Genomic DNA, 104200 nt, shown 5'->3' on the forward strand with positions numbered 1-104200 from the left:
TTGTCCCCAGTAAATGGCAATGCCTGCAGCTTCAGCTCCAAATTGTATTGATAGGCTTACTGAAATGAGGAGTGCTAAATAAATTGCTAACTTTGGTGGTGCCATTCTGCACTAGAAAATTTGCTTAGCTAGCTCCAATGTTTTTCTTGTTACTACTTGCTTCTAGTATTTAGAGAAAACATTGTCTATTTATAAGAGAAATTTGACTCCATAGTGATTGCAACACCTTGTGCTTTTGTGGAAGATTGCGTGGCTGATAAGTCACTTATTACCATTGTATCAAATTACAATATTGCGGATTAACGCAGACGGCATATATTAGATTAGAGTAAATCTCACATATTTGCGGCATCATATATATGTAGCATCAGCTTCTGCGTAAAGGTACCTAATGTTTTTGGTTAGACTAGACTTTTCTTGTTAGACAAATATTTATATTGGTGAAATATGAATTTAAACGAAACAATAATAAAAATTCAGTCACGGTGTTGCTAGACACTTTGTCAAGAACATATTTCTCAGTTTTCGGTGTCTTCTATATGTCTCTTTGTGATGGAAATGGTTGTGGATTAACGCAAACGGATGCTTCAAAAAATAAAATAAATGTCCAAAATAATCCAATATCGCCTGCAAATTTGTTATATTGTACCTTTTCCAGGAATACTATTCTGTCTCTACGTTTTGGGAATAATGTCAAATTGTAAAATCTAATAACTCTCTTATGAAGCAAATGCAACTCCTGTCTAGGTCGTAATTAACAAGTTTACTATATATAATATTTCACCGGCATTTGTACTTATAGAGAGATTTTTTAAGGTAGAACTCGAATTTAAGTTTTGACTTAGCAAAGAGAATGATACTTACCAACTCAGTCAATCCTCGTTGGCCACATAATCCAATATTGCCTATACATAACATCCCATGTACTTTTTCCACGAATATATTCTATTTTTTTTGTTAGTTGATATTGCGACAACGAAATACAACTTTCTCACGCCTTTTATATTTTGTGACGAGGTATTGAAATAGATGTCACACTCTATTTACCTTTGGCAGAAGTGCTCACCAAACCAAACCTTCGCCTTGTAAAAGGAATAACCCTTCCGCCGGTCGTATGACTTTGACATGTCAATCTTTAACACCATATCACTTGTCTTTTCTCCCCACACCCGTTTTGTTTTTTAGAGTGAAAAAATTCATGTAGATTCAATACTATATTATCAAGACAAAGGTTGAATGGTAACACTCTGTTTTTTAAAGATTGAAACGACCCTGAATGATCAAAATCCATTACATATCATGGCAAAGCCATGAGTTTGATTCGTGATGTTGTTCTCTCTTCAAAAAGGTATCACGAGCCCAATTTAAAGCTCGGACACCAAATAAACAAATGCCTACTACGTTCTTTTGTCTCCCAACGGTCCATCTCATTTTCGATTCATTTTGGTATTTGTTCTATATCATGGAATATTTAGCACACAATAGTAAGTCCAAAAAGAGAATTTGCATAGGGAATATTTAGCATACATATCAAATTCACTCTCTTCGATACTTCTTCAGGAATTCGAATATTTTGCGTAATTATTACTAAAGTGGACGAATATGTCAAGCATGTTCCGATTGGATTATATTCCGATGTTTTCAAGATAAGTTGATAGCGTAATACTATTAAGACTAAATTTGCAAATTAAATAATGTAGCACCAATAGGAATGAGCAAGTTTATGAACGTTTAAGTAATAAACCAATTATTAACTTTTATTTCCTTTAATTTCTAAAATTTAATCTACAAATTTAGTTTCCCTAGCATTATCCTATGTTGATAAAATATTAAGAAACAAAGAAGAAAATATGTCTGGTGTAGCATACATGCTGCATTTGTCCTAACTCACAGCAATGATCAGTCTTAACGTACCTCAATCAAATGGACAAATATTACCATTAAAAAAACAAAACAAAAAAAACAAAACAAAAAAAAACAAAACAAAAAGCATCCATGTTATCCAATCACCGATGTCCAAATAAGGAATATATAATCCCAACACGTATATGATTATAATTAAGGTAAATGTGGGAAAACCACAAATTAATTAAGCAATGCACCTCCTATATATAACCCCAAGTGAAATTCTAAATCTCAATTAGCAAGGCCGCAAGGCTTGTCTAAATCAATCTATACTCTTTTGTTCATCTTTGTTTTCTTTGGCTAATCTCTTTTTTTTTTTTTTTTAATTTCTTCGTCTCCATCTTTGAAATGTCGGGGTTGGTGGACAAGGCCAAAAACTATGTCGCAGAAAAGATAGCAAATGTGCCGAAGCCTGATGCAAGTCTCACAGGTGTTGATTTCAAGAAAGTGAGTTTTGACTCTGCGGATTACATTGCAAAGGTCGCTGTGAACAATCCCTACCCACATCCTCTCCCCATCTGCGAGATCAAATACACCCTCAAAAGCATTGGCAAGTTAGTTTTCACCTCTCACCTTTACGTTTGTTTTTTTTTTCAGTACTAGTGATTTTTTGAAATCAACGAATGTGATAAAACCGAAACCTCTTTATGAAGTTGTAAATTTTCTAATTCTACAAATCAAACCAACTAGAGGACTTCGGATTTGAAATATGAGATCACAATCGAACCCTAATCTATCAACAAATGAGATCAAAGCTGAAACCCTGTTGAAATGAGCTTGGATTTGAAACTGGACATTCTTTTGAGTAAAGTTGTACGTGAGTCTTCAATTTGATCCGCACATTCAAAATTTAATGGTAGATAAGCTTACGGAAAATTGTAAAATGACTATTATTTGATTTAGAAAAGGAACCTCTGCATACCCACTTTTTCTTCGTTTTCATGCATGCCTTTATTTATTTCGAAATTTTAGATTGAATAAATCAAAAAGACTTGATAGACTTGTGTAGAAAGAGAAAAAAGTGCGGGAAATATTTTTCTTGATTTGAAATTGTCCATTCAAACATTTGCGTATTGTATATTGATTTTTTTTTCTTCTGATTTGTATGTATACATGTGAATTAGTGTTATTGCGTCTGGGAACATGCCAGACCCTGGCTCGATAAAGGCAAGTGGCACTACTGTATTAGAGGTGCCGGTGAAGGTGCCGCATAGTATTATTGTGACATTGGTAAAGGACATTGCTAGGGATTGGGACATCGACTATGAGTTGGATTTGGGTCTCATCATTGACCTTCCTCTAGTTGGAAACATTACCATACCACTCAATAGGAAGGGCGAAATCAAGCTTCCCACCTTATCTGAAGTCATTTGGGGTTCAAAGGATGAAGCTGCGAAGGAGGAAGCTTTAAAACAGGCTTCCAAAGAGACTAAAAAGGAGATTTCAAAGTAAATATGACTACATTAAAAAATGGAAAAAAGTTGAAAGTCGAATTCTCATCATAAATGTAAGAGCACATAGTTTATCTTAAGAAAAAGAAAGGTAAAAATCGAATTCTTGTCCTGAATATGTAAGAGCAGTTTGGTTAATTATGTTATGTGCTTAGGTTTGAGATTAAAAAGAATTTTGATTTGACTTGTACCATGTGGATGAGCATTTTCTTCCCGGCATTGAATTGGTTAATTTCATGCGGTACCCTTTCATCTTTTCCTTGTAATTAATTTTGCTTCAGAAGTACTTTTTGTTTTATATTCATGCATTTATCTTTTTGCTTCATGATTCTAAGTCTTCTTAATATTTAAAACAAAATGATTTTCACACTTTTTTTTTACCTTTAGGTAGGATTTCTTTATTAATTCTGTTATTTCATCTCTTTCATCCAATAACTAGAAAGAAAGCTTAGAATACAAAAAAATTAAAGAGGATGCAGTAATTCGTAGTTCATAAATATAAAATCATCTCCAGCTTGCTACTTTTATATTGGTGGTGATGTTCTAAGCGATGTGACTAATTCAGAGTTCATATTTTTGGTTTATTCATCTTTATCTGCTTATTGTTTTGGTTCTAGTCAATCCCTACAAACCGATCGACAAGAGAAAGAAAAGAGAGAAAAATAAGATGTTTTATTTGATGCCCCCATCAAGACTCATCTTTCATTTTGCATTTTTTTTTCTTTTTTTAATAAACGATATTATTTACATAAGGGGAAGAACAATGGCACTAGTACAAAAAACACTTTGCACGACGCAGGTCATTTGATGTGCAAAAGTTAGCCCAACAAACCTTCGTCACGCACCAACCGTCGCGCCAAGGCAATGATAGAAGGGTTTGCACGACGTACAACCTACGTCGCGCAAACCCCTTAGATCAGTCTTCGTCGCACAGACCCTTATTTTTATTTTTTTTGGCAAAAATATTTTATATTTAATTTTTAATAAATATTATAATTAAATTCTAAACAATAATTAATAAACCAAGAAAAAATATTTAATTATAAAATATATGAAAATGTACATACAAGATGTTCAAACAAAAAAGAAAAAACTACAAGTAGTCTTATAGATTTAATACATCATGCTACTAGGTATCGACTGGACGAAGTGGCTAGGAGGTCGAAGGTGGAGCACGATTAGGTGCTGGTATCGAGATTTGGGCCAAACATCGCTAAGGCCCGTACAATCATACTCATCAGCTCGCCCTGGGCCGCAAGCTAACCTTTTAGAGTTGTCACTTCCTCCTTCAAGGCATTGACCTCTCATGTGGACGATCTAGAAGAGGAGACACCCGTCTCACGAACCCCTGCCTTCCCCATACATCGAACAACCTTGACATGACGACGACCGAACTTCTTATCCAAGACCTCAGTCACGATTTGAAGACCTGCATCCTCGGGTACAATGACGTCCTCGATTGGGGTCTCCGGGGGAAGTTGATAATGAGGAAGGCACATTGGTCACACTCCGACGACGAGTGATCAACTATGACATCTATACACTTTTTGAACCATAAAAATATAACATTACAAACTAATCCTTTCTTGCATTTGAAACTAATCAATTAGCAGCCAAAGTAATATCATATCCTTTCTTGCATTTGTTCACATATATAAGGCAGTATTGCAAAGGTAGAAACAATACTTGATGCATAGAAAAGTAAGAAATGTTATTAGCATGAAAAGTAATTAGATTCAAATGCAGTTGCACCATCCTAAAATTCCTTCTTAAAAACCATTTGCAATGCATGGCTTTAAACGTCAATACCTCTCAACCACATATATCTACACCTACATGCCAAACCCTCTTAAGCGACCCCCTTGATAGTTGAAGAAATGTTCAGGAATCAGTCGTTGTTCACTAGTAATGTTCGAAGCAAGAAACATGAGAAAGCAAAGCACTAGCAATTTGGAGGGATATACAACTCAGAGAAGACCAAGTAATAATAAATTAGAGCAACTGAAAACATGAGAGGACTCCAGGACGTACCAAACTTTTGGATGGGAAAGTATTACTTTGCAAGACAAATATCCTTGTGGTAAAGCAAACCCTCTTCATTCTAAATATGAGCTGCCATGTGATAGAACGTAAGAAATGAGCCATTTCTCACTTAGACTCCAATAAGTTTCCAACCTTTTTTGAATGTTTTTTCTTTCCAATGGAATTATTCTTGGCATAGTAGAAGCTTTCATGTTATGGATTCTCATTCAACAGCAAATGTTGTGCTTAATGTATATGTAAGTGTCATTGTCTTTTGCTTTGCATTTATATAATTGAGTAGGTAATTAGGTACAGTAACTTATTAACCTTATATAGGATAACGTGGGGGTGAAAATGGCAAAGAGATTTAAGAGAATGGTTCTTGTTTCAACTTTGGTATATAAATCTAATGCATAAATCTTACTGAAGGCCACCTAAGTATTTCATTTGCTCTTATTTGGAAAGTGGGGCTAAGCTTTCTTTTGTTCACTTGCATGTTATGCATGCACTTATGCAGTCAGCAATTTTATGTACATATGTCGATCACTTTTACCTAGTAAAGTCGTTATATTTGCTATGATTTCACTATGTTGTTTTGTTAAAAGAAAAAAATATCTTCAATTTAATCATGGAGTACATTAAAGTGAGGCAAATACATTTCCTGGTTGATTCCGTATTCTTGATTGCATCCGTGAAAGTTCGAGATTGATGGTTCGAGCTTGCTTCTTCTCCAGAGTTTTCTTGGTCATCAATACGACCTGTCCCATAGAGTGTGGTACAGGTGTCACCAGTCCCAGACAGATTTGTTTATGATCTCGTCAACTCGGAACTCATAGCTGCTAGCAACTCCTAGCTACAACTAGAACTCCTTAGCTACTAAAACAAGTATCATGCATATATATAGACCAATCATGAAATTACATCGAGTCTTTTAGTGTGTAAGGTAAGTTTTAAGGAACCCGTGTTCAGTAATTTTGCCCATTTTACTGTTTATAGAATCAAAGAACACAACCCTTAACTGGTTGTCTGAATCCCACAAAGCAAAACAGAGACATGTCAGTACAAACAAAGATTTCATAACGCTAAATCCTCATACAAGTGATTCAAGTAAAAAAGTTACAGGAGTTTCGCCCTTTTGGACAGGCGGATTATACTCAGGATCTCCAGGCTCCGCAAACTTACTCACAAATTGCACTACCCCTTCATTATCCAAAAATAAACAAAAACCAATCAACCCCCATTTAAGATGGTTAACAGCTACAAGTACAGATACAAGTACAAAATTAACAGCTACAAGATAGAAATTAATACCAAATTGAAACCAATCAACCCCCATTTAAGATGGTTAACAGACCTGTCAAAGGTGGGCACTTTTTCTTCTCCGGAGGCGGTTTGAAATCCAACGGTGGTCGAGGCTCAAACAGCTTCAAAAGATTGGTTGTTAGCCCAGTGGGGTGGCTCTCTGCCCATCTGTAAACGAAATGGTGCAAAGAAAAGCATTTTAGGAGTAGTGTGATGAGAAAAAAAAGATGGTGCAAACAAAAGCATCCAATCCCCTAATAGAATGACACCTCAATAGTTGGAACACACCTCACGACTAGCAAAGTAGTCGAAAGATGATTTACCAATACCAGAAAATTTTTATGCATAAGTACAAAATTCATAACCGGAACAATCACGAAACCTAGCAATGTAATGTAGGAAGAAAAATACAACGAAATGTCACATTGGATATGAAGTACGAGGATGGATTAGTCGGGGATAGAACGACAATTGGAATAAATATTTTCATCATAAAATTGAAATTCTGGAAAGCCCTTTCCAGTTACAACAGCAAAACCTCCAACTAAAACCCTAATATTCTCATCTCTCATGTCTCATATTTCCATATGTATTTTTCTTAATTATAAACACTATACAAATTGGATTCAATATCGAATTGTGTTGTAATGAAAATTACAGAAAACCCAACATTTCCTACAACAATCGAACAAATATCATAACATTATGATTCTCAACAATTTCTATCCTAAGCCATAAGCCCAATAATAACACCCCAAAAAATAAAATAAAACAAAAAAAATTCCCCAAATTAACATATAGATATGACAAAATCAAAGTGACACCATCAGGCAATTTCCAACAATTCACAGAAACCGTAGATAAAATATTCCCAATTTGCCATTGGATTTGTAGATAAAATATTTCCAAATTAACATGGATAAAACTGTCAAACTTGTTTGTATATACTTCGAGATCGTATAGGCCAAAACTCGTAAAAAAAAAACATTCAGAAATCAAGTGACGGGACAAAAATTTTCGACGATTATAAACAAAAATCATGATTTAACGGTTATTTTAACTCCAATTTTGATGATTTTTTTACAGCTACACTCCTTGACCCTATAAGAATACAATGAATGAACTTGATCTTCAATTTAAAATATTTACACTAGTGGATACCACAAAATCTTATGTTATACTTAATGAAAGTATAAATAAACTCTTTAAATGTTAGTGAATCTATTGTTTTGATGGGATACACATTCTACGAAACTAATTTCAACGATCCAACCGTCAAACTTGTTTGTATATGCTTCGAGATCGCATATGCCAAAAATCGCAAAAAACAAACATTCAGAGATCAAGTAACTGGACAAAACTTTTTGACGATTATAAACGAAAAATCATGATTTAACGGTTATTTTAACTCCGATTTTCATGATTTTTTACAGCTACACTCCTTAACCCTATATGAATACAATGAATGAACTCGATCTTCAATTTAAAATATTTACACTAGTGGATACCACAAAATCTTATGTTATACTTAATGTAAGTATAAATAAACTCTTTAAATGTTAGTGAATCTATTATTTTGATGGGATACGCATTCTACGAAACTAATTTCAACGATCCAACTGTCAAACTTATTTGTATATGCTTCGAGATCGCATACGCAAAAAATCTCAAAAAACAAATATTTAGAGATCAAGTAACGGGACAAAACTTTTCGACGGTTATAAACGAAAAATCACGATTTAACGGTTATTTTAACTCTGATTTTGATGGATTTTTACAGCTACACTCCTTGACCCTATATGAATACAATGAATGAACTCAATCTTCAATTTAAAATATTTACACTGGTGGATACCACAAAATCTTATGTTATACTTATGAAGGAAATTTTGTGAAAAACATTTTCATTTGAGCAACATCTATGGCATGGAATTAACATTTAAAGGCGGAATCATGCTTGTATGCACTCAAAAACAAAACATTACCATGAAATTCAAAGCCTAGTAGAAAGGTGAACCAAGACTCAACTCAAGAACAAAGTGAGTTGAGATATTTTATACCTTTGTTGATTCCTCGTTGCATAAGCAAAGGCCAATCACCCAAGGACAGGGCCTTCATTCCTTACTTCTTAGTTCCATCGATTTCTTGGAGGAGGATGGTAGAAAGGATTCTCCAAGTTCCCAAAATTGAGAACCTCTAATTTTTCCACACCAAGGAGGGACTTGAAGAAGAGATGAGTGACCTTGGAGGATGAGAGATTGCTAGCTAATCTCCTCCAAAGGGGCCGGTCTCTTAGAGAGAAAATGAGAGCATTGTGTTCTCTTCCTTTCCCCAAAAGAAAACCCTAAGGATGAAATGGCTATAAAGTTGCCTTTATACCACCTCACAATGGAGTGGCAAACTTGCAATTAAAGCAAGCTCACTACCCTCCTCTATTTGGCCGGCCTTAAGGGTTTATTGAGCTTTCAAGCCCTTTATTTATTCAAGTTGTCATACAAGTTGAGTTAATGGGCTTGACATTCAAATCCCATTGGGCCTTGCGGCCTAAAACTAACCCGAGGTCTTTAACTTCGTTTGATTAATTAACATATTAATTAATCATTGCCATAAATAATTAAACCATTTAATTATCCTTACTCATCTCCGTTGTTTCTTCAATCTTTACCTTACACGGTGTACGATCCATTAGGTTCCTTTTAGCGAGGCAGCGGGCGATTAGAACTCTTTCAAATCGATTGTGAATTGAAACTTACTTTCAATTCTCCCTTTAGTGATTATACACGTTTAGGGCTTCCACAAACCATAAGTGACACCTAGCAGTATGTCATGGTTACCCAAGCTAATAAGAAGAGGTGGATAACCTATTCAGTTTAGGATTACAATGCAATACGGTCTTTTCTCTAATACAATACTCTTGACCACATTGTTTGGTTTGATAGTTTAATCATGTCTACTATCCAATGTGATTCATTTACTTATATGATTACCTTGAATGTGATTTGGAACGACTTCCTAAATCTCATTCATACTCTGGCCAGAGATTCTTAATCATATCATAGAGTATTCTCCCTCAAACGGTTTGAAGGTTAGAGATCCCTTGTTGCGCATTCACTTGCCTCCATGGCTAAGTGACTTAACCCCAACTATGTCGTGGACACCCTCTAACAAAGTGACTTTGACATAGTCAAAGATCAAGGATCTAACCACAAAACAACTATGATACCTCAGGTTAAAGGACTACTTTGCATTATCCCAACCATGAGTTCTCATGTGACAAGAGTATGAGAACTCCTCGTTGATCGTGTTCAGTGGACTCATTCTCTATTGAGCACCTACATGCTTGTCTTGATGTCAATCACACCAATGACTCGAGACCAGTCACTTTCCCTGAAAGAAGACACAACACGTACTGATCTTAACGGACTGTCAATGCCCAATTGGCAATCCTATGATCAGGAACGTTTAGGATATGTATACGAAAGAGAATGGTCTCATGAATCTAACTTCTTTAAATTACATTCTCCTAATTACATATTCCTTGGACTTATCGTTTAAGCATATAACATTTATATGAGACGGCTTAAAACAATAATCTTTGCCTAGATATTAAACTAGATTAGTTTAACATGTGAAATGTCCGTAAAGTATCATCATACGATTGGTTTTAGGGCACATTTCCAACAACTTAATGAAAGTATAAATAAACTCTTTAAATGTTCGTGAATCTATTGTTTTGATGGGATACGCATTCTACGAAACTAATTTCAACGATCCAACTGTCAAACTTGTTTGTATATGCTTCGAGATCGCATATGCCAAAAATCGCAAAAAACAAACATTCAGATATCAAGTAACGGGACAAAATCTTTCGACAGTTATAAACGAAAAATCACGATTTAACGATTATTTTAACTCCGATTTGGATGATTTTTTACAGCTACACTCCTTCATCTTATATGAATACAATGAACTAATTTGATCGTCGATTTAAAGTATTTACACTAGTAGATACCGCATAAATCTTATGTTATACTTAATGAAAGTATAAATAAACTCTTAAGTGTTAGTAAATCTATTGTTTTGATGGGACAGGCATTCTACGAAACTAGTTTCAACGATCCAACCGAAACATGTTTGTATATACTTCGAGATCGCATACGCCAAAAATCGCAAAAAATAAACATTCAGAGATTAAGAAACGGGACAAAACTTTTCGATGGTTATAAAAGAAAAATCACGATTTGACGATTATTTTAACTCCGATTTTGATGATTTTTTACAGCTACATTCCTGATCCTATATGAATATAAGGAACTAATTTGATCGTCAATTTAAAATATTTACACAAGTAGATACCATAAAATCTTATGTTATACCACAAAGTCATTGACTTTGCGCGATGAAGGTGTGCATTCGTCTTGCAAAATAGTTTTGCATGACGATGACTGCCGTCTTGCAAGATTTTGGCGCCAAACCAAGACTTTTACTGCATTTTTCCCAACACTGCGTGACAAAGGTGGTATTTCATCACTCAAAGTTCCATAGCGCAAAATGCCTTTGTGTGACGTTTTGTTGTTACCATTGCGCAAACATACTTTGCGCGATGCAATTTGCTCCGTCGCGCAAATATGTTTTTGTACTAGTCTCACTCTTTTTAATAGGTAAAATTAATAAAGATTACTTCAAAATTCAATCTCACAAAACTCCACCATTACCAAAAAAGGGCATAGCAAGTAGGCAAAGGTACATATACAAAAATCTCATATGCAATATGAGGAAAAATGACACCCCTCGATATTAGAATCAAGGTGTGCTGGTCGTCACGTGAGCGTGACGTAACCAAAAGTGCGATGCGGAAGCAAAAGATATGAGAAATACGAAGGAATAAAAATCAACTACTAGAAATAATATCCAACTAGCATGCTAGAGTGAGTTTAAGTGTAAAACACACAAATTCAGAGCATAAGTACTAGGTGCAGTCAAGTAGGACCATATCTAAGTTACAACACCCGCAGGTGAGTCCTACATTTATGTAGTCTGTCAGTACGCCGTGGGAATCCTCATGGGGCACCAATGCTGTTATCTAGAACCTAGAGGGGCGCAAAACAAAATTGAGTGGGTCAGTAAAACCAAAGTTTTCCAAAAACATTTCATTTAAAACATTTCTAACCCCTCAGTGTAAAACCTGTATACTTTCCCAGAAAATAACATAATAGCATAATATTTGTTCATATCTCTCAAAACATCAATCTTTATCAAAATCCAGCAAGTATGCCATGCTATAAATATCAATGACAGAATATGGATGCATCAATATAACAGGTGACATGATGAATCAACCGGAGACCCTGCAGTTGGTCCTGTACGGTTAATTCTATAGCTCAATATCCAAACCAGCCGGAGTCACCACGGTGACCTGTACGGCGCTACTCTGCACATAAGTCGGAACTACCTGAAGTAGTCTGTATGACAAGAAAGGTGTAAGAATACGCTCTAGTGCTTCTCTCATCAGTCATCTGCACGCATAATCTAAGGTCACCTACCTGTCTGAACCACCTCTAGTGATCTATATGACTAGCATGTCAGAACCTTCTTCATGGTCTATACGACATGCACCTACTTGGATCCAAGGTGAGCGTGCGGTGCGGTGAATACTATAAGCACTAACACCGGGGTGCAGGTTATGAGCTCTCAACACAATTCACATCATCAATGATTCACATGAATAACATAAAACTCACCTGATACTCACATGTGCATCCACAACACCAATTCACATATATATATATATATATATATATATATATATATATATGCATCAATTATCAATTCATAAAATTCATAATATGCATGCATGGCATTTGAAAAACATACTTTCATTTAAATTCAATTTCTGGGAAAATCAATAGTATATAGGTAAATACAGAAAATAACTGCCCATTCACTGATAAGTCGAAGGGTCGTAGCCCCCGTGACGTCCCTGGATGCCCTCGTCCTCGGGATAGGTATCACCTATATGCGAAACAACTAAAACAACGTTATTTAAAGCACATAACCGACAATTCGTAAAACTTCTCATACGATGCTCAATTTGGGTATATGAATATACCACAGTGACCTACTCGATGTCACGGACGTCGACATATTTTTAAAATAATTGTTGGGCTTGTCACGCGCCCCCACGCACCGGGACAGGCATGGGTCCACGCGCCCCCCACGCGCATCATCCCCTACCTCCAATCGACGGGAAAACTCGCCGGCGCCAGAAACTGGACAGACCTGTAATCGGTCTTTTCTCGCTCAATTCTCAACCATTTTCCATGAAATTTTCACCAAAACTTCACAAATTACGAGAGGAAGAAGGCTATACCTTTAAAAACCTCCAAAACCTTCGAAATCACGTCGGGAAATTTCACCAAAACCATCCACCTTTGAACCTTGTGATCCCGACGTCCAAAACTTTCAAATGAACGTCCCCGAGCTTCGTGAGAACCTCCTAAAGCTCACTTTGAGCTTGGATTGTCCTAAAAACGAACCAATACAAAGTTCATGAACAGTGCCAAACTCGATGCTTGTGATTTCGACGTGAAATCGAAAGATTTCTTACCTGAAATGGGTGTGGTTGAGTTCGTAGAGTCCTCACGAGCACGATGGTACCTTCAAAACCTTCGATCCGTGCTTGGAGGCTCGATGGTGAGTGTGTCCGTACGGTTTAGGGAGGGAGAGAGTGAACTAGGAAGAGGAGAGAGAGAGAGAGAGAGCACGGGGGAGAAAGAGGGAAGATGTCCCGTGTGGTCCAACCAAAACAATCCAAAAATCCAAATTCCTTTAATCCTTAACCACATAAAATACAAACCAATTTTAATCCAACTTAAATTATTTTTTCCAAAAGTTTAGGAATGTATGTATTTAGTCCAATAATATGTCACACACACATACCTTAGCACCCGTCAAGGGTAATTTCGTCATTTCACGTCCTCGATAAATAAAATCCCGGGACGGGCTGTGACAATCTACCCTCCTTATAGAATTTCGTCCTCGAAATTCATACAACCAATCAACCACTTAATACTCATAAAACAACCTCGGATACATCTCTCTCATTCAATCTTCTATCTCCCAAGTAGCTTCTTCCACTGAATGGTTCCTCCACAATACTTTTACTAAGCTCACTGTCTTATTCCTTAGAACCTTGTCTTTCCAATCCAAGATAGTCACTGGTTCTTCATCATACGTCAAATTCGGATTAATCTCCAAAGGTTGAGGAGGAATCACAGGTGAAGGGTCTGAAACATAATGTTGAAGCATCGAGACATGAAACACATTATGTACCTTAGATAACTCCGGAGGCAACTCCAATCTGTAAGCAACTTCACCAATCCTCTCAGTGATCTCATAAGGTCCTATGTACCTAGGACTTAGCTTGCCTATCTTTCCAAAACGCACTACACCTCTCCAAGGTGACAATTTCAAGAATACCAAATTACCCACATCATAAACTCGATCAATAACATGTCTATCTGCTAAACTCTTTTGTCGATCCTGGGCTGCTTTCAGGTTAGACTTAATCACCTGAACATTTTGAGTAGTCTTATCCACAATCTTTGGGCCTTCAAGCACTCTTTCGCCAACCTCTGACTAACACAATGGCGTACGACAAACTCTACCATAAAGTGCCTCAAATGGTGACATACCAATACTTGAATGAAAACTATTATTGTAGGCAAATTCCATCAAATGTAGGCGATCATGCCAAGAATCACCAAACTGTAACACTGAAGATCTCAACATATCCTCCAACGTCTGAATAGTCCTCGCTGATTGTCCATCGGTTTGAGGATGAAAAACAGTGCTGTAAAGCAATTTCGTACCAAGAGCTTCCTGAAAAGCTATAAAAAACTTAGAAGTAAATCTTGGATCTTGATCAGAAATAATATTCACTAGAACTCCATGATACTTCACAATCTTCGTGATGAACAACTTAGCCAATTTATTCAGAGGATATTTTTCCTTCACTGGAATGAAGTGTGCTAACTTAGTAAGCTGATCTAGAATCACCCAAACACCATCAAATCCATTTCGTGTAAGCGGAAGCTTATACCCAAAATCCATAGTTATATTTTCCCATTTCCATTGAGGAACGGGAAGTGGTTGCATCCGACCAAAAGGCTTCTTTCTTTCAGCTTTGACTTGCTGACAAACAATGCACCTACTTACATACTCTGCAATTTCCCTCTTCATACCCGACCAATAATAAAATGGTCGAATGGTATGGTACATCTCAGTCCCTCCTAGATGCATCGCATAAGCCGAACAATGTGCTTCATCCAAAATTTCCTTCTTTAATTCCTCATTATTCGGCACATACATTATGTTCTCCTGCATAAGCATGCCATCTGATTCTCGAATCCTGAGGTCTTTCTTTTTCCCTTCATTTCTCAATTGAATCATTTCTTGGATTTCTTCATCAACCATTTGAGCTTCAAGTATACGATCAACCAAAACTGGCCTGACTTGGAAACTAGCAAGAAAAGCTTATCTTCGTTCTTCTAACTCCAACCATACTCCAGTAGCTCTCAAATCTACAAGAAGAGGAACACGAAAAGCATACAAAGCATTGAGTCGATCTTGAGGTTTCCTACTCAGTGCATCAGCTACCACATTTGCACGACCCGGATGAGACTCAATAGTGCAGTCATAATCACTTAGTAACTCCATCCAGCTTCGTTGACGAAGATTAAGATCATGTTGAGTGAAAAGATACTGAAGACTCTTATGATCTATGAAGATTTTACACTTCTCACCATAGAGATAATGCCTCCAAATCTTCAAAGCAAAGACAATAGCTACCAACTCAAGATCGTGAGTAGGATAATTCCTTTCATGAATCTTCAATTGTCGAGAAGCATAAGCAATCACTCTATTATGTTGCATCAAAACACATCCCAAACCATTCAAAGAAGCATCACTATAAATCTCAAAGTTACCGTTATCATCAGGAAGTACAAATACTGGAGCATGAGTGAGGCAATATTTCAACTGCTGGAAACTTTGCTCACAATTCTCATCCCAATCAAACTTAACATCTTTCCTGGTTAACTTCGTTAATGGCAAAGCAATCATAGAAAAATCTTGAACAAATCGTCGATAATAACCTGCTAGCCCCAGAAAACTCCGTACCTCAGTGACGGTTCGTGGTTGTTCCCAATTCTCTACTACTGTTATCTTTTGAGGATCTACTTGAATTCCTTGTGCCGATACTACATGCCCCAAAAATGCCACTCCATTCAACCAAAACTGACATTTACTGAACTTGGCATACAACTGATGCTCCCTCAATTTCTTTAATACCAAGTTAAGATGTCGAATATGATATGCTTTAGACTTAGAGTATACCAGAATATCATCGATAAAAACAATGACAAATCTATCAAGATATTGCTGGAATACCTCATTCATTAGCCTCATGAAAGCTGCAGGTGCGTTAGTCAATCCAAATGGCATCACCAAAAACTCATAATGTTCATAACGGGTCCTGAAAGCCGTCTTAGGTACATCATCTTCTTTAATCTTTAACTGATAATAACCAGATCTCAAATCAATCTTAGAGAACACACACGCACCTTTAAGCTGATCAAACAAATCATCGATACGAGGCAAGGGATAATGGTTTTTAATCATTACCCGGTTCAATTGCCTGTAATCAATACATAATTTCAAAGTTCCATCTTTCTTTCTCACAAACAACACCGGAGCTCCCCAAGGTGAAGTACTAGGTTGAATGAAACCCTTATCAGTTAATTCCTGTAACTGAATTTTCAACTCTCTCAATTCAGCTGGAGTCATTCTATATGGAGTCAAAGATATAGGATCCGTACCTGGAAGCAAATCAATAGAAAACTCCACATCTCTGTCTGGCGGCAATCCAGGCAAATCGTCTAGAATACATCAGGATAGTGTCTGACTACTCCAACTTCCTCCACACTGCTAGGAATAACATCATTTAACACCACATGTGTTAAGTATCCTTGACAACCTTTCGATAACAATTTTTTTGCTCTCATGGCAGAAATAACACCATGTCTCACCCCACTGCTTTCACCCACAAAAGTAACCTCTGGTAATCCAGGACGATGAAAAGTAACAGATTTCCCGTAACAATCTATATGGGCCCGATTAAAATGCAACCAATCTACCCCTAGAATCACATCAAAATCCACAATATCTAACGGGATAAGATTAGCTGGCATAACTACACCATCTACCATCACTGGACACCCTGGATAAACACTATCAACATAACATTTGTCCCTTCTAGGCATAGCAAACTCTAAATCAAATCCTAGAGGTGTAGGGTGAGGTTGAGTCATTTGAGCAAACGTATGAGAAATCACAGAATGTGTAGCACCACAATCAATCAAAACTCTAGCAAAGTGACCAAGGATATTTAACGTACCTATAATCAAGTCCGGATGATTCTGAGCATCTTGCAGTGAGATGTAATTAACACGCCCTTGAGCTTGCTGTCGTCCACCACAACCTCTGTTGCCTTGGTTACCTCGCCCTTGAGAAGTACGTCCATGTCCTGACTGACTAGACTGCCTAGGCGGTCCTGCACTGCTAGCAGCAACCTCTCCCTGTCGGGACTGACTTCCCTGGTGCCACTGAGATCCACTAGATGACATGGAAGAATAAGAAGTATAACCTCCAGGGTCTTGGGAATACCCAGTCTGAGAATAAGGGTCCTGGAAATACTGATACTGTTCGGAAGCATAGGGAACAGTATCACCCTGGTAGTGGTAAGCACCACCACGACCCGTCTGACCATAACTGCCTGATCCAAAGTTCTGCTGAATCGGCGCTGGAGGTGGCATAGTAGACTGCTGAGATCTCTGCTGACTCTGGGAACACTGAGCAGCCATGTGTCCTATCTGTCCACAAGTGTAGCAAGCACCGCCACCACCACTTCTCCTACACTCTCCATGATGTCTGAAGTTACAACGGCGGCACAACGGAGCACCAGAACCACCAGCACCACCAAAATCTCTCTATCTCTGAAACCTGGGTCCACCAGCAAATCTTCCACCTCTCCTCGAGCCTGTGACATTAAATCCTCCACTGGAAAAACTCGAGCTCGCTCCACTTCTCTTGAAATTTTATGTCTTACGGGGTCCCTGAGTAGAGATACCTTTACCCCTATCATCTTTCTTCCGATTATCATTCTTATCTTCATCATCCTCATTGTTACTAGAAAGGTTGTCGAAATCTTCCATCCGAACCAAAATCTCAGAAAACTCATGATAATCGGTGCAAGGAAGCGCACTAGCAAAAGTCTGCCATTTCTTCTTAGTTCCCAACTTAAAACGGCGAAGCATCTCTGCCTGATTACCAGCTGTATCAGGATCATAACGAGATAAGTTTATAAATTTCCTGTAATACTCATGCGCCGACATATCATTTTGCTTCAGATGAGTAAACTCCTGCTTCTTCCGATCAATGTACTCCGGCGGAACAAATCTTTTCATAAAATGCTCCTTGAATACCTCCCAGTCAACTGCCATCTCAGGTGACATAAACTTAGTCTGATTTATCCACCAACCTGCTGGCTCTCGTCCTAAAAACCAAGTAGTGGTCTCCACCCATCTATTAGCATGAAGGTTCCCTTGACTCTGCATCACCTGGAAAGTCTTCTCAATATGGTCTAACCACTTTTCTGCCCCTTCATGACCCTCATTACCCATGAAACGGTCCAATTTCAGATTACACATAGTCTCTAGGGGTGTTCTCCAAGATGAGGAGGATGACGGATTGCATTCTGAAAGGCATGGGTCATCGCTTCCCATAATTGAGCTATATCAGGGAAATTAGACTCAGAAGCACAGCGTGATTCCCTACGAGGCGACATAGTTCTGACAGAAGACATCAAAAGATCATTAGAACATTAACAATTTATACAGGACTACAACCTAGGTCTGATACCAAACTGACACACCCCGATCCTAGAATCAAGGTGTGTTGGCCGTCACGTGAGCGTGATGTAACCAAAAGTGCGATGCGGAAGCAACAGATATGAGAAATACGAAGGAATAAAAACCAACTACTAAAAATAATATCCAACTAGCATGCTAGAGTGAGTTGTAAAACACACAAATTCAGAGCATAAGTACTAGGTGCAGTCAAGTAGGACCATATCTAAGTTACAACACCCGCAGGTGAGTCTTACATTTATGTAGTCTGTCAGTACGCCGTGGGAATCCTCGTGGGCCACCAACGCTACTATTTAGAACCTGGAGGGGTGCAAAACAAAATTGAGTGGGTCAGTAAAATCAAAGTTTTCCAAAAACATTTCATTTAAAACATTTCTAACCCCTCACTGTAAAACCTGTATACTTTCCCAGAAAATAACATAATAGCATAATATTTGTTCATATCTCTCAAAACATCAATCTTTATCAAAATCCAGCAAGTATGCCATGCTATAAATGTCAATGACAGAATATGGATGCATCAATGTAACAGGTGACATAATGAAACAACCGGAGACCCTACAGTTGGTCCTATATGGTTAATTCTATAGCTCAATATCCAACCCAGCCGGAGTCACCACGGTGACCTGTATGGCGCTACTCTGCACATAAGTCGGAATTACCTGAAGTAGTCTGTACGACAAAAAAAGTGTAAGAATACGCTCTAGTGCTTCTCTCATCAGTCATCTACGCGCATAATCTAAGGTCACCTACCTGTCGGAACCACCTCTAGTGATTTATATGACTAGCATGTCGAAACCCTCTTCATGGTCTGTACGACATGCACCTACTTGGATCCAAGGTGAACGTGCGATGCGGTGAATACTATAAGCACTAACACCGGGGTGCAGGTTATGAGCTCTCAACACAATTCACATCATCAATGATTCACATGAATAACATAAAACTCACCTGATACTCACCTGTGCGTCCACAGCACCAATTCACATATATATATATGCATCAATTATCAATTCATAAAATTCATAATATGCATGCATGGCATTTGAAAAACATACTTTCATTTAAATTCAATTTCTGGGAAAATCAATAGTATATAGGTAAATACAGAAAATAACTGCCCACTCACTGATAAGTCGAAGGGTCGTAGCCCCCGTGACGTCCCTGGATGCGCTCGTCCTAGATGATAGGTATCACCTATATGCGAAACAACTAAAACAACGTTATTTAAAGCACATAACCGACAATTCGTAAAACTTCTCATACGATGCTCAATTTGGGTATATGAATATACCACAGTGACCTACTCGACGTCACGGACGTCGACATATGTTTAAAATAATTTTTGGGCTTGTCACGCGCCCCCACGCGTTGGGACAGGAATGGGTCCACGTGCCCCCCACGCGCATCATCCCCTACCTCCAGTCGCCTGGAAAACTCGCCAGCATCGGAAATTGGGCAGACCTGTAATCGGTCTTTTCTCGCTCGATTCTCAACCCTTTTCCATGAAATTTTCACCAAAACTTCACAAATTACGAGAGGAATAAGGCTATACCTTTAAAAACCTCCAAAACCTTCGAAATCACGTTGGGAAATTTCACCAAAACCATCCACCTTCGAACCTTGTGATCCCAATGTCCAAAACTTTCAAACGAACGTCCCTGAGCTTCGTGAGAACCTCCTAAAGCTCACTATGACCTTGGATTGTCCTAAAAACGAACCAATACAAAGTTCATGAACAGTGCCAAACTTAGTGCTTGTAATTTCGACGTGAAATCGAAAGATTTCTTACCTGAAATGGGTGTGGTTGAGTTCGTAGAGTCCTTACGAGCACGATGGTACCTTCAAAACCTTTGATCCGTGCTTGGAGGCTCGATGGTGAGTGTGTCCGTACGGTTTAGGGAGGGAGAGAGTGAACTGGGAAGAAGAGAGAGAGAGAGAGAGAGAACACGGGGGAGAAAGAGGGAAGATGTCCCGTGTGGTCCAACCAAAACAATCCAAAAATCCAAATTCCTTTAATCCCTAACCACATAAAATACAAACCAATTTTAATCCAACTTAAATTATTTTATCCAAAAGTTTAGGAATGTATGTATTTAGTCCAATAATATGTCACACACACATACCTTAGCACCCGTCAAGGGTAATTCCATCATTTCACGTCCTCGATAAATAAAATCACGGGACGGGCTGTGACAAAAAAACCTTCAAATTCGTATACAAAAATCTTGTACAAAACAAATTTAGTAGTTTTAGTTTGAATTCTCAATTCAATGTTACATATACAAAATCAAACCGTTTACCAGATAGGAATAGATCGAGAAAGGGAGAGGATTTGAGAAGGTTTTGAAGAGAGATGGGGGAGGGGGGGTAGCTGCTGCAACTGGTTTGCATTTTTTGCCTCCCAAACTGATTAAGTGATTTTAAAAAAGTCGTTGACTTTGCGCGACGAAGACTGGCGGCGCACAAAACAGCTTTGCGCGACGCAGGTGCACCTACGCCGTTCAAAGTTGTTTTGAGCAATGTAGGTGCACCTGCGTCGCACAAAGTTGCTTTGAGCTATGCCAGTCTTCGTCGTGCAAAGTTGAGAAAAAAACGGTAAAGCATTTTTGGTTTGGCTCCAAAATCTTGCCCAACGCACAAAACATCGCGCAAACGGCCTTTGCGCAACAACACTTCGTGCGACGAAAACTAGCGTTGCTTGACGCAGGTGTACCTACGTCGCGCAAATCTGTTTTGTGTGACGCCAGTCTTCGTCATGCAAAGTGCCGTTGTGCGAAGGCCGTTTGCGCGACGTTTTGTGTTTTGCATCGCACAAGCATACTTTGCGTGACAAAATTTGCTCCGTCACGCAAACATGTTTTTGTACTAGTGTGGGCTGAGCCTCACAATAGGCTATTATAATATGATTCAAATTCATCTTTGATGATAATCAAACCTAGGATATCTCACTTACAAATGAAGATGAATACCACTAGATTATAATACTAAATAGTGTAATGTCCTTATAATGAGAAGCAAAAAAAGAGTGGGTAAAACTTTAAAATGAAGTCTCACTATAAGAAAAAATAACATGGTTGTAATTGGTTGAATCATTAACAGAATTGTCAATTCAAAATTGTTAGAAAAAGCATGACATACTAAAAACTACATTAACATCTTATTCTAATACCGATTTTAGCAAATTTAATTACTTTTTCAACTAAACTAAACACTAATACGGACCTATACTTCGATGATCATTCCATTTCTTCAGCTTCGCAATTAAGTATTTCTTTGAAAACCAACATTTATAGAAGTCATGATAGCTTAGTCTCAACAAATAGCTTCCACGGATGGACGAGGTATTAACCCGCAAAATTTATCTAGTAGGATAGAAAACTATAATCACAATTTCGTCAATCGCAATTAATTTTAGTTAAATAAATTGGTGTCGTTGTTTTTAGTTATAAAATGGGAATCGAAAACTTAATCTATCTTACTGGTGACTCATTAATTCACAATATCTGACCACTTTAATTAACTAACCAAAAGCAATCACTATTATGTTTTTTATTTTTAATTCATACGCTCTCACCTACTTTAAGAGATGGGGGAAATAAGCCTCCGAATGAGCTAACCATAATTATTTGGTTCGAATTTTCTTTAACGAGAATTGAACCTAAGACTCTCTCACTTACAAGTGAAGAAAATTACTAAGGTCTGGTAGTATTAAGTGATCACTATTTTCTTTTTTGTCCGGCATAAATTATACTCAACTAAGCCCTTGTATAATGCAAGCACAAGCATAGAAAGGTAAATTAATATCATTCTTTTTCCTAATGCTATGGAAAAATAAAGGGAACTTTAACGAAAATCACCAGGTAATGTTCACTTTAACGAAAAACCACATTTTTATATTAAAAAGTAAATCCTATTACTATTCACTTTACCCTTTATTTTGTCATTATCATTAAAACTCAAAGTTTTCAAACCCTTTTTATTAATTTTCCTAAAAATAAATTGATTGTCATTGGATATTCAGTAATAGTAATAAAGATAATAATGAATGGAAAGAAATGAACTGCTTGGATCTGCATCAACAACCAATTTTCGTTAGAAAAGAAGTTTCCGTGGAAACAATTATGTATTTCTATTTTTAGAGTACTTTCATCTAATTTTTTCTAAACCTTAATCACTTATAAATAATAAAAAATACCATTGGAAATTCGTAATACATAGATTAAATTATTATCATTAAAAAAAGAAACTATAATTAGGGCTTCTGTTTGTGTACCGCTCTGCACCGTCGAGATGTGGAAAACAGAGAGAATAAAGAGACAACATAACCCTAACTTTTAGTATGCAAGTGTAACTGTGTAAGCATAAATTTATATCTGTTTTTTTGTTTTTTCAGTCGACCGAAAAAAATATCTATAGCCTTTTCTTGCTTCTGGTTGATCGATTTGTTAGGAATGTCGGTACTACAAGATAGAGAATGCACAAGGTAAAGTAGAAAATGGACATCAACAATTTATGTGGGTCGGCAATTTATGCCTACATCTATGAAACAATGATCAATCTTCATTATATGAAAAAGATGAGTACAACAAGAGTAGCCTTACCAAGCCCAAGACAAGGCTTGATGGATACAAGAAAGTATAACACACACTTTCTATCACTCTAAACTTCACTCACAATGTGTAGTGGAACACTCTCACTCTCACTCTTGGAGTGGAACTTTAGCTTTGGACTTGATCCTTTGCTACTCACACTTGGTTCTTAATTGGTTACATCACTACAACATCACACCCATATTTATAGGTGAGGGCTTGACATTCTACTAGTTTCTAGTTCTTTCTTCAAACTAGAACTAGTTTCTAGTTTTTAGTGTATTCTTCAAACCTCTAGCATAAATAATTATAGACTAGCCACAAAATTGTAGCTTGTAGATCTTTCCATTTGCAACCAAGGAAGCTAGTACTCTCTAGCTTCTTCCATCAACTTAATAACATGCTATAATTGTCTAGCATGCTCCAGCCACCTCACTTGCTTACTAGAATAATCTAGAATATTGATCATAGGCTGGACCATATACCAACACGATTCTCAGTTGTCTCATCGGGTTCTTTGTTTCTTTCGGAAGAGGATCCTCTTCGGATTCATTTTATAGAAATCTTAGGGATCTTCACATCATAACCGTTTATTATATATCTTATAGTTAGTTTTCGTCAGGTATTATTTGTGTTTAATTTTAAATAAAAATTCAAATAATTTATAACCGCACGATGCATGATTAAAGGTTAAGATGTGAGGATCTCTAGGATCCTCACAATTTGGATCCGGATGAAATCCAAATCCGTTTCTTTCCTGCATCAAGGGACACGTACATCCTCAGTTGTCCTCAACTACCGACCTCCTTGACACGCGTCACAAACCTAGTAAACACACCACCACCTCCCTATAAATATCTCTGAGAAATCCTCTACCGATCAACAAGCCTGCAAGTCTTGAAATCTCTCTTGGAATCGATCAAAAATCCTTCATTTTTTTGGTTGTAGGTTTGCGTTTGAAAAATGGCCGAGCAAGGTTTCATGGATAAGGCCAAGAACTTTGTCACAGATAAGATATCAAATGTGGCGAAACCAGAAGCAGAAGTCACAGATGTTGATTTCAAGAAGATGGGCTTGAGCCATGTGGAGTACCTTTCCAAGGTGTCCGTGACCAATCCCTACAGCCATTCCATCCCCATTTGCGATATCAAATACACCCTCAAAAGCGTTAACAGGTTCCATTTCTCACTTTTTAACACTGGTCAATTGGGTTCTTGGCGTTAATTAGGTCATGTTGTTTTTACGAAGTTCCGCTTTCTGCCTATATTTTTTGCTGTGTCAAATTTGATCCTTGAATTTGCGAATTGTATCCGACGACCTACATTTTAACATCTGTTGATGTCTTGTGCTCAATCCGTTTGCCCTAGCATTTACTTTTGACCATTTCGTCGCAAGAAACTAACAGAAATGGACAAATGTCCTCAGGTGAGAACAGTTTACAAACTACGTGAATCAAACTTGATGCAATTGAAAAGTCATTTGTGTTGGGTGTGTTTGGTACGCAGACGGGACGGGACGGAACGAAGGTGTAATTTTTTAAAAAGATATGGGGTATATTTGTCTTAAAATGGTAAAACATTGTGTTCCACAGACCTGGAACAAACCCGTTCCAGGGGTGGAGGGGAGACGCAAAAACACCCAAAATCTGTCCCGTGGAACCGCCGTTCCACCCATTTTTGGCGCACCAAACGCGGGACGGAACGCCTCGTTCCTTTCCGTCCCGTCCCGTCCCACGTACCAAACGCACCCTTAAGTAGAAAGTTTTAGGTTCGATTGATTTTGATACTAGATTAACAGTCATTGTGTGATTTAGTTTAATCTCCAGTGTTGTTTTATAAAAAATAAAAGTTCAGGTGGTAGATTGATATTGTGTTTAGGACCTTCCTTTTGCGTCCTGGCGCAAACCACTTTCCCATTAATTTAGACTAGCTTAAAATATCGCTTTTTTTTTTCAAAAAAAAAATAAAACTTGTGGATTTAATTGAAAGTACATTGATGATGTTGAAAACTTTGTGAAATTTAGACGGACCAAACCAGCGTTTTGACCTTTTTTTCCCTCAATTTGTAGTTTGATTTTGTGTATATTTGCAGGGTGATTGCATCGGGGACTATCCCGGACCCTGGATCACTAAAGGCAAGTGACATAACTGTGCTGGAGGTGCTATTGAAGGTGCCACATAGCATATTGGTGACATTGGCAAAGGATCTGGGTGCAGATTGGGACTTTGACTATGAGTTGGATATAGGCCTCACCATTGACCTTCCTGTCATTGGCAACTTCACCATACCACTCAACAAGAAGGGAGAGTTCAAGCTTCCCACCCTCTTCTAATCACCATGCCTTTTCAGATGCAGTAACTTTTGCTATTTTGTATTTGGTTGTTGTTTGTTGATCTATGTATAACTTCATTATGGAATGGATGAGGAATTAGGGTGGTGCTAATGATGTTTTGATATTTAATTATGTTTGCCATATAAACGGTGGGAATAAAGTTGTAGAAACTGAATTCTATGCAATGTATTAAAAGCGTGAGGCGTGGGCGAGGCGTCCGAGACGAAGCCACGTCTAGGCGTGAGGAGTGAGGCGGAAGCCTCACGGGATTTAATTATATATATATATATATATATATGTTTTATATATTATACATATAATTGTATAAAAATAATACTATGTAAAATAAACATCTATTCTCAATTTTTCATTCAAATTCATAATCATTCAAAAGATAACATCATCTAAATTCATCATTCAAAAGTAATATCATCCAAATTCATCATTCAAAAGGTAATACAAAGAAAACAATAAACATTTGATGCATGCATAAAGTTAATGAACTAACAATTTATTAATTAATTTATATACCGACAATTTTCAACAATTTATTAATTAATTTATATACCCCTGTAGTCCCAACCACTTAGGCCTAACAATTTCCAACCTACTAGCACCTTCCACTAAATTTATAGCCTAACCTTCCCCAGAAAATGCAGAGGCAGATTAATAAATTTATAGCCTAAACAAGGCAGCACGCAGAGGCAGCACGTAGAGGCAGTAGAGGCAGATTAATAACTTTTCTGTCTAACTATTAACCCCTCTATTATAGCAAAACCTTTCCCAGAAAACTAAATCCCTAATTTCAGAATTTCAAAAACCCTAACCCTTGGGATCTTGCTGACGCCGCTGGGGCTGGGGTGACGGTGCTGGGGTGACGGTGGTGGGGTGATGGCGGTGTGGCGATGATGTTGCTCCAAGCGACGGCGTGGCGACCGGACCGGTGTTTTGGGCTTCTGGGCATCTGGCGCGCGGGAGAAGAAGAAGCAAGAAGGCAGAAGGCAGAAGGCAGAGGCAAACAAAGGCAATCGAATTCGAAGGTATGGTATGAAGACTGAAAATCCTTACCCAAACGGCTCAGTTTTGGGTTTGGATGGTTTTCAAAAAAAAAAAAAAAAAGGGTCTGACAAGGCGCCTGGACGCCTTGAGGCGCCTGGACGCCTTGAGGCGCGCAGACGCCTTGAGGCGCGCCTCCGTCGCCTCGGCGTCTCCGGCGAAGCATTTCGCCTACTCCAGCAAAACTGAGGCGTTTGCCTCACCGCCCAGCCTCAAGCGCGCCCTAGGCGCGCCCCGAGTTCTTTAAAACATTGATTCTATGTCAGAAAAAAAAAAAAAAAAAAAAAAAAAAAAAATCTTGCATATAATTATAAATAATTATGTTACTTTTTATATTGCTAATTGATTTTACGTGAAACTTTAACTTTTTTGAAATCTAAATAGGAGAAATCAAGGGGAATAAAGTAGCTTTATGTGTGTTCTTGCATTTGTTCTTTCTATCTCTTTAAGTTGATATAACTTTACCAGTTGTATAGCTTAATAAGGCACTTTTATCAATAGGGGAACTGAAATGTCAATTGGATCATTTTTTTCCGAACTCTAGTTTACTACCACACTCGAAATGTCCACATCAATTTTTTGACGCATTGTAGTTTATCATGTTTTTAATTAGTCTAATACTTTAACTTCTGGACATGGCGATAACTATTTCGTTTATGTTTTTTTTTTTTTGTATTTTTTTAACAAATAATATTAGAGTAAATTGTAGCTATGGTCCCTGAACTTTACTCAAATTGGAGCAATGGTCATTCAACTAAAAATCCATTACCATTGGTCCTTCAACTCATTAAAACGTGCAGCTATGGTCCCTCAACTAAAAATTCATTATCTTTGGTCCCTTAATTTTAATTCAACTGGAGAAATGGTCCCTTAACTTTATCCCAATTGTAGCTATGGTCCTTCAAACATAACTCGGTTTGACAAATTTTTTTAAGTAGTTGACGAAAATGACCATAATTACACACTTTGATGAGTTGAGGGACCCTAATTAAATAAATGGTTATTCCAACATAACATATTTTGACAAAATTTTGAAGAAATTAATGAAAAGGACTATAGCTACATATTTTGATAAGTTGAGGGACCAATGGTAATGGATTTTTAATTGAGGGACTATTGCTCCAATTTGAGTAAAGTTCAGGGATCATTACTACAATTTACTCATAATATTATCTACATTAAGGGGAGCAGTGGACGGATCAACCTCACAATGGGGCCAATAATAGTGTAGTTCAAATTCATCTTTGACGAGAATCGAACTTAAAAGTCTCTTACAAGTGAAGAGAAAAATCGTTCATTGTCGAGGGGTTTTCTCAAATTTATGGTATTCCAGAATCTTTCAAGCGTGACCGTTCATGATCTCTTTTACCCTATAACTTCTATTGTGTCAACTTTAACACAAAAATAAAATAGTTATCAGATAATGCCCTTGGTTGAATGTTTCCTCAATTTTTCTGCACGTATACTCATTTGAAAAACAAGTGTGGTGAAAGTTTGCCTCAGTTGAATGATCGAACTAACATTTTAACTGTTGAAACTAGGACGAAAATGCAATGACAAAAATTATTGGGATAAACGTGAAACTCATCATATATCTTTTCATTACTAGCAATAATATACACTAAGAAGATGAGGGTTTGATTCCGGAACGCAATACGTGAAGAGGAATGCCCTAACTAGGGCAATCCACAAGTTTGACCAAAGCAAAAAGAAGGGAATTACAGAACAGGAACAACATCAATGACGGGAAAGGGATAATAGTTCGGAATCAATGACCACATTAAACAAGGAAAGTCTCCCACAATATATATCTGATTCCACAATATGATGAACTTAAATAACAACAACTATATTTTTGGAGGGAAGTAAGAGGAACCCAGTTCTTTACTTATATTTTGGGACACTTTACAAGGAAGAAATGCAAGAAAAGGATCATGGTTGGCCCCATCTCCGAAAGCCAAAAGGTCCTACAAATGTACCAACTCCTATATATATGAATGGGAGTAGAGTAATCGGTCCCATAACTAAATATTTTAAATTCAGTTTTTTGCCCTTCAGCAACAATGCAAAGGAGTGCCTCTTCCGTTTCTTCAACAAAGCAAAGAAGTGCCTCTTCCGTTTCTTCAACAAAGCAAAGAAGTGCCTCTTTCGTTTCTTCAACAATGCAAAGAAGTGCCTCTTCCGTTTCTTCAACAAGGCAAAGAAGTGCCTCTTTCGTTTCTTCAACAATGCAAAGAAGTGCCTCTTCCGTTTCTTCAACAATGCAAAGAAGTGCCTCTTCTGTTTCTTCAACAATGCAAAGAAGTGCCTCTTTCGTTTCTTCTTGGTATTTGAAAGTGTCACGATTGGCGGGCAGTGCCAAGAACTACGTAGCGAGCAAGGCTCAGGGGTATGTGGAATGGAGATTGGCTGAGATGAAGAAAAGATCTGCTCTTATTGTAGGCCTTCAATTTGGGAACCAAAGCTTGGACTCCACAGAACTCGTCTTCGAGATATCTATCTTCAACCCCTTTGAGTTCTATCTCCCTGTCAGTCAGGCTTCTTTCAAATTCAAAAGCGCCGGCAGGTAGGTTTTGATCCACATCTCCTTTTCACATCCTCCGTCCTGGACACGTTCTTGTATACAATTGTTATGTACCACTTCCGTCACATAACTGTGTTGAATATGAAAAAGTAGTTGTGTATATCGATTGTATACAAATGATAGTTACTAGGTCAAATGTCCGATAATATATATAACATGCCAATATATGTCAATACAGAAATTTTTAATGCATACACATTTGAATATGTTGATTGTTTTCACTTCATGTGTGGTGTAGCGAGGTCTTAACAGGAACATTGAAAGAGTCCGCGTCACTGAAGCCCGGAGAAGAGTCCATTATGTTTGTGTTGGTGAAGGTGCCGTTAAGAGTGTTCATAAACTTGGCAAAGGACATTTCTGGAGATGCGGACATTAACTATGAGATCGATTTGAGTATCAAGATTAAGCTTCCTATAATTGGGAACGTTGTATCCTTACCAATTCCTTGCGAATGCCAACAGGGCGAACTCAAGCTTTCTCATCTGTTTTCCAAATTGTTGGACCAAATCAATCGTCAGCAGCTGGTGCCTTAAACATGAAATCTAGTTTCTATATATTACAGGTCCCATCCTATACATCTGGTAAAAGAATTATAAGAGGGAGGGTGGAGTCTTAAGGGTTTCTCCTTGTAACAGAACTAATACTCAATTTATAATCTTATAGTAAGGCAAAATCTTGGATGCGACTCTTGCAGTACCCTCTTTTATCTATCTTCTATCTCTCTTGTTCGGTGAATGTCTTGTCCCCACAGGATGCTTGTAACGCAATTGTTTTAAGGCCTTCAAATGTTTGTCATTTTGAGGTTGTCACGAAAAGAAAGGATGTCAAATCTAAATAGATGTTTTGAGTTAGATAACATTTTCAATATCCATTGAAAAATGTTATTGACACTCTAAAAAATCAATCTACACTACTTTTGATAATTAAAACTAAAATACTTATAAAGAATGCAGTATGATTTTTTTAGAGTACCAATAATATCTCATATCCACTAATACAAAAACTTGAGAAAATATCTTTTGAATCCACATTTAGTTAAGATCAAATTTGATTGGGTGCTTGACCAAAGAAAAAAAAATGTTTGCTTGTGAATTTGCACCGAGGTTTGCTGGCCAGTAGATGCACAGGCAAGGTGTCCCAACAGAACCACCAGAGTACCTCCTCTGGTTTCAAACTCCATGACAGAACTTTCAAAGTCCTGATCACGTTATTTTTCAACGAATTTTCCCAAAATCTTTAACGAATGGTACTTTTTGCTCCAAAAAAGGAAACGCAAAAAACCCAACTCAAAAATCATTCTCTCTCGATCAAAGAACTCAAACATGGGTGGTCAGATGAAGGAACATCAACTCCATCAGCCCCATGGCTCAAGAAATCTAGAAGAGGAAGTGGTGCCAATATTTTATCCCAAGTCACTTCCCCGGATAAGAAGAATCAAATCCTGTGGGATTTCACTACAGTTGTCATCCTCCAAATTGCAGTCATTGGCGTGCTCTGACTCACCGTGTTCCGATTCCGAGATCCTAAAGTCAAGCTGGCGGGAATTTCTGTGGAGAATATGAGCATGGTGGTCGGAACCCTGGCCGCGATCAACACATGACTCTAAGGGAAGAAATTAAGGTGAACAATGAGAACTGGGGTAGGCTTAAATATGACAAGAGTGTTTTGTTTTTTTCACATGAGGGTGTGACACTTGGAGAAGCAACAGTTTCAAAAGGGTCTATTGGGATGAGGAGGAGCAAGGAGGTGAGCGCTTTGGTGGAGCGATGGCGGTGGCGGCAGAGCAAGCGGGGAGATTGGCTCTGGGGTTTTGAATTTGAAGAGCTATATGAAGGTAAGCGGGAACGTGAAAATGGTGGGGATGGTGAGGAAAAGAAGTGGTGGGATGGATTGCAGTTTGACTATTAGTTTGTCCAGGCAGGCAATCCAGGAAGTTCACTGCCAATGATTTCCAAGTTAAAAATAAAAAATTGGTGCTGCCAAAAGTTCATCCTTCAAAACAGATGGTCTGGTTTGCAGTGAGGATCGAATCCACCACGGTTTGGAAAGCAAAAGTTCGAGATTTGAAATGTATTCAAGGAAAAGACTGCGTATATTTGTTACACCAAAAACCTAGATAAAAATTCAATTCAATCTGAAACCATTTACCTATTTAATTATCAAGATAAAATTTCATTGTTTCTTATATAACAAAATATTCGTTAACTTCTTTGAACTCAATTAGATGTCTGAAACATTTCCGATTTGGCTAATATTTTGCAAGGATGATCTATAAGGTGCAACTTGAAAAATAGACTGTTCGGATCGTTAAAGTTCGATGTGGTGTAGACCCTACAACTAATTCTCATTTTTATAAATAAAAAAAAATAGGGATCCTTCCCTTAAATGTTTCCTTTATATATTACAAATTTTGTATTTATTCAAATATGAAGTTTACAGTTTGAGTCTTTACTTATAGAATTTTGTTAACTATACCAATTAAAGTTGCCTTTACAGAAAGAAATTTTTCAAAATTAAAGTTGATCAAATCTTATCTTCCATCAACTATGTCACAAGAAAGATTGAATGGGTTATGTATTTTATCAATTGAAAAATAATTGGTTAAGAACATTAGATTACATAAACTTACACACTTGTGTCTTACACATTTGTGTCTAAAAACGTGAGAAGTGTAATATTTAAGTAATGTTTGCATATATTTCTTCTTTCGATATTAATTTTTAAGATATTTAATGTAGAAATAGAACTTTTCGTGTAATTAGTGAATTTTTTTTATACATGTCAATACAAAAGGTCGGGAGTTAGAGAACTCTAAGACCCCATTTGAAAGGCTCGACTAAAGCCCTAAATTCTCAGGCCAGCCCTGGTGGGAGGATTAATCTAGTTAATGTGATTACTTAGTGTGATATGAAGCAATGTAAATTATGCTCCTTTTTGTTTGATTTCTGTTTCTTATTTTTTAAATGTAAATTGTCGTACATGAGCTTCTCTGAGGAAAGGCAGGCCTGCAAGGTAAAGGGCCTGGCCTAGTTGGATAAGCAAAAACACTCATCCCATTACTTCAAATTTGAGGCCCAAAAGGTTGGACACAAGCCCGTCTCATAGAAGATGGGACCCTACTCTGGATAGGGTTTTCTATCACAATCAATATAATATTTGGGCAATTATCAGGAACAATATTTTTTAACATTCAGTTGTAAAAGCGATCGATTTTTAGTAGTGACGACATTATATTAATCATATATCGATGACTCAAATATGACATAATAGCCACATAATGATGATATGTGTTTGTACCATACTTGACCAATCCCGAAACTACTGAGCACCGATTAACGTTATACCGTCAAGGACCCAAAAGAGTTTCCCTCCAACCAAGAGAGCAATCACAGCGTGACACGTGTCGACATCAGAAGCCAATCATAGCACGACACGTGTCAACATCAGAAACCAATCACAACACGACACGTGTCAATGTCAGAATGAAACTAGAAACTCTTTTCTATAAATAGAGATCATTCTCTCACAATATTTTCTAATATCATTTGTACTAAATCATTCACTAGTACTCACTAAAGGAGAGCTTGAACCTATGTACTTGTGTAAACCCTTCACATTTAATGAGAACTCCTTTACTCCATGGACGTAGCCAATCTGGGTGAACCACGTACATCTTGTGTTTGCTTCCCTGTCCCTATCCATTTACATACTTATCCACACTAGTGGCCGAAACAATCTAGCGAAGGTCACAAACTTAACACTTTCTGTTGTACCAAAGTCCTCACTAATTTTGGGTATCAACATTTGGCGCCGTCTGTGGGAACGACACTTATTCCCACTCTCTTCAGCTTTGTTAAGCTGGTTTCCACCATTCGTACACTCTCTTTTGACCAGGCATCTCTTTCTAACATAGGGAGCGAAAGAAGCCACATCACACAGAATGACACCTCTCTTGCACCTGGTGCGAAGCAATGAAAGAAGGAACAAAAAAAGTTTGCTCTTCAGGCTAAAGTTGATGAGCTGGAGGCTCAGAACAATAAGATAATGATGAAGAATGAGATCCTCCAAGAGCAGTATGAGAAGGTCTTCGAGATGCTCCACAAGGCTAGATATACTAAAACACATGAGCTCATCACCCCTGTGGAAGTCAACCATCAACTGGGTGCCCTCCAACATGGAGGGTCATTTGCCCTCGACATGGGTATTCCTGTTAAGGAACGAGCTACTCATCAAAATGGCGACCAACATGAGACTTATCTCAACCCAGCTACTTCGACCCGAAGCAGGAGGAGTGGAGGAAGGCATCTCCTTACAGAAGGAGTGGAGGGATGGAAAGCTATCTTTCGCCACTGTCGAGACTTCCTAAAGCATCGTCGAGACAATCTTATCCAGGTAAGCTCGAAGATCAATGACCCAAGGGTCTCTGAAAGACTCAGTCCCATCCCATGTCCCAAGCCGGCTACCAATTTGGGGAAGGGACAACAAGTCCTAGAGAAACACAAAGGTATAGGGGACTCATAGATGTTCCGACAGACATACCTTAGAAGTCAGTACAGCGAGTCCAGGAAAAAATCACATGCACTTGATTAAATCTTCCTACTTCCAAGAGGAGATGGAGATTTACGAAAGAAAGCTCCAGTGGTACATGACTCCACTCAGGACCCTCTTGTCCTACAACTCTTTAAGGAAGTAAACAAGTTGAAGGCCGAACGACAAGCTAAGATACCTGATTAGAACCAACCTAGGCCTGGCCCTCTTACAAAGAGGATCCTCGACACCCCCTCCAAGCAAAGATAAAGCAAAAGCTTGACTTGCAACTTTATACTGGAAAAGAGGACCCGATTGAGCACCTTAAACTCTTTGAGTCTGCCATGGCATATCAGATGCACACCGACGAAGAGCGATGTCTTCTCTTCTCCTCTACCCTCTCTGGCGGAGCTTTAAACTGATATTGTCATCTTCCACCTGCGATGGTAGACTTATTTGAGGAATTGAGGAAACTGTTTGTTTCTCAACACATTTTCCAGATCGATCGCTTGCACTCTGCGAATCACTTGTACACTATTCGCAGAAGCCAGACAAGTCATTACGTATGTATGCTGGCCGCTTCAGCCATGAGTATTCTCGTTGTGTCGAGGCAGACGACAAGACTGCCCTCAAAGCCTTCACGGCAGGCCTACGTGACTGTTTCTTTAAGTACATGATCAATGCCAACACTTGGAAGACTTACTCTGAGGTGATGGCGCAAGCTTATAACCATGCCTCCGCCGAGGTAAGGACATACTAAGAGAAACCCCCAACAACCATCCTTTATTAGCAAGTGGGGAGTGGAAGCCAGACCCACCCAAATGAGAAGACCTTAACCTTCCAAACGGCAGCAGTGCCTCCTTCTGCCTTACTTAATACTTTGCCAAGTCAACAGACATATCAATCTCAGGGCAAAAGGAAAAATTCTCATCCTCACCAGTCTCATTTTAGTAAAAGGGGTAAGGGACATTATCGCAATAACCAAGGGTATCGCCACGATAATGCCCTTCCCCAAGCAGTCAACACAGTGGGCCAAGCACGTGTCAGGACAGGCCCTACCCCGAGGTATAAGACATACACACCTTTGAACGCCACATACGTGGCCATTTACCTCAGCATAGCACACCTGATACCGAAGCCAATGCCGAGGCAATCAAGTTACAAGCCCACAAAGAACATGGGCACGTTTTGCTGCTACCACGAGCATAACGGCCATGATGACAAGAAATGTATCACCCTTCGTGATCATATTGAAGGTTTGACACGTGAAGGAAAAATTGATCGATTCCTCCTTCACCCTCCAATGGGTAACCGTAACCAACGCTAGGTGAATGTGATATATTCCATAAGTGATGGCACACCCATATCTAAATCTTCCAACATGGCCATGAAAAATAGTGAACGAGCTTTAAGGTCTGGCCACCAAGTGTTTCACGTGGAAGACATCAGGGGAGGCAAGTATCAAAAGCCTAATTGGGATCCAATATGTTTCTACCCTGAGGAAGAAAAAGGTATCATTTACCCTCATAACGACCCACTGATCGTGGAAGCTCACATAGCCAACTTTGAAGTACGACGAATCCTGGTAGACACGGGGGCTTCGGTCAATATCATGTTTGCTAAAGCTTTCAGGGCACTTAATGTAGCTGAACACTTGCTCGATCGCTTGATTTCTCCTCTGATAAGTTTCTCCGGTGATATCATGCAACCTTTGGGGACTATACACTTACCTTTCACCATTGGTACAGGCCCTTACACAGCTACCATTACCATTAACTTCCTGGTGGTTGATTGCCCAACGGCATACAATGTCATCTTCGGACGCACATGCATCAATGATCTCAAGGCCATGGTATCCACACATATGTTGTTGATGAAATTTCCAACCCCTATGGCAATGGTTACATCAGAGGAGATCAACTTAGTGCACGATCACGTTACAACACTTCGGTCAAGCAACAACACCTGTTTGTGCCCAAGGAAACCTTTTCTATACATGACCAAGTCATAAAGACCAGCCCGGACGAAGTTAACTTGGATCTTCACAGTGGCAACAGTCAACTCGACGATCCTCGGGATGACTCTTTCACCCAGCAAGCACAACCTGCTAAAGAGCCGGAGAAGGTTTCTATGTCAAAAGATTATCTAGATCGCATGGTAAAGATTAGCACCACCTTGTCACCACCTATTCGGTTGGCATTGATCTCTTTTTTGCAAGAGAACACTAAGGTCTTCACCTGGTCATACAAGGACATGCCAGGCATATCTCCTGATATCATATGTCATCGCTTAAGTATTAACCCCAAGACCAAGCCGGTGAGACAGAAGCAAAAATCTTATGACGCTGAACGATACGAAGCAATGAAGGCAGAAGTTGAAAAACTCAAAGGCATAGGCTTCGTTCGCAAAGTCAATTACCCAACATGGGTAGCAAATGTGGTTCTTGTTAAGAAAAATTTGACCAAAGAAAGTCTCTTGCTCCAAAAGGTCTTGTGGAGAATGTGCATCGACTACACCAACCTAAACAAATGATGCCCAAAGGATAGTTTTCCTCTTCCTCTCATTGACAGACTTATAGACTCTATGGCAGGGTGTGAACTCTTGAGCTTCATGGATGCTTGCTCAGGATACAACTAAATCCTCATGAACCCTCTGGACCAAAAACACACAGCCTTCACTACTGACAGGGGACAATATTGCTATAAAGTCATGCCCTTCGGCCTAAAGAATGCAGGAGCGACTTATCAAAGATTAGTCAATTCAATGTTCGCCGAACAGATTGGGAAAAGCATCGAAGTTTACGTTGATGATATACTAGTCAAAAGCAAACATGCTGACCAACACATCGCTAACTTATCTGAAACTTTCACCATTTTGAAGAGGTATCAAATGAGGTTGAACCCCAACAAATGTGCCTTCGGCGTAGGCTCTGGCAAATTCTTAGGCTTTATGATAAGCCAACGAGGCATTGAGGCTAATCCCAAGAAGATCAAAGCAATCTTCGACATGAAGGAACCGGTAATTTCAAAAGACATCCAGTGCCTTACTAGCAAAGTGGCAGCCTTAACTAGGTTTATCTTTAAGGCCATAGACAGATGTGCTCTTTTCTTCAAAACACTTAAGGGAAGTAAGAAGTACATTATATGGACTGATGAATGTGCCGAGGCATTCAAGAACCTCAAAGACTACATGAGTAAAGCCCTTTTGTTCTCCAAACCTGAGGTTGGTGACACTTTCATTATCTATCTGTCAGTATCGGCTTCAGCAGTAAGTTCCGTTCTCATTCGAAATGATAGTAATGTTGAACGGCCTGTCTACTACGATAGCAAGGCCTTACAAGATGCAAAGACACGATACTCCAACATTGGCTCTAGCATTGGTTATGTATGCTCGAAAACTTCGCCCTTACTTCTAAGCACACTCCATCATCGTGCTTACCAATCATCTTCTTCGACAGATACTCTAAAATTCTAACACTTCAAGGCGAATGATAAAATGGGCGATAGCATTAGGTGAGTATGACATCTTCTACCAACCAAAGCCAGCTAAGAAGGGCCAAGTAGTGGCAGATTTCATCGCCGACTTCACATATCCTGTTGACATTGTTTATACACCTAAAGAAGTGGTTTTATTACCCTCGGAAGCTCATAAAATAGAACCAACAGCCCCAGCATGGAGTCTATATGTTGATGGCTTGTCCAACCAACAGGGTTGTGGAGCATGACTGGTCCTTACGACCCTTGACAAAGTGGCGATGAAGTATGCTCTTCATTTCAAATTCAAGGCGTCGAATAATGACGCAGAATATGAAACCCTCATAGCAGGCTTACATTTGGCCAAACACCTTGGGGTTAAACGAATTGGTATCTTCAGTGACTCCCAATTGGTGGATAACCAGGTCACCAACAACTTTAAAGCTAAGGATAGCTCCATGGTAGCATATCCGGCACAAACACAATTGTTGCTTAAGCACTTCCACTACCAGATCACCCAAATTCCTCGAGCGGCAAACAATCATACAGATGGTTTGGCTCGCCTCGCCTCAGTGGTGGAAGACAAAATTGGGAGAAAAATTCAGGTCGAATTGTTGGCAGCACCAAGCACCATGGTTGCAGAAGTGTGCAACTTACAACAGATGGATAGTTGGATTACCCCGATTTATAGATTCCTTGCTCATGGCACCCTTCCAAATGACAAAGTCCAAGCTAAGCATATTCGATACAAGGCTACTTGTTACTTGATCATTAATGACCAGCTCTACAAGCGGGGTTTTAACCTACCATACCTAAAATGCCTTACGCCTACAGAGGCAGAAATTGTCCTTCGGGAAATACATGAAGGAGTTTGCAGAGATCATGCTGGATCTCGATCCCTAGCACACAAGGCTTTTCACCAAGATAAGTGTCAACGCTACGCAACTATTTCTCACTCCCATCCCGAGCCGCTCATTCCTATATTCAGCCCTTGGCCCTTCGCCCAATGGGGACTTGATTTGATCGGCCCAATGCTTGCAGGGAAGAGTAAGGTTCGTTATGCAATCGTTGCAGTTGACTACTTCACAAAGTAGGCTGAAGTAGAACCCTTGGCAACCACTACTGAGGCAAAAATAGAAGACTTCATATGGAAGAACATCCTTTGTAGATTCGGCATTCCCAATGCGATAGTCACTGACAACGGGCGACAGTTCAACAACAATAAGTTCAGGATGTTCTGCTCTAAGTTCAACATCAACTTATGTTTTGCCTTCCCAACTCATCCCCAATCTAATGGACAAGTCGAAGCCATCAACAAAATAATCAAGCGAACTTTGAAAACCAGCTTAGACAAGGCTAAAGGTTGTTGGCCAGAATTTGTACCCCAAGTTTTTTGGTCATATCGCACTTCGTATCGAACATCAACAGGAGAAACCTCATTCTCACTTGCCTTTGGTACAAAGGCAGTTGTCCCAGTTGAGCTTGGGCAAGCAACGTTCTGAGTCCAGAACTACGTGCAAAGAAAAAATGACAAACAAGTTACCCTCACCTTAGATCCAGTCGAGGAACACAGAAACCAGGCTCACTTGAGGAATGTCGCCTACTAGCAGCACATCTCCAACTACTATGACTCAAGGGTCAAACCTCGTTCTTTCAAAGTGGGGGACTAGGTATTGAAGAAAATATTACTCTGTGATAGAGTCCCAAGTGAAGGAACACTTAGTCCAAACTGGGATGAACCGTTTGAAGTTGTTGGCATCAGTCACCTTGGTTCCTACAAGCTTAGAAGCTCTTATCGCAAGACCCTAGGCCATCCATGGAACGCTGATCACTTGAAGTACTATTACAAGTAAACTCACATTGTACAAGTGTTAAGCTTCAGTCGTTCGGCATCCTATGTAACGAAGACTATTTCGCATGAATTCAATAAAAAGGTGATTTAGACAACTTGGTCCTAATCCTCTTACATTCCTAGCAATGAAACACTCGGGTTCAAAGCTTCAACATGAATGTTTCCAACATGAAACAAAGTCTAAGTATATGTCAATAAGACTAAACCAATAAATGAACAGTTTCACAGTATATTCGTTCAATCATACATTCCAACACATTCAAACATAAGCCAACTGTACTTTGAAAAGGTTCAACATACTTTGTGTCATTCGACACTTGCTACAATGTGCCTCGACACCTTGCCCTTATTCTCACTAACCAGGTGATGAAATGTACAACCTGTGCTCTCCTTCATGCCACCAACCAGGTGATGAAATGTACAACCCGTACTCTAATATCATTTGGCAACTTGCCATTCATGCCACCAACCAAGTGAAGAAGGAACTCATCTTCATGCCACGAACCAGGTGATGAAATGTACAACCCGTACTCTCCTTTATGCCACCAACTAGGCTATGAATTGTACAACCTATACTCTAATATCATTTGGCAACTTGCCATTCATGTCACCAACCAGATGAAGAATGAACCCATCTTCGTGCCACCAACCAGGTGATGAAATGTGATGAAAGGTGATAAAGGAACTTACCTTCGTACCACCAACCAAGTGATAAAAGCAACTCACCATTCATTCCACCTACTAGAAGATAAGTGGTGCAACTTGTACATGTGAACTCCTAGCATTCACAAATAATCAAAAACCCTCAAGCTTGACAACTCAACTAGGGGAGCACTTATGCCCAACAAGAGTTATAGTCACCAACAAAGTCTTATTGCAAGCCAACAACAACTTCAGTGCATGGCATACGAAAATCAAGCTATTCAACCCTCTTGCATCTGCTTCAGACATTTCTCTTCTGTAACAATGCAAACACTACAACTCGTAGAAAGCTTCACACACTCTTGATCAAGACAGTGTGAAGCAAAACCAATTTATGGTGCCAACAAGAGCTTCATCAAAGGAGTTCAACCACAATTCTCAAAAGCTTCACACACTCTTGATCAAGATAGTGTGAAGCAAAACCAATTTATGGTGCCAACAAGAGCTTCATCAATGGAGTGCAACCACAATTCTCAAAAGCTTCACACATTCTTGATCAAGACAGTGTGAAGCAAAACCAATTTATGGTGCCAACAAGAGCTTCATCAATGGAGGGCAACCACAATTCTCAAAAGCTTCACACACTCTTGATCAAGACAGTGTGAAGCAAAACCAATTTATGGCGCCAACAAGAGCTTCATCAAAGGAATTCAACCACAATTCTCAAAAGCTTCACACACTCTTGATCAAGACAGTGTGAAGCAAAACCAATTTATGGTGCCAACAAAATCTTCATCAAAGGAATTCAACCACAATTCTCAAAAGCTTCACACACTCTTGATCAAGACAGTGTGAAGCAAAACCAATTTATGGTGCCAACAAAAACTTCATCAATGAAGGGCAACTACAACTCGTAGAAAGCTTCACACACTCTTGATCAAGACTATTCGAAGCAAATTAAATTTATATGGTTCATCCAAACCTTCGACTACTACAAGGTGTGGCTTGCATCATAATCTCTTGCTCAACAGTGTGGAAGCAAAATTTGTATATGTTGTCTCTCCCACATTTTCAAATTTCTAGTTTCCCAAAAAAAAAAAAGGAAATTCAACAAAGCTTCATCAATGGAGGACAACTACAAATTCTAAAAAGCTTCACACTATCTTGATCAAGATAGTGTGAAGCAAAATCAATTCATGTTACCCAAAAAAGCTTCACCACAAAAGCTTCATCAATGGAGGACAACTACAAATTCTCAAAAGCTTCACACTATCTTGATCAAGATAGTGTGAAGCAAAATCAATTCATGGTACCCAACAAAAACTTCAACTCCAAAGCTTCACTTATAAAGCTTCAACTCCAAAGCTTCACCTACAAAAGCTTCAACACAAAAGCTTCACCTATAAAGCTTCAACTCCAAAGTTTCACCTACAAATCTTCAACTCCAAAGCTTCACCTACAAAAGCTTCATCTATAAAGCTTCAACTCCAAAGTTTCACCAACAAAGCTTCAACACAAAAGTTTTACCCATAAAAACTTCACCCACAATAGCTTCAACCATAAAAGCTTCACCAACAAAAGCTTCACCCCCCACAAAAGCTTCACCCACCATAAAAGCTTCACCTACAAAAGTTTCACCCACAAAAGCTTTACTTACAAAAGTTTCACCTACAAAGCTTCAACACAAAAGCTTCACCTACAAAAGCTTCACACTATCTTGATCAAGATAGTGTGAAGCAAAATCAATTCATGGTACCCAACAAAGCTTCAACCACAAAGCTTCACCTGCAAAGCTTCACCTATAAAGTATATATATATATTTTTTTTTTTTTTGAAAATTCGAAAATTCAGAAATTTGAAAATTCGAAAATTCAAAAAAAATTAAAATTCAAAAAAAAAATTGCATAAGCCTCATCTTCTTTGGGCCTAACAACTTTCATAACAAATATATATGAAGGTGGAGTTTTGGGCTACCACTTAGAAAGGAAAATGGTGAAGTTTTGTTACTTTGGAAACTTGGCTATTAGCAAGACACCTTCATCAACTCTCTCGACCGGAGACTTGGGGGACTCATACCATATGCTACTGCACCTTGATACTCGGAAGTCTCACGACCACTCAATGACTTGGATTTTTTCAAGTCTCCAACCAAGAAGTTTTCCCCACTCGAGAAATTAAGGGAGTATTACCTCAACACACATGTTTCGCTCACAAAGCTTCAACAAAAGAAAAAAATTCAAAGCACTTAGTAAAAAAGGCTTTGGTGTATTTAACACAATACGTTGAAATGAAGTAAAGTTTATTTATTGATATCTCCGATAAGTTACAATATGTACATATACATGAATCAAAATAAACAAACAAGATGGAGCATTCACAAAGGTTGCTCAGGGAAAGTCTCAGCAGTCGGCAAAGCCCCATAAAGATAAGGCACCGGAGGGTGACCATTCGAAGCCTCAGTACTAGACAGAACCCCAAAAGGATGAGGCATCAGAGGTTAATCATTTGGAGCTTCATTACGTGGTACAGCCCCAGAAGACGAAGACGATAAATGCCTTTGGAACAAACCCACAAACCTCTGATGATCAAGTAAAATTTGACCATCAGATCCTGCAGCTGGTCAAGCTTCCTCTTCATGTTTGTAGCATAGTCATGTGCGAGTCTGTGCAACTGTTTATTCTCATGCTTGAGCCCTCTAATCTCTTGTTTGAAACTTATCACTTCAGCCGCCAATGATTCAACTTGGCGAGTTCGAGCAAATAGGCGTTGGGCCATATTAGACACATAACCTGCACACTGAACACTGAAAGCCAGAGAATCCTTAACAGCCAACTCATCAGACCGTTTGGAAAGTAGTCTGTTATCTTTGGGAGTGAAAAGGTTCCTGGCCATCACCGCAGCAGTTATATCATTCTTCATCACAGAGTCCCCAATGGTAAGATGACCAGTAGGGGATAAGAAGGATGGGCGCCATATGTTGTCTTGAGGAGATATAGTTGCCTCTTCACCAAAGTTGAAGTCAAAACGACGGTCAGATGGGCCAGACATTTTCAGAAATGCTGAAGAAGAAATGAGGTCCAATAAATCTCTGAAGTACAAAAATAAGGGGAAAATTCCTACAAGCAATGACTCTCTGAATGTACTTTTTACACACAATTGGTGCCCTTATAAAAGAAATGGCAACAGGGTCGTTGGTTCAAAAATCGAAGAGGCACCACTCTTCAAATTTCGAAGAAGCACCATTCTCCACACCCAACATCAACTCATTGGGTACCACATATAACTTTGCCAAAGATCCCTGACAAAGTTTAGACACATAAATTTTGAAGATCCAGCTACCCTATTATTACCCACAAGGGTAAAGGAACAGCACCACTGCTTGATAACTGGAAAGTCCTTATGTGTGTCAACCTCCGTGCTCCGTGACAAGGCAGACTGGCAAAAGTGCCCAACCTTTACTCGCATTCGAGAAAACACTCCTAACAAGATTGTTTGCTCAAAAATTGAAGAGGCACCGCTCTCCGAATCTCGAGAGCCAGACTCCCAACAGGATTACTTTTTCAAAAATTGAAGAGGCACCGCTCTTCGAATCTCAAGAGCTAGACTCCCAATAGGATTGCTTTCTTAAAAATCGAAGAGGCACCATTCTTCGAATCTCGAGAGCCAGATCCCCGACAAGATTGCTTGTTCGAAAATGGAAGAAGCATCGTTCTTCGAACTTCGAGAGCCATATTTCCTTGGATAAAGCTTGTCTGCAATCTTCACACGCAACATCAGCTTTCCAGATACCACAGACCACTTTTTCAAAGTGCTCTGACAAAGTTAAAACACGTGAAGCTTGCAGCTCCCAATACATTGATATGACCAAGAAGGGTAAAGGAATAACATTACTACTTATTGTTAGGAAGACTCTTATATATGTCGACATCCATTCTCCACAGAAAGGCAAACCTGGAAAAATGTTCAACCTTTCCTCATATCTGATAAGGCACTCCCAATGAAGCCTCTCGAAATACCCAGTTTTCTTCCCCCCCCCCCCCCCAATAATACCTATGCAAACCAGCCACACCAGAGCAAAAGTATCTCATATCATCAGGGTCAAAAGTAAAAGTATCCCATATCATGCTTTTTCCCTATCTTTTTGTTTACCTTTGTTCTTACCTGCAAGACAAGAAGAAAGAGAACAATCAGTCAACACTTGGAATCAAGCTTCCTGTCAGGAACTGACTGCTTGGAACCCCTTGACTAATTACTTACCTGGCATTGCTCTCAAGTACTCATCTTCAACATCTTATGCTTCTAAAAAAGATACCACATATGCTTGAGGAACAGATAGGGCAAGTGAAAAGGATACAAGGAAGCATGTGAAGACAAGCGCAACAGAACACGTGTCGATTCATCTATTACTTCGTCAACAGCAAAAGTATCCCATATCATCAAGGTTGAACGCACTCTTAATTTGATGGACTTGTTTTGACCCTCAAATTCTTGAGTCGGCCTTATACTCTGGAGGAAACTAGAAAACCCTTCAGCCCAGTTCAAGAATAAGCATGTGGAAAGTTACTTCTTCAAAAGTAAAAGTATCTCATATCATCTTTTCTCCATTTGCTTCTCATTATCCTTGTTGCTGTTTACGACACAAGGAGAATGAGAACAATCAACCAGAAGCTGAAGTCGAACCTCTGATCCAGGTTGCTTGCTTAGAAGTCTGATTGCTTACATTGTCTGTTACCTTCTTCGGCAAATCTCCTAGCTCGGCGACTTGGGGGACTCCTACTATAGGGTTTGTATTGCACTTGACCAAGCCCGAAACTACAAGTAAACTTCAAGTGAAATTGATACATTACCTTGTGCATTTTCATCGGTTAAAGATACCACCCCCTAGATGGAGGAAAAGTACTTCGAGAGAAGATGCCACATCTACATATGAGACAGATAAGGCAAGTGAAAATGATACCACACTTCGGTACTTAGAAGTTTCGTGGTTACTCAATGGCTTGGATCTTGCAAGTCCCCAACCGAGGAGCTTCCCTCACTCGAAAACTTAGGGGAGCACTGTTTGTACCATACTTGACCAATCCCAAAACTACTGAGCACCGGTCAACATTATACCATCAAGGACCCAGAAGAGTTTCCCTCCAAAGAGGAGGCCAATTACAACGTGACACGTGTCGACATCAGAAGCCAATCACAACACGACATGTGTCAATGTCAAAATGAAACTAGAAACTCTCTTCTATAAATAAAGATCATTCTCTCACAATATTTCCTAACGTCATTTGTACTAAATCATTCACTAGTACTCACTAAAGGAGAGCTTAAACCTATGTACTTGTGTAAACCCTTCACAATTAATGAGAACTCCTCTACTTCGTGGACGTAACTAATCTGGGTGAACCACATACCTTTTGTGTTTGCTTCCCTGTCCCTATCCATTTACATACTTATCCACACTAGTGACCGGAACAATCTAGAGAATGTCACAAACTTAACACTTTCTGTTGTACCAAAGTCCTCACTGATTTTGGGCATCAACAATATAACAACATAATAAACACTCATAATTTATGTAACCAACTGTAAAAAACTGATCATCCCCGCTAATTGCATGTATAATTTTAGTAGTGTTATATGTTTAATAAATTTTTTTCACATGTTTCATAAATGAACCACCTATCCAGTAGGCACTTGCTCAAAGGCGGATCTATTAAGCGACTTGGGTGGTTTTGGGACCAGTGGAAGTCCAAAAAATGGTTGTGAGGATGTTGGAGGATCACCCAAGTCCAAGGAGGAGAAATACCAACAATGGCTTGCCAAAGGACTTTCCAAAAGATATCAAGCCATTAAAAAAAATTAAAGACACGTGCAGCACAAAGGAGATTTAAACTCAAAGTTTTCTATGTTATCCCTGATTACTATCCTAGATTTAGGGGTTCGACGGATAAGTCGACTAGAGCCTCACTCCAAGTCTCCTTAATCTCACAGTTTGTCTCTAAACCTGGTTATGGCCTTTTTTTGGTCTCTTGTTTGTCTGCTTTACTTTGTCTTGGGGGTGTGGCGCATGGAGATAAGATCTTCGTTAGATCCTCTTTATGAGGATCTCGGGAATCTTTCAATCATATCTATTTCTCGTGCATCGTGTGACCAATTTTCGTCAGTGGTCGTGCAATAAACAAGCCGATGTGGTTGCGATGGTTGCAGCAAAAAAGAAACTCGATCTTCCTTCAAAGAAGGCTGCAACTATTGCGGCTCCTTTAGCCAAAAAGATAACCATTTTAACCCCAGTAGTGGCCACTGCTGTGTCGATTGCACCGAGCAAACGACCTCGCCCAGAGGCCGGGACAACTGGTAACTTTGCCTAGCCCAAAAAAAGTATCAAGAAAAAGGCAAAGAAGGGAGAGCGGGAGATTCATGTTATTTCAAGTCAGACCACATGAACGACCACTCTTAATATCCCTCTCTCTTCTCCTGTTTCCAGGTCTCGACAACGGTACTGCAAGACCTTTCGACCCCAACAATGGGTCAGTCGACCATGGTTTGACCAACCACGTAAGTCGTTGTTGAAGTTGAACCAGTCGTCGCCCTAGTGGTAGAGGAATTTGCAACTCCGGGGCCAGGCGTTGCCCTTGTTGATGTCAGCCCAGCAGCCATTACTCTAGAGAAGGCGGCCACAACGGCCGAAACAAACCTTTCCCCCAATCCAAAGAAAAATCTAGTGATCGTCCTGGAGGAAGAAGTATAACAATTTCCTTTAATAATGTTCTTCTTTCATTTTGACTGGATCTCTCGACTAACAAACAATCATCTTTCATGAACAAGAGAATAAGAGTGAAGTACCATTGCTAATGATGCGCCATCAACGAGTTGAACCACCTACTATAAGTCCCTTGCCTCTGGACAAAAGCAAAGGTGTTGCATCCTCTTTGGGTGATCTCCAACCGACGGTCGAGGTGGCTGGCCAGGTCGACCCCCAATTGGTCGAAGTTTGTTCAGGGCATGAAGTGGCACCTTCTGTTGAACCAGAAGCAACGACAAATACGCCAGTTCATCGCCAAGACCAAAACCTCAGCATCCCTCATCAGAAGGTCACTTCGACCTTTGTAAGACTCATCATCATTTTCTTTTATTAATTTCCTGTCTTAGAACTCTAAACCAAGAAAAACATTAAATGTCAGGTAGAGGCTGTATCGCTGGCGAGGGATTATTCTTTAGAAGTAGAGGCTGCTTGGGTTGTTCGGCAGGTCTAATATCATGGACTTTATTAACCAGAACTTCGAGCAATCTGTTGTGCACATCGATATTATCATGTATCTCTTCAAGTATGCTTTTCACCTCTTGGCTGAACATTTGTTCAAACTGCTGGGACTGTTCTTCAAATCGCCGCCGAAGAAAATATTTAAATGATGGATCAGAGGCCTCATCATTGTCGTTGTCATAAGCCTCTACCAGTCCTTCAACAAAAACGACTTTTGTCATTTTTGTGGGGATTTCTGCATCATAAGTTTGACCGTCGAGATTTACATCATTTTCTCAGAGTGTTGTACTTGAGACTTCATGTGTTACGGCAGTAGGTGTTGCTAACTACGTCATTCAGTTGTGCACAGGGCATGCCAACTCGTCAGCAGAGTTCGGCTGGGAAGTAAAATATGGTGATGTAGCGTTGGGCGAGCTGCTGACTTCCTGATCTTGTGACTGCGGTCGAGGAAGAAACACATCTCAACCTCCGGGTTCTAAAGCCTAAAGACAAGGTTGCTAGTTTCTTCGAAGTTCACAAATCGTCAGCGCCAAGTTTGGTCTCGGTAATTACATTTGTGAGAGTATAAGTACACCGAACTGGCACCAGATTGTACAAACACAAATACTCGAAAGAGATAAATTTATTGATTGTAAATGTGGTTTGGTCGTCAGAATACCGAACTCTAAAATGTACTTGCAAATATCCAATCATAAAACTCGGCTTTCAATGTGCCAAGCCTAGTAACCTGGTAACACCTCACTTCACTGAGAAAGCTGATGAAATGACCTCTACCAACAAGGACTCGGAAATCCTTGTTGACCGAGACTTGGATAAATAACCAATCGATCTCGAAGCAGTGTTGTTTATCCAAACTGAATGTGCTCTTTGGTGGACTGATTATATGGCTCCAGTGTTGTTTATCCAAAATGAAGATGTCGCTGATTGCCTTCATAGTGCTGTATATCCAAACTGAAGATGTGTTGATGAGAAGAAAGAGAAAGGGAAAAAAAATCTCAAGGTTGTTGAGAAGCTTTGCGCAGAGTAATTTGTGTAAGGATTTGAAGGGCTTTGAATGATGCACTCCTTTCTCTATTTATAGCAACGAACCCCCCTCATGGTCGAACTAAAAATGTACTCGGATTAGAACTCTTCAACCCAAACTGATTAGGTTTCAGCCAATCCTAACCCCTATAGGACTTTGAACCAAGTTCCTTAACGAACTAGATTCATCCCTAATTCTAAGCATCTTCAGCTTTTAAGACTCCTTGTTGCACTAGGGTTCGACTACCTCACCCTTATCTAAACCAATCCTTCTAGCAAGAGAATTCGACAGACCTTGACTAGACAGCTCATGACAAAATTTTAGATGAATGTTACTAGGCCGAGAACAACTCTAAGCTCGGCCCCAAAAATTATTTTGGGCCCAAACAGGTACAGTTTATATTCAATTTTAAATAAAAAAAATTACAATAATTTATGATCGCACGATGTACGATAAACGAATGTGATTTAAGAATTCCCGAAATCTTCACAAAGAGAATCCATCGGATCCTCACTCCACACGTACCTTCCTGTACCACTGTAACTTTGGAGGTTTTTCCTCTCTTTCAATATATCTTGGTACTCTTCGACCATAAAAAAAAAGGACAAGGATTGTCTGCCTTCCCACTTCTGGTGCCTTCCCGTGCCCTCCTGTTTTGTATGGTCACGGTTAAACCACGTCAACATTTTATATTTTTTTTATAGAGATAATAAGATAAAAATGAATAGTAATATAAAATATTAACGTGCATTAACCGTGACCACACAAACAGAGGGCACGAGAGGACACCAGAAGTGGAATGACCTGGCAACTTCTGTCCATTTAAATAGCATAGAACCAAGGAAGAAAATATCGATAATATCGGCGAAATATCGCCGATATTATCGTTTTTTTGGAGATCCGAAATTTTTTTAACCATCCAAATGATTTTCATCAAAATATCGCGATATTTTCGATATTATCAATAATATCACGACATAATACTAAAATATACTTAAATATGTTGATAAAACTCAACACATACTTCACTTGATCATAGCCCAAAGGCCGAACAAGCTTGGATTTTCTAGCAGGGGGGATGTGGGTTTTATAGGAAAATTTGCTTGCTCACTGCCCTCACATGGGCGATGTGGGACTCGCCCAGTGGGAGAGAAAATCAGAATTTTCGGTCGAAAATTTACACCCACTTTAAACAGCCATAACTTTGTCAAAACTCAACGTAATCAAGCAAGACAAAAACGAAAGTTGTAGCCCTCGAAGAGACGAAGAGAATGGTACCTCACACGACATCTGAATCGTCGTGGTTTGGCCGGAAAATTCCTCGAAAGTCACTGAGGTCGCCGGAAACTGGGTAAGATTCAAATGAGTATAACTTTTTCAATACTCAACGAAATTGAGTGAAACAAAAAGGAAAGTTGTACTAATCGATGAGACGAAGAGATTGATACCTTGAACGCCAGCCAACTCGCCGTGGTTTGGCCGGAAATTGTCTCGAAAGCCACTGAGGTCGCCGGAAACTGGGTAAGATTCAAATGAGTATAACTTTTTCAATAAGCAACGAAATTGAGTGAAACAAAAAGGAAAGTTGTAGCCCTCGAAGAGACGAAGAGAATGGTACCTCACACGACGTCTGACTCGTTGTGTTTTGGCCGGAAATTTCCTCTAAAGCCACTGAGGTCGCCGGAAACTGGGTAAGATTCAAATTAGTATAACTTTTTCAATACTCAACGAAATTGAGTGAAACAAAAAGGAAAGTTGTACTACTCGACGAGACGAAGAGATTGATACCTTGCACGCCAGCCAAAATTCAATTGACACACTCCTGGCTTCCAAAATTCAATTCTTTTACTTTATATAAACTTGAAAAAACATAATCGGCATCCAAATTAAAGTTTAGTCTTATTCAATGTATTGATTTTCAATCGTTAATTGATATACTATAATTTGGAACTTCAACGCCTAGACGCATGCTTATGTGTAAGAAATTTAAAGTGTCAAATTCGGCACATTATTCTTCATCATTTTATTCACTTCCTTTTTTTTTTTTTTTAATATCCTAAATAAAACCTCCAAATATTGTACTAATTAATTATATATAAATGATTATGGTGTGTTTAAACTTCTTTCATTAATTACTACATATTTTCTACACTCACAATGTTTGCCAGCTCGCTATATAATCAACTTAAATCAGTTAAATCCATCATGCAATGCATTTCCTTCCAATTTTTTGTGATAAACTAATAGATAATTGACTAAATAAACATCCTACAAAGTTTCATTAAAAATTTCCAAGTTTTTCTTACAATTTCCGTGGTTTCCATGTAATTTTTATCGATATCGATATTATCCCGATATTTCCATCGATATTTCCGTGTTTTCGGACTACCGATATTTCCGATATTACCGATATTTTCTTCCTTGCATAGAACCACGTGAAATCACATTCAACTCATAGTTTTTTTATTCAAACCATTTTAAGAAAAAAATTAAAGCCCGAAAGACTTTAAACCTTCAGTCTCAGACTTCAATTCATCCAACCCAATCTCATTTCACCATACCATATTCCAATTTCCTAATTAGTTATCCTCACCCCCCACCCAATCGTACCAATTCTTCTAAATTGCAAAATATTAGTGATCTTAAAAAAAATATGAAAAAGGTCGCATCGAGTATTTTAATATGTACATTTATTTAGAGTGCGGATATACTCATCCGTTTCTTTTATTTCTCCACCTACTTTTTAATAAAAAGGTTATTCAGAGATTTACACCTAGAAGCTGTGTTGATTTTTAATGTTCCAACTTCCAATGAACTACGTTGCTCTCTCCGGCTCCTTTTCTTTCTCTACACCCTCACAATATATCCTCATTTTCTTGTTTTTTCTTTTTTAATTTTTTGTTATTCTTGTTAGTCACCAGATTTGTTAATTTTGGAATTTTAGTTATTAGGTTATTTTTGGGAGCAGCCTCTCCATAAATGGGGGTAAGGCTAGCCGACATTCACCTCTCCCAGACCCTGCGTAAAGCGGGAGCCTTGTGCACTGGGTACGACATTTTTTTAGTTATTAGGTTATTTTTAAATAATATCTTAGGTTATTTTTAAATTTTTTTTATTGGATATAATTGTGATTCCTTACTTGACTAAGTTGACATTCAATTAAGAGAGTATTAAAGATAAAATTTAGTAATTAATTATATTTTTAATGTGTGATTTTTCTCCTTATCATGGACATGAGAGCTTGATAAGGTTGTATTCAGTTGCTCAGGTCTTTAGACCATCTCTAAAAAAGATGTCAAATTTTTAAACAAAAATTTAAATCTAAAAGCATATGTGGCACATTGATTTTTTGTAAATTTTGTTCTCCAACCATATGTCAAATTTAAACTATTATTAATTCTGTTATTTACTTTTCATAATTGTATTTGTAATTTTGAAAGAAAAGATAATACAAAAATTATAAAAACCCTTTATTATCCACTAAAAATAGATTTGAAGCTCCTGTCAAATTTGATAGCAACTTCATCTGTTGTCATTCCATGTCATTCCATATAGGAATTGACATTTTGGTTGGAAAACACTAGTGTTGTTTCTTTTCTTTTTTTTACCATTATTGTTAATGTGAAATTTTTGACATCTCCTTTGGAGATACTCTCAGAGATGTTGAACTACAAGTGGATTAAATGTGGACCTTACCAATTTAATAAGGATATTTTTGTCTTTTTTCGAGAAAAAAAAATTCACGTGTTAGCTCCAGAATTTTTCAAATTATTTTTTGCTCTCCTATTAGTACCCGAGTTGTCCTACCAAATAAAAAATATATATATACCTTTGAAATTAGCAAGCCTTTCGTAGTGTAGTTATGGTGGTAGATAGAAGGTCGTTATAATGCTAGCTAAAAAAATAGTCAAAAATAGAGCGCCGGGAAGAGAAAGACGTCTTTGGACTTGATTAATAATGTGGAGAAAGTAGTTAAAAGTCTGGTGGGGAGACTAATGAACATAATAATTATGTATATTAGATGACAATGGTCAATTGAATGAAATAATGGTTTTGAAATTTCATTCAGGTAGGAACCAGCGACCACCATATTTGACATTTCTTAAAAGAGACATCATGCCAGCACAAAATCAATCATTTTCGGAATGAATTCCGTCATGTTAGGCATGCTTCCGATTGGATAATTGATTCAAACCCGAGCTATTGCAAACATGGTGTGCAATTGTCCGAATTAAAGTACCACGAACAATGGCATGAATTTGAGAAGAACTTCAATGTGACACTACAAGAAATATATATTCACTAGGTACAGATGTGGAAGTGTCTCTACTTTTCTTTGCAGAGACAGAAAACTTGTCTACTTAACTAATAGAGACAATGCATCTACAAATTAGTGATCTGTTTGTTTCATTGGTGTAGCTATTGATGATTCGAGACACAACTAAGATTCGTCCCTTAAATTTTTCTGAATATTATAGTTAGACTTTGGCACAGGTCTCGATGCTTGATGTTGCACCTTTGCAGGAGGTTTGTAACTTAATTAGTTAGTTCAGAGCAATTATTGTAGCATGATTCAATCGCCCCCTTCGCATTTTACACATTTGAAAATATGGTTCCTCAATAGGATGGCAATACTAGAAATTTGATCAACCGTTATGGATTCGGTCGTGGCTATTGATGTTATTGGCTGAGTAACCATTGAAAGGCTTCTTTTTTTTTTACTTTTTTTTTTGAAAGAAATAAACTAAATTAAACAATAGAGTCACAAGGGTCTTCCGTACATAAAGTATCACACATCAACGCATGTCTAGCAGGAGACGGAGAAGTACAAACCCAAAATATATCATAAGGATATAGTGACAATAATTGGCCAAAGACAATTCCATTATACACATGAAATCATTTGAATGATAAATCATATCATACTTAGAGAGATCATCTTACATAAGTTTTTTCCCATGCATTTTGGGTCTATGAAGTGCCACAACCATTTTAATCTTTTCCACACTTAAAAATAGAACAAGATAAATATTTTCATCTGAGATTATGTCGCAGCCTCAAATGTAGCAGCTTCTTCGTACACTTAATTATGTGTGAACTTCAATTCATGTTGTTGTTTGGAAGTCAACATTCAGCAGCTTCGGATATTTTGGGTAGGCAAAAAACAAGTCTCTTGACTTTAATGTCAAAAAACTGGAGAAAAAACAATTAAGTCCACGTACACACTTCCTTAGTTCCACTACCATAACACTATAAAATACACCACATTAGCATCCACTTGCAAACCTCGGCTTTCCTTAACCCTTCTCTTCTTCATCTCTATAATTCTCAACCCCTCTCTCAGTTAGCCATGGTGGACGGGGAGCAAGTCAGACCGCTAGCCCCTGCCGCTATCCACCCAAGCAGCGACGCCGATGAGGCTGCTTTTCACTTGAAAAAAGTTAGACGAAGAAAGTTCATCAAGTGCTGCGGCTGCATAACAGCTGTGATCTTAATCCAAGCCGTTGTGATCATAATATTAGCTTTCACTGTGTTCCGTGTGAAGGAGCCAAAGATCAAGATGAATAAGATCACGATTACAAGGCTGGAGTTGATCAACAACAACACAGCCCCTAAGCCAGGCTCAAACCTGTCACTAATAGCCGATGTGTCGGTGAAAAATCCCAACTTCGCCTCGTTCAAGTATACCAACACCACCACGACCTTGTATTATCACGGCGTGGTGGTGGGGGAGGCTCATGGCGCACCTGGTCATGCTAAGGCTCGACGGACCATGAGGATGAATATCACGGTTGATATGATCACAGACCGGCTCACGTCCGACCCCAACTTGAGGGCGGATTTCAATTCTGGGTTGATGACCATGAGTAGCTATTCTAGAATTCCAGGAAGGGTGAAGATGTTGAATATTATCAAGAAACATGTGATTGTGAAAATGAATTGTACTATGACTGTTAATATTTCCAGCCAGGCAATTCAAGAACAAAAATGTAAGAGGAAGGTTAAGCTCTAGGTTTTATTGGGGTTTTTGTATACTTTATTTATTGTGTTTTTAGTAGAAGATGGAGTAATAATATAGGTTTTTGGACACGATATATATCATACGTTCATATGTAAAACAGTAAAAGCATTGAGTGTGCTCCTTGTATAGATTTTTTCCTTCACTTTTCTCATATTGGATTTTTCATATTTAGTTTACCATCCAACTCCATGTTTTTCCTTCCTCTTTTTAGTCATGTTAAGTGTGGTAACCAAAATAGTCTCTTCGTGAGCTATCCCCTATCTCCCCTGTGAGAGCATATGAGGATCTTTTCCAGATTCTCTTTTCCGGATTCCCCATCTTTATAAGGATTTAAAGGATTCTTTAATTATGTTCGTTCATTATAAATTGCACGATCAATTTTCATCTAATACTTTTTGTATTTAAATTTTTAATAAAAAATTTAAAATAATTTCCTACTGCACAATACAAACATAATTAAAAAAATTTCGGATCCTCACACAAATGATCGGAGAGAATACTCGTTCTTCCAACCCATGCTCAATTGTCAAGGCAATTGGGTAATTATTGCCCAAAAAACGGAAAATCTTACTCCTGGGCCCAGAGCTGCCTGAATACCCAGTCATACAATCCTTGCCCGATCCTGCTCCCGAGTGGTCTGAAGTCAGCCAAGTTCAGCACGACCCGACGAACCCAGCCCCGCAGGTGACGACAACTTGGAGCTGACGACCCAGAAGGCGTTGAACTCGTCGAGGTAAATGAAGCCGTCGTTGTCGGTGTCGAGATCGATCGCGCTTGAGCTCGTCGTCGGAGATGGAGTATTGGGTCTATCTAGCTTTCCCAATTTGTCATGGACTTTTTGCTTATCTGTTTATTGGGTTAGTTGGCCTTACCCAAATATAATACTTTATATTATTTAATGGAAGATGCTCTTTGGAAAAAGTGTGGTAACCAAATTATACCGCCAAGATTATTACATGCCAGCAAAGAGTCTAGAAGGAAGGAAATGTCGCCCAACCTTCTACAAGCCAAAAGTAGAAGAGTAAAATTCTCTTCCTTTTTTTTTGACAAAAAAAAAAACTCTATACTCTCTTCCTTCTTATTCTCATCTCTTTCTCTTTTCTTTTCTCGTACTTTTCTTTTATCTTATTTTTTTAATATAAAATGTTAACGTAACATAATTATGTGATAGGATCCTTCTTCATTTTTTTCATCTCTTCACGCTTCTGGTTCCTCTTGTTCAATCTTGAGTAAAATTCTCTTCCTTTTTTTGACAAAAAAAATATCTTCCTTCTTATTCTCATCTCTTTTTCTTTCCTCTTCTCATACTTTTTTTTATCTTTTTTTTAATATAAAATGTTGACATGACATAATTATAGGATAGGATCCTCTCTCGATCCTTCAGATCCTTCTTCATCTTCTTTCATCTCTTCACGCTTCTGGTTCCTCTTGTTCAATCTTCTTCTTCTTCTTCTTCTTCAATCCTACTTTTTCTTCTTCATTTTTTCTGTTTGTCTCTTGGGAACTTCTATGCACCCTATTTTTCAAAATGACGAGCGAAGTTCGTTGTTCAAGACGACTACGACGTTTCCGGTTACTAGTTCCAGGGAAGCCACCACGCCGACTCCGGAGAAGCTAGGATGCCGACTCAGACTGTAAAGAAGAAGGAACTTGAGGATCTGAATGTGTATGATCCGAAAAGGATCCTATTCCCTTAGTTATAACGCTTTAATAAGAGGGAAGAAGAGAAAAAAGAATCCTCCTTGAAAGTAAATCCCATGCTTAACACGCATTAAATGAGGAAAGCGTAGCTAGGGAAATTTGGGATTTGGATCCCATTCGGATCCAAACGGTGGGGATCCTAGGGATCCTCACATCTTAGTCATTCATTGTTCATCGTGTGGTCAGAAATCATTTGAATATTTTATTTAAAATTAAACACAAATAGTACCTGAAAAAAAACTGGCTGCACGATTTACGATGAATGGTTAAGATGTGAGGATCCCTAAGATTCCTGCACAGAGGATTCGAAAATGATCATCATTAGGAAATTTTCCCATCATAAAAGCCTTCAGAAGAGGAAGACTCACTTATGCATACAACTTTTCTCCCATGCGCATGGGTTGATCATTGTCCGTATTAACTAATTAGATGTCAAATTTTAATCATAAAATTCAGGGTAAATTACATAAAACTACTTCAACTATTAGGTCTATTTATACCATATTTAGGGCCTCGTATTTAGATCTCGTACAAATACTCGGAGGACTTAAATGTAATTATGTGATAAAGGAAGGGGCAAATATATAATAAGTGATGAGCCCTTATTCTATAAAATGACTCATCACCCTCACAATTAGAGGAGGCTAATTCCTAGGCCCTCTCACCCCCTCTCAAAGCTCTCACTCTTAGAGCTCTCTCTCCCTTAGATAAATACATAATCAGTGTGGACGTAGCCCAAACCTTGGGGTGAACCACAATACATCTTGTGTTATTTACATTTCTTGCAGATTCACGATCGGATTTACGTTGTTCCAAGACCTCCGGTTTTGTGCATCAACATTTGGCGCCGTCTGTGGGAATCGACACGAAAAACTATGTCGGTTCTCTTTCATTTTTTCACCTCCGCCGTGAATCTGCAAAGTCACAGAAACCCAGAAACCAAAGCCACTGCAAAACCCATATCTCAAAAATGCATAAACGAAAACTCCGAAACTCAACCACAGTTTCTTTTCTCTCTCCTTCTCCCTTCAGTATCTCCTTTTGCAATTGGTTTTGCTCACCAGCTGATGAGCAAACATGTTTCACCAGCCAAATCTAAAGCTACCCATCTCATGGTTTTCTACCATTTGAAGGAAAGCTTGTGTTTTTTACCTTTTGCTTCGTTTAAGGTGGTCTGGGCGGTGAAGAGTTAAATTTCTTTTCGATTCGTTTGTTTTCCACCGATATATTGAATCTCTGCATAAATTTCAGGGAACCCATTTGGCCAGTGGCCGTGGAGAATGCAGGATTCGAATAAAAGAAATTCATATCTCCTCCTAGCTCAGTGGGCCCATTCCGGCTCCTACTCTTCCTTGCTCGAAGCCCCTCACTTGCATCTCCGGCCCCGTTTTCTTCTTATTTCAGATCTCCAACGCGACGCTCAACTCCAACTCCATCCTCATCGCCATCTTCTCCCCCCGACTCTCACTTCAGGGTGTCATCGAGATCAATTTTGCCTTTGTGTAGATTGGGTGCGCAGAGAGATTGGGTACGCCATCCAGTGGAGGCCCCACCCACGACTGACGTGACAGCCCAGAACGCCCTCAGAGTAAGGATGAAAGACGTCCAAGGCATGCCTAGCACCGCCGGTGGGCTCGCCTTGCGTCTCTGCCAGCTCTGCTTCACCGCAATCTCTCTCTCCATCATGGCCACCACCTCCGATTTTCCCACCGTCAACGCCTTCTGCTACCTTGTCGCTGTTATTAGCTTGCAATGGGGTGGAGTTTGTCAATGGCGATTTTTTATTTGAATGCTCTTTTGGTGGGGCAGAGTTTGTGCAATTGCAAGGCTGTGTGTTTCTTCTCCATTGGAGATGGGGTCAAGCATCTGGGTCCGCATGATCATGGCAATCAGGCTCTTGTCGAGGAAGAACCTGTGTTAATTTGACCGTGTTGGGACTGATCTAGTTAAAGAGGATCGAGGCATTCATAGAGGCATTGCAATGCATTCTTATACGACAAGCTTGAATCGCCAGGCCGCGAGATCAACAACTCACCAAGAAACGAAATCAAATCCAAGTCCCTCGGGGCGAGCATCTCAGTGTCGTCGTCAGTGATGGTATCGTGAGTCAAGCAGCATTCTCTCTCGTGGGTCCTGGTTAGAATAATCTGGGTGAAATCACTTTGCGACTTCACGTAGAACAAAGACCCAAAGTAAAGCAGATTAAGAAGCTCATCGATGGTGGATTTTGGTTTTGCATTTTGTTGTGCGGGGATTGGTGGTGGTAATCACAGTCTCTCTATCCCTCAACACAAAAAAAAACCCAAAAGTTGGATCTATATACTCTCCACATGTTTGCTTAAAGAGAAGCTGAAGGGAGACAAAAACAACATTTTTGTATCTATAAAAGCCATGTTCATCACAAGGAATCAAGCCATTGGCCTTCTGTTGATTTTCTTGGGCATCTCCGACTTGCGCAACGATTGCGTTTCCGGAGCTGGATGTTTAAACGAGAAGGGGGAGAATCTGAGGAAGCCTCGAGTTTTCAACTCTAAGCCCCACCACAAGTGGGTTGGACCCAGCGGCCACCGCCTGGTCATGGTTGACATGAACGGCTCCGGGGACTTCCAGTCTGTCCAGTCCACCGTCAATGTAGTCCCGGTGAACAACACGGTCAATGTTGTCATCCTAATCAAGTTCGGATGTTCCATAGAAAAAGTGGGAGTGCCGACGACGAAGCTGTACACTTATGTATTGCGGTGCCGACGACAGTCTGAAGAAGTTGGAGTACCTTTCCCTGGCATCCAAAGTCTGTTCAAAAGCTCGAAACGCATCTAAGGTTTGGGGACAAAGTTCTAGCAGAAGGCTGCTTTTGCCCTTGGGAAGATCTACAAGGATTTTCTATTAATAATCATGTTGTTATTGTCTGCCATTTTCTAAAAGACAGCAAAAGCAAAGCAAAATAGAAGAAAAAGACAGAGACAGAGACCCCGCCATCTGCCATCTACAATCTTCAAAGTAAAGCAAAGTAAAGAGAACTTCACTTTACTTTTGTCTGCCATCTGCAAAGGGTAATGCACCTGGACTTCAGCAACAGAATAATAAAATGCAATAAAAGAGAGAGGTACGGGGAAAAGAGAAAAACAAAAGCAAAAAGCAAAAGAGAAAGCAAAAGCAAGGAATAAACACCCCACCAGAATGATGTGATTTACTTTTCTTGTTTTTTGTATGATGTGATTTATTTTTCTTATCTTTTGGAGACATCTGTATAAACCCTATCAGAGGGTAATAGTAAAAAAAAAAAAAGGGCAAAGCCCAAAATAAATGGGCTGGAATGTTGTGTGAGGGCGAAGGTCCATAAGCCCAAAATAGCTCCAACCAGACGATCAAAAGTACGCTCAGTACTCCACAATTATTCAGCAACCTACCGCTATTACCACCAACTAGGTGATCAAAAGTACGCCCAGTACTTCATATTATACATGAGCATTACTCATGTTAATCATACATAAACATTCATGAGCATCACTCATATCAATCATACATAAACATTCATGAGCATCACTCATGTCAACATTCATGAGCATCACTCATGTCAACATCTATGAGCATCACTCATGTCAAATCAAACATTCATGAGCATCACTCATGTCAATCAAACATTCATGAGCATCACTCATGTCAATCAGCTTCAAAAGCTTCATTTACAAAAGCTCTAGCTTCAAAAGCTTCATTTATAGAGCTATAGCTTCAAAAACTTCATTTACAAAAGTTCTAGCTTCGAAAGCTTCATTTGCAAAGCTACAACTTCAAAAGCTTCATTTACAAAAGCTCTAGCTTCGAAAGCTTCATTTACAGAGCTACAACTTCAAAAGCTTCATTTACAAAAGCTCTAGCTTCGAAAGCTTCATTTACAGAGCTACAGCTTCAAAAGCTTCATTTACAAAAGCTCTAGCTTCGAAAGCTTCATTTACAGAGCTACAGCTTTAAAAGTTTCATTTACAAAAGCTCTAACTTCGAAAGCTTCATTTACAGAGCTACAGCTTCAAAAGCTTCATTTACAAAAGCTCTAGCTTCAAAAGCATCATTTACAGAGCTCCAGCTTCAAAGCTTCACTTACAAAGCTTCAGTGTAGGGTATACAAATACCGCCTCCGAACAACCGCCACTTTGGCCCATACATGGATTCAATTTGAAGTCTCTAGCCAACAGACTCTATTGACCAAAGACTTAGGGGACTACATTATGTACTATATATTGGGCCTTAACTGGGCCTCATGAAAATACTTGGGGGACTTAGCCCATTATCTATGTACTGAGGAGCGAACCCTTATTCTATAAAAGAGACTCCCTTACTTTCATTAGAAAGCACTCATGAAAAATACTTGGGGGACTTAGCCCATCACTTATGTATTGAGAAGCGAGCCCTTATTTTATAAAAGAGACTCCCTCACCTTTGTTAGAGAGCATCGTCGCTAACTGAGCAACCGCCTAGTCGTGAGCATCACTCCTAATCCATCATTTATGTATTGAAGAGCGAGCCCTTATTCTATAAAAGGGACTCCCTCACCATTATTAGAGAGCATCAACTCTAGCCCATCATTCATGTATTGAGGAGCGAGCCTTTATTCTATAAAAGGGACTCCTTCACCTTCAAACGCCACAAAGCCGAGCCAACCAAGGCAACATAAGCCACAAGCCGAGTAGCCTCGCAACGTGTGCTACTTCTAGTTGAGCATCATTTCAGATTGAGTACTGCCTCATATCGAACATTAGTTCAAGACAGCATCTAGTTACTTTAGCCTACACATGGACTGAATTTCAAGTCTCCAGCCAAATGACTCTCTTGACTGAAGACTTGGGGGACTACTGTTTATACCATATTTAGGGCCTCATATTTAGATCTCGTACAAATACTCGAGGGACTTAAATGTAATTATGTGATAAAGAAATGGGCAAATATGTAATAAGTGAAGAGCCCTTATTCTATAAAATGACTCTTCACCCTCACAATTAGAGGAGGCAAATTCCTAGGCCCTCTCACCCCCTCTCAAAGCTCTCACTCTTAGAGCTCTCTCTCCCTCAGATAAATACATAATCAGTGTGGACGTGGCCCAAACCTTGGGGTGAACCAGGATACATCTTGTGTTATTTACATTTCTTGCAGATTCACGGTTGGATTTACGTTGTTCCAAGACCTCCGATTTTGTACATCAACAAGGTCAGTCACAGTTTCATACCTCGTCTTTAAAAAGTTTCAATGTCATACATCATCTTACAATTTGTTACAATTTCATATCTTCCGTCAGTTTGTCTATCAATTTTTCCGTTAAATAGTGACATGGCTTTAAAAATAATTAAATATTAAAAATTAAAAAAATATCATTTAATATTTTTTCTTTTTCCATGGGGGACCCACCCCCTTAAACCACCTGTATCTCTTTCCTCCCCCACTTCTCTCTCTCGCCATGCGCAGAACCCCCTTAACGCACCTAGGTTTTTTCATTTGCCATCACCTTGGATCCCTTCCACCTAATCTCCGACCGCGACCTTGACCTTGGATCCATTCCACCTAATCTCCGCCGTCCACTTATCCTCTTTTTCTTTGTCCTGTGGACCGGCCCTGTCTGCACCCTCCCTCACCAGATCCCAGCCATCCAACCTCCGCACCACCAGCCTCACCTCGTATTTCTTCTTCGTCAGAGGCCGCCATGGTCACCACCTCATCATTTTCACCACCATTCTTTTGAATCAATGCCTACACATCGACCCACCAAAGCCAAAAAAAAGAAAATTTGAGGAAAGCAACCCTTAATATGAATCAAAAAATTTCTCTAGGGGTTGTTTGGTTCCCGGGAAAATAAATGTTTCTAATGGGTTCTTGGGTTTGCAGTGAAGGATTTTCCGAGAAAATTTGGGATTTGATTTGATTTGATTAATTTGGGAGGTGGGTTGGGGGAAGACGGGAATGGGTGGGATCTGGGTTCGGGGCCAACGAGGCTGCTGTTGCAGCGAGAAAGGGAGAAAGGGAGAGAGAATACAGGAGGAAAGGGGATGGATGATGAAAAAACCCAGGTGGGTTAAGTGGGTTATGGGCACGACGAGAGAGAGAAGTGGGGGAGGAAAGAGATACTGGTGGTTTAGGGGAGTGGGTCCCCCATGGAAAAAGAAAAAATATTAAATGATTTTTTTAAGCCACGTCACTATTTAACGGAAGAATTGACAAACAAACTAACAGAAGGTATGAAATTGTAACAAATTGTAAGATGATATATGATATTGAAACTTTTTAAAGATGAGGTATGAAACTGTGACTGACCTAATAGTTGAGGTAGTTTTATGTAATTTACCCAAAAATTTAAATTTGACAGCCTATATGACATTTTGACATCTTTTAAATTTTTGTTCTCCACCGGTATGTCAAATTAAAGTATTATTTTATTACATTATTTTCTTTTCATTTTATTTTATTAAACTATTATTTTATGCCCTTCTTTCTGGACTTCTCCTATCACCTTCTTTCTCTCTTTTCTGAATCTTTGTATACTTGCTTCTCTTCTCCATCAACAACTTATTGCCCTTTACCATCACATCGATATACTCGTACTCACCTGAAATCCAAGGGCCACAACCAAATTTACTTTTTTTAACCTTTTAATTTCACTTTTTTTTTTTATAAAATCTGTTTGGGCGTTGAGAAAGTGTGGGCTTTTAAATTACCAGCAGGGAAAGACAACAACTTCTCCTATTTCGATTCGCAGGTGGAAGAATCTTAGTCGAGAGATTTCACTCTGTAGGCGACGATCTTCCTTGAATCGTCTTTTTGTTTAAGATTCTTGTTTGCTTCGACGATCTTCCTTAATGGTGATGGACTCCACGTTATGAACCCAAAATAGGTCTTAATTGTTATTGTCTTAATTGGTGATTTAGAAAGTTAATTGAAGGTTTTATGCTTTAGTTTTTATTATTAAGGACGGTTAAATATGCCAGCTGGCATTTTAAGGGGTGGAGTCTGTATAAAAGGGTGGCCTGCTTATGCTGGTCATGTATCGTCGTAGTGCCTCGTCGGTGACCTCATTGTGTTGGAAATCGCACAATCGCTTAGTTAATAGTCTCTCTACTTCTTCCTGAATTTGCCTTTGTTAGGGTAGTGGAGCTCTCGGCTGCCCCCAGTCGTGACCTACTGATCTAGGTTGCTCTTCCATGTATTCGGCTCGTCTATGCCACGGTTGTGGTGTATGTGGTACGTTCTTAGCAGATGAGCGAATTTCTCCTAAGATGCCGATTGAACTTGAGCCGGATTGAGTGATTGTTTTTCTCCGTCCGTCTTGCTACCTACTTCGATGTAAGGTGGAGAATGCTCCTTGTGGGCTTAGCCGCGAATGAAAATTTCGCCTAGAAGATTGCTCATGTTGACCATCGGAGTGTGACCTCAACCGTGAATGTATGCTTGTCCGTGGGCCTAGTCGAGAGTGCACACTCCTCCGCACACAAAGACGGGAGTATATGCTATCTCGAAGGTCCAATCGAGAGTGTACACTGCCCGAACGATCAGTTCGTGGCTAGTCGAGTGACTGTTTACCGAGACCCTGCTGGAGAGGTTCTTCGTCTACCCTTGTCCTACTTCGAAACACCTCATCTAGGGCACATTTCATCTCAGTGCACGACAAGAGCTAATTCACCAAGGTCATTTATTGTGTGAGGGCGCTCATATACTCTATGACTTGTCGGAACAAGTGTTGTTCGTCATTCGGATTGGAAGAGCTTGGAAGAAATGTATCTCCTTAAGTAGTGGAAGTGTTATAGACTCCGGATGCTAGATTCGAATTGGGGAATGTCAAATTTGCATAGAAGTGAGGTGAAAATGCCCCAGGTTCAATTGTAGGCCCAGAAACTTGAAGCCGGGATGGTGAAACTAATCTTGGACTGATTTGGGCTGCTTGAAAGGCCACGGGAGTAGGCTGGGCCACAGGAGTGGGCTACTTGGCGAGAGCAGGCTGGGCCACTAAAGTGGGCTGCTCGGTGCGAGGAGGCTGGGCCACAAGAGTGGGCTACTCGACGTGTAGCGCACGTAGGTGTGAGGCTTGGGCTCGGCTCGGCAATGCATTAGGCTCACGTTGGATTTAAGTGGCACAGGCCGATTTGCCTTAGGCTTGGAGTGACACGGCTTAGGCCATGGCCTTGGTGCCGTGGGCCTTGAATGGCACAGCAAGCTTGGATGACACGGCTTGGGCTGTGGTAATGGCGCCATGGACCTCGCCTTGGGTGGCTACCGTGGTGGTTGCCATGGTAGAGCCTTGTGGTGGTGGTGCCGCTCCACTTATTGTCACATTTAGCCTCGTGGATCGTCGTGGTCCCATCTCTTGAACGTTGGAATTTTCGTTCGTTGAAGTTTATAAAGAATTTTTGCAAATAAAAAATTCTAAAAATAAGAACGTACGAAAAATCTACAAATGGACAAGAAAATAGTAAACCTTGGATGCGAGAGTCTTCTACGAGTTTGGGACTCAGCTCTCAATGAAAGCACCAATTTGTGGATGAAATTTCTTCCTCCTTGCTCTTGAACAAAATTGCACCTACAAAACAAACAACACCTTAGGTCAAAGCCAAGAGCCTTACGCGCCTATGATGCATGAGGGGCTTTGGCCGAAGAACCTTCGATGTCAAAGTTAGAATTTTGAGGGAAAAGTGTTTTGAGAATTTAGAGAGTTTAGCAAGAGAATTAGAATTGATTTTTGGAGAGAATGAAGGGGTTTATATAGAGGTGTGGCCGGTCTCTTAGGAGGAGGAAGACCGGCCACTTGGTTAGTATTTTGAGTGAGGTTCATGATTTGTAGCTAATTAGGAATAATTGAATAATAAATCAATTAATTAGCTAATTAATAGAATAATTTCCTAATTGATTAGCTAATTAATATAATAAAAGAGGATTTGATGAGGATGGATGAAATAGGTTTTGAATTATTACCTATTTTGGGCACTTTTGACTTGGTTGAGGGTTGATTGCCCACTGCTCGCATGTAGGAATCCCGGTGTACCTCAAGGGTAATTTTGTCCTTTTTACCCAAAAATCCACATGTCGCATCTCGTTTATTTTTGGCTCCACACACTGGAGATGCAAAATCAGTCGATCAAGGAGCACCTTCAGTTTGGATAGACAGCACTACTTCGAGGTCGACTAGTTATTATCCAAGTCTCGGTCGACAAGGATTTTCGAGTCCTCGTTGGTAGAGGTCATCTCATCAGCCTTCTCAGCGAATTGAGGTGTTACAAGCTACTAGGCTTGGCACATTGAACGCCGAGTTTTATTTTATGATTGGATATTTGCAAGTGCATTTTAGAATTCAGCATTCCGATGACCGAACCACATTTACCATCAAGACATTTATCTCATTCGAGTATTTGTGTTCGTATAGTCTGGTGCCAATTTGGCATGCTTATACTCTTACAAATATAATTATTGTGACCGAACCCGGCGCTGACGATTTGTGAACTTCGCAGAACTAGCAGCCTTGTCTTCAGGCTCTAAAACCCGAAGGTCGAGAAGTGTTCCTTCCTTGGCCGCATTCGTAAAATCAAGAATCAGTAGCATGCTCAATGCAACATCAACATATTTTACTCCCCGGCCGAGCTTGGCCGAGTTGGCAAGCCCCGTACATAACCGAATGACGTAGTTAGCTTATTAGTTACTCGGCCTGCATGCCATGTATGCTTGGTAGTTTTTTAGGGTCAACACAATCGAATACGCATTCGTGATCACCATATATATAGATGAAAATGTTTATCAAAAAAGATAACTTGCTTGTTATTTTAAAGAAAAATACTATTGGGGTTTAGGATTAGTGTGTTATGCATATTAATTCATTGCAAGCTAAGACACCTACATTGTCTCAATAATCCTCAACCCTTAGCAAAGATGGAGGGGGAGTAAGACAGACCACTAGCCCCCGCCATTCTCCGCCCGAGCAAAGGACGTCGATGAGGCCGTTTTTCAGTTTAAAAAAAATTAGAAAAAGAAAGTTCATCAAGTGATGTGGCTACATAAAAGTCGTGGTCTTAATCCAAACTGTGGTGATCATAATTTTTGCTTTCACTGTGTTCCGAGTGAAGAATACAAAGATTAAGTTGAACAAAGTCACGATTACAAGGCTGAAGTTGATCAACAACAACACAATCCCTAAGCCAGACTCTAAGATTTCGTTAACAGCAGATGTGTCGATGAAAAATCCAAATGTGGCCTCATTCAGGTATAGCAACAATAGTACCACTCTGTATTATCATGGCCTGGTGGCAGGGACGGAGCCACTATAGGCCTAGAGGGGGCGGATGCCCCCACTTAAATTTTTTTTTTGGGTGCAGAAAAATTGCACAATTTTGCATCTCAATGACAAACCCTAATTAAAATAAAAATTAAACCCTATATGTTAATTGGTATCAAGGGAAATGTGCTAAGGAGACTCTTCCAAAAGTGGACCTCTCCATGAACTTTCCGTTAGGGGTGGGTTCAAAAAACCGAAAACCAAACCGAACCGAAACCGAAAAAACCGAACCGAACAAAAAAACCGAACCGAATTGAAAAAACCGAACCGAACCGAATTCTTTTGGTTCGGTTCGGTTTTAGTGATATAGAAACCGAACCGAACCGAACCGAACCGAATTAATTAAATTAATTTTTTTATTTAATTATTTGTTTTGGATATTATTTTCTAAACCCAATTTGTAAGTTAAAATATGCTAAACCCAATGTGTTGCCAAACTTTAAGCTCAAAATATTAAAAAAAAGTCCTATAAAAACTTTAAACCCTAACCTATTATTTATCCCCCATATAAGGTTCCGGAGCCAAACCTCATCCTGAAGTACCTACATCCATCTCCATAGCACTGTCTACTTTTGTCTCAGCTTTCTTTTCCAAATCTACTCTCATATAACATGTAACAGAATCTATAAACATTTATTTCGGGTAGATTACTTAGGGAATTTGTGATGGAAAAGAATCCAACACACACTAAATAAATCCACCCACGCATTTCTTTTACTAATCAAGTTGTCAACATGCAGTTACAAGCAAACAACCCTGATCTTTGAACAACATCATACAATTTAACTTTTCTAAGTCATTTGTACGATTTTTGTGTTGTGATGTTGTTAGTTTGGACTTTGGAAGACTTGATTGATGATTTTAGTTCAACTTTAAATGTTTATTTTCATTGTCTTTGATTATAGTTAGAATGCTTGTGTTATGATTGTGTTGGATACGTTAAAATTTAAAATTTCAATGTTTTTCATTTTTTGAAAGAAAAAAAAAACAAAAAACCGAAACCGAACCGAAAAAAACCGAACCGAAAAAAAACCGAACCGAAAAAAACCGAAAAAAAAATGAACCGAACCGAACCGAACCGAAATTTCGGTTTGGTTTCGGTTTTGGCAAAAAACCGAACCGAATTAAACCGAACCCACCCCTACTTTCCGTCACCTCATGTTTTTAATACAATCTCGGTACCAACATCATTAAACATTGTGCTAAAAAACATGAGGTGGTGGAGAGTCCCACTTTGAGAGAGTCTCCTTGCATTTCTCTTAGTATCAATATGACTGACTTCGCCAACAATGATTCTAAGTGTTTTGTATGAAAAACATTATAGATTAATATATAAGTGTTTGTTTAGTAAAAAATTTTTAGCTTTTTAATTGTAACTTTGTTGTTTGAGGATGCCCCCATGCATACAAATCTCTGGCTTCGTCTCTGCCTGGTGGTGGGGGTAGCTCATAGTCGGTCGGGAGTCTCTAGGGCTCAACGAACCATGAGGATGAATGTTATAGTTGACATCATCACGAACAGTCTCACGTCCAACCCCAATGTGAGATCGAACGTGGAGTCAGGGTTGATAACCATGAGTAGCCATTTTAGAATTCTTGGGAGGGTGAAGGTGTTGAATATTATCAAGAGACATGTGGGTTGTGAAAATGAATTGTACCATGACTATTAATATTTCCAGCCAGGCAATTCAACAACAAAAATGCTAGAGGAAGGTCATTCTTTTTAGGAGGAAAAGTTTGTTTTGAGTGTTGTTATACTCACTCACTTGTCCTATTTTCTCACTTAACTGACAACTAAAATATAGATGACAAATCAATATAATGTGGGTGTCGAAATAGAAAAGATGAATGGGTATGTATAGTAGCACTATTTGTTTACTGTCTTTAATGTAGATAATAATAAGCACCTAACTTGGTTTCCTCAAATCCTAGCCGTTAAACAGAAAAATAGAGAGAAAAAACCACTATACCCAACCCTCTGGTCGGTGGCAATCCTTGGTTTTTTTTTCCTCTCTTCCTTTTCTTTTTTTTCCTATCATCTAAATTTTTTTTATCTCCTAGTTGTAGTTGCTCCTTCGCTTTGTCGATAAAAGCTATCATGATTGTGGCCACTCTCTCGCTATTTTGAGGGTCTGTTGTAGCGTTTGTGGTCTACTACTGAACCTTGAATCTTAAATTGGGATTGTTGTTCAGCTTTGAGATTGTGGATTTTGTGGTTCTCGTAGTTTGTGAGCTTGGAAAGTGATTATGAAGAGAAGCTCAACGTTTTTAGATGCAACTCATAGGAATGCTTATTGCTGACAATTACAAGTTCATTCGAATGGTGTGTGGTTTCCTCGTGGTGCATTTACGGCATTTCTCCAACTTACCGTAGGATTTTAGTTCCCATGTGTGTTATCTTCCATATTGGGATCCTCTGCAGCTGATGAATTGTATTGTATTTTAATGTTTGTAATTTTGAAGCCATGATTTTCTTTTAGTATGTGTGCTCTTTTATTCTTGCTCCAAGGATTTCCTCTGTGTTTTTTTTCTGGATAAGGTTTGATGTAATACTTACATTTGAGATGCATGTCCTATATCAGTTCTTAATGAAGTTTTATCTGACCCATATACATATATATAGACAGAGAGTTTGGCCAGGGGCACACGCTTTTGACATTTTTTTTTTTTTGTTTCACTCAATAATGTATTTCAAGATTTGAATCGTCTATCTTTTAGATATTTTTTCAAAGACTATGTCTACCAAAAATACCCAAATCCAAAACCATATGACTGTTAGATCAAATTTAGTGTTTTTTTTTTAGAACCATATTCGTCTATTTCTTTTATTGCAAATGAATGTCTTATTGATTTTGGATATGTCTAATATTTTGCAATAATTGTGTACAAATGATCTTCTAAAATATAGACGGTTCAGATTAGTGAAACACATTACGAAGTGACCCTACAAAGTAGGTATCAAAATGTATGTCAAAAATGTGTCCTCAGATAAAATCTTTTCAAATTGAATCTTGCATCTAATAATTGAACGTCTCTACTAACCATTTTTGGGCCTCTACTAGTTAGGCCTCTATGGAGGATTTTTCTTTTTGGGTTGAAACACTTTTATGTTTTTCTTTTATGTACTATTTTGTAACTTCTCAGAAGAACCATTATCCATGCGTTCTAGGGTTATGTTACTATGTAAGATGTAATTTGTCGGTTGGTCTTTGGTCGTTAAAAGTCTCTACGACCAAAAAAAAAATGAAAAACTCTCACCGTTCGGTAGTGTTGTTCCAATAAACTTTTAACATATGATGCATCATGCATTCCTTTTGTTTACTCTTTCATTTTGATACCCTTTCTTCAAAATATTGAATCATTTCAACCCCACACGTTCCCTCTACTTTAAAAGTCATAACTCGCTCATTAAATTAAACAAAATATTAAACAAAAAATTAAACGAATTACACAAAATGTAAGAACGAATGTGTGATGACTTGCTTCTGTAAGCGTCTTTAAATAAATTAATTAATTAATTAATTAATTAATTTAGTTATGTTTCGATGCCAACGTTGCTTCGCTGCCATTTGATTATTTCCAAGTTTCTGGCTTTGGGGACTGCCAAATCCAACTTTGTTACATCAAGGAAGATCCGTTGACCAAATTATAACATATTATATGAACACAAATTATTTCTGTTTTTTTTTTTTTCTTAAAGATAGAACTTTATTAAGATTAAATACGAACGGTTACATTTACATCTTCTGCAAAAATATTAAAAAGAATTTTGTACATATAGAAATGTGGCGGGGTGTGGGCTACTGCTAAAAGCCTAAAATTACTTTTTACTATTTAGTGGGCTAATTGGGGATTGTGTGGGGGACTAGGAGCCGAAAACAAAACAAAACCCAATCCACAATGGAGGGTGGTAGGCGTAAGTCACTACCACCACTCACCACTCACATTTTCCCACCAATTTAATGCGTCTTCTGGTGTGAGTATTAAATGCAGCAGCTGCAGCACCCACCCACCTTCTCACCCCACCCCACCCAAAAAAAATCACACCCCCCTCCAATGGCTAAACCCCTCCTTCCCCCTCCCTTCCTCCAATGTCGTCCACCCCCACCCCCACCTCCAACTCCAACCCCCACTCCCCCACTAATTATCTAACTACCCTCGGCCTCGGCTACGGCATCGCCATTTCTCTCGGCTTCCTCGTCCTCTTCTCCACCCTCCTCCTCGCCTCCTACATCTGCTGCCGCGTCTCCCGCCACCGCCACCACCACCACCACCCGCCTCAGCCCCAGAACCCGAATCCGAGCCCCGAAGGCGTCATCCTCCCCCGCATCATCTTCGTCGCCGAAGACGACAACGAGCAGCAGCAGCAGGATGATGATGGGAACGCCGTCGTCGGGCTCCACCCGAGCGTCATCAATTCCTACCCCAAGTTCCCGTTTTCCAAGGAGGCGTCGACCCCCGATTCGTCCACGTGCTCCATCTGCCTCTGCGACTACAAGGACGCCGAGATGCTCCGGATGATGCCCGAGTGCCGGCACTACTTCCACCTGTTGTGCCTCGACGCGTGGCTCCGGCTCAAAGGATCGTGCCCGGTTTGCCGTAACTCGCCGCTGCCGACGCCTCTGTCGACTCCGTTGCAGGAGGTTGTGCCTTTGTCTCAGTACCCGGCCGATCGGAGATGGAGGAGGTGACATATTGCCCCTGATTGATTGATTGGATTTCTGTTTTTTTTTTTCACTTTCTTTATTTAGTTTTGGGTTTTATTTTTTCTTTCGATTGTGTTAGTTTTCAATGGGGTGTGTGGATTGAGTGGTTGCTTGGTTTCGGGAGATTAGGAAATGAAACTTTTTTTTTTTGAGGTTTTGAAATTGGTGAAGTGGATTATGCAACAAAAAACTAAAATTCAAGGAATTTATTTTAATGTTAATCAACTGTTTTATCGAGTGATGATAAAGTTTCTGAATTATTCTAGTTCACCTAAAGCATTCAGCTTTTCCGACGAACAACTCTTGTTCATTATATTTGAATTTACAACTGCTAGTAAAGTAAAGACTGAGTCCCGCTAGACCAACTTGAGCAAAGCATTCGCCATTCGGAGAAAGGCTTGTGTTTGTGTTTCTTGCTTGGTAATACAAAAAATAAGGGAGTTGTTGTTTCGGCCAATGCTAAATTTTGATAGAATAGTGAATCTGCAACTTTGGCAACCCTGTCTGAATTTGTAATTTTCATTTTTCCTTGTTTGAAGGCGTAGTGTTAATTCCTGGATTGTAGTGATTTGATGGAGAGTCAATGGTCATGTGGTGGTCATGACTCAAACAATCATGTACTTTCGAAGTAGCATAAGACAAAGTTGGCTGCTTTGACAACTAATCTAACCCTAAACATGCTAACTACTCTTTTTCTAGTTGCCCTTGCTTGTGCTTTAATTCTGCTTCTAATAGGATTAAAAAGGTCGGACCCAGTGCACAAGGCTCCCGCTTTACGCAGGGTCTGGGAGAGGTGAATGTCGGCTAGCCTTACCCCTATTTATGGAGAGGCTGCTCCCAAGTCTCGAACCCGAGACCTACCGCTCATGGGCGAAAGCACTTGCTCCCAAGTCTCTATGATTCTATTCTTCTCGATGGGGGGCCTTCTTTTATTATACGACGGAGAAAAAATCGAATACAAGACCTTAGTTGAACCAAAATAATTTTTATGCAACGGAAATACTCTTATAGTAGCATCTGTGACTAGATTAGACGCTTGTAAACGGTTAAGGAACATTGTCTAACAAAGTCAAATGTATGTATGTGAGCATATTGTGCAGTGACAGTACAGCACGTGTTTTTGTGAAGTGTTGCGTCTGATCCTCTAGTTGTCTCTTGATCACACTACACCACAATACTGACCAGTTTTTTGCGGAATGGAACTGTATTTCCATTCATATGTTGACTAATTCACCTCACATTTTATCTTGAATCTCAAGCAAAATGATTAAACAAGCCCAGTTGCTTTGACTGGAATTTGTCTCCCACTTTCTATATAGGAAAGTGGTACTGGTAGGGTAGCGATTTTCGCATTCCGATCTTTCCTTCTGCGCTCCTTTCTTTCTTCGTGTTCTTCTGTTCTCTTTTTCTTTATTCAATCTAAAGAAAAAAAGAAAAAGGGAGTAATAATAATGCAGTGCGGGAAAAAATAGGAACACGAGCCTTTAAAATAAGGAAAACTAATGAAAAGGGCTTGAAAACTTTGAGTTTTAATGATAAGGACAAAATAAAGGGTAAAGTGAATAGTATCAGGATTGACTTTTTAGTGTAAAAATGTGGTTTTTCGTTAAAGTGAACAGTACCGGGTGCTTTTCGTTAAAGTTCCCTTTTAAATATTGGGATCGAAAGGATGGAAAGTAATGACCACCATATTTTTTTAAACGAAGATCATCATTTTCAATGACTTTTTCATTTTGATATAAAGTGTTCATAAAGAAGAGAAATTTTTCAATGTATCTAAAATACGACCGGAACATTAAAGTTAGTTATTTAAGTAGATGAATACGTGAAAGAAAATGTCTATCCACGAAGACCGCCCAAAAACCTCTTTGATCAAATAAAAAAGATGCGAGCTTTATACTCTCTGACCTCAAAACACATTTTTAAGGACTTAATTTTCATATCCCAAAACCCAGTTGAACACAGTTTAAGAAATATTCTGTTTTCTTGAAAAAAGTTTTCAAATGTGAACTGTTGAAAAGCACTTCTCAAAACTGCTGCTTTTTTCTATAGCAGAAAGATATGAGGACACCAAATCTTTTCAAGAACTTAGGAACATGGAGAGGAGGAGTTCGCAGCTCAATCTTTGTGTTAAGTGCTTTTGCTCTTCTCATCTCTATTGCTACTTTATCCAAATTCAACTCTCTCGGATCGTTTCACGTCACCTATGCCCTCTGCAGTTATGTAAACACTGATCAGAGCCAAAGCAGGATCGACACCATGTCACGAAAACTCTCGAAACTGTAATAATAAAATCCAAATAGAACTTAAGAAGTTCAGAGATTTGGAACCAAGCCGGGAGAGATCAGGATTGGACTCGACTTTCAGCGTTGGAACCGGGACTTTTGCAGCAAGGATGAGGGAGTTCAATGTGACTATAGTCTCAGCAACTATCAATCGCGGGGCACCTTTCAACGAAATGATAGCACTTCGTGGACTTGTCCCTCTGTACCTGACTATAAATCAACGGCTTCCATTCTTCGATACACCATGAGGTTTCTAGACGGGTGGATAGATTTTATGCTGCTGGACTTTGTTCTGTACGATTGGGATAGAGTTCTGAGTCCCGGCGGGCTCTTGTGGATCGACAGCTTCTTTTGTTTGGAGGATTTGAGTGATTATTTGGAATCCCTGACGATGTTGAGGTATAAGAAGCACAAATGGGTGGTTGTTCCAAAGCTTGATAAAGATGATGATGATGGGGAAGTTTTCTTCTCTGCTGTATTAGAGAAGCCCGGCAGGCTGTTCCGGTTAATTACAGATTGATCTTATGTGTCTGATAATTACTATTGATTTTATATGAGCTTAAGTTTTTGGAATATGATGTTATAATTGTCATTACAGTTAGATGAGATTGCTGTGATAGAAGGAAAATTTTCTGCAAAATCCATTTTTGTTTCTTTTGACAATACGATATTACTAATTAAACTACTCTAAGTTACTGAATGGGCACTCAATGCGGGGTGCAAAAGGGTGGAAATTGTGTTGGTCAACTGGCTTAACTCACGTCACGTATGCTTGCAAAGTAAGAATGGTATAAAACAGGCGGCTCTGCTTCTCAACAGAAGGCATGAGTTTAGGCAGCCACAAGACACTTTGCATTGTAGGAGGCATTAGTTAATTTTTGAGTGTCCATTTTTACTTGGTGCAAATAAGGGTCCACTCATGTCATGTTAAAGAAAAAAGACATTAGAACTGAGGTAGGTTATCTGGACTTGGATTCTCTGCCCTCCCATTTAGGTGCCCTCTCCGTGTCCTCCTGTTTTGTGTGGTCACGGTTAAGCCACGTCAATATTTTATATTTTTTTTTTTATAAAAATAATAAAACAAAAAGAAATAGTAATATAAAATGTTGACGTGGCTTAACCGTGACCACAAAAACAGGAGGGCACGAGAAGAGCACAGAAATTGGAGGGCAGAGAATCCAAGTCCAGGTTATCTAGCATTAAACCTGCCAGGAACCTGTTAAAGTAGCTGACCCAACAGAAATTCCAATAGAGTCATTTGATTAGAGTAGTTTTCACACCAAGTGAAATCAGAACGAGGTCGAGTGTCCAAATCAAAATGATCTCATGTTTTAATCATTGTCCCTTGTTCGATGAACTTAATAATGATGGCAACGAACACAACTGGTGAACTGCTCTACTAAATAAAATCTTCTTCTTTAACCCGCTGCGTCTCAGGTTCAAAAATACGAATCCAAAGCAATATGGAAGGGCCTTTGAGAAATGGGGCAGAAGGAACCTTTGTGATTGATGGGCCTGAGGCCCCTTGTTATAATTGGCTATCAGCCTATCACTCTAGCTGCATTTCTTTTTCGTTTGCAAATAACTGGCTGGATTTATGAGTGTCCATTTGTTGTGACCGTGAGTCGAAATAAAGTAGCCAGTGATTGCATATTCTCCCTCCACTGGTCCACCATGAAAGATTCGAAAGATGCCAGGGCCCAGGCCAACCAGCAAATATGTCAAAAAAAAAAAGATTCTAAACAACAACAAAGTTAAAAACTTTAAAGTTTTGCATGACCCTCTTCTAAAGTTTAGAATAATACAAATTTATCTAATTGGAGTGATGATAAGTACGATTTACAAAGGTTGAATAACAATCACTTTAGACTTTAGAGTGGAGGTGAAAATTTTTGGAGTTTAAATGACAGCTTTTAATCGTAAATATGTATTTTGTGTAAATTAAAGGAATAAGATAATGTTGGGGATGTAATATTCAAAATCTTCATGTGAGAAATAAATAAATTCATAACTTCTTAGCCACACTATAATTTTATTCAACTTTAAAAGATTTTAGTAACTTATACAACTAGTTGTATATTGGTTGTAAAATAATAAAGTTCAGGATTAAGTTGGATGTAAGAAATAAAATGTTGTCACATCATTTAGGATATGAGTTGTGTTGGATTGGATTGCTTATGAATTTTGTTTAAATAAAATAAAAACTTTTGAACGTTGAAATCTTTATATGGGAAAACTAAGTCTTTTGGGATTAACCCAAGTTAGGATTAATGTTTTTTAAGGAGTTATAATTAAGTCAAGTAAGAGTTTAATTCTTGAGCCCTCTCGAGCAATAACCTCAAGAATAAACTTAAATCTCCTTAAGTCATGAGTAGCTGATTTTTCGAGACTCTCAAAAATAGGCAAAAACTCTTGAATATGTTCAAATTTTGAGAAAAATTTACAATACTCCACCACTTGAAACTCTTAGATCCAATTCAAGGGTAAATAATTGTATAAAAAAATTGCAAAAAATTAAATGGTTTTAAACCTATTTACCTAATTCGTCTTTGTAGACTTTTTCTACTATATTCGCACTCACAATTCACTTTCTTTCTTAGCCTCAAAATTCTAGGGCTATTTTTAGGTAAATTAAAGCTTACCTTGACAAGCTCTTATCACCTAAACCAACCATTTAAACACCACCAAATCATCAATTAAGTTTTCCCTTTTTTTTCCATTTCTTGTCTATTAAGTTACCACAATTTTAATTTTTAAAATTCTAAATTTGACCCCTAATGCCTCCCCAGCACAAAAAATAAAATAAAATAAAATTCGTTGGACAATACTACCCCCAATCTGGATCCACCTCCACCCCACCATCACAACGCGGAGCCCTATACGATGGGAGTGGACCCCACAAAGAACCCAACCAAAGGAAAAAAAAGTCACCCGACCGTCCAAGCCACGCATGTCCTCACTGCTCCCCGCCACCTGGTTCGCAACCTTTCAAACCAGGTCGGTCACTTTGTTTCAAATTTCCCCCGAACCAACCGGGTCCGGACCCGAACCTCCAGCCTCGCGCTAATCATCAAAATTAACGGCCCAGATGTGACCTCTTTTCCCGCACCCTTATATATCCCCGTTCCTATCCCAACCCTAAAACCCTACTTACTGTCCGTGCTATCATTTCCGTTACTCGTCTGAGCGTTTCGGTGCGATTTTTATATACTTTTTCAACTTTTCGGGTTCCGGATCGGGTTTGGAGATCATGGCCGATGAGAAGGAACACTCCGGATCGACGGTGGAGGATGAGCCATCCCTGTTGGAGAAGATGGGCGACAAGATCCACGGCGGTGATCACCATTCGTCCTCGTCCTCTTCTTCCGACTCGGATAACGAGAAATCGGAGAAGAAGACCGAGTCGGTGAAGGCCAAGGTTTTCCGGATTTTCGGCCGTGAGAGGCCGGTTCACCATGTGCTCGGCGGTGGAAAGCGTACGGACATCTATTATCTTTCTCTGAAGTTTTTACTTCCACTACTATTTGAAATGAATACATATATATATTATTTGCGAGTAGTGATTTAGGGTTTTAGGAAGTTTGGATTACTGGATTTGTGTCGGTTGTATGTTGATCTGGGATTTTAGATGCTTTTAAGCTGTGTTTGGATGCTTAGAAAATTTCTGAGCCGATCGGAGTTTTTCTTTTTGATTATCTATTGCTGTGCTTTATCGGATAAGTTGAGTAGTTCCGATCGGTGAAGTTGATCTACTAATTAGTTCATTAAGTTTTGGATTCTTCGATTCCTTTTTCAATATTGCATTAGACTTTGGATTTTGGATTTTGGATTTTGGATTTTGACGTTGGTGAACTGTTGCAGCTGCTGATGTGTTCTTGTGGAGAAACAAGAAGGTTTCGGCTGGAGTTCTCAGCGGAGCCACCGTCATCTGGGTCCTCTTCGAGTTGCTTCAGTACCACCTGCTTACACTTGTTGGCCACATTCTGATTGGTGCCCTTGCAATCTTGTTCCTCTGGTCCAATGCCCATGCTTTTATCCACAAGTAAGGCGCTCGGCCTTTTCGATTTCATTGTTTCATTGTCCGGATGCTTGTGTAGGATCTCAATGTAATATATGGTTATGTTTGGATCACTGCCTAATGGGTTAATAACTTTGCTTGTGTAGGACTCCTCCTCGTATCCCTGAAGTTCGCCTTCCTGAAGAACCATTCCTGCAGGTTGCATCTGAGCTGAGAGTTCAAATCAACTGTGCATTTGCACTGCTTCATGATATTGCATCTGGGAGAGACTTGAAGAAATTCCTCGCTGTAAGAATATTTGATCTTTATAACTCTTTAACACGTCTCCCAATCAGTATAATGTGACTTGATTTGTTGCTTTTATTCGTTCGAAACTCAGTAGCTTAATTTGCATACATTACCTGTCATGGATTAATAGCATTTAGAATCTGTGCCATGCTAAATTTCATCCTTTAAGTTACCGAGGTTTCGTTGATTTTGTTGTATGGTTTTGTTTCTCTGTTAGTTTAATGATGTACTGTCGGTTTCAGGTTATTGCTGGCTTGTGGGTTCTATCCGTTGTGGGCAAATGGTGCAACTTCCTGACCTTGTTTTACATATGTAAGGGCTATGGAGAACTTGTGTGTGCTTTTGATGCCCATGATATATTGTTATGTCCCTTATTAATGTCTGGCCTTGTTTTACAGGCTTTGTTGTGCTGCACACCGTGCCCGTCATTTATGAGAAGTACGAAGACAAGATCGACCCACTCGCAGAGAGGGCGACTATCGAGTTCAAAAAGCAGTATGCCGTGTTTGATGCCAAGGTTTTGAGTAAGATTCCGCATGGTCTAAAAAACAAGAGGTCTTAGAAAGCTTGGGGTGTTATGTTGTGTTCTAAAGCTCTAGGATTCGTAGTTGAGCTTCCCCTTCTGTTCAAGTGTTTTGGGTTTGTAATTTGAATGACTATACTCATGTGGTCAAGTTTCGAGAATTAGGTTCCGTTCTTGTGCTTATACATAATCGTGGGAAGCCATTAAACAGCAGCTTACCCATATTTCAATTAGGATGACTTTATGTTATTCAATGCTGCTTTACGTTGTTCGTCGATTAGTGTTTGAACTGTTATGGTGTATATTATTTCATGCTTGGTTCTCTTTTTGGTTGTGAGCATGATACTTCGGTGCTTAAGTTACGATGAACGACTAATTTTTGTGTTGATATTACTTGTGGTTCAAGTTGATTATTTCTTGTTCGTTATAAACAAAACAAAACGATGGTGTTTTTCTTCAAAGCCTTATTCCGACATTTTTCTTGTAACTTGGTGTTTGATAGGATTGAACATTTTTTAGTGACCAATGCATCCGCCTTCGAATTTGATTGGTAAGATTGAATTGATGGGGCTCTTAAGGACTTTGTCAAAACCACCTTTACAGCTAGTGCTAGATTCAGTGGCAAGGATTTAGAACTAGGTGCCATGAAACAACAGGATTGCTTATTGACAGGCAATAAATCACGGCATGCCACTTGCAACTTATATGTTTTAAATATATTTATATGCGTAAATTGACAAAAGGAAAGTCAAATATTTGAAATAAATGAATAATTTTAGATCATGCTAAAAGAAATATCTCATAAATCAATTAAAGCAGTTAAATTCACATAATAAAATCGGTCTTTATAGAATTTACATTAAAAATAGAGAAAATAATATATATTAAACAATTAATTGAATCATATTATTGTTAGCCTAATGTGAGGCTAAGCCCACCTCCTCTCTCTTAGTGTGCATAATATTGCTTATTTAAAAAAAATAATAATAATTTGACAATTAATTTAATCACATTATTATCCGTGTGCGAAATATCTTTTTTATAACCGGCATTATACGCCTCTTAAGATGTTTTAAACGTGTTTAAAAATAAAGAAAATAATATTTAATAAATAACTGATGAATCACATTATTGTTAGCCCATTGTGAGGCTAAGCTCATCTCCTCTTCCTTAGTGTAGATAATATCTTTTTTATAACCGGCATTATACGCCTCTTAAGATGTTTTAAACGTGTTTAAAAATAAAGAAAATAATATTTAATAAATAACTGATGAATCACATTATTGTTAGCCCATTATGAGGCTAAGCTCACCCCCTCTTCCTTAGTGTAGATAATATTGTTTGTTAAAAAAAAAAACAATCATTTGATAACTTATTTAATCACATTGTTATCCACATGTGAAAAATCTTTTTTATAACCGGCATTACATGCCTCTTAAGATGTTTTGAACGTGTTTAAAAATAAATAAATTGAATCACATTATTGTTAGCTTATTGTGAGGTACTAATTAAAAAAGTAAATTATTAAAGAAATATTGTTAAAATGACGAAAATACCCCTACCTTATTTGATGTATTATTTTGGAATGCCTTTGAAGTTTTTTGTTTTGGAGGCATTTTTGTCCAAATATTTTTGTTGAATGGGAAATTTTATTTGAACCCATGTAAACTCTTTCTACACCCAACTTAAATTTAAATTGTTAATTGTCTATTTTTCCGTATTGCATAATTACTATTAAGTACAAAATGAAATTAATAATAAAACTCAAAATCAATAAACCCTTTAAACCCTACCATTTATCCTATGTTTATTCTGGCTAAAACCCTAATGGGATGTTTGGAAAAATAACCAGAATTTTGATCTCATATAGAATTATAACCAATATTTTAAGTTTATGATAATTATAACCAAAATTTGATATGAAAATACTAATATACCCTTACTAACAAATAAACTTCCTGATTTGTTCTTACCGTGAAAAACTACCACTGCAGCATGCATCGTCAAGCTTTCCGTTCCACAATTCTTGCATCACCAGTGCTGCATACTTGCCACATAATTCATGTACTATTTGACCAATGGTATCGAACACTAATGCATGAATAATCAGAAAATACACTTCTCCATCTATGAACTGAAATTTGGATCTGTTTTCCCAAATTTTATTATTATTGGGCTATTAATCTATTAATTTTACCATTTTGTTCTTAATAAAGTTGTAATCTTTCTACAATTTCTAACCAAATAATAATAAAATGTTCGTTTCCCAAAATCTCCATCAAAACATGTGGACAAGGAAGCCTTCATACACAAACCCAAGATCCTGCTACCACTTCTCAGCTTACAATCATGGCTGCAACAGCCAAAAATCCCTCAAAGTTCGCTCCGGACAAACGAACAACCTTTTGGGTTCACAAAATAAAGATATCCAGATGTAGTTTCTGCAATGGGTTTGAATATATACTTTATATTTGCTTGATTTGCTCTTTGGGTTTTGTGTTCGAATCACGTAACTCTGTATACCTACTTAGCTATGTAACGTGCTTAGGAAATTTAATTTTAAAGGTATATTAGTATTTTTATATTAACTTTTAGTTATAATTATCATAAACTAAAAAAGGTGGCTATAATTCTATATGAGATCCAAATTTTGGTTACTTTTCCAAATTTTCCAACCCTAATAGATCATTTAGAGAAAAACAAGTTTTTTTTTATTGATGGATGGTGATTTTGAAGTTTTGAATCCTCGACTCAATTTATGAATATTTTGTTCATTTGATTTCAATTTTTATAAAGTTCAGAAGATGAGTATTTGGGTTTCAATTTTTTTCATCAATCCCGAATGGTTTGTAAACTTTCTGCAATTGGAAAATTCTAAGGAAAAACTTCCTACCAATGTTCTTAGTTTATAAACTTCTTTGCTTGTTGATAAATATAAGGGGATAAATTATTTGATTTGTTTCTTATGCACATTAGTAGAAAGAAAAAAAGACAAATGTCTGGGTTTGGTAGCATAACGAAAAAAAAAAAAAAAAAAGTAGCCATGGAAATGCTACTAGGAAGAGGGGGGTGGGGGCAAGGACACCTCTTTTTTTTTTTTTTTTTAAATTCAATTACATGTTATTTTATAAAGGGAATGGGTGTAGAGATAACCTAGCATTTTGAATTGGGTTTGAGAGGGTAGTTCAAATAATAAATTTGGGTTTAAAGAGAGATTAATTCTTTAATAAAAAACAATATGGATGAAGAGAGTAAGTTTGGTGTAGAAAGAGGTTACATGTGTTCAAATAAAATTTTCCAATCACTATTCACCTTTTCCATTCTCTTTATATATAATAGATAGATATTTGAGATTTAACTGTTGGATCTTTCTATTTTTAATCTCAACAATTCATTTACAATTGAAGAAAATTGTAATTAAGATTGAAAGCATGTTTCACTTCAGGATGGGTGGATATTAATCTCATACATGAATGGTGGATATTAAATTTAATCTCATACTTGAACGGCTAGGTATCATTCTCATTCACAACTTCTTTCATTTTTCGGTATGGAATTTTCCACATGCTCCTTTTCTTCTTCCGACTCATGTTTATTTCTGACATTCAATTGTATAAGCAAAGTACAATCAAGTGACATACGGAAATCAACATATGTGCATAGTCATTTCTCTTCTTAGAAAACGGAAAAAAACTTGTACGGAGCTTAACTTGTCACTCAATCATGTTGAGTGACACTACACACCACTTATAACTTGCGAGGTGTTTATACATTAAATATGATTTCTTTTTTTTTTTTTTTTTAAACTTAAAGCATTATTCCTTCAAGAAACTAGTTAAAATAAAACTCACAACCCCATTTCAACCTTCCTCCACCTGCAGACTGCGCCTATGGACTCTTCTCTCTTGTCGGCCGGTGTCTCCAACGCCGTCAATTCTCCCCCCTTACTACTCAGCTCCCCCTTCGTTGATTCCCCCATCTCTCATCTTTCTTTCTCATGATTGCTTATAAATGATTCAATCTCACATCAATAGCGCATGGTAGTTGAGAACTGGGAACTACAAACTGGTGAAGGAAGGTGTCTTTGTATCTTTGACAGTTGGGTTCTTCACCAGAATTTGTGTGTCCATGATAATTATTCGATCATTTATATATAAAAAAGAAAAATGAAAAAGTGAGGTTACTCAGAAACCTAATTCATTTAAGATGATTTAATGAACCATTAATTACACAAATTTTACACAATTTCTCAGCAACCATGCAAGGCCGTGAGGAGAGAACCTTGTGATTGTGCTGGTGTCCCTCAAAGTCAGGCCTTTTAAAAATTCACTTTTCCATATAGTTTTTATTAATTGATTATCGCCAAAAGTAAATTTGAATCACATTATTGATAGTCTATTGTGAGATTAATCATATCCCTTCCTCTTAGTGTAAATAATATCATTTGTTAAAAAAAAAAAAGTTGAAAATAAGAATTATACTTGCACAACTCTGCCTAACACATGGCAAGTTATGAATGGTGTGGTAGTGCCGCTCAGTATGATTCAATGTCAAGCCAAGCAGCACACCTGATTATTCCAGAAGACGCGCCCATGCATGACTTCCAAGTAGGGAGGAAGATAAATATGGCACAAAAATAAGTTCCAAGTAAATGTGAGCAATCTCTGATATAAATTATATCGTTTCCGAAGTAGTCATTGTTTTTAGGTCGTGCACAAAGACATCGTCGAACGTCCCTTTTGAATTTACATCGTCAAACAGGCCCCAAACCTAAAATTACCAGGCAGCTATGCAGAAACTGGTATGGGTGAAAGAATTGATGGAACAAGATTGGGTGTCTACAAAATCAAACAATGATCTATACCTTTGATTAATTACAAGATACAACACAATTTCAATATCTCGGAAGCATTCTTGAGGCGTACGGATTGCTTTCTGACGAAGTGAGAGGAACTGTTGAGAATTCCGAATCAGAGTGCTCCAACCGAAAATTACTGCGAAAAGGTGAGGGGCTTGTGTCTTGGATTGGTGATAAATTAGTTCTTGAGAAACCAGGCTCACCCCCACTAGTTGTTCTGTGGTCAGGATTCGATGGACCGGTATGCGATTTGGTTGGAGTTCTATATGAATCTTCTTGAGATCTGCCTGAATCGTCGGCCAACTCCCGTCTCTCCCTTTCTTCAGTTTCTTTGAGAAGAAAATCAACCCACAGATCTGCAAAGGACTGGAGTTGGAAGGGAACAATGTTAGTGGAAGAATCCATGAACCAAATTCGGAAATAACAGTTTAATGAACCCACTTGGATAAAGGAAACGCTCTAGGAACAATTTTCCGGGCAGCTTATTGATTCAAATTTAAAAGCTAATAGAGAACGATGCTTATGCAAGGTAAAACAGCACTAGCTGGAGATTCAAGTACGCCAATTAATCTTGCCATCGAACGGAGACAAATAAGTACCTGGTTATCAGCTGCTGCATTTGCAGATAATCCAGCTGAACCGCCTCCCAAAATTCCACCAACAAGGCGACCAGGTAGAGAGAAAACTCCACGAACAACACCTTTGCCTGCACCTTGAGAGACGCCTATTCTCTGCTTGTCTTCATCAGGGAATCCCAGCATGCGAGCCATAAGATCCAGAACCTGAAGAGCCACATAAAAATTACGTGAGTCTGCTTACAGAAAATAAAAGGAGATAACCAGGTTTAAAAAGAAGGGCAAAACTTGTGTCCGTGGTGCATAAAACCTTAGTTGGGTTAGGGAACTGACCAATGAAAAATTATTAAATTCTAGCAGAAACTGAAGAAAACAGCAAGAACACTTTTGGTATTACCCCACCATAGCTAGTCTAAATAAATCTTCATACCTCTTTACTGTGGTTTCTCTGGAAGTAGGTCACCAGTAACTTGATCACAATGCGTCTGTGAACAAAACCAATCTTCATTAATGAAACAGCTTTAAAATAAAGTATGTAAACAAAAAATATACCAATGATCCTTAATGACAATAGAAGAAAACACTTCTCTGAAAAAGTAAGAAGAAAGAAAAAGGTAAAATGAAAGAAAGAAAAGAAGGTTGGCCTCTACTTGAGGCATGAGCCATAACTGAAAATTGAACACAAAACGAACACCAATACTCTTATCTACCCTAAAACCCAACAGAAGGCCAACCAAAAAGTTAAACAGACCAACCTGTCAACAAGATAATCTGAATCTACCGACATCCTATTAAGCCTGGTCATGCTCTGCTCAACAGCTCGGCGTAATTTTGCATTGTCTTCCTCAAGTTTATTTACTCTGCTTTTCCAATCTACTACTATTTTTTCAGCTTGTGAAAGCTTGGACAAAATTTCTTCCTTTTCTTTCTTTGATGCTTCTGCCTGATGGTCCGCTTCCTGGTAGAATCATAAACATTTAAATTCTGATATGCTTATGCCTGCGTGTGTGAGCAATATGTGTGGGTGCATGTGCGAGAGCATGTGTGTATGTGTGTAGGTGTGGGGGGAAGGGAGGGCTCCAGTTTTATGCAAGTTAAACATTGTGAATTATATAGTACCAACCATCAGAATATACAGAGCTTAAATTCGTGTAAGTGATGCAACTTTATATGATATAATCATGTAAGGATTTATCTTCTTGTACTTATCGTCTCTAAGACTATCCTCAACAAACAAAACAAGTATGATTTGCTAATCACAGTGATGGAACACCAATGTAATAAATGTACTGAAAGAAATATTATATAGCACAAGAAGCAAATTAGAAATTGCATACTCAGACAAAATATGAAAATGCAAAGGAAAAAAAAAAAAAGCAATCATACTTTCAAGAGCCGCGAAAGCTTAGCTGACTCTTCCCTTGCCCGAGACAAATCTCCTTCCAAATGTTCCTATACATAAAAGGAAACTAGCATCAAAATAATAATCTCGGGATTCATACATCAACACAAAACATTCCAAAATGCCTTCCTTGATAATTCAATAGGCAGACAAACAAAATTTACATTTGGTTACCTTAGCTTCAATTTCAGCATAGTACTGACCAAGAGCAGTTTGAAGATTCAAGAGTTCAACATTTTTGGCATCTATTGTGCTCATGCAGCTTTCAAGTCTTTTATTCAGATCAGCAATAACTTCCTTTGATTTCTGAATTTCATTGTTGTTGCTCATCTTGAATTGGTCCTGATTTGCAATTGCCTGATTCAAAGCTTTCTCCAAATGTAAAATTTGAGCTCTTCGATATTCGTTACTTTCTCGAAGTTCTTCAATAATTTTGCTGTCTTCATCCATTTTTTCAGAATCTTCAGATTCCTAGAGAAGGTATATGCCATATGGAAAAATCAGTCATCAATTCTGCGAGACATTTTCATTTAGGAAATACAGGATGTAAAACCCACCAAAAATGTTTCCCAAAAAAAACAAAAAAAAAAGATAAAATGATTTGGGTCCATCTTGAACCTGATTCAAGGATCAACTCAGAATTAAACCACAAATCTGTCACCTGATTTTGAAATAAAGAAAGTTTCATCATATATCTACCCCATAAGAGCTCCCAATTTTTGTAAATTACGGATAATGAAGAATCCCTAGATGCTGGAGACATCTACCCCAAAACATATCTCAAGAATTCTAAATTCTCAATTTGTCTCCAATAGTGAATATATAATATTTGCAGAAGATGATATGTAGTGTCAAAGTTCATATATTAGCAGAATATATCATACAAAAACAAGCATAGGTCCATTTTTATAAACAGTCAATAAATATCAAATAATTTAACACAATATCAGATAACTTAACACTCTTTGGTTTAGTCATCAGATTTTCTGCCAAGGGTAATACAAAACAGTACAACAGCCCGCAGTCACTATCTATTGTCTCCCTCATTAAACTTTTGTTATTAATGGTCCCTTCAAAAACCAAGTGCAATAGCGTTCTAGGATTCATTTAGCCGACCCCACTCAGTGGGATAAGGCTTGGTTGTTGTTGTTGTGTAATGGTCCCTTCAATAATGGCTGTGCAATAGAGAGAATAATCCACTGAAAATTATCCTCACTCACAATCCCATCAATTTCATTGTCAAATGGACCACAATGCGAATAGTAAATATTTTTCATTTAATATCATGTCAGGCACCGCAATGTGAATAATGAATATTTTCAAGACATGTAACCTTTTCCAACAAATGCTGTTTAAGGCGTGACAATTGTTGCAAGGTTTTGTCCCTTTCAAGACGTGTTTCCTTCAAATTTTTATCAAACTCTCGTAACGATTTCTCCATTTCTTCCTTTCCAGGAAAACTTTCTGAAGATTCCACCTTCTGCACAAAATTTTAAAATACTGATAATAAGCAGAAGAATTGCTGTCAAAGTACAAAGAACTGAGTTATGTTAAAACATACAATCGCACCCACACCTAATACACAAAGGGAGAGGGATTAAGAAATAGGATGCCATCCTATGCAGGAAAAAAGTAATAATTGTTTTCCCCAAAAATTCTCAAAACAAGATTACCTGCATTTCACTTGCAGTTCTGCTCACTTTCAAAGCGCCCTCAAGTTCATTTTTCTCCATCTATGCAATGACATAGTATTAGGGTTGATTGTCAAAGTAACACAAACTCTCGTAAAAAAAGGTATGACAAAATAAAGCACCAATTATCAACCTTAAGACTATTATTTTCCTTCTGCAGGGTTGCAATTAACCTTTTCAAACTCTCTGCACCATTATTTGCATTTTCATCCTCCCTTCTATTCAACTCCATTTGCAGTCGATTTATCTCAGACATTTTCTCATTCAACTCACTGCTTATTTTGCTTATCTCGACGGAGGTCTTCCAAAAGAAAGTACATGCATGGTGAAAGACAGAGGTCAGAGCACCAAAAAGTGGAACATAAATGTACACATACAGCTGCCCTCATAAATACAGCCCTTGATGTCTGAAAGAAAGTAGAGGAATTTTTTTTTTTTTTGCATATTTCCTAATTAAAATGGCAATGATGCAGTGTAGAGGAAACCCGCATATATTACACAGATATATCAGTAGATTGATACAAATAGACAATGCAAAAATAATGAGCAGTCAAATATATGCATCTAATATCAATGTCTCTGTCCAACTTTGAAACTCACCTTTTCCCTATCCAACTTCAGAAATTTGAGCTCTTCCTGGATTGCTTCATTCAATTTCTGTTGTTCTGTGAATGGACGAAGATTGAATAAAAAAAAATTAGATAAATGGTTGAGATGACTTGTAGAATTCCTTCTGAATCTTGCACAGCAATGTACCTTGTAACTTTTGATGTATCTTTTCTGACTGATTGCGTTCTTTTTTAAGTTCCATCCGTAATTTTTTCATCTCAGCAGTAGCTAGCACTGCTGTCGGGGACCTATTATTCTCTTCTAGTAAATCTGCAAGCTCCTAGAAGGCATTTATACATCTGTTGTCAAGTTCTTTCACCATTAAAAGAAAATAGCATACTGGAGATCCAAAAAATAAATTCAAATTCTAACTACAGCCAAAACTGCTTTGGATATCTATTATGGGTTTCAGTCTATACAGAATTCCGGGGGTTATCTTATTCTAGTATTTGGTTCGATTGGGAAGCTTTTATAATCTAGGTTGTGTGGTCCATGTTTATGTCATAGTGGATACTGCCTTAGAATATTTGCTTCTATGATTTTTTCTAATACTGTTTCTGTCCAAGTTGTGGCCATCTTGTCCACTCCTTGTGTAATTTTATTGATTCATTCATTTCTGTTTGTGGTAACAGATCATAGAAAGAAAAAACACTAATAAAAAAAAGGAGACAGGTAGATCTAACCGAAATAGAAAAGAATACAAGGTGCATTACCCTTTCACTCCCTTGCATATCTGAAAGCTGTGAAATCCCATTGCTTGTACTGTCTTGTGTAAAGACAACACCATTCTGTTTCTGATGTCCAGAGTATCCAATTTTTGCTGGACTTGTCACTTTATGCTGTCTGTTGGGCGACTGATTACCACTTCCCTGAATAAATTTGAAGCTAACTTAGCCAATTATCAGAGCTCGAGGACAATCAATGACGACAACTAAGTAAAAACAATTCTTGCTAACTCAATAAAGTAGCACATATAAAGGTCGTACCCAGTGCACAAGGCTCCCGCTTTACGCAGGGTCTGGGAGAGGTGAATGTCGGCTAGCCTTACCCCCATTTATGAATGTCGGCTAGCACATATGAAATTATTAAATAATATGGAAGCAATTAAACCACTCCATAAAGGGGTTGAGGATCTGGAACTCTGCTATGCCAGTTAAATACACCTCTCGATTCAAGTACCTTATTAATGCCCTTCTTACTAAATGTTCAGATAACTAACACGCAGACCAAATATATATATAAATAACAAGTAGCCAGTATCTTAAATATATACCTTCTGACCAATAAACCTTGTGCTATATGATAAAAGAAGTATCATAAAGAAGTTTATGATTTAATTGAAGCTAACCACTAAGTACTAGCAAACTTACTGAACAGACTCATTGCAAACAATGTTAATGATGACGCAAGTAGATTTTGTCATAACAACTACCTTGAGCACGTTGACTCCATTTGCAGCTGCTTTGTGATTTTCATTTTTAGCTGCATTCAGAGATGCAGTAGTTGAGTCCAGATTCTGTTTCAATGAGCCATTTTCTTTACTCAATCTGGATATTTGATCCTGTCAAACGGGAGGGTTTCCAAAAGTCAAAAGACATGTTGTAATATATTTTATTAAGATGCCACCCCATACAGAATATAAGGTGTACGAATCCAACCACAGGAATACAGAATATAAGGAGCATGGATCCAACTAAAGATACTCCATCAAACAACATAAACAAAAAGGAAGTAATCAATAGTATAATTTCCCTAGAGTCATCGGGTACCTCTTTTTCCTTTAACAGAGCTGCATAGTTTTTTGATAATGCTTTTATTTCTGCCTCAGATTCCTGAAGCCTCTTAATTTCCAATTTGCATTGTTCAATCTAATTAAAGAAGGAAAAAAAAAGTGCAGATTAGAATATCATAACATACTCCATCTGATAAAGCAAACCAAATAACAGCTGCGAAAGATGAGAGACGACATGAGCAGTGACCAGTGAAGGTGATATTAAAACATAGGGCACGACGCCACCAAAAGCTAGCAAAATGTAGACTTTCACACTTTGTCACCACAATTCTGAATCCGGGCTTAGATCAAGTATAATGTGATAGACTCTGCCTATTTCTGCATTTGCACCATCGCACTACAGTTGCTAAAAGTTTAGCAATTTGACCAATAATTGCTTAACCAATAACACTTAATAAGACCTGCTAACAGGAATTATCTCGCTTACTAATTACTAACCATTGATTCCCTTTAAATTCTGTATGCTCTCAACCTAAACCGCAAATTAAGAGGAACCCCGCATTTCAATACGAAAATGAACCACAATTTGCAAATCTACCTCCATTTCGAAGTTTGAATTTGTAAGACACACACCGATGCCAAATGATTCAATGTTTCACTAACATAATAACCAAATTCTCAGCTAAAAAACACATAATCCTAAATCCACACTCATCGAAATCGATCCAAGCATTCATTAACAGCTCTAAAACCCAAATGAACAAATGACCGACACTAAAATAATTCCCTAACCCAAAAAAAATCCCAAATTACCCACGTTTCCAAGAAAAAAAATCACAAACCTCGGGAGTAATAGTAAAATCGACGCCATTGGGGATCGGAGAGCGGGAGGGGGATTTGGAATGGGCGAAGCTGTGGGAATTCCTCCGATCAGATAAGGAATAAGCTTTTTCTCCATTGATGGCGTGGATCTCGTACTCTTCGTCATCGTCGTCGTCGTCGTGGACGTCCTGCGCCATCTTGTTAAGATTCTCCTTCAGGTTCGCAATCGTGCTCCACATCTTTCAAAACCCTCGCAAATACCAGCAAATTCAAATATGCGTGGCTGCTTAATCTGAAGAAATCGGGCGCCAAAATCGTTGGAAAGTCGGAGGTGAAATTTCTTGGACTGGGGATTGAAATTTGGGATATGGGTAGATCTGAGGGGGGAGAGGAAGGAGCGAAGCGAAGAGGTGGAATTTCGTAATTAGATTTCGTTTTTATGGTTAGAGGACACGTTTTGTAACTTATGAAATGTCATAGGTTGGTAACGCTATTTTTTTATTTATAAACAAACGATATTATCCACCCTAAAAATGAGATGATGTGTTTAGCCTCACAATGAACTAGTAATAATGTAGTTCAAATTTACCTTTGCTGATAATCGAACCTAATGGCTCTTATCTACAAGTACAGAGAAATACTACTAGACTATAGTATTAAGTGGCTTATTAGTAACGCCTTTTGAAAATTACTTTTTTGATTAAATTTATTTGTAAAAAGTCTATGCTGCCCTAATGACTTACAATGACCCCAACTACACTTTGGTCTTCGATGTTGAACCACCACCTCTTAGACGATGAAAACAACACAACGACGCTACAATTACACTTTAACGATATTAAAAACGACCACAAACTCATTTATAGAGAACTCCGTTTAACCAAAAAAGACTTGCACTTCAATTTGATTTAAACCAAGATTCTTAGGATTCTAAACCACCAACACAACAAGAACAATATGGCGACGTTACAACAACACTCCAACAATACTCCTTTTATGATTTTGAACCACCACAACCATAACAACAATCTAATGATGCCCTTAGATACTCCAATGGTATATCGCATTTTCTGATTTCGAACCGCCACATCCACAACAATTCATTCAAAGAACCCTCTCCTTCTTCATTCCCCAACCCAATTTCATATTCGAAAAATTGAATAATTAAGCTAAAGCAAGCAAGAAGAATGGATATGAAGCTTACTCAGCTATTTCTATGGTGTTCCAGATGTTCTTCACTGCTTCAAATTTGATTAATCAATGTGGAGTTATCAAAGAATGGATCTGAGAGTGTCGTTGGGACTCACTGAAGTGTTGTTGCGGTTTTTGTGGTTTATGATATATGAATGACAACTTGACCAATAAAATGTCAATGACGAACAAATAGACTTTTCACAGGCAAAGTTGATCTAAACAACAATTTTTAGAAAGTGTGTTTAAAAGTGCAACCAATTGCCATAATTTATTTGAGTTTTGTAGTGTGGGACAGTAGCTAAGCATATCAATAAAGTGATGGATTGTAATTAAGCTCTTAGGTTAGTAGGGCAAGCCCCACCCCTAATGAGCGGAAAACAAATCATCTTGTGAAATTACAAAATGGCACGTACTTAGAGACCAACTCACATGTTTGCCAATTACTCAATAGATAAATACCGACACACCATATGCTAGACGAAATACCTCGCTTAAAAAATAAGAGGTTTTTTTTTTTTCTAATGAGCGGAAAACAAATCATCTTGTGAAATTACAAAATGGCACGTACTTAGAGACCAACTTACATGTTTGCCAATTACTCAATAGATGAATACCGACACACCATATGCTAGACGAAATACCTCACTTAAAAAATAAGAGGTTTTTTTTTATTTTATTTTTTATCATTTTGATCCTTGAGTGCGCTGTTAAAAAAACTTAGAACTTGCGGATCAAGATCCTCTCCTAAGAAAAGGGTGAGGATTCTCCTGACCAAGCCCATCTGGCCGTTGAAATTTTATCCAACGACTACAATTATTATAACTTTTAGAGAGACCCCCTGTTTGTAGGTGTTGGATAAAATTTCAAAAAAAAAAATTCAATGGCCCCAATGTATTTGATCAGGAGGATCCTCACCCTTTGCTCAGGAGAGGATCCTGATCCAAAACTTGCACATTGAGATGTCTTGGAAGTTAGAATATGGCTCACTTGTCCTCCAAACTTAGTTGGCAACAAAAGATTATCTTTTACATGCCATATGATAATCAAACAAATTACTTCAAAGTGAACAAGTAATGATTTTAATCACTTGAATTACAATTCTTTTACTAATTTTTGATCTTTTGATATTCAACAATTGCACCTTATGTAACTTAAACACAAAACCTTCTCCATCATGATTAAAATTTGGCCCTAACCGACATTTATCGTTGGTTCATGTATTATAAAATTACATTATTGTCTATTTAGTTTAAACTTATTTTTTTTTATAAATCAATAAATTGTAGTAATGGTCATTCAACTTTAATCAAATTGGAGCAATGATCATCAACTAAAAATCCATTACCATTGGTCCCCTAATTCATCAAAATGTGTAGCTATTGTCTCTTTCGTCAACTTCGTCAGAATTTTGTTAAAGTAAGTTATGTTGAAATGATCATTGCTACAATTGAGGTCCCTCAACTTATCAAAACGTGTAGCTATGATCCTCTTTGTAAACTTCGTTAGAATTTTGTCAAAATTAGTTATCTTGGAAGGACCATTTATACAATTAGGTTAAAGTTGAGAGACTATTACTTCAATTGAATTAAAATTAAGTAATTATTGCTACAATTTACTCTTTATAAATTAAACGGCCCAAATGCAGTAGGAAGCCCAACCCTACCACTATTTAAACAGCTGTTGTACCAGGTAGACACAATCTCGCCGCGCTCTAGGGTTTTGCAGATCCGCTGCCCTCTTCCCTGCTCGTTTGTTTTTATTTTATTTTATTTTATTAATTAATTGCCTCTTTCATCTGAAATCCGTGCTATTATGCGATGATGAAGAAAACAATAACCGATGAGGAAACTCGTCGATTGCTTCCGCAACATGAATTATCCTTTATGGTTCGTATTCACTGAGCATTCATCAATATTTTCCTCTTTTTATTTATTTATATGTTTTTTTTTTAATTTGAAAAATCTTCTTCTCCACCCGAGGGACCTATGGAGGGAGCGCCATAAAACGATGCGCTTTCGGCCAAGTTTGCCTTCGAACATCGCTCTGAAATCCGATCGCCGAATCTCATGTTTTGTGTTCTGGGTTTCGGTTTTTATTTTTGGATCGATTTTTCGTACATATATAATTTTATTTTTTATTTTTTCATTTTTTCATTTCTAATTGAAATTAGATTTGAAAGCGAAGGTCCCAGCGGAGGGGCAAGCCACTCAGAAATGAGGCCTCTCTAACATTATTCAATAAAAAACCTTCGCAGAGTTACTTGCCAAATCGTACGGCGTCCAGAAATCTTTCACTTCTGAGCGTCTTGAACCCTTGGCTACATTTTTTGTTTTATTTTTAAAAATATTTACTTAATTTAGATATTATTTAACTTTGAAATTCATGTTTGAATTTTGTATGATTTTTTTGGATAAAATACATTTCCAATAAAAAAAAGCTTAAATGTCAAAATGGTCCTGGTATTACCTTCTATGCCTGTGTTTTACTGGATTGGTCAATTTAGTTTTTGTGTTTTCAAGTCGGTCAAATTGCTCTTTGTGTTTACATTAGTTTTCAATGTAGCCATGTGTTTATCTTTTCAAAAAAATGTAGCCATGTGTTTATATTTGTGACAATCCGTTAAAAAACATTAAAGTTGACATGTCCTAAATCTTACGGTACTCAAGGCGTTGTATCTTTTTACTGGATGTACATAAAATTACATTTTTGTCCTCTTATGTGCTTGATGCATGTCAATTCCATCTGTCATTTAACGAAATCTCTAAACATAGAGATCAATTTGGCCAAATTAAAAATATAGGATTAAATTGATCGATAGAGTAAAAACATGGGAAAGGGCTTAGGCTACCTTTATTTAATGAAAAACCACCTTAAACTATTATTTAATAAAAAGAGCTTAAGTTTTAATCATAAGGACACAAAACTTATCTTTCAGGCTCTACAAAAACTAAAACACACGGGCTCAATAAAAAGCCCAAACCGGATAACAATTAATATTCCAAAATTGCCCCTAACGGAACCTAACATAGGCCTGTTAGCCAAACTAACGGTTACAATCCCAAAATCACTCCTCCCTCCAACGCCATTACTATCGGCATACCTACCCTTCAAACCGCACCAAAACATCCAAACCTCAAGTTCTTAAACCAATTTCAACTTCGATTCAAGTTTTCAAACAATAATCTACACATCAAATCCGGAATTCCTCAACCCAAAAACTGCATTTGAAGACGAAAAACTGAAAAATTCGAGATATATATTTGCAGAGTCCAAATTGGAGAAACAAAGGTACGAACCTAGAAATAAGTTATTAAAAATGCTTTGCTGACAATTATCATCAATCCTGGTAGAAAAGACGTGGAGTTGTTCTTGATGGAGAAATAACATATGTTTGTTTTAAGAACGGAAACTATGGTATGGCAACCAGTGGTGGAGCTATGTAGGAGGTGTTAATGTATACTGAAATCCTGATCTGTAGTGAATACTCAAACAAGAAAAGGAGAAGAAAGAAGAGTTCTAGAGAGAGAATGAATGTTTAGAGAAAGAAACTTTTGTATTGATCTGAAATTAAAGATTACAGTAATTCCATATCATCTTATATAGTTTGCACCACTTACATCAGTAACTATATCAGTTAGTTATAACACCTCTAACCAACATAACCACCAATAGTCTATTAGCTAAGCTGATGTGGCATTGCCAGCTGTTACTACTATCAACATCCCTTCTCAATCTAAGCTTGGGGTGCCAAGCTTCAGATTGTAGCAATGTCTGATGAATGCAGGACTGTGAAGACCCTTTGTTAGAACATCGGCAGTTTGCTCATCAGTAGGAACATAGGCCACGGCAAGATCGCCTTTTTGTACCCTCTCCCTTACAAAATGATAATCGGTATCCAAGTGTTTTATTCTGGAGTGAAACACTGGATTCGAACTTAATGCAATAGCTGACATGTTATCACAATTAATAACAGGTGGTTCAAGTAAAACACACTTCAAATCCCTCAAAATGTGTCTAACCCAAGCTATATCAGCAGCGGTATGAGCAAGGGCTTTGTATTCAGCTTATGTAGAACTTCTAGATACTGAAGTTTGTTTCTTTGATTGCCACAAAATAGGATTGTCTCCAAGAAAAACAATATATCCAGTCACTAATCTTCTGGTATTAAGATCCGCAGCCCAATCAGAATCAGAGAAAGCCGTGAGATGCATCTGTGATCGTGAAGAATAGACTATGCCATGTTGCATCGTACCATGAAGGTATCGAGGAATCCGTTTTACAGCACCAAAATGAACTTCAGTTGGTGAATGCATGTGTTGACAAACTGTATTCACAGCAAACGCAATATCCGGTCTAGTAAACGTAAGATACTGCAAGGAACCAACAATGCTTCTGTATGAACTAGGATCTGAAAGTAACTCTCCTTCTGTCACCATCATTTGATTATGTGGTTTACATGGTGTATTGGCAGGCTTGCAAGAATCCATACCTGACTTATGAAGTAAATCCTTTATGTATTTCGAGTGATTTACAAAAATGTCTCCATTTGGTTTATATTGAATCTGTAAACCAAGGAAATATGTCAGCTTCCCCAAATCCTTCAAGTCAAACACAGAGGAGAGTTCTTGAACTACGAGTTGTACTTTAGTCACACATGATCCAGTCAATATTATATCATCAACATAGAGCAATAGTATGATGATATCATTGTTATCAGTTTTGATGAACAAACTGGTATCAAATACTGATGCAGTAAACCCCATTGTCACCAAGTAGCTTGTAAATTTTGAATTCCAAGCCCTTGGGGCTTATTTGAGTCCATATAGTGACTTGAGGAGTTTGCATACATAATCGGGATGACTTGAATCAACAAACCCTTGTGACTGTTTCATATAAACTTCTTCTTGTAACTCACCATGCAGAAATGCATTCTTGACATCAAGTTGTTTCAATTCCCATTTATTCATTGCAGCCAAAGCAAGAATGAGTCTTACAGTTGTATGTCTCACAACTGGACTAAAAGTATCTGAATAATCTACACCATGCTCTTGAGAAAATCCTTGAGCAACTAGTCTTGCTTTATACCTTGATACAGTACCATCAGGATTTCTTTTCACCTTATACACTCATTTGCTTCCTATTATTGATCTGTGATCTGGTGCAGGTACTAAATTCCAAGTACCTTGAATTCGAAGTGAATCATACTCCTCTTGCATTGCTTGTTGCCAATGTGAAATAGATGCTGCTTGTCTAAAGCATGTAAGTTCTAATGAATCTGCAATCTCTGAAATAAAGGAGAAACCTCCCACAAAAGGATCATCATTTGTTATCTGCAAAGTGTTTAACTCTGGAAATGTTGCAGTTAAGGCTGCATAATTTTTCTTTAGGATAGCACCAGACTTCAACCTTGTCACCATTGAATGTTCATTACCATTCTGTGCTTGAATATCATGTGATACAATTGCTTGAGAAATTGGTAACCTTGAATCTGGTGGACTTGAGAAGTGATGGTGAGAAGATGAAACCTGATTATCAGAATGCTGACTGATTGCAGACTCTAAAGATTGAGACACTACCATATCAGAATTTCCTGAAGCTACTGGATCTGAGCCTTGAAAATGTGAAATGACTTCTATAGCTTGTGCAGATCCTCTATCTTGATGCACTGGAGATGGAGTAATCGTATCCCTTGGTAATTGAATCGCAATAGGCCTTGAATTCTGGAAAGATGAAGAACTAGACTGTTGTATCTTTGACACTTGTATATTCCGATAAGGAAATATCTCTTCATCATGTACAACATGTCTAGAAAGAATTAATTTTCCTGAACCAATGTTATAACATACTACTCCCTTATATCTCATCATATATCCCAGAAATACACATTGAGTTGTTCTTGGTTCAAGTTTATTTGCATTATAAGGCCTCATTAATGGATACACTGCAGACCTAAAAATCTTCAGAGTTTGAACATCATGTTCTTGTCCAATTAACACCTGATATGGTGATTTCATATGCAATATTCTACATGGCATTCTGTTTATTAGAAATGCAGCATATGAACAGGCATGAAACCAAAATTGAGCTGGTAACTTTGCTTCTGTCATGAGTGTTATTGCAGTCTCAACCACATGTCTGTGTTTCCTCTCACCAAGTCCATTTTGCTGAGGGGTATAAGGACATGAAATCATGTGTTTTATACCCTTTGTATCCAAAAAATCAACAAACATTCTACTTGTATACTCTCCCCATCCATCAGATTGTAAACACTTAAGTGAAGCATTGAATTGAGTTTGTATAAAAGCACAGAACTTAACAAATATGGAAAACACTTCAGACTTGTTATTCATTGGAAAAATCCACAAAAATCGTGAATATTCATCTACAAAGCTCACATAGTATATATAACCCTGTACAGACACCTTTGGAGATGGCCCCCATACATCAGTGTGAACTTTCTCAAACAAACATGTAGCAGTATTTTGTCTTACTGGAAACGACTGTCTTCTCATTTTACCACTCATACAAGAAGAACATATGGACTCACAACTATCTACTTTGACACTATTATTAAACTTCTTCAGCATTACAGCAAGCACCTCTTCTGACGGATGACCTAACTGCTTATACCACCTCGACACTTGAATCTTCTTTCCAATAAAGCCAGCACAGTGCTCCAACTTTGCAGCAAAAGACTGTGCAAAGACATTGACTGGAATTGAAAACAGCTCCCCATCATCACTTGTCCCTGTGTACAGTATCTTCCTTGTTGCCTTGTCCTGTATGAAGAAGACAACATCATCACATATAAACCAACATCCATTATCTCTGCATAACTTCTTAACAGAAAGTAAATTCACAGTGATTTTAGGTACACAGAGCACATTTCTTAACGTCAAAGATTGTTTAGAAAGAGGAATGCTTGTGGAACCAATATGTGTTACTTTCAATCCTGTACCATTCCCAATTGTAATAGTTCCATCACCAGTATAAGGAATAACATGATTAAGATGATGTAAATTTGCAGTCATGTGATGAGTTGCACCTGAATCCAATATCCAGTTTTCTTCAGCAGTAAAACCAACACCAGATCCTTCAGTTTAAGTGACATTGGCTTGAGCTGTCATAGCTGCAATCGATGGTGGTGGTGGAGGATTTCCCTGATATGCAAAGTTGTTCCTGTGAAAGCATTCAAGAGCTATGTGCCCCCTCTTTCCACATATCTGATAAATTACAGAACCAGAAGACTGTGAACCTCCACTCTCAACTCTATAGTAGCAGTTTGGTGTAGTGTGTCCCCTTCTCAAACATATCTGACATTCAGGTGATACCAAGTACTTAGAGTTGGTATTCCTATTCCAATTGGACTTAGAATTGTCATGGCCAGCAGATGAATTAGTTGAGGTGAAACCATTACTTGCAGATTCATATCCTGCAACACTCTTACCACTTCCAGAGTAACCATTATTCCCATTTCTGTTATGAAATCCTGATGAAAACCTGGAATTGTGATTCCCACCTCCAAACTTTCTATTGTTAAAATTTCCTCTTTGTGAAGACTGAAAACCTCTACTACCATTACCATTTCCAATTCCTAAAAAACCATTTCCTCCCTGAAAATTACTACCAAACTGATCATTAAAACCATTTCCTCTCTGAAAGTTGTTACCGAATGTAGCATTGCTGAGACTAACCTGAGACCTCTGAGAATTGGAACTCTCACCATGTTCATAGCCTTGAAAGCCTTGTAATCCTTCACCTTGAACAACCATAGCAGACATAGAACTAGATAAAGAATGCATTCTAGATTCAATACTGCCTTCGGCTACAAGCAATTGTGCTCGAAAATCTTTGATAGACATAGGAGAATCTCTTGCCAATATGATTGTCTTAATCATCTCAAAGTCAACAGGCAAACCAGAAAGAACAGCAATGATGAAATCATTATCAGTAACCTTTTCTCCTGCAGATACTAATTGATCCCTTATCCCCTTTAGTCTCATTAAGAATTTATCAACCGAATCACCACCTTTCTGAGCAGTATGCAATTCAGTTTTAAGTTGATTCACACGAACCATTGAGACAGAGGCAAATCTTTCTTGCAAACATTTCCAAGCTTCATAAGATGTTTTACACCCAATCATATGTTCCATAGCATCATCCGAAAGAGTTGCAATTAGCAAACTTAACAAAGCTAGATCCTTTTTCACCCAATCTTTGTAAGCAGCATTAATTTCATTTGTGACCCCAGATTCTGTAGCAATCACATACTTAGGTGGACATGGTGCTTCTCCAGTAAAGAAGTCAAACAAATCATACCCCCTCAACACAGATGAAAATTGATAACTCCATTTCACAAAATTATCATCTTGCAACTTTACTGTCAACATCCCTAACAGATTCTCAATTCTAACATTAGATTCAGCCATCTTCACACACTAAAGATTATCAAAAATACAACCCAAGATTTCAAACAACAACATATAGAACCACAGATATTAAGAAATACACATCTCTTTGGCAATCGGCCTTTAATGAAGAAAGAGAACAGAATTGCACAAGAACTACACTCCGGTAATCGGCCTTATGGAGGAAACTAACAGTTTACACCGAGATAATGGCTTCGGCCTTATATCTCAAATCAAGATTGCAGAAAGATGGCATCGGCCTTTTTTTACTTTCGCACAAAAAACTCAACAAACCCAGAAGAAAAAAACCTTGAGACATTTTCACAAACAGATAGAGTGCAGAAAACATACTGTACTTGCAAGAAATACCAAGCCTCCAACTAAACGCACAACACTGATTAAACTGCACGAAGTCACCAAGAAAGATCTCCGGCAATAACCACCATGAGCGGAAGACGATAGCCACGAAGGAACGTACACGGCGATGATACCATGTTAATGTATACTGAAATCCTGATCTGTAGTGAATACTCAAACAAGAAAAGGAGATGAAAGAAGAGTTCTAGAGAGAGAATGAATGTTTAGAGAAAGAAACTTTTGTATTGATCTGAAATTGAAGATTACAGTAATTCCATATCATCTTATATAGTTTGCACCACTTACATCAGTAACTATATCAGTTAGTTATAACACATCTAACCAACATAACCACCAATAGTCTATTAGCTAAGCTGATGTGGCATTGCCAGCTGTTACTACTGTCAACAGGAGGGAGGGGGCCGCCCTTTGCTTGCCAAAAAACAAGCCCAGGAGCTAGTCCTAAGCCCTTCTGGTTCGGCCGGAAACTGGAAAACACGGTGGGTGACTATTCATGCTGCAGGTCCGCACCTCCGGTCCTCGGAATTCTTTCCCAAAACTCGAATTTCGCCCCTCTGCGCTGGTGCTCTGCACGACGTTTTGGTTCTCTGGCAGAAGAAATGGAGCATTTGATCACGTGAAGAAATGGAGCACTTGGTCGAGGGAAGAGGGTTTCACTCAGTTTGTGGTTTTGGATTGGCGAAGAAAACAAAGTTCTTGCTTTGAAGCAAAATTGCTCTGGACGCGTGGCTTGGGTTTTTTCTAGGACATGTGGAAGGAAATGAGAGTACCAATAAATTAGGCCCATTAAACCTAACAAACAAGATAAAAGACGTGCAAAAATATCAACTGCTATCTAGTTCGCTTTCCAATACAAAGTTTTGGATCTTGTGGACTTTTTCTTCTTAGGATTAATCATACACCATTAACCATATGAATGTAAATCTTGGATGCACAACATCTATAAGCAAAATCGAACTAGACCAAGAACCATACACTATTTATGAAATATGACCAAGAACTAGATACTATTTATGAAAATGAACCAATAACTAGGCACTATTTATGAAACCAGACTAAGAAAAAGACACTATTTATGAAACTGTGCCAATTACTATACACTATTTATGAAACTAGACCCTATAACTAGGCACTATTTATGAAACATGACCAAGAACTAGGCACTATATATGAAACTAGACCAAGAACTAAACACTATTTATGAAACCAGACCAACAAATAGTATAGTACCGTTCAATTTCATAAATAGTGTTTAGTTTCATAAACAATGTATGTGATGGACGTACGGATCTCGCGCATCAGGTCTTTTTTTTCTTTATACATTACAATTGTGTCATTTTCATTAACACTACTAACATTCTCAATGAAAACTGTGAATCCTACTCTTACCCTACACATTGCACACTCTCTGACGTCGTATAATTTTACTTCTACATTTTTTACTTTTTAACCAACTAAGTTATAAGTCTTTATTATTTTAGCCATATTTAAAAGGACAAATTTAGTAAAATTCAGGATATATGTATACTAATAGGATTTCTAGATGCTTATGTTGTCAAATTGTCAAATGGTACCATTATTGATTGTATATTTTTTTATTAGAGTTTGTCATTCTAATCCTTCTTAAAATAAGAAGACACTATTTATGAAACTGGACCCATAATTAGACAATATTTATGAAACCAAATCAAGAATGAGACACTATTTCTAAAACTAAACTAATAAGTGAAATCTATTTAGGAAACTAGACCAAGAAAGAAACATTATTTATGAAACTAGACCAATAAAGAGACACTATTTATGAAACTGGACAAAAAATTAGGCACTATTTATGAAACTGAACCAAGAACAAGGCCACTATTTATGAAAGTGGACCAAGAACTAGGCACTATTTATGAAATTAAATCAAGAACTAGGCCACTAGTTATGGAAGTGGAACAAGATCAATGCACTATTTATGAAATTGGACTAATAAGGGGACACTATTTATGAAACTGGACTAATAAGTAGAAATTGTTTATAAAACCCAATCAAGAATGAGACTCTATTCTAAAACTAAATCAATAAGTGGAAACTATTTGTAGTAGTTCAAGGTCCGACATTTCCAGTCTCTTTGTTTCGTCGCCGGATCACATTTCTCAACTGACAATAGTTTTAAGTTTATACTTTGCTAATTACAAAATAATGTAGTCCTAGACGTAGACAAGTTAACTAGACAGTGTAAACATTCATATTCAAATTCTTTTTTATGTAACAATATTATATTAAAATATCGCTCGAATGGGAAATATTGTTACAAGCAAATCCCACATTTGCGGAGTTTGAGAGAAAAAGATGATTCCACATCTCCACTTGTGCAGCAGAGTCAATGATGATGATATATGTAATCACCATCATTATTAAGCATTGGTGATTTGGATAATAAAGGCAAATGTAATGGGCAATGTGGTTTTGGAACTTATTGAGACACATTTGGCAGCATCCTTCATTTCACTTTAGTGTAGAAAGACTGACTAGTCACCAAAGGCCCGCATAGACTTCCCAGTCATTGAAGAACTCTCCTTTTTTGCATGTTTTTTCACAGAAGATAAAAGAAATTTAAAAAATATGGGGATCAATCATTTTCTTCGATCCAATCTCGAAACCCAGGTATCAAATCTTAAATCCCAAACACCCATTTGGTTTTTTTCGGATTACATCTTCCTGTATGTGTTTTCTGATAGACAAAGACGGAAGAACAAAAAATATTACAAGCAACTGCATCATATCGAATCAAAACTTTGTTTTAACTTATTCTGACTTCTTAATGTCATCCCAAAAACCAAAATTGCACTCTTCATCTGAGGATCGATAAGAGATTTGAACGAACATCCCGTCTCTTAGCTAGGGGCCAAAAAGAGAGCAGTTATTAGTAATTAACAAGAATTGAAGAATTGAAAATGATTTCCGGTCTCTTTGTTTCTTCGCTTGACCTTCTTGCCCATTTCTCTGAGATCGTCGTCGACTATCAGCAGTTGGTTCCCTCTCGTCAACTTTGCATCCTCTTCTCCCTCCGATGATTCTGTCGCCATCTCCTCTTCTTTTATGCTTGATTCTTTGAACAGGAACAAGAAGAAAATAAAACCTAATTTGATCGAGTTCCTAAAGGCCAAAAATCCCTAGCTGGATAATAGAAAGCAATCAAATCAAAACCCTAAATTAAAAAATCTGCAAAAGTGAAGTGATTGGCCAAAAAATTTGTTAAAAAATCAACTCAGTTCTTCGACATGACTAAACTAACGGAAAACAAAACTAACATAACCCAAAAGCATCAGGGGCAAAATAGAGAAATCAGTATGTTATTTTGGTTGGGCCATTTTAATTAGACTTGTTTAATATTAAGCTTTGTACTAACCATTAAATAAAGTTAGAATGTGGTTTTTCATTAAAACTCAAAGTTTCCAAGCTTTTTTCATTAGTTTTCCTTAAAAACATAGGGATCATTTTGATATTTAAACCATAAAAAAATGGTATTATTAACAACATTGCAAAATTGGCAAGATTGCAAAAATCCTAATGCATTGGTATTTTAGTTGGAGTGTATTTTTCCTCACCCCTTAATTTTTAATTTTGGTGTAGCATTTACCTCCCTCATTGACATCAGCGAAACTATTTTCGTCAAATAGAATTGAAACTATTTTCGTCAAATAGAATTGAATACTTGTTTCAAATTGAGGACACTTTTGTTTCATCGTTTCATAAAGAATACCATAATCGATCGCGCGTGAAGTTATTATTGGCGGTTGATAGATCCACAAGAATCAAAGGCCAATATCAGCCCACAAGCGCGAATGATCCTAGCACTACTTCCGTTTATCAGTCACATGGTATCACAATCACCATTTCGATTATATCAGAGTTGTATTACAAGTAAACAGCCATGGCAAAATAATCAAGAAAATGGACGAGGAGAAAACCAAAAATGGAACATACCATCAATTAAGATTATGGATTTACAAAGCCTTTTTGTTAGTGACTGCAGTAGAGGGCCCTGAATGAGTGCTTGCAGTTGTCTGGTCTTTACTCTCCTTAGTCTCGTCTCCATCGCTGCTTTCATCCATGGAGTCAGGTCTGACATTCTCGGTTGTTTTCCTGGACTGCTCAACAGTTGCTATGGCATCCTTAGCAGCATCGATATCAGCTGCCAAGATGACTTGTTGCTCCTCTTCCTCAACTGCAGCCCCTACTCTTTCAAGAAATTTATCATCCTCCTCTGGGAGAAAATGACCTACAGAGATCAATATGCAGTGATACGAGTTAGAGAAACACAGTGAGGATATGATAACGACACTCGAGACTCCACATTTAGCCTCCTCTCTTTCATAAACTCCGAAAATCCACCGACGGAAGCTTCACCGTCGTCATACCCTTTACCGTCTTTGATCGATTGCACCATCTGTAGCTCTTTCTGCCTACTAAAATTCATTCAAATCGCAGTTCAAAAATTACAGAAGTTCCAGAAAGTTGGGAAGCGAATTGAAATTGAAATTTTCAATAGTTCGATTTCGTTCATTGCTTTTGCTAGACTCAGAGTGTCATGCAAGTTCTTGAACTGATCACGGACGTTTGCGGTTTCCCAGAAGGAGCTCGACATTGCCTGGTTGGTACGGGATTGGATTCATGGCTATCGAAACTGGCCGAGAAGGAAA

At 38.2% G+C, this 104200-nt stretch overlaps 8 protein-coding genes, 2 long non-coding RNA genes and 1 other non-coding gene across 11 annotated transcripts in view; 7 read left to right on the forward strand and 4 right to left on the reverse strand.

The window, feature by feature from the left end:
* Positions 1-143, reverse strand: part of LOC103409997 (hevamine-A-like) — a 1032-nt gene extending 889 nt beyond the window's left edge. Inside the window, exon 1 of the mRNA XM_008348801.3 lies at positions 1-143. This exon is cut by the window's left edge and continues 889 nt beyond it. Coding sequence (XP_008347023.1) covers positions 1-105 — 105 coding nt within the window. The 5' untranslated portion in view covers positions 106-143.
* Positions 144-2106: 1963 nt separating this feature from the next.
* On the forward strand, positions 2107-3549 carry LOC103407676 (desiccation protectant protein Lea14 homolog). The gene is made up of 2 exons (XM_008346590.4): positions 2107-2459; positions 3030-3549. Exons 1-2 carry the CDS (start codon positions 2254-2256, stop codon positions 3355-3357), a joined length of 534 nt encoding a protein of 177 aa, XP_008344812.2. The 5' UTR covers positions 2107-2253; the 3' UTR covers positions 3358-3549.
* Positions 3550-6434: 2885 nt separating this feature from the next.
* Positions 6435-6857, reverse strand: LOC114826565 (uncharacterized). The gene is made up of 2 exons (XR_003775481.2): positions 6733-6857; positions 6435-6578 (listed from the first exon to the last, which is right to left on the reverse strand). It is a non-coding gene; the product is annotated as an uncharacterized lncRNA (long non-coding RNA).
* A 10750-nt stretch (positions 6858-17607) lies between these two features.
* On the reverse strand, positions 17608-18523 carry LOC139198232 (uncharacterized). The gene is made up of 2 exons (XM_070826663.1): positions 17869-18523; positions 17608-17822 (listed from the first exon to the last, which is right to left on the reverse strand). Exons 1-2 carry the CDS (start codon positions 18521-18523, stop codon positions 17608-17610), a joined length of 870 nt encoding a protein of 289 aa, XP_070682764.1.
* Positions 18524-24031: 5508 nt separating this feature from the next.
* Positions 24032-25702, forward strand: LOC103407581 (desiccation protectant protein Lea14 homolog). The gene is made up of 2 exons (XM_008346514.4): positions 24032-24434; positions 25351-25702. The coding sequence occupies exons 1-2, from the start codon at positions 24223-24225 to the stop codon at positions 25589-25591; spliced, it is 453 nt and encodes a 150-aa protein (XP_008344736.1). The 5' UTR covers positions 24032-24222; the 3' UTR covers positions 25592-25702.
* Positions 25703-28667: 2965 nt separating this feature from the next.
* Positions 28668-29916, forward strand: LOC103417613 (uncharacterized). Its single transcript, XR_011582310.1, has 2 exons — positions 28668-29213; positions 29470-29916. It is a non-coding gene; the product is annotated as an uncharacterized lncRNA (long non-coding RNA).
* Positions 29917-53354: 23438 nt separating this feature from the next.
* Positions 53355-54017, forward strand: LOC103406180 (late embryogenesis abundant protein At1g64065). Its single transcript, XM_008345188.3, has one exon. It carries the CDS (start codon positions 53355-53357, stop codon positions 54015-54017), a length of 663 nt encoding a protein of 220 aa, XP_008343410.1.
* Positions 54018-69957: 15940 nt separating this feature from the next.
* On the forward strand, positions 69958-70950 carry LOC103406179 (RING-H2 finger protein ATL67). The gene has a single exon (XM_008345187.4). It carries the CDS (start codon positions 70115-70117, stop codon positions 70712-70714), a length of 600 nt encoding a protein of 199 aa, XP_008343409.2. The 5' UTR covers positions 69958-70114; the 3' UTR covers positions 70715-70950.
* A 5005-nt stretch (positions 70951-75955) lies between these two features.
* Positions 75956-78114, forward strand: LOC103407392 (reticulon-like protein B1). The gene is made up of 5 exons (XM_008346356.4): positions 75956-76490; positions 76876-77056; positions 77179-77320; positions 77563-77632; positions 77719-78114. The coding sequence occupies exons 1-5, from the start codon at positions 76265-76267 to the stop codon at positions 77880-77882; spliced, it is 783 nt and encodes a 260-aa protein (XP_008344578.2). The 5' UTR covers positions 75956-76264; the 3' UTR covers positions 77883-78114.
* Positions 78115-82484: 4370 nt separating this feature from the next.
* Positions 82485-89998, reverse strand: LOC103407300 (golgin candidate 3-like). The gene is made up of 15 exons (XM_008346265.4): positions 89553-89998; positions 88748-88846; positions 88411-88539; positions 87692-87847; positions 87126-87258; positions 86970-87034; positions 86503-86670; positions 86352-86411; positions 86012-86158; positions 84853-85149; positions 84663-84728; positions 84032-84234; positions 83707-83761; positions 83301-83483; positions 82485-83067 (listed from the first exon to the last, which is right to left on the reverse strand). The coding sequence occupies exons 1-15, from the start codon at positions 89769-89771 to the stop codon at positions 82738-82740; spliced, it is 2310 nt and encodes a 769-aa protein (XP_008344487.2). The 5' UTR covers positions 89772-89998; the 3' UTR covers positions 82485-82737.
* A 2904-nt stretch (positions 89999-92902) lies between these two features.
* Positions 92903-93053, forward strand: LOC114826870 (small nucleolar RNA snoR145). The gene has a single exon (XR_003775885.1). It is a non-coding gene; the product is annotated as a small nucleolar RNA snoR145 (small nucleolar RNA).
* Positions 93054-104200: the final 11147 nt, after the last annotated feature.

Source organism: Malus domestica, chromosome 01 (genome assembly GCF_042453785.1).
Source record: "Malus domestica chromosome 01, GDT2T_hap1".
NCBI lineage: Eukaryota > Viridiplantae > Streptophyta > Magnoliopsida > Rosales > Rosaceae > Malus > Malus domestica.

Bases quoted from the DNA above. Each gene is read 5' to 3' on its own strand.
- LOC103407676 (XM_008346590.4), top strand. From the start codon at position 2,254: ATGTCGGGGTTGGTGGACAAGGCCAAAAACTATGTCGCAGAAAAGATA. The intron at 2,460-3,029 runs GTTAGTTTTCAC...CATGTGAATTAG, and splicing joins ACCCTCAAAAGCATTGGCAA to TGTTATTGCGTCTGGGAACA.
- LOC139198232 (XM_070826663.1), bottom strand. From the start codon at position 18,523: ATGGGAAGCGATGACCCATGCCTTTCAGAATGCAATCCGTCATCCTCC. The intron at 17,823-17,868 runs GTATCTCTACTC...TTTCAAGAGAAG, and splicing joins GAAAGATGATAGGGGTAAAG to TGGAGCGAGCTCGAGTTTTT.
- LOC103407581 (XM_008346514.4), top strand. From the start codon at position 24,223: ATGGCCGAGCAAGGTTTCATGGATAAGGCCAAGAACTTTGTCACAGAT. The intron at 24,435-25,350 runs GTTCCATTTCTC...GTATATTTGCAG, and splicing joins ACCCTCAAAAGCGTTAACAG to GGTGATTGCATCGGGGACTA.
- LOC103406180 (XM_008345188.3), top strand. From the start codon at position 53,355: ATGGTGGACGGGGAGCAAGTCAGACCGCTAGCCCCTGCCGCTATCCAC.
- LOC103406179 (XM_008345187.4), top strand. From the start codon at position 70,115: ATGTCGTCCACCCCCACCCCCACCTCCAACTCCAACCCCCACTCCCCC.
- LOC103407392 (XM_008346356.4), top strand. From the start codon at position 76,265: ATGGCCGATGAGAAGGAACACTCCGGATCGACGGTGGAGGATGAGCCA. The intron at 76,491-76,875 runs GTACGGACATCT...GAACTGTTGCAG, and splicing joins TGTGCTCGGCGGTGGAAAGC to CTGCTGATGTGTTCTTGTGG. The intron at 77,633-77,718 runs GTAAGGGCTATG...CTTGTTTTACAG, and splicing joins CCTGACCTTGTTTTACATAT to GCTTTGTTGTGCTGCACACC.
- LOC103407300 (XM_008346265.4), bottom strand. From the start codon at position 89,771: ATGTGGAGCACGATTGCGAACCTGAAGGAGAATCTTAACAAGATGGCG. The intron at 86,671-86,969 runs GTGAGTTTCAAA...TTCTTTTGGAAG, and splicing joins TGAAGTTGGATAGGGAAAAG to ACCTCCGTCGAGATAAGCAA. The intron at 85,150-86,011 runs GTTACATGTCTT...TACCTTCTCTAG, and splicing joins AACAGCATTTGTTGGAAAAG to GAATCTGAAGATTCTGAAAA.